At 45.2% G+C, this 144,179-nt stretch overlaps 4 protein-coding genes and 1 long non-coding RNA gene across 12 annotated transcripts in view; 2 read left to right on the top strand and 3 right to left on the bottom strand.

Moving 5' to 3' along the window:
* The window catches only part of smpd1 (sphingomyelin phosphodiesterase 1), a 15,256-nt gene extending 12,032 nt beyond the window's left edge, over positions 1 to 3,224 (top strand). The window contains exons 8-9 of the mRNA XM_029770402.1: positions 2,192 to 2,337; positions 2,764 to 3,224. Coding sequence (XP_029626262.1) covers positions 2,192 to 2,337; positions 2,764 to 3,212 — 595 coding nt within the window. The 3' untranslated portion in view covers positions 3,213 to 3,224. The remainder of the gene's footprint in view (positions 1 to 2,191; positions 2,338 to 2,763) is intronic.
* Positions 3,225 to 10,048: 6,824 nt separating this feature from the next.
* tpte (transmembrane phosphatase with tensin homology) lies at positions 10,049 to 48,519 on the bottom strand. 5 transcript variants are annotated; one of them, XR_003880426.1, is made up of 20 exons: positions 48,222 to 48,518; positions 46,227 to 46,329; positions 44,244 to 44,324; positions 43,368 to 43,415; positions 42,656 to 42,817; positions 40,532 to 40,651; positions 37,982 to 38,081; positions 37,538 to 37,601; positions 37,010 to 37,074; positions 24,249 to 24,309; positions 23,798 to 23,879; positions 21,278 to 21,366; positions 18,139 to 18,200; positions 17,934 to 18,014; positions 16,772 to 16,877; positions 14,097 to 14,194; positions 13,893 to 13,988; positions 13,522 to 13,592; positions 10,205 to 11,471; positions 10,049 to 10,136 (listed from the first exon to the last, which is right to left on the bottom strand). XR_003880426.1 is itself a non-coding variant. In XM_029770400.1 (19 exons), exons 2-19 carry the CDS (start codon positions 46,274 to 46,276, stop codon positions 11,369 to 11,371), a joined length of 1,539 nt encoding a protein of 512 aa, XP_029626260.1. In that variant the 5' UTR covers positions 46,277 to 46,321; positions 48,221 to 48,519; the 3' UTR covers positions 10,050 to 11,368. The 5 variants fall into 5 exon arrangements, 3 of the variants coding, with proteins under 3 accessions (XP_029626260.1, XP_029626261.1, XP_029626259.1); XR_003880427.1 differs by having other exon boundaries at positions 10,266 to 11,471; XM_029770400.1 differs by having other exon boundaries at positions 10,050 to 11,471; positions 46,227 to 46,321; positions 48,221 to 48,519.
* Positions 12,031 to 13,486, top strand: LOC115204680 (uncharacterized). 4 transcript variants are annotated; one of them, XR_003880430.1, is made up of 4 exons: positions 12,031 to 12,063; positions 12,559 to 12,672; positions 12,931 to 13,425; positions 13,458 to 13,486. It is a non-coding gene; the product is annotated as an uncharacterized LOC115204680 (long non-coding RNA). The 4 variants fall into 4 exon arrangements; XR_003880428.1 differs by lacking the exon at positions 12,031 to 12,063 and adding an exon at positions 12,365 to 12,382 and having other exon boundaries at positions 12,424 to 12,672; XR_003880429.1 differs by lacking the exon at positions 12,031 to 12,063 and adding an exon at positions 12,424 to 12,511 and having other exon boundaries at positions 12,553 to 12,672.
* A 22,722-nt stretch (positions 48,520 to 71,241) lies between the features above and the next one.
* Positions 71,242 to 122,955, bottom strand: thsd1 (thrombospondin, type I, domain containing 1). The gene is made up of 11 exons (XM_029770398.1): positions 122,742 to 122,955; positions 96,923 to 97,055; positions 89,639 to 89,833; positions 88,927 to 89,192; positions 88,568 to 88,779; positions 80,989 to 81,099; positions 80,309 to 80,634; positions 79,296 to 79,457; positions 78,507 to 78,930; positions 72,639 to 73,209; positions 71,242 to 72,254 (listed from the first exon to the last, which is right to left on the bottom strand). The coding sequence occupies exons 2-11, from the start codon at positions 96,981 to 96,983 to the stop codon at positions 71,475 to 71,477; spliced, it is 3,108 nt and encodes a 1,035-aa protein (XP_029626258.1). The 5' UTR covers positions 96,984 to 97,055; positions 122,742 to 122,955; the 3' UTR covers positions 71,242 to 71,474.
* Positions 122,956 to 136,881: 13,926 nt separating this feature from the next.
* vps36 (vacuolar protein sorting 36 homolog) overlaps positions 136,882 to 144,179 on the bottom strand; it is a gene marked incomplete in the record, with an annotated part of 30,860 nt that continues 23,562 nt past the window's right edge. The window contains 2 exon segments of the mRNA XM_029770397.1: positions 136,882 to 137,996; positions 139,949 to 140,025. Coding sequence (XP_029626257.1) covers positions 137,903 to 137,996; positions 139,949 to 140,025 — 171 coding nt within the window.

The raw sequence follows: 144,179 nt of genomic DNA, 5'->3' as shown, positions 1-144,179 counted from the left end.
GTTCCACAAATGTTTTTGTTCGATAAAGTCCATCCTTTATGTCCAAATACCTCCTTTTTGTTCGCGCCTTCAGTTCACAAATCCAAATTCACGACGCGCAGGTCAGACAAACTCAAAACATTCCATTACAGTTCATAGAAACATGTAAAACGATGTATAGAATCAATCTTTAGGATGTTTTTATCATAAATCCGCAATAAAGTTTCAACCGGAGAAATCCTTTGTCTTCAGAAATGCAATAGAACTGAGGTACCTCTCATGTGAGCACACATGCCTGAGCCTCATGCCCTGCTGGCAGTGTTCTGACTCCAGGAGATCTTATTCATCCCCACTTCACAGTAGAAGCCTCAAACAAGGTTCTAAAGACTGTTGACATCTAGTGGAAGCCTTAGGAAGTGCAACATGACCCCACAGACACTGTAGTTTGGATAGGGAATAACTTAAACTACAAACCACTTCCTGTTTGGATGTTTTCTCAGGTTTTTGCCTGCCATATGAGTTCTGTTAAACTCACAGACATCATTCAAACAGTTTTAGAAATGTCAGTGTTTTCTATCCAAATCTACTAATAATATGCATATCTTAGTTTCTGGGCGTGAGTAGCAGGCAGTTTACTCTGGGCACGTCAGTCATCCAAGCTACTCAATACTGCCACCATCCATAAGAAGTTAAATCATCACCTGTTTGGTGAAGTAGGCTGTGATTCGATGATAAATTAACAGGCACTGCCACGCAGGACAAGCTAGTTAACTACACATGGTTGATGATATTACTAGTTTAACTAGTGATTATGTTAAGATTGATTTTTTTTACTTTTTTTTTATTTATAAGGTAAGTTTAATGCTAGATAGCAACTTACCTTGGCTCCTTGCAGCACTCGCGTAACAGGTGGTCAGCCTGCCACGCAGTCTCCTCGTGGAGTGCAATGTAATCGGCGTCCAAAAATGCCGATTACCGATTGTTGTGAACTTGAAATCGGCCCTAATTAATCGGCCCTGCCGATCTCTACTAGGCTACAAATAACATTGGATTGCTTTCTTTACATTTTTTTAGCTGTGAGTTAGTTTCACATTAACCACTTTATTTGACACTGAATATGTATATTATATTCTTTGTTTAATTAATTAAACCCTGTATTTCCCCCTAGCAGGGATTTTGTTTTGCATGTTTAAGTGTTTCAAAAAAAAAGTATTACCTTTTTTGGACCCTCACCAGTCGGCGTCACTGTCTACGTGTGTTCATGTAACAGTCTATCCTTGGTAGCCACTGCATGCAGAGGCACCACCATGGGTGGGCCTGGGAGGGCATAGCCCCACCTACTGGGGAGCCAATCAGAATTAGTTTTTTTCCCCCCACAAAAGGGCTTTATGAAAACTGAAATACTCCTCAGTTTCATCAGCTGTCCAGGTGGCTGGTCTCAGACCATCCTGCAGGTAAAGAAGCTGGATGTGGAGGTCCTGGGCTGATGTAGTTGTGAGGCCGGTTGGATGTACTGCTAAATTCTCTAAAATGACTTGAGGTGGCTTATGGTAGAGAAATTCTGGCAACAGCTCTGTTGGACATTCCTGTAGTCAGCATGCCAATTGCAATACTTGAGACATCTGTGGCGTTGTGTTGTGACAAAACTGCACATTTTAGAGTGGTCTTTTACATGTTGTGTTTTTTATATTTTTGTTCAGTGTGTATATAACCCCAAGCTGGAACAATCTACTGTTGTGTCGAGAGATGTGTGTGTGTGTATGTATGTATGTGTGTGTGTGTGTGTGTATATATATATATACCAATCTGTCAGTTAATTTCTTTTATACAGTCATGTGGACTCCAGACTACATTCAGTTCTCTCACTGGTTCTCACACTTCTCCTCAGGGACCTTTTCCATTTTTTCCATGTATTCCAGAGCTAACACCTGATTTCGACTAACCAGCTAGCCCTTGACTAGATTAACCCGGTGAACTAGTTCAGGGCATCAACAAAATAGTGAAGTCTTTTCCTGAAGGGGGGGGGAGAGGTTTATGAACTAGTTCTTTCTGACTGTAGTTCAGGATTGATCAGATTGGTTCTGCTGTGGGTGGTTTTAATGTGTTTCTGTCTGTGTCCAGGTATGAGGGTACAGTCACGGGTCAGTTCTTTGGTTCAGGATCAGATTGGTTCTGCTGTGGGTGGTTTTAATGTGTTTCTGTCTGTGTCCAGGTATGAGGGTACAGTCACGGGTCAGTTCTTTGGCCACACACACATGGATGAGTTCCAGATGTTTTATGACGAGGCGACGATGACTAGGGCTGTGGGCGTGGCCTTCATCGCTCCCTCCATCACCACCTATATCAACCTCAACCCAGGTACACACACACACATACACACCTCAACCCAACCCAGGTACACACACACACACACACACACACATATATATATATATATATATATATATATATATACACACACACACACACACACACACACACACACACACACACACACACACACACCTCAACCCAACCCAGGTACACACACACACACACACACACACCCCAACCCAACCCAGGTACACACACACACACACACACACACACACCTCAACCCAACCCAGGTACATACATACATACATACATACACACACATACACTTCACCCCTGCCCCACACTTGAATTTGTTGCCTCCCAATCAGAATGGATGGTCTCTTCTACTCTGTCAGAGGATCTGAAACTGGTGTATAGTCATGTACTAGAGACATAACAAATCATAGTTTCTCTAAATGTTGTTTCCAGGTTACCGGGTCTACCTGGTCGACGGTAACTACAAGGGCAGTTCTCGGTTTGTTCTGGACCACGAGACGTATATCTTAAACCTTACAGAGGCTAACCGACAGCCTGAAGGAGGGGTCTCCTCCCTGCTCCCCAGCCCATCACAACACCCCATCTTCCACCCTGACCCAAACCCCAAATGGACCCTCCTCTACCGCGCTTCTGAAGCCTACGGCGTCTCCTCCCTGTTCCCGTCGGACTGGGACGGGCTGATCAGGACCTTCGTCCAGGACGACCGGGTGTTTCAGCGGTTCTGGTACCTCAGTCATAAAGGTCACGTGTCAGAGCCCTGTATAGATGCCTGTAAGACAACAGTCATCTGTTTCCTACGTTCAGGCAGATATGATGAGCTGGAGAAGTGTGACCAGTTGGAGTTCGGGGGAGATACAGCTGTTAGGAAGACACTGTGTTGAACTGGGATAGGGTGGGGGGCTCTGGGGTGGGGGGGCTCTGTGGGGGAGGGTGGGGGGCTCTGGGGTGGGGGGGCGGGTGTTAACTTAGTTTGAATGTCGGCCATGTTGTCAACTATTCAAGACATTGTGTTGAACTGGGATAGGGGAGGGGTGTTAGGGCAGGGGCGTTTGGTTAACTTAGTTTGAATGTCGGCCATGTTGTCGTCAACTATTCAAGACATTGAATGTGATTCTGGCTCTAAGTGAAACGCCATGGAACACTGATTGACGGCCTGGTTCTTTTGGTTCTGGGCCTCAACCTTTTCTGTCCAATCAGTATCTGCGTTGTCAGAGTACATTTACTGCTAGTGAATGTCAAAAAAAATAATGTAGATGTTTCAAGTTTGTTTTTACAAAGACAGAACATTGTGTCATGTTGAGTCTCTTCATTGAGGAGTTGAGTCCTGAAGTGTTCATACTAAAAAGTCTCCCAAAGGGTTGCATTGATAGTGTTACTGCATTCATTTAGCCTAATAGATTATCACGTCCGGGGGCGTGACTGGCTGAGTCCGGGGGGCGTGACTGGCTGAGTCCGGGGGGCGTGACTGGCTGAGTCCGGGGGGCGTGACTGGCTGAGTCCGGGGGGGCGTGACTGGCTGAGTCCGGGGGGGCGTGACGGGCTGAGTCCGGGGGGGCGTGACGGGCTGAGTCCGGGGGGGCGTGACGGGCTGAGTCCGGGGGGGCGTGACGGGCTGAGTCCGGGGGGGCGTGACGGGCTGAGTCCGGGGGGGCGTGACGGGCTGAGTCCGGGGGGGCGTGACGGGCTGAGTCCGGGGGGGCGTGACGGGCGTGACGGGCTGAGTCCGGGGGGGCGTGAGACAGCTGGGTGGAGAGCAGCGGCTGATGTTTGAAATCAAGTCAGTATTTGTGTAAAGTTTTCCTCAGAATAAGATTGACTTCAGTTGTTGCCTGTCACATCCACATAAACCTAGTTGCTTAGCTAGTGACAACCAGTTTACATTGATAAATTGATTACTTAGATTGAGGTCTGGATTCAATCCATTGTTGGCTATGCACCATTTTTAAAGGTAATTTTCTGATTGAGCTGAGAAATGCAGCGTTTTTTAATGGTCAATGCGAAGATGGGAACATTGCCGTTTTTTAAGAAAAGTGCATAACTAACAGTGAGCAGAATCCTGGGTCTTAATTTTCTGGGTTTGTGAAAGCTGTTTTAAGAACCTTTAACGCACCTTGGTGTCCTTTTGTATTGAACCATTTCAGCTCTGTATTTGTCTTCAGTGAGTTGTTTGCACATGTGATATTAATAACTAGTGATTTTTCTTCAGTCTACACCAATACCTTCCACTTTCATTCAGCACTTTAATTTCTGGTGTGGATGGTCCTGTCTGTAACATGTCTGTAATTATTAAAAAGATGAACATTTTGTGAATAAAGATGCATTTTGAGATTTACTTAATTTGTTGCTCTTATCTTTCTGACCCAGTGAGTGGAGGGCTCTCAACCGATGTGAATCAAGGTGCATTTTAAAAAAAAATATATAAAATGTATAATTGAAAAGGCACAAAGCTAGTTCACCATTTGTTTTATTGATACAAATATTATGGTTGACGTTTCAGCTTTAAAATCAGAACTTGTGAGTGAAATAGTGGCCAGTTCGTGTGCCTAAAGGTCGGGACCGGAGAGAAACCGCTGTCCTGTGGAGTTCAAAGGTTACATGACCTACAGCAACGTAATGTTTCAGACTACCAGAAAAGAGCAAGTTGCAAAGAAAACGGAGAGGGAAAAAAAAAATGTATGTCACTACTGTAAGTCGCTCTGGATAAGAGCGTCTGCTAAAATGACAAAATGAAAACAGGAGCTGCTTCCACTATTCCAGCACCATTTCAACTTCTAATTATCTACACTTAGTCTAATAAACTGACAACAAAAACAATTCAGTCCAATCAACATAAGCTAAATATGGTATTGAATTGTGTAAAAAAATAAATAAAAAAAAGTTGGCTCACTCTTCTTGTAGAGAAAAGCCAATGCCATGTTGACAAGTCAGTCATACAGTTCAAGCTTTTTTATTTGTTGTCCTAGGCTACCTGGCTAAAATGCTCGCTCGCTCGCCCAACTTTAATGGGCAACAATGCGCCAGGCCAGCTAGTTAACCTTCTACATATTGAACTTCCATTCTCTTAGGCCAGAGGCACAACAATGTATGAATTAATGATTGGATCAGAATCGCCTTCATAATCAAAGTAAAACCACAAATCTCCATCCATGGCTAATTTAGCAAAGGGATGATTTTTTTTTTTTTAGCTAGCTAGCCACCAGAGGACAACGCAACAATTCAAGTTTTTTTTTTTTTGGTCAATGACATTTGGCTTCTGATGTGATTGGTCTGAAGTCAAATCCAAACTGGCTTCCTTTTTTTGTGTGTGTGAGCGCCAGGACCATCCACAGCTGAACTGTTTTTATTTTAACAAGCGAGGCATTTATCCGGTGAGATGGCGACTATTCAGCCTCTTGTGAATTGAAGGATTATTAATGAACACAGATGGAAAAATACAAAAAAAGGCTATTGGACACCATGAAAACACACCACTGTGAAAGATGGAGAACTTTCCAGACCATGAATAAGGGGGTCCTTGTGGTATAGCTGTCCCTGTTCATTCCTGATCTAATAGAGTTCACCAAATCTACAAAGTTTTGAAAAATATTATTTCAAGTCTTGGTGCTATTGCAAGAAACTACATGAGAATCTTTCAGTTAATATCAATTATAATTTTTTTAACACAGGAGTTTGAAATTGGCATTCTTTGCTCTGAACAAGGGCATTTCCAGGCATAGAGCTCCCCCAAACAAATATTCTCTTATTTTGATTGTTCCGACTTTAAAGAATCTCAGCTAATTTCCTGCTATTCTACACATTTTGCGGAAAGAAAATTTGTTTTTTTAAAAGCTAATTTCCTGTAATTCTAAACATTTCTTTCAATGCTTATGACGTGTTCAGGGCCTGTGCTGTGGATAAAAAGCAGTGCGTAATGACGATAAAAGGTACTTTAGATAAAGTGTTTCAATGCGTTTCCATCGCATTTTCAAATTTACCGATACTTTTGACACTACTGTTGCGTTAAATAGCATTATTTTTTATTTTTTTTCGACGTAATCTTAAAAGGTTGGATGTAAACCTGGTTGGTGCCATCAGTAAAACACAGGTAGGAGTGTAAAGTCCCCGCAGCCGAATCTTTTTCTCATGGTATCGCTTGTACAGCTGAATATAAACGTTCAACAGGTTTTCCCCCAAGGTGAAGCAGAGGTGAAGCCATGACAAGGCCAAGCAGAGGCCCTCCCAGAACACTGGCCCACCTAATCAGGATGGTTTCAAATATATTTAGAAAATAAATTAATTTGATTTGTTGTTGGTATTGTCTCCTGACTAATCAGAAATGTAGAAAATTGCAGCAGGAGGTTCCGGGATCTAATTGGTTATATAACAATTCTGTCATGAATGACTAGGCTGGTCATGGCTCACAACACCATTATCCCAGAAAACCTGGACCCACTCCAATTTGCATACCGCCCCCCAACAGATGATGCAATCTCTATTGCACTCCACATTGCCCTTTCCCACCTGGACAAAAGGAACACCTATCAGAGAATTATATTCATTGACTACAGCTCAGCGTTCAACACCATTGTGCCCTCAAAGCTCATCACTAAGCTAAGGAACCTGGGACTAAACACCTCCCTCTGCAACTGGATCCTGGACTTCCTGACGGGCCGCCCTCAGGTGGTAAGGATAGGTGACAACACATTCGCCACGCTGATCCTCAACACGGGGGACCCTCAAATCAAGTTTATTTGTCACGTGCGCAGAATACAACAGGTGTAGTAGACATTACAGTGAAATGCTTACTTAGGCTCTAACCAATAGTGCAAAAAAGGTATTAAGTGAACAATAGGTAGGTTAAGAAATATAACAGTAAAAAGACAGGCTATATACAGTAGCGAGGCGATATACAGTAGAGAGGATATATACAGACACCGGTTAGTCAGGCTGATTGAGGTAGTATGTACATGAATGTATAGTTATATGCATAGTCACTTTAAGATAAACAGAGAGTAGCAGCAGCATAAAAGAGGGGTTGGTGGGGGCACACTACGCAAATAGTCTGGGCAGCCATTTGATTACCTGTTCAGGAGTCTTATGGCTAGGGGGTAAAAACTTGAAGCCTTTTTGTCCTAGACTTGGCACTCCGGTACTGCTTGCCATGCGGTAGTAGAGAGAACAGTCTATGACTAAGGTGGCTGGAGTCTTTGACAAATTTTCAGGGCCTTCCTCTGACACCGCCTGATATAGAGGTCCTGGATGGCAGGCAGCTTTGCCCCAGTGATGCACTGGGCCGTACGCACTACCCTCTGTAGTGCCTTGTGGTCAGAGGCAGAGCAGTTGCCATACCAGGCAGTGATGCAACCGGTCAGGATGCTCTCGATGTTGCAGATGTAGAAACTTATGAGGATCTGAGGACCCATGCCAAATCTTTTCAGTCTCCTGAGGGGGAATAGGTTTTGTCGTGCCCTCTTCACGACTGTCTTGGTGTGTTTGGACCATGTTAGTTTGTTGGTGATGTGGACCCCAAAGAACTTGAAGCTCTCAACCTGCTCCACTGCAGCCCCGTCGATGAGAATGGGGGCGTGTTCAGTCCTCCTTTTCCTGTAGTCCACAATCATCTCCTTTGTCTTGATCACGTTGAGAGAGAGGTTGTTGTCCTGGCACCACACGGCCAGGTCTCTGACCTCCTCCCTATAGGCTGTCTCATCGTTGTCGGCCTACCACCGTTGTGTCATCAGCAAATGTAATGGTGATGTTGTTGTTTAAGTGTTCCCTTTATTCTTTTGAGCAGTATCTATCTATCTATCTAATATATATATATATATATCTCTATATATACTGCTCAAAAAAATAAAGGGAACACTTAAACAACACATCCTAGAACTGAATGAAAGAAATAATCTCATTAAATACTTTTTTCTTTACATAGTTGAATGTGCCGACAACAAAATCACACAAAAATAATCAATGGAAATCCAATTTATCAACCCATGGAGGTCTGGATTTGGAGTCACACTCAAAATTAAAGTGGCAAACCACACTACAGGCTGATCCAACTTTGATGTAATGTCCTTAAAACAAGTCAAAATGAGGCTCAGTAGTGTGTGTGGCCTCCACGTGCCTGTATGACCTCCCTACAACGCCTGGGCATGCTCCTGATGAGGTGGCGGATGGTCTTCTGAGGGATCTCCTCCCAGACCTGGACTAAAGCATCCGCCAACTCCTGGACAGTCTATGGTGCAACGTGGCGTTGGTGGATGGAGCGAGACATGATGTCCCAGATGTGCTCAATTGGATTCAGGTCTGGGGAACGGCGGGCCAGTCCATAGCATCAATGCCTTCCTCTTGCAGGAACTGCTGACACACTCCAGCCACATGAGGTCTAGCATTGTCTTGCATTAGGAGGAACCCAGGGCCAACCGCACCAGCATATGGTCTCACAAGGGGTCTGAGGATCTCATCTCGGTACCCAATGGCAGTCAGGCTACCTCTGGCGAGCACATGGAGGGCTGTGCGGCCCCCCAAAGAAATGCCACCCCACACCATGACTGACCCACCCCAAACCGGTCATGCTGGAGGATGTTGCAGGCAGCAGAACATTCTCCACGGCATCTCCAGACTCTGTCACGTCTGTCACGTGCTCAGTGTGAACCTGCTTTCATCTGTGAAGAGCACAGGGCGCCAGTGGCAAATTTGCCAAACTTGGTGTTCTCTGGCAAATGCCAAACGTCCTGCACGGTGTTGGGCTGTAAGCACAACCCCCACCTGTTGACGTCGGGCCCTCATACCACCCTCATGGAGTCTGTTTCTGACCGTTTGAGCAGACACATGCACATTTGTGGCCTGCTGGAGGTCATTTTGCAGGGCTCTGGCTGTGCTTCTCCTGCTCCTCCTTGCACAAAGGCGGAGGTAGCGGTCCTGCTGCTGGGTTGTTGCCCTCCTACGGCCTCCTCCACGTCTCCTGATGTACTGGCCTGTCTCCTGGTAGCGCCTCCATGCTCTGGACACTACGCTGACAGACCCTCCTACGGCCTCCTGATGTACTGGCCTGTCTCCTGGTAGCGCCTCCATGCTCTGGACACAGGAATCACGTCAGTGCTATTCATGGCTTTTCTATCTGTAACGTTCGGCAACGTTTGTAACCCTGGCTAAACCCGGTGTGCGACGTCATCATTCGTCGCCCTTGGTCACGAGACACACTACTTCCTTCCTGTCTGATAAGTTGTCATGGGAACGCATTTACAAAACAGAACCCTTCAAACCGAAGAATCTTGAGTTTTGGAAAGTTGTGATATTTAGGTATATTTCTAGTTGTAAAGTCATTATTGATCATCAAGTCTTTTATATTACATAAGACAACATGTACAATTCATTTCCATGCCTGTTGAGACTGGACATTAAACAGTAAACTTTAAATAAGATACAACAACAAAAAGTCTAATCATCCGATGTATGGTTTTGGTTAAATGGGTTTCCACTGTCATTTACACTCATACAAGACTAGATTGCATTAAAAATTAGGCCTAGATTCAATCCGGACCCGTGGAAGATCGTGGTTATAGCGAGATTGACATTTCCCATTGAGCCGACATATGCTGCGCTTACCGTTAATGTGGTCTCTGTGAACGCGGAAACATTGCCTTTTAAAACGTGCGTAGCCTTAAATCCTTTGTCATCTACAGTATGTACCAGTATAATTTGAGTAAAATATGAAGAATAAAAAAACCAACATGACAAATGGAAATATGTTTTGTTTATTTTAAATTGGAAAACACCGTGATATTTTAGTGAACTAGAAACCCAGTCTGCCTCACCTACCATACCTGTTGTTCTCTATTCTCTATCTAGAGGGCTCTACTACAATGCAGGATTAACAAGTTAGCCACTATACCTGTTGTTCTCTATCTAGAGGGCTCTACTACAATGCAGGATCAACAAGTTAGCCACTATACCTGTTGTTCTCTATCTAGAGGGCTCTACTACAATGCAGGATCAACAAGTTAGCCACTATACCTGTTGTTCTCTATCTAGAGGACTCTACTACAATGCAGGATCAACAAGTTAGCCAGCTAACTGATAAACAACAAGAAATATCTATTGACTTTCTGATTCATTAAGAAAGAAACTCAGAAATGTGTTTTTTTTTGTTGTTGAGTCAATGCCTATGTCAACTTTATCCTTATAAAAAAGAAAATACAAAGTTATTTCAAAAATATATAACTTTAGTTTGCTAATTTATAGATCTTGCTCTGTAGTATACCCCTTTGGATTGACAGGAGAATATTAGCATATAATATTCAAAGTTACATTTATACACCTGGTTTCAGATTACCCAAGTCCTGGACAACAAAAAAAGCACTTTCAATTTAAATAGATTAAGCCTAGTCCTGGACTAAACAGGTATGTCCTTGAAACTGGCCCATACATCTTCCAAGGTCTCCACAACAATCCTCTTTAAGGTTTTAGTATTGAACATCCCTCACATCCAAATGATCCCTTTTTTATTAACATAAATGTATAAAATATAAAAGAAAATCCATAGATTAGACCACAGAGGACTAATGATAAACTAACAAAGGTCTAATGTCTCAGTGCAAACAGACAGACACCAGAGACTCTGTCCCAATAATAATCGCCTTTCTCCTAAAAAGGGACACACACACCTTCGCTGCTTCCCCACGTTGGATTGGTGGAGTTTCTACCATATTTCTTATACCAGTTATTTTTCTTATCAAATGATAAGGAAGGAAGCGAACGAGTGCACACTCTAGGAGAGAGGATAGATGATTGGGACATAGTCAGTCATTTCTGGTAGTGGAGTGTCTTTGGCTAGTTCAGGAGGTGCAGACCCCTTTGGTCTGACAGGACTATCAGGGGTCAGAGAAGGCATGAATCTCAAAATGCTACCCTATTTTCTATACAGTACTTTAGTTTTATACAGGCCCCATGGGGGCTCTGGTCTGACAGTGCACTATATAGAGTGCTATTTGGTACACATAGGTTTGTTATCAGAGGTAAGGGCTCAGAGTTGGACAGGGGTTAAAAAGGTCAGAGGTCATGGTTCAGAGAAAGACAGGGTGACTCCAAAGTCCTCCTTGTAGAGATCCCAGGTCTTGGTTTTGTGGGGGTTGTCCAATTCTTCTCTAGACAGGACCAGTCTAGGAGGGAGAATACAGGAGAGAGAGAATAAAAACGGGGAGAATAAAAACGGGGAGAATACAACGTAAACCACAGGGTTTTAAAAAGACTGAAGGTCGTTGGCGTATTGGGGCTCATTCCCACAGATGGAGCAGACAGCCATACCTGTTCTCTATAGAGGAGGAGGTGTTGAACCATACCTGTTCTCTATAGAGGAGGAGGTGTTGAACCATACCTGTTCTCTATAGAGGAGGAGGTGTTGAACCATACCTGTTCTCTATAGAGGAGGAGGTGTTGAACCATACCTGTTCTCTATAGAGGAGGAGGTGTTGAACCATACCTGTTCTCTATAGAGGAGGAGGTGTTGAACCATACCTGTTCTCTATAGAGGAGGAGGAGGTGAACCATACCTGTTCTCTATAGAGGAGGAGGTGTTGAACCATACCTGTTCTCTATAGAGGAGGAGGTGTTGAACCATACCTGTTCTCTATAGAGGAGGAGGTGTTGAACCATACCTGTTCTCTATAGAGGAGGAGGAGTTGAACCATACCTGTTGTTCTCTATAGAGGAGGAGGAGGTGAACCATACCTGTTGTTCTCTATAGAGGAGGAGGTGTTGAACCATACCTGTTGTTCTCTATAGAGGAGGAGGTGTTGAACCATACCTGTTGTTCTCTATAGAGGAGGAGGTGTTGAACCATACCTGTTGTTCTCTATAGAGGAGGAGGTGTTGAACCATACCTGTTGTTCTCTATAGAGGAGGAGGTGTTGAACCATACCTGTTGTTCTCTATAGAGGAGGAGGAGGTGTTGAACCATACCTGTTGTTCTCTATAGAGGAGGAGGAGGTGTTGAACCATACCTGTTGTTCTCTATAGAGGAGGAGGAGGTGGTGTTGAACCATACCTGTTGTTCTCTATAGAGGAGGAGGAGGTGGTGTTGAACCATACCTGTTGTTCTCTATAGAGGAGGAGGAGGAGGTGTTGAACCATACCTGTTGTTCTCTATAGAGGAGGAGGAGGTGTTGAACCATACCTGTTGTTCTCTATAGAGGAGGAGGAGGTGTTGAACCATACCTGTTGTTCTCTATAGAGGAGGAGGAGGAGGAGGTGTTGAACCATACCTGTTGTTCTCTATAGAGGAGGAGGTGTTGAACCATACCTGTTGTTCTCTATAGAGGAGGAGGTGTTGAACCATACCTGTTGTTCTCTATAGAGGAGGAGGTGGTGTTTAACCATACCTGTTGTTCTCTATAGAGGAGGAGGTGTTGAACCATACCTGTTGTTCTCTATAGAGGAGGAGGTGTTTAACCATACCTGTTGTTCTCTATAGAGGAGGAGGAGGAGGTGTTGAACCATACCTGTTGTTCTCTATAGAGGAGGAGGAGGAGGTGTTGAACCATACCTGTTGTTCTCTATAGAGGAGGAGGAGGAGGTGTTGAACCATACCTGTTGTTCTCTATAGAGGAGGAGGAGGAGGAGGAGGTGAACCATACCTGTTGTTCTCTATAGAGGAGGAGGTGTTGAACCATACCTGTTGTTCTCTATAGAGGAGGAGGAGGTGTTGAACCATACCTGTTGTTCTCTATAGAGGAGGAGGAGGTGTTGAACCATACCTGTTGTTCTCTATAGAGGAGGAGGTGTTGAACCATACCTGTTGTTCTCTATAGAGGAGGAGGAGGTGTTGAACCATACCTGTTGTTCTCTATAGAGGAGGAGGAGGAGGAGGTGTTGAACCATACCTGTTGTTCTCTATAGAGGAGGAGGAGGAGGAGGTGTTGAACCATACCTGTTGTTCTCTATAGAGGAGGAGGAGGAGGTGTTGAACCATACCTGTTGTTCTCTATAGAGGAGGAGGAGGTGTTGAACCATACCTGTTGTTCTCTATAGAGGAGGAGGTGTTGAACCATACCTGTTGTTCTCTATAGAGGAGGAGGAGGTGATGAACCATACCTGTTGTTCTCTATAGAGGAGGAGGTGTTGAACCATACCTGTTGTTCTCTATAGAGGAGGAGGAGGAGGTGTTGAACCATACCTGTTGTTCTCTATAGAGGAGGAGGTGTTGAACCATACCTGTTGTTCTCGATAAATGAGGTGTTGAACCAGAAATAGAAAGGGCAGTCTTCATATCCTTTAGGGAGACCCTGGAGAGGAAGATAAAGGAAGCATTATTAGAAGACAATATACTGAAGATATAGCCCCTTGGTGTGTACTTTGAGAGAGTGAATTGTATCTGTGTTACATTTGAAATATGTTCCTTAACACCAGCTTCGAATGGCTTTTAAAACGTTCTCCTTAATAGTAGCTTCCATTAGTTGTGTTACGTTTAAAGTCTCCCCCCCCAAATACAAGCTCCAGTTAGTTGTGTTACGTCTAAAGTATTCCCCTGAATACAGGTACTCTTGTGTCACGTCTAAATTCTTCCCCCATCCACAGGTACTCACAGCAGAGGACTCAAACATGACCTTAACGTCACCGTTGACAACAGGCCCCTCCTGCAGGCTGATCACCACCGCGTTGTTACCAGCATCAGGAAACACCTGGGACAGGTAAATACATCATTTAATACACGAAGAAACACCTGGGACAGATCAATACATCAACCATTCAACCAATCAATCCAACCAATCAGTGTGTTTGCGCCTCACCGTGCAGTTCTCTTGTTTGGCACAGACACACAGGAAAACCAGCTTCTTCTTTACAATGATCTTCACCTTCAAGTCACTGCCGTTCCCTTTACCCACACCTAGAACACAGAGGGGGGGAAACAGGATTCTCATTCAACAATCTGACATTCTAATACGGTTAGCAGCTTGTCTTGTGTTGCAGCAGGGGTGAAAAATAGCACAAGTCCTGCCACCAAACATTATTACAGTGGCCTTTTGAAAGTCAGTGAAATTATAAACTATTTGGAAAATGGCATAAAAACAACATGGCTGTCAACGGCAGCCTAAAGTGTGGTCTCATCACCTGCTGTTTGCATTTCAATAAGTTGTTTATCAATATATATTTTACCCATTGACCAATGGTCCCATGTGACTCAGTTGGTAGAGCATGGCCCTTGTAACACCCGGGTTGTGGGTTCGATTCCCATGGGGGACCAGTATGAAAATGTAAGTGTCTCTGGTCTGCTAAATGACTCACTACTGTAAGTGACTCTGGATCAGAGAGTCTGCTAAATGACTCACTACTGTAAGTGACTCTGGATCAGAGAGTCTGCTAAATGACTCACTACTGTAAGTGTCTCTGGATCAGAGAGTCTGCTAAATGACTCACTACTGTAAGTGTCTCTGGATCAGAGAGTCTGCTAAATGACTCACTACTGTAAGTGTCTCTGGATCAGAGAGTCTGCTAAATGACTCACTACTGTAAGTGTCTCTGGATCAGAGAGTCTGCTAAATGACTCACTACTGTAAGTGTCTCTGGATCAGAGAGTCTGCTAAATGACTCACTACTGTAAGAGTAAATGACACAAATGTAAATGCAATATGTTTCATTCTTTGTGAGACATTGGGAAAACCTCCCTGGTCTTTGTGGTTGAATCACTGTTTGAAATTCACTGCTCGACTGAGGGACCTTACAGATAATCGTCTGTGTGTGTGGAACAGAAATGAGGTAATCATTCACAAATCATGTTAAACAGTCCATGTGACGACTTATGTGACTTGTTAAGAACATTTTTTTTCACGTTCTTATTTAGGCTCGCAATAACAAAATGGGGTGAATACTTTATTGACTCAAGACATTTCAGCTTTTCATTTTGTAAAAAATAACAACAATGACATTATGGGGGATTGATTCTAGGTCATTGACACAAAATTCTCAATTTAATCAATTTTACACTCAAGCTGTAACCCCACAAAATGTAGGAAAAGTCAAAAAGGGTGTGAATACTTTTTGAAGGCACTGTTACAACGTCAAATAACGAAACGGAATTGTAAATATGGCTTAGATATGGCTGATAACAAAAAAATATATCAATGTTGTTGGGATAAAAACATTATGTAGCTAGCTAGCTAATAACTTGTGCCACTAGCTACTGGTTGCTAACGGTGCCATGTTGTCAAGACGAGAGAATGACGTCACAGCCCCAAAACATACTGTAGATCGAATACATTTCAAGAGCAGTTAGATTCTCACTTTTCTGTTCCTTCTTCAACAAAAAGGAAGTATTAGCCGTTAGCATTCCCGTTAGCATCCCCCCAAATGTAAATAGCTTTCCTTCATTTTTTGTATGTAAAAGATAGCAGAGAAAAGATGAGGTTTAATTCAAAAATCAACAACCATCTTTCTCAAATATTCCAATGGAAGTATTTTTAAATATTTTCTCTGTGATTCTAGTGTCACTGTAGATAATCTGCCACCGTTACTTCAAAAAAAGTCCCTATGGGACATGCAAAATATTATTCTCTTCCTTTAAAAATGTATACTAGCAAGTGGATCGCAGCGTCACCTGCTGACCATTTAGGGAATTGCGTTCACAGCTGGTGTGAGTATTGACGGAGAAATGACGTGGAGGGACAAAATGTATGTTAATATGCATTGCCCAATCAAAACTCTTTTCAGAGGACAACAATGGGCTAAATTGTGTTTTATCCTCAATAATGGTTTAATGTGGAGTGTGTAATGTCTTTGGGTGGAGACGTTTTTAATCAAATAATCCAAACCTGCTATGGAGTGGATGTTATTACAGTGGACAGATATTCAATCAAACCTGCTATGGAGTGCATGTTATTATAGTGGACAGATATTCAATCAAACCTGCTATGGAGTGGATGTTATTACAGTGGACAGATATTCAATCAAACCTGCTATGGAGTGCATGATATTACAGTGGACAGATATTCAATCAAACCTGCTATGGAGTGCATGATATTACAGTGGACAGATATTCAATCAAACCTGCTATGGAGTGCATGTTATTATAGTGGACAGATATTCAATCAAACCTGCTATGGAGTGGATGTTATTATAGTGGACAGATATTCAATCAAACCTGCTATGGAGTGGATGTTATTATAGTGGACAGATATTCAATCAAACCTGCTATGGAGTGGATGTTATTATAGTGGACAGATATTCAATCAAACCTGCTATGGAGTGCATGTTATTATAGTGGACAGATATTCAATCAAACCTGCTATGGAGTGCATGTTATTATAGTGGACAGATATTCAATCAAACCTGCTATGGAGTGCATGTTATTATAGTGGACAGATATTCAATCAAACCTGCTATGGAGTGGATGTTATTATAGTGGACAGATATTCAATCAAACCTGCTATGGAGTGGATGTTATTAGTGGACAGATATTCAATCAAACCTGCTATGGAGTGGATGCGGATGCTCTTGATCTTCAGGCTCTGTTCTGGAGGAAGTTGTCGGCTGAACTTAGTCTTCATCACCTCATAGTAACCCACATACCTGCTCTGTAACACACACACACACACACACACACACCCCCCATCGTCTTCATCACCTCATAGTAACCCATCTATCTACATGCTCTGTAACACACACCCCATCGTCTTCATCACCTCATAGTAACCCATCTACATGCCCTGTAACACACACACGGGGCTAGCCCGAGGCCACCGCTCTTCGGGCCGGGCTAGCCCGAGGCCACCGCTCTTCGGGCCGGGCTAGCCCGAGGCCACCGCTCTTCGGGCCGGGCTAGCCCGAGGCCACCGCTCTTCGGGCCGGGCTAGCCCGAGGCCACCGCTCTTCGGGCCGGGCTAGCCCGAGGCCACCGCTCTTCGGGCCGGGCTAGCCCGAGGCCACCGCTCTTCGGGCCGGGCTAGCCCGAGTCCACCGCTCTTCGGGCCGGGCTAGCCCGAGTCCACCGCTCTTCGGGCCGGGCTAGCCCGAGTCCACCGCTCTTCGGGCCGGGCTAGCCCGAGGCCACCGCTCTTCGGGCCGGGCTAGCCCGAGGCCACCGCTCTTCGGGCCGGGCTAGCCCGAGGCCACCGCTCTTCTGGCCGGGCTAGCCCGAGGCCACCGCTCTTCTGGCCGGGCTAGCCCGAGGCCACCGCTCTTCTGGCCGGGCTAGCCCGAGGCCACCGCTCTTCTGGCCGGGCTAGCCCGAGGCCACCGCTCTTCTGGCCGGGCTAGCCCGAGGCCACCGCTCTTCTGGCCGGGCTAGCCAGTAACATGCCAAAGTAGCCCGGCGCCAAGAAAACTGTAATTTCAAACATTGCATGGCACAGTTTTTGGACCCAAATGTGAGTAACACTACGCACCACCTTTATGTCTCTACGGCTGTTTTACACAGGCAGCACAATTCTGATCTTGTTTTCACTCATTTGTCTATTTTTTCCCCCCTCTAACAAAGATCAGAATTGGGCTGCCTGTGTAAACGCAGTACCAAATGTACCAGAGACTAAGCGTGAGTTAAGTCATATCGGTGTACCTGAGACTAAGCGTGAGTTAAGTCATATCGGTCGGTGTACCAGAGACTAAGCGTGAGTTAAGTCATATCGGTGTACCTGAGACGGGGTCTCCACTCCCTGGAACTTGGAGCTGCGGCTCTTGTCCGTTCTCCTCTCCCCGAAGTAGTCCAAGCTGTCCTGTACGTCATTATAGAAAACATGTTATTCCCTCGAGCTCTGAGAGTGGTGTTTTTTTGTGTGTTAAACTGTTTAAGTACTGTGTCATGCTAAAATACCTGAACAATTTCAGGTATTGCCCTACCTGAGCGCTCTCAAACTGGTCACTGTCAATGAGCCAGGTACACACCAGAGTCCCTGTACGGCCTGTAGGCACACACACACACACACACACACACACACACACACACACACACACACACCACTGTTAAAAAGAGGCTATTTTTGGACTTATTGAAATGTAAAAACATTGATTCTTGAAGAATATTACTTATAAATGCCTCATGAGCTTAACTGTCGTACCTCATCAGAACCCAAAATATAAGCTTGTTTCACTCCAATGTTGGTAAACAAACGTAAACAATAGGGCTGACCCCAATTAGTGGACTGGTCAAATTTTTTTGACTGTTGGTCGACCAAGATTTTTTGAAGTCGTACATGGACACCTGCTAAGCGTTAATATTGAGTTGGTCCCCCCCCTTTCCTGCTATAACAGCCTCCATTCTTCTGGGAAGGCTTTCCACTAGATGTTGGAACATTGCTGCTATAACAGCCTCCTCTCTTCTGGGAAGGCTTTCCACTAGATGTTGGAACATTGCTGCTATAACAGCCTCCTCTCTTCTGGGAAGGCTTTCCACTAGATGTTGGAACATTGCTGCTATAACAGCCTCCACTCTTCTGGGAAGGCTTTCCACTAGATGTTGGAACATTGCTGAGGGGACTTGCTTCCATTCAGCCACAAGAGCATTAGTGAGGTTGGGCACTGATGTTGGGTGATTAGGCCTGGCTCGCAGTCGGCGTTCCAATTCATCCCAAAGGTATTCGATGGTGTTGAGGTCAGGGCTCTGTGGGCCAGTCAAGTTGTTCCACACTAATCTCAACAAAACATTTCTGTGTGGACCTCTCTTTGTGCACGGGGGCATTGTCATGCTGAAACAGGAAAGGACCTTCCTCCAAACTGTTGCCACAAAGTTGGAAGCACAGAATCGTCTAGAATGTCATTGTATGCTGTAGCGTTAAGATTTCCCTTCACTGGAACTAAGGGGCCTGAACCATGGAAAACAGCCCCAGACCATTATTCCTCCTCCACCAAACTTTACAGTTGGCACTATGCATTGGGGCAGGTAGAGTTCTCCTGGTTATCCACCAAACCCAGATTCGTCTGTTGGACTGCCAGATGGTGAAGCGTGATTCATCACTCCAGAGAACGTGGTTCCACTGCTCCAGAGTCCAATGGTGGCGAGCATTTCACCAATCCAGCCAACGCTTGGCATTGCGCACGGTGATCTTAGGCTTGTGTGCGGCTGCTCTGCCATGGAAACCCATTTCATGAACCTTCCGAATGAACGGTTATTGTGCCGACGTTGATTCCAGAGGCAGTTTGGAACGCGGTAGTGAGAGTTTCAACCGAGGACAGACGGTTTTAACACGATACACACTTCACCTGTCCCGTTCTGTGAGGTTGTGTGGCCTACCACTTTGCGGCTGAGACGTTTTTTTGTCCTAGATGTTTCCACTTCACAATAACAGTGTTTACAAGTTGACAAGGTCTGCCCTGCTAGAGCTGTCATTTGACGTACTGACTTGTTGGAAAGGTGGTATCCTATGACGGTGCCACGTTGAAAGTCACTGAGCTCTTCAGTAAAGCCATTCTACTGCCAATGTTTGTCTATGGAGATTGCATGGCTGTGTGCTCGATTTTATACACCTGTCAGCAACGGGTGGCTGAATACACTAATTTGAAGGTTTGTCCACATACTATGTATAGATATACACTATCACTAGTAGTACATTTACGGTTCATTTCTAATCTACAAATGTCTGTCAGGGTCATTTCTGTTAATTAATCAATATTATTATTCCAGTCTTTTACCCTTCTCATTGTCGGAGTGGACACATTATTTCCAGAGTGCACAACCCATTCTACACTTGTAAGAAACAAGTTATGGTTTATTTCATTCCATGTCCGAGTTTCTCGTCAATTTAGTCATTGTCTTTTGCTTGGAGCGCTCCAGTCAACGTTGGGTATGGACACCTGATTACGCATAGAAGTAGGACTAGGCTACCTGGCCTGCGCATAAATGTAGGCCTATAAAATGTGTCCATTTGGAGATATCTGATAGTTTTTCTGATTGGCCTAACGCACCACCACTTGTGGAGCTTCTCAAAGTAAATGTGTTCTTCACCTCCAAACAGCAAGCAAACTAAGTCTGTTTTTATATCTGTTGAGAATGACAACAGTTCCTCAATGTATTTGTAAAATCTTTCCAGCTCTCTCCCTTTTCCAATAACCACTCAGCGTGAAAGGGAACAATGTCATGCTACACCCTGCTATCGCCACAGCTACATCCTAGCATCACAGCTACACCCTGCTATCGCCACAGCTACACCCTGCTATCGCCACAGCTCCATCCTAGCATCACAGCTACACCCTGCTATCGCCACAGCTCCATCCTAGCATCACAGCTACACCCTGCTATCGCCACAGCTACACCCTGCTATCGCCACAGCTCCACCCTGCTATCGCCACAGCTCCACCCTGCTATCGCCACAGCTCCATCCTAGCATCACAGCTACACCCTGCTATCGCCACAGCTACACCCTGCTATCGCCACAGCTACACCCTGCTATCGCCACAGCTACACCCTGCTATCGCCACAGCTCCATCCTAGCATCACAGCTACACCCTGCTATCGCCACAGCTACACCCTGCTATCGCCACAGCTACATCCTAGCATCACAGCTACACCCTGCTATCGCCACAGCTACACCCTGCTATCGCCACAGCTACACCCTGCTATCGCCACAGCTACACCCTGCTATCGCCACAGCTACACCCTGCTATCGCCACAGCTACACCCTGCTATCGCCACAGCTACACCCTGCTATCGCCACAGCTACATACTGTTATCATGTTATTACCACAGCTACACACTGTTATCATGTTATTACCACAGCTACATACTGTTATCATGTTATTACCACAGCTACACCCTGTTATCATGTTATTACCACAGCTACACACTGTTATCATGTTATCATCACAGCTACACACTGTTATCATGTTATTACCACAGCTACACACTGTTATCATGTTATCATCACAGCTACATTGTTTGTAAAAACATCTAGGCCAACCCAGTCTGTTTTTCTCCATAGTTGCTAAACATTATTACAGCTGGCTGCTACTACAGTATATTACCAGTAGATGGCGTAGTAGTTACCTTTTCCTCCTTTACAGTGTATGGCAATGATGTTGTTGGGGTCAGCTGCCATCCACTCTCTCACACCGGCAGTGAACTTCAGCATGTCCCTGAGACACACACACACACACACACACACACACACACACACACACACACACACACACACACACACACACACACACACACACACACACGTCAAACTATTTGATAGAAAAGGAAAGTAGAATAACCCCGACAGTCCTCCCTCCCGGCTGAAGGAAGGTCCTCCCTCCCTCCCGGCTGAAGGAAGGTCCTCCCTCCCTCCCGGCTGAAGGAAAGTCCTCCCTCCCTCCCTCCCGGCTGAAGGAAAGTCCTCCCTCCCTCCCTCCCTCCCGGCTGAAGGAAAGTCCTCCCTCCCTCCCTCCCTCCCGGCTGAAGGAAAGTCCTCCTCCCTCCCTCCCTCCCGGCTGAAGGAAAGTCCCCTCCCTCCCTCCCTCCCGGCTGAAGGAAGGTCCTCCCTCCCTCCCTCCCGGCTGAAGGAAGGTCCTCCCCCCCTCCCTCCCTCCCGGCTGAAGGAAGGTCCTCCCTCCCTCCCTCCCCCCCGGCCGAAGGAAGGTCCTCCCTCCCTCCCTCCCTCCCGGCTGAAGGAAGGTCCTCCCTCCCTCCCTCCCTCCCGGCTGAAGGAAGGTCCTCCCTCCCTCCCTCCCTCCCGGCTGAAGGAAGGTCCTCCCTCCCTCCCTCCCTCCCGGCTGAAGGAAGGTCCTCCTCCCTCCCTCCCGGCTGAAGGAAGGTCCTCCCTCCCTCCTCCCGGCTGAAGGAAGGTCCTCCCTCCCTCCCTCCCGGCTGAAGGAAGGTCCTCCCTCCCTCCCTCCCGGCTGAAGGAAGGTCCTCCCTCCCTCCCTCCCGGCTGAAGGAAGGTCCTCCCTCCCTCCCTCCCGGCTGAAGGAAGGTCCTCCCTCCCTCCCTCCCGGCTGAAGGAAGGTCCTCCCTCCCTCCCTCCCGGCTGAAGGAAGGTCCTCCCTCCCTCCCTCCCGGCTGAAGGAAGGTCCTCCCTCCCTCCCTCCCGGCTGAAGGAAGGTCCTCCCTCCCTCCCTCCCGGCTGAAGGAAGGCCTCCCTCCCTCCCTCCCGGCTGAAGGAAGGTCCTCCCTCCCTCCTCCCGGCTGAAGGAAGGTCCTCCCTCCCTCCCGGCTGAAGGAAGGTCCTCCCTCCCTCCCTCCCGGCTGAAGGAAGGTCCTCCCTCCCTCCCTCCCGGCTGAAGGAAGGTCCTCCCTCCCTCCCTCCCGGCTGAAGGAAGGTCCTCCCTCCCTCCCTCCCGCTGAAGGAAGGTCCTCCCTCCCTCCCTCCCGGCTGAAGGAAGGTCCTCCCTCCCTCCCTCCCGGCTGAAGGAAGGTCCTCCCTCCCTCCCTCCCGGCTGAAGGAAGGTCCTCCCTCCCTCCCTCCCGGCTGAAGGAAGGTCCTCCCTCCCTCCCTCCCGGCTGAAGGAAGGTCCTCCCTCCCTCCCTCCCGGCTGAAGGAAGGTCCTCCCTCCCTCCCTCCCGGCTGAAGGAAGGTCCTCCCTCCCTCCCTCCCGGCTGAAGGAAGGTCCTCCCTCCCTCCCGGCTGAAGGAAGGTCCTCCCTCCCTCCCTCCCTCCCTCCTGGCTGAAGGAAGGTCCTCCCTCCCTCCCGGCTGAAGGAAGGTCCTCCTCATTGAAAACCCTCCCTCCTAAAAGACTAGGAGTAGTGAGAGAGCCTAACTTCCTGGTCAGTAGCTTCAGGCCCACATCCCTAAACTCAACAAAAAAAGAAGAAGAAATTATGAAGCCAAGATCAGTGATATAAAGAATGATGGGGAACAAAAATGACCTTAAATGAAATTATGGGCAGAAAGAAAAATTAAACTTCATATTTTATTCAAATCCGATGGCTTATTCATCAAAACTATTTGATGTTGCCAATTATTTTAAATGATTACTTCATTGGCAAAGTGGGCGAACTTAGGGAGGAAATGCCAACAACGAACAGAGAGACATCGTATTCATGCATAAAAAAAAACAACTAATAATTAAAGAAAAGCATTGAAAGTTTGAATTTTGTAAAGTTAGTGTGGGAGAGGTGGAACATTTTGTGGTAATGAATAATGTGACTGTTGAGAAAACTAAAGTACTTGGTGATGCCTTGGATTGTAAACTTTCATGTTAAAAACTTATTAATGGTTGTAAAGACGGGGAGATGTCTGTCTGTTTCCTCCGACATCCAAACAAATAATATACAACCAAAAGGGGTTTGACAGTTTTTCAAGCAGATAGGAAGCGGCTCTCTCTGGCAAGAACAAGGGTGGTGGTCTCTGCTTTATGACTAGCACACGGTGCGACGGGGGGAAACATACAGGAACTTGCAAGCTTCTGCTCCGCCGACCGAGGAATACTTCGTCATCAAAACGTCACCCTTTTCTTTTACCTTCCGAGAGAGTTCCCGGCCGACACAAATGTCACGACTACCACAGCCCGGTAGGGTGTACTCCACACACACACACACACACACACACACACACACACACACACACACACACAGTACTCACTCTAGAGAAGGCACGTTGTGGTCGTCGATAAACACCCTCTCTACTCTGTAGTGGAAGAACTTGGGGTCGTAACCTTTCTCACCTAAAGAACAAACAGCAATAACATGTCAGAAATGGTTTCCCAACCCTCTCCTCACACGGACTACATACTCTGTAGTAGACTGGGAGTAGTGTGTACTTACGGTCGTACACTCTGTAGTAGACCGGGAGTAGTGTGTACTTACTGCAGAGGTTGTATACTCTGTAGTAGTGTGTACTTACTGCAGGGGTTGTATACTCTGTAGTAGTGTGTACTTACTGCAGGGGTTGTATACTCTGTAGTAGTGTGTACTTACGGTCGTACACTCTGTAGTAGACCGGGAGTAGTGTGTACTTACTGCAGGGGTTGTATACTCTGTAGTAGTGTGTACTTACTGCAGGGGTTGTATACTCTGTAGTAGTGTGTACTCACTGCAGAGGTTGTATACTCTGTAGTGGTCTTCATGTTTGGTATCGAGGAACCTCACCACCTCCTGAGAAGAGCAGAGAAAAGAGATATTATATAAATTAGATTATTCTCTAAACAACTAACTGTTATCTGACCTTTTATCCTCCCCGGCCAGCTTTAGGAGTCATGGTGTGTGTGTGTGTGTGTGTGTGTGTGTGTAGGAACCTCGCCACGTCCTGAGAGGAGCAGGGAGAGAGGCGATATTACTGACCTTTAGGAGTCAATTTCCTTATTGACAATATCAGAACCGCCACTATAGTGTGTTACCCTGATGGGGTTTCTGTAGTGTGTGTGTGTTACCCTGATGGGGGTTCTATAGTGTGTGTGTGTTACCCTGATGGGGGTTCTATAGTGTGTGTGTGTGTTACCCTGATGGGGGTTCTATAGTGTGTGTGTGTTACCCTGATGGGGGTTCTATAGTGTGTGTGTTACCCTGATGGGGGTTTCTATAGTGTGTGTGTGTGTTACCCCTGATGGGGGTTCTATAGTGTGTGTGTGTGTTACCCTGATGGGGGTTCTATAGTGTGTGTGTTACCCTGATGGGGGTTCTATAGTTGTGTGTGTGTGTTACCCTGATGGGGGTTCTATAGTGTGTGTGTGTGTGTGTTACCCTGATGGGGGTTCTATAGTGTGTGTGTGTGTGTTACCCTGATGGGGGTTCTATAGTGTGTGTGTGTGTGTGTGTTACCCTGATGGGGGTTCTATAGTGTGTGTGTGTGTGTGTTACCCTGATGGGGGTTCTATAGTGTGTGTGTGTGTGTGTGTTTCCCTGATGGGGGTTCTATAGTGTGTGTGTGTTACCCTGATGGGGTTCTATAGTGTGTGTGTGTTACCCTGATGGGGGTTCTATAGTGTGTGTGTGTGTGTGTTACCCTGATGGGGGGTTCTATAGTGTGTGTGTGTGTTACCCTGATGGGGGTTCTATAGTGTGTGTGTGTGTGTTACCCTGATGGGGGTTCTATAGTGTGTGTGTGTGTGTTACCCTGATGGGGGTTCTATAGTGTGTGTGTGTGTGTTACCCTGATGGGGGTTCTATAGTGTGTGTGTGTGTGTTACCCTGATGGGGGTTCTATAGTGTGTGTGTGTGTGTTACCCTGATGGGGGTTCTATAGTGTGTGTGTGTGTGTTACCCTGATGGGGGTTCTATAGTGTGTGTGTGTGTGTTACCCTGATGGGGGTTCTATAGTGTGTGTGTGTGTGTTACCCTGATGGGGGTTCTATAGTGTGTGTGTGTGTGTGTTACCCTGATGGGGGGTTCTATAGTGTGTGTGTGTGTGTGTTACCCTGATGGGGGTTCTATAGTGTGTGTGTGTGTGTTACCCTGATGGGGGTTCTATAGTGTGTGTGTGTGTGTTACCCTGATGGGGGTTCTATAGTGTGTGTGTGTGTGTTACCCTGATGGGGGTTCTATAGTGTGTGTGTGTGTGTTACCCTGATGGGGGTTCTATAGTGTGGTGTGTGTGTTACCCTGATGGGGGTTCTATAGTGTGTGTGTGTGTGTTACCCTGATGGGGGTTCTATAGTGTGTGTGTGTGTGTTACCCTGATGGGGGTTCTATAGTGTGTGTGTGTGTGTTACCCTGATGGGGGGTCTATAGTGTGTGTGTGTGTGTTACCCTGATGGGGGTTCTATAGTTGTGTGTGTGTGTTACCCTGATGGGGGGTCTATAGTGTGTGTGTGTGTGTTACCCTGATGGGGGTTCTATAGTGTGTGTGTGTGTGTTACCCTGATGGGGGTTCTATAGTGTGTGTGTGTTACCCTGATGGGGGTTCTATAGTGTGTGTGTGTGTGTTACCCTGATGGGGGGTTCTATAGTGTGTGTGTGTTACCCTGATGGGGGGTTCTATAGTGTGTGTGTGTTACCCTGATGGGGGGTTCTATAGTGTGTGTGTGTTACCCTGATGGGTGTTAGTTGTGTGTGTACCCTGATGGGGGGGTTCTATAGTGTGTGTGTGTTACCCTGATGGGGGTTCTATAGTGTGTGTGTGTTACCCTGATGGGGGGTTTCTATAGTGTGTGTGTGTTACCCTGATGGGGGTTCTATAGTGTGTGTGTGTTACCCTGATGGGGGGTTCTATAGTGTGTGTGTGTTACCCTGATGGGGGGTTCTATAGTGTGTGTGTGTTACCCTGATGGGGGGTTCTATAGTGTGTGTGTTACCCTGATGGGGTTTATAGTGTGTGTGTGTTACCCTGATGGGGGGTCTTCATAGTGTGTGTGTGTACCCTGATGGGGGGTTCTAGTGTGTGTGTTAACCCTGTGGGGGGTCTATAGTGTGTGTGTGTTACCCTGATGGGGGGTTCTATAGTGTGTGTGTTACCCTGGGGGGGTCTATAGGGGGGTTCTATAGTGTGTGTGTGTTACCTGATGGGGGGTTCTATAGTGTGTGTGTTACCCTGATGGGGGGTTCTATAGTGTGTGTGTTACCCTGATGGGGGGTTCTATAGTGTGTGTGTGTGTGACCCTGATGGGGGGTTCTATAGTGTGTGTGTGTTACCCTGATGGGGGGGTTCTATAGTGTGTGTGTGTTACCCTGATGGGGGGGTTCTAGTGTGTGTGTGTTACCCTGATGGGGGTTCTATAGTGTGTGTGTTACCCTGATGGGGGGTTCTATAGTGGTGTGTTACCTGATGGGGGTTCTATAGTGTGTGTGTGTGTTACCCCGATGGGGGGTTCTATAGTGTGTGTGTGTGTTACCCCGATGGGGGGTTCTATAGTGTGTGTGTGTGTTACCCGATGGGGGGTTCTATAGTGTGTGTGTGTGTTACCCCGATGGGGGGTTCTATAGTGTGTGTGTGTGTTACCCTGATGGGGGGTTCTATAGTGTGTGTGTGTTACCCTGATGGGGGGTTCTATAGTGTGTGTGCGTTACCCTGATGGGGGGTTCTATAGTGTGTGTGTGTTACCCTGATGGGGGGTTCTATAGTGTGTGTGTTACCCTGATGGGGGGTTCTATAGTGTGTGTGTGTGTGTTACCCTGATGGGGGTTCTATAGTTTGTGTGTGTGTTACCCTGATGGGGGTTCTATAGTGTGTGTGTTACCCTGATGGGGGTTCTATAGTGTGTGTGTTACCCTGATGGGGGTTCTATAGTGTGTGTGTGTTACCCTGATGGGGGGGTTCTATAGTGTGTGTGCGTTACCCTGATGGGGGGTTCTATAGTGTGTGTGTGTTACCCTGATGGGGGGTTCTATAGTGGTGTGTGTGGTGGGTTACCCTGATGGGGGGTTCTATAGTGTGGGGTGGTGTGTTACCCCGATGGGGGGTTCTATAGTTGTGTGGTGTTACCCTGATGGGGGTTCTATAGTGTGTGTGTTACCTGATGGGGGTTCTATAGGTGGTGTGTGTGTGTTACCCTGATGGGGGGTTTAGAGTGTGTGGTGGTTACCCTGATGGGGGTTCTAGTGTGTGTGTGTGTGTACCCTGATGGGGGGGTTTCTATAGGTGGTGTGTGTGTGTTACCTGATGGGGTCTATAGTGTGTGTGTGTTACCCTGATGGGGGTTCTATAGTGTGTGTGTGTGTGTTACCCTGATGGGGGGGTGTGTATGTGTGTGTGTTACCCTGATGGGGGTTCTATAGTGTGTGTGTGTTACCCTGATGGGGGGTTCTATAGTGTGTGTGTGTGTTACCCTGATGGGGGTTCTATAGTGTGTGTGTGTGTTACCCTGATGGGGGGTTCTATAGTGTGTGTGTGTGTTACCCCGATGGGGGTTCTATAGTGTGTGTGTGTGTTACCCTGATGGGGGTTCTAAAGTGTGTGTGTGTTACCCTGATGGGGTTTCTATAGTGTGTGTGTGTTACCCTGATGGGGGTTTCTATAGTGTGTGTGTGTTACCCTGATGGGGTTTCTGTAGAGGGCTTACCCTGATGGGGGTTCTGTAGAGGGCTTACCCTGATGGGGGTTCTATAGTGTGTGTGTGTTACCCTGATGGGGTTTCTGTAGAGGGCTTACCCTGATGGGGGGTTCTGTAGTGGTGTGTGTGTTACCCTGATGGGGTTTCTGTAGAGGGCTTACCCTGATGGGGGTTTCTGTAAGAGGGCTTACCCTGATGGTGTTTCTGTAGAGGGCTTACCAGGCGTATTGTAGAGGGTACCCTGATGGGGTTTCTGTAGAGGGCTTACCCTGATGGGGTTTTTGAAGGGGCTTCCCTGATGGGGGTTCTGTAGGTGTGTGTCGTTACCTGATGGGGGTTCTATAGTGTGTGTGTGTGTGTTACCCTGATGGGGGGTTCTATAGTGTGTGTGTGTGTGTTACCCTGATGGGGGTTCTATAGTGTGTGTGTGTGTTACCCTGATGGGGTTTCTGTAGTGGGTGTGGGTGTGTTTACCCTGATGGGGTTTCTGTAGTGGGCTTACACTGATGGGGTTCTGTAGAGGGCTTACCCTGATGGGGGTTTCTGTAGTGTGTGTGGGTGTGTACCCTGATGGGGGTTCTATAGTGTGTGTGTGTGTGGTTACCCTGATTGGGGGTTCATAGTGTGTGTGTGTGTGTTACCCTGATGGGGGTTCTATAGTGGTGTGTGTGTGTGTTTACCCTGATGGGGGTTCTATATAGTGTGTGTGTGTGTGTTACCCTGATGGGGTTCTATAGTGTGTGTGTGTGTTACCCTGATGGGGGTTCTATAGTGTGTGTGTGTGTTACCCTGATGGGGGGTTCTATAGTGTGTGTGTGTTACCCTGATGGGGGTTCTATAGTGTGTGTGTGTGTGTTACCCTGATGGGGGTTCTATAGTGTTGTGTGTGTGTTACCCTGATGGGGGTTCTATAGTGTGTGTGTGTGTGTTACCCTGATGGGGGTTCTATAGTGTGTGTGTGTGTGTTACCCTGATGGGGGTTCTATAGTGTGTGTGTGTGTTACCCTGATGGGGGGTTCTATAGTGTGTGTGTGTTACCCTGATGGGGGTTTCTGTAGAGGGCTTACCCTGATGGGGGTTCTGTAGTGTGTGTGTGTTACCCTGATGGGGGTTCTATAGTGTGTGTGTGTTACCCTGATGGGGGTTCTATAGTGTGTGTGTGTTACCCTGATGGGGGTTTCTATAGTGTGTGTGTGTGTGTGTTACCCTGATGGGGGTTTCTGTAGAGGGCTTACCCTGATGGGGTTTCTGTAGAGGGGCTTACCCTGATGGGGTTTCTGTAGAGGGCTTACCCTGATGGGGTTTCTGTAGAGGGCTTACCCTGATGGGGTTTCTGTAGAGGGCTTACCCTGATGGGGTTTCTGTAGAGGGCTTACCCTGATGGGGTTTCTGTAGAGGGCTTACCCTGATGGGGTTTCTGTAGTGTGTGTGTGTTACCCTGATGGGGGTTCTATAGTGTGTGTGTGTGTGTTACCCTGATGGGGGTTCTATAGTGTGTGTGTGTGTGTTACCCTGATGGGGGTTCTATAGTGTGTGTGTGTGTGTTACCCTGATGGGGTTTCTGTAGAGGGCTTACCCTGATGGGGTTTCTGTAGAGGGCTTACCCTGATGGGGTTTCTGTAGTGTGTGTGTGTTACCCTGATGGGGGTTTCTATAGTGTGTGTGTGTGTGTTACCCTGATGGGGGTTCTATAGTGTGTGTGTGTGTGTGTTACCCTGATGGGGGTTCTATAGTGTGTGTGTGTGTGTTACCCTGATGGGGGTTCTATAGTGTGTGTGTGTGTGTTACCCTGATGGGGGTTCTATAGTGTGTGTGTGTGTGTTACCCTGATGGGGGTTCTATAGTGTGTGTGTGTGTTACCCTGATGGGGGTTCTATAGTGTGTGTGTGTGTTACCCTGATGGGGGTTCTATAGTGTGTGTGTGTGTTACCCTGATGGGGGTTCTATAGTGTGTGTGTGTGTGTTACCCTGATGGGGGTTCTATAGTGTGTGTGTGTTACCCTGATGGGGGTTCTATAGTGTGTGTGTGTGTGTTACCCTGATGGGGGGTTCTATAGTGTGTGTGTGTGTTACCCTGATGGGGGGTTCTATAGTGTGTGTGTGTTACCCTGATGGGGGTTCTATAGTGTGTGTGTGTTACCCTGATGGGGGTTCTATAGTGTGTGTGTGTTACCCTGATGGGGGTTCTATAGTGTGGTGGTTACCCTGATGGGGGTTCTATAGTGTGTGTGTGTTACCCTGATGGGGGGTTCTATAGGTGTGTGTGTTACCCTGATGGGGGTTCTGTAGTGTGTGTGTGTTACCCTGATGGGGGTTCTGTAGTGTGTGTGTGTTACCCTGATGGGGGTTCTGTAGTGTGTGTGTGTGTTACCCTGATGGGGTTTCTGTAGAGGGCTTACCCTTATGGGGGTTCTATAGTGTGTGTGTGTTACCCTGATGGGGGTTCTGTAGAGGGCTTACCCTGATGGGGTTTCTGTAGAGGGCTTACCCTGATGGGGTTTCTGTAGAGGGCTTACCCTGATGGGGTTTCTGTAGAGGGCTTACCCTGATGGGGGTTCTGTAGTGTGTGTGTGTGTTACCCTGATGGGGTTTCTGTAGAGGGCTTACCCTGATGGGGTTTCTGTAGAGGGCTTACCCTGATGGGGTTTCTGTAGAGGGCTTACCCTGATGGGGTTTCTGTAGTGTGTGTGTGTTACCCTGATGGGGGTTCTATAGTGTGTGTGTGTTACCCCTGATGGGGTTTCTGTAGAGGGCTTACCCTGATGGGGTTTCTATAGTGAGTGTGTGTGTGTTACCCTGATGGGGTTTCTGTAGAGGGCTTACCCTGATGGGGTTTCTGTAGTGTGTGTGTGTTACCCTGATGGGGGTTCTATAGTGTGTGTGTGTTACCCTGATGGGGGTTCTGTAGAGGGCTTACCCTGATGGGGTTTCTATAGTGTGTGTGTGTTACCCTGATGGGGTTTCTGTAGAGGGCTTACCCTGATGGGGTTTCTGTAGAGGGCTTACCCTGATGGGGTTTCTGTAGAGGGCTTACCCTGATGGGGTTTCTGTAGAGGGCTTACCCTGATGGGGTTTCTGTAGAGGGCTTACCCTGATGGGGTTTCTGTAGAGGGCTTACCCTGATGGGGTTTCTGTAGAGGGCTTACCCTGATGGGGTTTCTGTAGAGGGCTTACCCTGATGGGGTTTCTGTAGTGTGTGTGTGTTACCCTGATGGGGGTTCTATAGTGTGTGTGTGTGTGTTACCCTGATGGGGGTTCTATAGTGTGTGTGTGTGTGTTACCCTGATGGGGTTTCTGTAGAGGGCTTACCCTGATGGGGTTTCTGTAGAGGGCTTACCCTGATGGGGTTTCTGTAGTGTGTGTGTGTTACCCTGATGGGGGTTCTATAGTGTGTGTGTGTGTGTTACCCTGATGGGGGTTCTATAGTGTGTGTGTGTGTGTTACCCTGATGGGGGTTCTATAGTGTGTGTGTGTGTGTTACCCTGATGGGGGTTCTATAGTGTGTGTGTGTGTGTTACCCTGATGGGGGTTCTATAGTGTGTGTGTGTTACCCTGATGGGGGTTCTATAGTGTGTGTGTGTTACCCTGATGGGGGTTCTATAGTGTGTGTGTGTTACCCTGATGGGGGTTCTATAGTGTGTGTGTGTGTGTGTTACCCTGATGGGGGTTCTATAGTGTGTGTGTTACCCTGATGGGGGTTCTATAGTGTGTGTGTGTGTTACCCTGATGGGGGTTCTATAGTGTGTGTGTGTTACCCTGATGGGGGTTCTATAGTGTGTGTGTGTTACCCTGATGGGGTTTCTGTAGAGGGCTTACCCTGATGGGGGTTCTATAGTGTGTGTGTGTTACCCTGATGGGGGTTCTATAGTGTGTGTGTTACCCTGATGGGGGTTCTGTAGTGTGTGTGTGTTACCCTGATGGGGGTTCTGTAGTGTGTGTGTGTTACCCTGATGGGGGTTCTGTAGTGTGTGTGTGTGTTACCCTGATGGGGTTTCTGTAGAGGGCTTACCCTGATGGGGGTTCTATAGTGTGTGTGTGTTACCCTGATGGGGGTTCTGTAGAGGGCTTACCCTGATGGGGTTTCTGTAGAGGGCTTACCCTGATGGGGTTTCTGTAGAGGGCTTACCCTGATGGGGTTTCTGTATAGGGCTTACCCTGATGGGGGTTCTGTAGTGTGTGTGTGTGTGTTACCCTGATGGGGTTTCTGTAGAGGGCTTACCCTGATGGGGTTTCTGTAGAGGGCTTACCCTGATGGGGTTTCTGTAGTGTGTGTGTGTTACCCTGATGGGGGTTCTATAGTGTGTGTGTGTGTGTTACCCTGATGGGGGTTCTATAGTGTGTGTGTGTTACCCTGATGGGGTTTCTGTAGAGGGCTTACCCTGATGGGGTTTCTGTAGTGTGTGTGTGTTACCCTGATGGGGGTTCTATAGTGTGTGTGTGTTACCCTGATGGGGGTTCTGTAGAGGGCTTACCCTGATGGGGTTTCTATAGTGTGTGTGTGTTACCCTGATGGGGTTTCTGTAGAGGGCTTACCCTGATGGGGTTTCTGTAGAGGGCTTACCCTGATGGGGTTTCTGTAGAGGGCTTACCCTGATGGGGTTTCTGTAGAGGGCTTACCCTGATGGGGTTTCTGTAGAGGGCTTACCCTGATGGGGGTTCTGTAGAGGGCTTACCCTGATGGGGTTTCTGTAGAGGGCTTACCCTGATGGGGTTTCTGTAGTGTGTGTGTGTTACCCTGATGGGGGTTCTATAGTGTGTGTGTGTGTGTTACCCTGATGGGGGTTCTATAGTGTGTGTGTGTGTGTGTTACCCTGATGGGGGTTCTATAGTGTGTGTGTGTGTGTTACCCTGATGGGGTTTCTGTAGAGGGCTTACCCTGATGGGGTTTCTGTAGAGGGCTTACCCTGATGGGGTTTCTGTAGTGTGTGTGTGTTACCCTGATGGGGGTTCTATAGTGTGTGTGTGTTACCCTGATGGGGGTTCTATAGTGTGTGTGTGTGTTACCCTGATGGGGGTTCTATAGTGTGTGTGTGTGTGTTACCCTGATGGGGGTTCTATAGTGTGTGTGTGTGTTACCCTGATGGGGGTTCTATAGTGTGTGTGTGTGTTACCCTGATGGGGGGTTCTATAGTGTGTGTGTGTGTTACCCTGATGGGGGTTCTATAGTGTGTGTGTGTGTTACCCTGATGGGGGTTCTATAGTGTGTGTGTGTTACCCTGATGGGGGTTCTATAGTGTGTGTGTGTTACCCTGATGGGGGTTCTATAGTGTGTGTGTGTTACCCTGATGGGGGTTCTATAGGGTGTGTGTGTGTTACCCTGATGGGGGTTCTATAGTGTGTGTGGTGTGTTACCCTGATGGGGGTTCTATAGTGTGTGTGTGTTACCCTGATGGGGGTTCTATAGTGTGTGTGTGTTACCCTGATGGGGGTTCTATAGTGTGTGTGTGTTACCCTGATGGGGTTTCTGTAGAGGGCTTACCCTGATGGGGGTTCTATAGTGTGTGTGTGTTACCCTGATGGGGGTTCTATAGTGTGTGTGTGTTACCCTGATGGGGGTTCTGTAGTGTGTGTGTGTTACCCTGATGGGGGTTCTGTAGTGTGTGTGTGTTACCCTGATGGGGGTTCTGTAGTGTGTGTGTGTTACCCTGATGGGGGTTCTGTAGTGTGTGTGTGTGTGTTACCCTGATGGGGTTTCTGTAGAGGGCTTACCCTGATGGGGGTTCTATAGTGTGTGTGTGTTACCCTGATGGGGGTTCTGTAGAGGGCTTACCCTGATGGGGTTTCTGTAGAGGGCTTACCCTGATGGGGTTTCTGTAGAGGGCTTACCCTGATGGGGTTTCTGTAGAGGGCTTACCCTGATGGGGGTTCTGTAGTGTGTGTGTGTTACCCTGATGGGGGTTCTATAGTGTGTGTGTGTGTGTGTTACCCTGATGGGGGTTCTATAGTGTGTGTGTGTTACCCTGATGGGGTTTCTGTAGAGGGCTTACCCTGATGGGGGTTCTATAGTGTGTGTGTGTTACCCTGATGGGGTTTCTATAGTGAGTGTGTGTTACCCTGATGGGGTTTCTGTAGAGGGCTTACCCTGATGGGGTTTCTGTAGTGTGTGTGTGTTACCCTGATGGGGGTTCTATAGTGTGTGTGTGTTACCCTGATGGGGGTTCTGTAGTGTGTGTGTGTTACCCTGATGGGGGTTCTGTAGTGTGTGTGTGTTACCCTGATGGGGGTTCTGTAGTGTGTGTGTGTTACCCTGATGGGGGTTCTGTAGTGTGTGTGTGTTACCCTGATGGGGGTTCTGTAGTGTGTGTGTGTGTTACCGTGATGGGGTTTCTGTAGAGGGCTTACCCTGATGGGGGTTCTATAGTGTGTGTGTGTTACCCTGATGGGGGTTCTGTAGAGGGCTTACCCTGATGGGGTTTCTGTAGAGGGCTTACCCTGATGGGGTTTCTGTAGAGGGCTTACCCTGATGGGGTTTCTGTAGAGGGCTTACCCTGATGGGGGTTCTGTAGTGTGTGTGTGTGTTACCCTGATGGGGTTTCTGTATAGGGCTTACCCTGATGGGGTTTCTGTAGAGGGCTTACCCTGATGGGGTTTCTGTAGAGGGCTTACCCTGATGGGGTTTCTGTAGTGTGTGTGTGTTACCCTGATGGGGGTTCTATAGTGTGTGTGTGTGTGTTACCCTGATGGGGGTTCTATAGTGTGTGTGTGTTACCCTGATGGGGTTTCTGTAGAGGGCTTACCCTGATGGGGGTTCTATAGTGTGTGTGTGTTACCCTGATGGGGTTTCTATAGTGAGTGTGTGTTACCCTGATGGGGTTTCTGTAGAGGGCTTACCCTGATGGGGTTTCTGTAGTGTGTGTGTGTTACCCTGATGGGGGTTCTATAGTGTGTGTGTGTTACCCTGATGGGGGTTCTGTAGAGGGCTTACCCTGATGGGGGTTCTATAGTGTGTGTGTGTGTGTTACCCTGATGGGGTTTCTGTAGAGGGCTTACCCTGATGGGGTTTCTGTAGAGGGCTTACCCTGATGGGGGTTCTATAGTGTGTGTGTGTTACCCTGATGGGGGTTCTGTAGTGTGTGTGTGTTACCCTGATGGGGTTTCTGTAGAGGGCTTACCCTGATGGGGTTTCTGTAGAGGGCTTACCCTGATGGGGGTTCTATAGTGTGTGTGTGTTACCCTGATGGGGTTTCTGTAGAGGGCTTACCCTGATGGGGTTTCTATAGTGTGTGTGTGTTACCCTGATGGGGTTTCTGTAGAGGGCTTACCCTGATGGGGTTTCTGTAGAGGGCTTACCCTGATGGGGGTTCTATAGTGTGTGTGTGTTACCCTGATGGGGGTTCTGTAGTGTGTGTGTGTTACCCTGATGGGGTTTCTGTAGAGGGCTTACCCTGATGGGGTTTCTGTAGAGGGCTTACCCTGATGGGGGTTCTATAGTGTGTGTGTGTGTTACCCTGATGGGGGTTCTGTAGTGTGTGTGTGTTACCCTGATGGGGTTTCTGTAGAGGGCTTACCCTGATGGGGTTTCTGTAGAGGGCTTACCCTGATGGGGGTTCTATAGTGTGTGTGTGTTACCCTGATGGGGGTTCTATAGTGTGTGTGTGTTACCCTGATGGGGGTTCTGTAGTGTGTGTGTGTTACCCTGATGGGGGTTCTATAGAGGGCTTACCCTGATGGGGGTTCTGTAGAGGGCTTACCCTGATGGGGTTTCTGTAGAGGGCTTACCCTGATGGGGTTTCTGTAGAGGGCTTACCCTGATGGGGGTTCTATAGTGTGTGTGTGTTACCCTGATGGGGGTTCTATAGTGTGTGTGTGTTACCCTGATGGGGTTTCTGTAGAGGGCTTACCCTGATGGGGTTTCTGTAGAGGGCTTACCCTGATGGGGTTTCTGTAGAGGGCTTACCCTGATGGGGTTTCTGTAGAGGGCTTACCCTGATGGGGTTTCTATAGTGTGTGTGTGTTACCCTGATGGGGTTTCTGTAGAGGGCTTACCCTGATGGGGTTTCTGTAGAGGGCTTACCCTGATGGGGGTTCTATAGTGTGTGTGTGTTACCCTGATGGGGGTTCTGTAGTGTGTGTGTGTTACCCTGATGGGGTTTCTGTAGAGGGCTTACCCTGATGGGGTTTCTGTAGAGGGCTTACCCTGATGGGGGTTCTATAGTGTGTGTGTGTTACCCTGATGGGGTTTCTGTAGAGGGCTTACCCTGATGGGGTTTCTGTAGAGGGCTTACCCTGATGGGGGTTCTATAGTGTGTGTGTGTTACCCTGATGGGGGTTCTATAGTGTGTGTGTGTTACCCTGATGGGGGTTCTGTAGAGGGCTTACCCTGATGGGGTTTCTGTAGAGGGCTTACCCTGATGGGGTTTCTGTAGAGGGCTTACCCTGATGGGGGTTCTATAGTGTGTGTGTGTTACCCTGATGGGGGTTCTATAGTGTGTGTGTGTTACCCTGATGGGGGTTCTATAGTGTGTGTGTGTGTTACCCTGATGGGGTTTCTGTAGAGGGCTTACCCTGATGGGGTTTCTGTAGAGGGCTTACCCTGATGGGGTTTCTGTAGAGGGCTTACCCTGATGGGGTTTCTGTAGAGGGCTTACCCTGATGGGGTTTCTATAGAGGGCTTACCCTGATGGGGTTTCTGTAGAGGGCTTACCCTGATGGGGTTTCTGTAGAGGGCTTACCCTGATGGGGTTTCTGTAGAGGGCTTACCCTGATGGGGTTTTCTGTAGTGTGTGTGTGTTACCCTGATGGGGTTTCTGTAGTGTGTGTGTGTTACCCTGATGGGGGTTCTATAGTGTGTGTGTGTTACCCTGATGGGGTTTCTGTAGTGTGTGTGTGTGTGTTACCCTGATGGGGGTTCTATAGTGTGTGTGTGTTACCCTGATGGGGTTTCTGTAGAGGGCTTGTTTCCCAGAGGAGGGGAACGACATGGCAATGACACGATCTGGAGAGAGGAGAGAAGAAGAGGAGAGAAGAAGAGGAGAGAAGAAGAGGAGAGAAGAAGAGGAGAGAAGAAGAGGAGAGAAGAAGAGGAGAGAAGAAGAGGAGAGGGATGAGAGGAGAGGGATGAGAGGAGGAGCTGGTAAGTGCCACTCATATGCAGTATACTATAAACAATAATGATATGTTCCTAGCATTAGTCTTTCATTTAAAACAGCTCATCTGTGACAGAGAGAGAGAGAGACAGAGAGAGAGAGAGACAGAGAGAGAGAGAGAGGAGAGAGAGAGAGAGACAGAGAGAGAGACAGAGAGAGAGACAGAGAGAGAGACAGAGAGAGACAGAGAGAGACAGAGAGAGACAGAGAGAGACAGAGAGAGACAGAGAGAGACAGAGAGAGACAGAGAGAGACAGAGAGAGACAGAGAGACAGAGAGAGACAGAGAGATATATATATATATATATATAACCTGTGACGTAGGTGAGATCCAGGTCAAAGCCGTCTTTCTGGTAGCGCCGCTTGTTCTCAGACACCTGATTGGAGACAGGTCAGAGGGTAGAGGTTATATGAGGATCATGGACACTTTGGGTATTTCTCATAATGCATACTACCGTGCTCCGAGCACGGGAGGGTCGGAGCACGAGTCCATGATGCAGTACTCTGTTTGTACACATCCTTTCTCTGATCAGTACTCCGTTTGTATATATTTTTAAGCATTGACGCAAGCTTCAACGTAAAGGGGATTGAAAACCCCAGGGATGAAAGTGAAATGAGTGACCAGACCACTCTCAGGTATAGCCTATAGCCGTTTTGCCGTTGAGCAAGGCACTTAAACCCCCCCCCCCCCCCCCCAAAAAAAACTGTTTTTATAAAATGACCTCAAAACATTGCGTTGCCGTGGAGATGAACTCACCATCCTCCTGGTGACCTTCTCCAGTTCTTTCTTCTGAGAGGCTAATCTGAAGACCCTGACCAGGATTATAATCCTCAGAAAACGCAGGAACGTCACCACCCTGAAAAGAGTAAGAGGGCAATATACAGTATATCTATATATATACACACACACACACACACACACACACACACACACACACACACACACACACACACACACACACACACACACACACACAGTACCAGTCAAAAGTTTAGACACACCTACACATTCAAGGGTTTTTCTTTATTATTTTCTACATTGCAGAATAATAGTGAAGACATCAAAACTATGAAATAACACATATGGAATCATGTAGAAACCAAAAAAAAAGGGTTAAACAAATCAAAATATATTTTAGATTCTTCAAAATAGCAACCCTTTGCCTTAATGACAGCTTTGCGCACTCTTTGCATTCTCTCAACCAGCGTCACCTGGAATGCTTTTCCAACAATCTTGAAGGAGTTCCCACATACGCTGAGCACTTGTTGGCTGCTTTTCTTTTCACTCTGCGGTCCAACTCATCCCAAATCATCTCAATTAGGTTGAGGTTGGGTGATTGTGGAGGACACGTCATCTGATACAGCACTCCATCACTCTCCTTCTTGGTCAAATAGCCCTTACACTGCCTGGAGGTGTTGGGACATTGTCCTGTTGAAAAACAAATGATAGTCCCACTAAGCGCAAACCAAATGGGATGGCGTATCGCTGCAGAATGCTGTGGTAGCCATGCTGGTTAAGTGTTCCTTGAATTCTAAATAAATCACTGACAGTGTCACCAGCAAAGCACCACCACACCTCCTCCTCCATGCTTCACGGTGAGAATCACACATGCAGAGATCATCCATTCACCTACTCTGTGTCTCACAAAGACATGGCGGTTATAACAAAAAATCTCAAATTTGGACTCATCAGAAAGGACAGATTTCCACCGGTCTAATGTCCATTGCTCGTGTTTCTTGGCCCAAGCAAGTCTCTTCTTCTTATTGGTGTCCTTTAGTAGTGGTTTCTTTGCAGCAATTCAACCATGACGGCCTGATTCACGCAGTCTCCTCTGAACAGTTGATGTTGAGATGTGTCTGTTACTTGAACTCTGTGAAGCATTTATTTGGACTACAATTTCTGAGGCTGGTAACTCTAATGAACGTATCCTCTGCAGCAGAGGTAACTCTGGGTCTTCCTTTCCTGTGGCGGTCCTCATGAGAGCCAGTTTCATCATAGCGCTTGATGGTTTTTGAGACTGCACTTGAAGAAACTTTCAAAGTTCTTGAAATGTTCCATATTGACTGACCTTCATGTCTTAAAGTAATGATGGACTGTCGTTTCTCTTTGCTTATTTGAGCTGTTCTTGCCATAATATGGACTTGGTATTTTACCAAATAGGGCTGTCTTCGGTATACCACAACTGATTGTCACAAACACATTAAGAAGGAAAGAAATTCCACAAATTAACTTTTAACAAGGCACACCTGTTAATTGAAATGCATTCCAGGTGACTACCTCATGAAATTGGTTGAGAGAATGCCAAGAGTGAGCAAAGCTGTTATCAAGGCATAGAGTGGCTACTTGGAAGAATCTCAAATATAAAATATATTTTGATTTGTTTAACACTTTGTTTGGTTACTACATGATTCCATATGTGTTATTTCATAGTTTTGATGTCCTCATTATTATTCTACAATGTAGAAAATAGTAAAAATAAAGAAAAACCCTTGAATGATTAGGTGTGTCCAAACCTTTTACTGGTACTGTATATAAACAATCATGGAAGAGGAAACAGGATGGTGGGACGGGACTGAAGAGGGTGAAGGGGGTCATGGGTCAAGCAGAGATACAGTCCGGTGTGTGAACCTGGGCATGAGGCCGGGCCCCCCGTACGCACCTGGGCATGAGGATGGCCCCCCCGTACGCACCTGGGCATGAGGATGGCCCCCCCGTACGCACCTGGGCATGAGGCTGGCCCCCCCGTACGCACCTGGGCATGAGGATGGCCCCCCCGTACGCACCTGGGCATGAGGCTGGCCCCCCCGTACGCACCTGGGCATGAGGATGGCCCCCCCGTACGCACCTGGGCATGAGGCTGGCCCCCCCGTACGCACCTGGGCATGAGGATGGCCCCCCCGTACGCACCTGGGCATGAGGCCCGCCCCCCGTACGCACCTGGGCATGAGGCCCGCCCCCCGTACGCACCTGGGCATGAGGCCCGCCCCCCGTACGCACCTGGGCATGAGGCCGGCCCCCCGTACGTACCTGGGTATGAGTCTGGCCCCCCCGTACGCACCTGGGCATGAGGCTGGCCCCCCCGTACGCACCTGGGCATGAGCCTGGCCCCCCCGTACATACCTGGGTATGAGCCTGGCCCCCCCGTACATACCTGGGTATGAGGCTGGCCCCCCCGTACGCACCTGGGCATGAGGCTGGCCCCCCCGTACGCACCTGGGCATGAGGCTGGCCCCCCCGTACGCACCTGGGCATGAGCCTGGCCCCCCCGTACATACCTGGGTATGAGGCTGGCCCCCCCGTACATACCTGGGTATGAGGCTGACCCCCGTCAGGTCAGAGAAGGTGTAGATCATAGTGACAACCAGGGTGATGACAACGATACAGGCATCTATGATATTCAGTCTGGAACTGAAGTACACCTTGAACCTGAAACACACAGGACAGTCAGACACACACACACACACAGAGAGTCAGTCACACACACAGTCAGTCAATGAAAATTAATATTGTGTCATTCTCAAAACTTTTGGCCACGAATGTACACAGCTGATTCAAAGAGTTTAACTTAGTTCTATGATGATTCATCAGTGTGTTCCAAGAAGGCCTACTGCCCAGCAAAGGGCAAACCACTTCCTGGAACCATTTCCTGCACATTACTTCCTGTTTAAAACAGCTCATCATAGACAGCAGAGGTTCACAGCTCTCCCTCACTCAGGGGGTCTCCATCCTGCGCTCTCTCTGTCCTAGTCTCACTTTCACTTCATGTACAGTCGTGGACAAAAGTTTTGAGAATGACAAATATAAATTTTGACAAAGGCCTGCTGCCTCAGTTTGTATGATGGCAATTTGCATATACTCCAGAATGTTATGAAGAGTGATCAGATGAATTGCAAAGTCCCTCCCTCTTTGCCATGCAAATGCACTGAATCCCCCAAAAAACATTTCCACTGCATTTCAGCCCTGCCACAAAAGGACCAGTTGACATCATGTCAGTGATTCTCTCGTTAACACAGGTGTGAGTGTTGACGAGGACAAGGCTGGAGATCACTCTGTCATGCTGATTGAGTTCGAATAACAAACTGGAAGCTTCAAAAGGAGGGTGGTGCTTGGAATTATTGTTTTTCATCTGTCAAACATGGTTACCTGCAAGGAAACACGTGCTGTCATCATTGCTTTGCACAAAAAGGGCTTCACAGGCAAGGATATTGCTGCCAGTATGATTGCACCTAAATCAACCATTTATCGGATCATCAAGAACTTCAAGGAGAGCAGTTCAATTGTTGTGAAGAAGGCTTCAAGGCGCCCAAGAAAGTCCAGCAAGCACCAGGACTGTCTCCTAAAGTTGATTCAGCTGCGGGATCGGGGCACCACCAGTACAGAGCTTGCTCAGGAATGGCAGCAGGCAGGTGTGAGTGCATCTGCACGCACAGTGAGGCAAAGACTTTTGGAGGATGGCCTGGTGTCAAGAAGGGCAGCAAAGAAGCCACTTCTCTCCAGGAAAAACATCAGGGACAGACTGATATTCTGCAAACGGTACAGGGATTGGACTGCTGAGGACTGGGGTAAAGTAATTTTCTCTGATGAATCCCCTTTCCGATTGTTTGGGGCATCTGGAAAAAAGCTTGTCCGGAGAAGACAAGGTGAGCGCTACCATCAGTCCTGTGTCATGCCAACAGTAAAGCATCCTGAGACCATTCATGTGTGGGGTTGCTTCTCAGCCAAGGGAGTGGGCTCACTCACAATTTTGCCTAAGAACACAGCCATGAATAAAGAATGGTACCAACACATCCTCCGAGAGCAACTTCTCCCAACCATCCAGGAACAGTTTGGTGAAGAACAATGCCTTTTCCAGCATGATGGAGCACCTTGCCATAAGGCAAAAGAGATAACTAAGTGGCTCGGGGAACAAAACATCGATATTTTGGGTCCATGGACAGGAAACTCCCCAGACCTTAATCCCATTGAGAACTTGTGGTCAATCCTCAAGAGGCAAGTGGACAAACAAAAACCCACAAATTCTGACAAACTCCAAGCATTGATTATGCAAGAATGGGCTGCCATCAGTCAGAATGTGGCCCAGAAGTTAATTGACAGCATGCCAGGGCGGATTGCAGACGTATTGAAAAAGAATGGTTAACACTGTAAATATTGACTCTTTGCATCAACTTCATGTAATTGTCAATAAAAGCCTTTGACACTTATGAAATGCTTGTAATTATACTTCAGTATTCCATAGTAACATCTGACAAAAATATCTAAAGACACCAAAGCAGCAAACTTTGTGGAAATTAATATTTGTGTCATTCTCAAAACTTTTGGCCACGACTGTACTCTGAGAACACACACACACACACACACACACACACACACACACACACACACACACACACACACACACACACACACACACACACACACACACACGCTTACCCCTCTACATAGACCCGTAGCAGTACGTCGGTGAGGAAGAACAGAGAGATGATGAGAGAGATCGTCTCCAGAGCGTCCCCCACATCTCTGCTCCGCGTCATCAGAGACAGGTCCACTATCACCAACACTATATCCACTATGATCAGCACCACACCAAACATACTGCAATACGGACACAGAGAGACACAGAGATCAGCACCACACCACACATACTGCAATACAGAGATCAGCACCACACCACACATACTGCAATACAGAGATCAGCACCACACCACACATACTGGAATACGGACACAGAGAGACACAGAGATCAGCACCACACCAAACATACTGCAATACGGACACAGAGAGACACAGAGATCAGCACCACACCAAACATACTGCAATACAGACACAGAGATCAGCACCACACATACTGGAATACAGACACAGAGACCAGCACCACACCAAACATACTGGAATAGAGAGACCAGCACCACACCAAACATACTGGAATACAGAGAGACACAGATCATCACCACACCAAACATACTGCAATACGGACACAGAGATCAGCACCACACCACACATACTGGAATACAGACACAGAGATCAGCACCACACATACTGGAATAGAGAGACCAGCACCACACCACACATACTGGAATACAGAGACACAGAGAGAGAATCATCATCCCCATCATCATCATCATCCCCAAGTAACGGGACTTACCGGAATCCGAAGGACATGACAAAAGGAGTAATCGTCATCCGAATATATCTGTAGAACGAGGAAGAAAAACGAATTATGACAATTCTAATCAGAAACACCATTTCTATAGATCTGGAGGTATGTGTGACGTTGCAATTGGAGCCACGGTACTTACTGGTGGGTCATTCCAGCCAAGCCATGACACACACACCATCTCACATTGTTCTGAAATTATTTCTGTAGTTAGAAACACATAAGATAAGCATTCCTGCAAAAAAATAATTTTGTTGAAATTGATTTGAATTTCTCAGAGAACTGATTGCACCCAAATTGGCCATTTTAATTCATATAATCTTTAATAAACAACATCCAATTTGGACCATAATTCTTCCTAACAATGAGTAAGACCGTGTGGCTTAGTTGGTAGAGCATGGTGTTTGCAACGCCAGGGTTGTGGGTTCGATTCCCACAGGGGACCAGTACGGGGAAGAAAAAAAAATGTATGAAATGTATGTATTCACTACTGTAAGTTGCTCTGGATAAGAGCGTCTGCTAAATGACTAAAATGTCAAAAAAATGTACATGTAAGACATGAGGAAGCCAATAAAATGCTAAAAAGCCATTATAATCCAAATTAGATGTTAGGTTCTATATTTATTGAAGATTATATACATTTTTTAAAAAAGGGCTAATTTGGGTTCAACTAATTAGTTTTATTTCTCAGAGATCAAATTATATTTCAACAAAATAATGTTTCTGGAATTGTAATTGTGTCAGTTTCTAACTACAGAAACTATTTCCTCTTTGTTCTGCTGTTTGAGGTGGAATGAGTCTGGTACATCAGGTTCACAGTGTGTGTGTGTGTGTGTGTGTGTGTGTGTGTGTGTGTGTACTTACTGATACATGGTATCAGGTTCTGCACTCTCATCCTTCCCATCGTCTATCTCCACCTTAGCCTCCTCCAGCTTCTCTACACTACTGAGAAAGAGGAGGGAGGGGAGAGAGAGGAGAGACAGAGGGGGTGGGAGTGAGAGGAGGGAGGGAGAGGAGAGAGAGAAGAGAGAGGAGAGAGGGGGGGTGGGAGTGAGAGGAGGGAGAGAAGAGGGAGGGAGAGAGAGGAGAGACAGAGGGGGTGGGAGTGAGAGGAGGGAGGGAGGGAGAGGAGAGAGAGAAGAGAGAGGAGAGAGGGGGGGTGGGAGTGAGAGGAGGGAGAGAAGAGGGAGGGGGTGGGAGTGAGAGGAGGGAGAGACAGCGGAGGGAGTCAGTGAGTGAGTCAGTGAGTGAGTGAAGAGAGGAGACAGAAAAGATGGGGAAAGAGATCAACATCAATTAAAGCTACATTTCCATGTACAGTATGTTTAGACACTTAACATGATACTGTACTATTGGAGCTGGGAACACAAGCATTTAGTTAGGTATTACTGTACTGTTGGAGCTACAAACACAAGCATTTAGTTAGATACTACTGTTGGAGCTAGGAACACAAGCATTTAGTTAGATATTACTGTTGGAGCTGGGAACACAAGCATTTAGTTAGATATTACTGTTGGAGCTAGGAACACAAGCATTTAGTTAGATATTACTGCACTGTTGGAGCTGGGAACACAAGTATTTAGTTAGATATTACTGCACTGTTGGAGCTGGGAACACAAGCATTTAGTTAGATATTACTGTTGGAGCTAGAAACACAAGCATTTAGTTAGATATTACTGCACTGTTGGAGCTAGAAACACAAGCATTTAGTTAGATATTACTGCACTGTTGGAGCCAGAAACACAAGCATTTAGTTAGATATTACTGCACTGTTGGAACTAGAAACACAAGCATTTAGTTAGATATTACTGCACTGTTGGAGCCAGAAACACAAGCATTTAGTTAGATATTACTGTTGGAGCTAGGAACACAAGCATTTAGTTAGATATTACTGCACTGATGGAGCTAGAAACACAAGCATTTAGTTAGATACTACTGTACTGTTGGAGCTACAAACACAAGCATTTAGTTAGATACTACTGTTGGAGCTGGGAACACAAGCATTTAGTTAGATATTACTGTTGGAGCTAGAAACACAAGTATTTCACAACACCCGCAATAACATCTGCTAAATATGTGTACGTGAGCAATAAAATGTGATATTATTTGAAGTAGAAGTTATGTAGTAACTAATCTTGTCCTCTTTGTTGAACCTCTGTCTACATGCGGTAGGAGACGAGCTTAAGGACAAATGGCCGATGACCAGTTATATCAAACCAGGGAAAAGCTGCTGACATCAGCAGAGTGACTTACAACACTACAGCCACACCTCTACAGTAGTCTGAACTGACCATCCCTAGAGGTTGTCCCAAATGGCTCCCTATTCCCTATATATAGTGCACTACTTTAGACCAGAGCCCTATGGCACCCTATTCCCTATATAGTGCACTACTATAGACCAGAGTCCTATGGAACCCTATTCCCTATATAGTGCACTACTATAGACCAGAGTCCTATGGAACCCTATTCCCTATATAGTGCACTACTTTAGACCAGAGCCCTATTGAATCCTATTCCCTATATAGTGCACTACTTTAGACCAGAGCCCTATGGCACCCTATTCCCTATATAGTGCACTACTTTAGACCAGAGCCCTATGGCACCCTATTCCCTATATAGTGCACTACATTAGACCAGAGCCCATAGTAACATTTGGGACACAGTCCTTCACTGCTCAGCATGTTATTGAAAAAGAATGTCTCGTAACAGTAGCTACTTCTGCAGATTACTCATTAAACGACAGTAAAGGTTGACAGTCAGTGTGTGTGTGATTGTGTGTGTGATTGTGTGTGTGTGTGTGTGTGTGTGTACGTGTGTGTGTGTGTGTGTGTGTGTGTGTTAACTTGCCCATTAACGTCTTTGGAATCCGTCCCTGGATTGAAATGAACAGATGACATGATGGTTCTACAGATGCTGGCCTCTTATTTTGCTTTTTTCCTCTTTCCTGTTCCTGTTAGAGAGAAAATATATCAACACAGGAAGGGGCGGACTGGGACCAGAATTCGGGCCTAGGCATTTCTAACACACCGGCCCACTTTTTTCCTCAAGGCCCCCCACACTGGCCCACTTTTTTCTTGAAGCCTCCATTATTACCAAATTAATTATCATTTGTAGCAAAAAAAAACAAAAAAAAACCACTAGTTAGACAGGCCCACTGGGCTAAAAATGGACCAGCCCATCAGTCATTTGCCCAAAATGTCAGAAGACCAGATCACCCCTGAAAACACAAGAGATTTGAGTTTTCCCCAGATGGCTTTGATGACATGTTTCTGTCAAACACTACTCTGAGTACCAAATGGCATCCCATTCTCTACATAGGACACTACTTTCGAAAAGTGTCCATAGAGCTCTGGTCAAACGTATTGCACTATGTAGGGAATATTGTGCCATTTGGCCCATACAAATAAATGGACAGTGTGTCTGCTGGTTACAATGTTTTTGACAAGGAATAAGACTAGCCAAGAGCCAATAAGACTAGCCAATTGCAATAAGACTAGCCAAGAGCAATAAGACTAGCCAAGAGCCAATAAGACTAGCCAAGAGCCAATAAGACTAGCCAAGAGCCAATAAGACTAGCCAAGAGCAATAAGACTAGCCAAGAGCCAATAAGACTAGCCAAGAGCCAATAAGACTAGCCAAGAGCCAATAAGACTAGCCAAGAGCCAATAAGACTAGCCAAGAGCAAATAAGACTAGCCAAGAGCAAATAAGACTAGCCAAGAGCAAATAAGACTAGCCAAGAGCAATAAGACTAGCCAAGAGCCAATAAGACTAGCCAAGAGCCAATAAGACTAGCCAAGAGCCAATTAGACTAGCCAAGAGCCAATTAGACTAGCCCTTCTTTCCCGGTGTAACATAGGTTTAACATGCGTTTCCTGAAACACCAGGTAAGTGAGCTGTCGCTAAGTGCGCCGTATACATGTGTCGATACTGATTGGATCGAAAAAGGGCAGGGCTGCTCTCAGGTCAGCTTTCTCCATTCAACTCTTACTTTAACATTACAATTATTCCACAATACTGACGACGGATCAACTTCTTGACAGATATTACCACCTATGGATGCAAATATTGATATACGGCTTAATGCTTACCCTATAATAATAATAATAATAATGTACTAAATCAAGTCACATCATTGCGCACATGTTGACTGTGTGGTCTATAATTAACAATATTACGCAATTGAATTAACATGAAATTGATTTCAATATTATTGAATGACATAGTTTAGGCTATTTATCTTGTAACGCAGTCCTCTCGGTTTTCATTTGAAGCATCTTTTAAAAAAATTTATCGTTCGCTTGTTTGTAACAATTGTAAAGACATGGTAACTATTTGTAGTCAACTTCACAACTAAGTTATCAGAGGTCACAGAAAGAGAAACATTGATTCTCTGTTTATCCCAGATCTTCGGTGTATAATTTGACGCGGTATAAGGGGGGAAACCGTATCTAACGACGTGTGGTCTGAATCAGTCCGTGAAATAACGAGCGTCCTCAAAAACCAACTTTAGTAAAAAAGACGGTTTTAGGGAAACGGCTCGGGAGATTGAAACGACGCTATTAATGAACATGAGAAACTATGTTCATTAATATAACCTTCGTAATAAGTCTATCCACTGTCGGTGACACACGCACACGGTCAAGCAGACAGCACCGCACAAAACAAACAGGATCTCTGCACAACTTTCATATGTCGCCCGACCGAAACAAACAAACAAACAAACATGCCAAAAACAAAAGTCTACACTTCAGCTTATTGAGTTGTTGCTGTATTTTTTTTGTTTGTTGGGAAGAATGGATTAAAAATTAACCACAAATGTTGTGGCTACAATGATACAAACCTTACGACTCTCTTTTAGCAGCATAGAAAAGTGCTGTGGTGCAACTCTCTCTCTCCTTCCCTTAGTTTTCCGTTCCTTTAATTTTCTTTATCCAAACGAATCACTTTATCGCGATCTCTTAGTGAACCGGGTCGTCTGCATCGGTATGTGTGATAGTCAATTCCGATTAGGAAGTATACGACCCTGGTCTTGTGACTGTTCAAGAAGACGGTTCCTAGTGAGTCTTGTGACGGTTCAAAGGTTCACGGAGGTGTTTTTTTCCTTCCATCCTCCTATTCTTCCTCCACTCTGCAAACGTAGCGGTTTTCAACTTCCTGAACAGGCAGATCGCTCAACGGTGACTTCGAAATTGGACGTCTAACCATATTCTGAGGACGTCGAGAAATGCCTTTGAAAACCAGACCATTAGGGCAACAATCGGCGTTATTATCGTCAAGAAAGTTTGCGTTTTTGCAATGGGGATTGGTGGATGGGTGTAATCCTATTACTCTGGATCAGAAGGTCACGTGGCGGTTCTAGACCATTTCAACTGGGGGGGCAAGCTGGGGCCAGTTGTACTGTTAGAGGGGCCAGTTGTACTGTTAGAGGGGGCCAGTTGTACTGTTAGAGGGGGCCAGTTGTACTGTTAGACGTTATTGTTGTCATATCGTTTTCTTCACTGCATTAGCAGGCAACAGACCATGTTCATAATCATCATCGTTGCCACTGTCTAATAACAGATGTAAAAAAAAAGAACCATAGCAAAAATTTGTTTTGTAAAAATGATTTCATACTCCACATTTAGGGGGGCCACAAGGGGGTCCAAAATTTTTGTCACAGGGGCACTGCCCCTCCTCCCAGAACCTCCCCTGAGAAGGTCACGTGTTCAATCCCAGTGCTGGACACACATTTTGTATGTTTTAACCCAATCCCAAACCTTAAACCATTCGGACTGAATGCCTAAACGTAATGTTTTACAGTTTTTGCCGATTGTTTACACACTGAAAGTGAATGCTTAGACAAAAGCATCAAAACCTTAACTTTTGTAACCATGCCATTAAACAAAGGCACCAAAAGTAACAAACACATTTTCTGCTTTGCACTTTGTTTGCAATTCTGCAACACACTTACAAAACACTACACACTGTTTCTTACACACTTTGTTCAAGAAATGAAATCTCTTGCAGTCATTGGGAAAACAATTCTATTCAAAATGCAAAACATACCTGAAATTGGCAACACCAACCTACACACACACATGAAAACACTTCTACAGTAATTGGACACCAGGCTCCCTGTGGTTCAGTTGGTAGAGCATGGTGTTTGCAACGCCAGGGTTGTGGGTTCGATTCCCATGGGAGCTCAGTACGAAAAAAAAAAATGAAATGAATTGAAATGTATGAATTCACTACTGTAAGTTGCTCTGGATAAGAGCATCTGCTAAATGACTAAAATGTAAAAATGTAGTCTGAGCCTCAGCACTACAAATAGACCTCAGGTAAGCTCACCTCTTTGGTGAGAACTTTGCAAACATGGAGGAAGAGAGGACAACAACAACAAAGGAGGGGACCAGGCAATAGACGGAGACATATTTCCGACGACATTAGGGCCACTTTGGTGGACCGTGTCATAAATCATGGCCTGACGATGAGAGAGGCTGGGCAGAGAGTCCAGCCCAACCTGAGTCGCTACGCGGTAGCATCCACAAAACGGACATTTTAGACTGGAGAACAGTTATGTCTTCACCTTTCTACACTAGACTGTTCCTATGTAATTGTTGCACATCGTTCTGCATCACAGTATTACGTCTACGCTCCTCAGTGAACCAAAATAAATAGGTATAGTGTTGTGAAGTACATGTGCTACAGTTGTGATGTTCCTGTGTACAGTACGACAGTACAGTATGTACAAAAATAACCTAACCAATGACATCATATTCTTACATTTTCTCCAGAACTTCCAGACGACCTCCCGAGGGTGGAAGACGACATCTGTTTCACCCATGAACAGGAACTGGCCCGTTGTCAATCTAGTGTCGGTAAACAACACCACGATCCGCCTACATCAACATACGAGAGCCAATCATCTCAGACCACACAACGTTCCATAATAATCAACCCGTTGTCAGTGTGTCGACACTCTGCCGCCATCTTGACTTACGACGAAGCAGCTGTGCAGGCTTCCATTTGAGAGGAACAGCGTTGGAGTCAAAGACCTTCGCTATGACCCTCGTGCAAGTGTCAATGTATTATACTGTATTACAGTAATGGCAGTAGATGGTGTCCTATTGGCACTGCATCGATACATTCAGACAAAGCAGTATGTGACCTAGGTAGGTGCCCCTATTCTGGGGGGAGGGGGGTGGTGTCTGTGGGGGCACCTGCCTTGCCAGTGTAACCGATGTGAAATGGCTAGCTAGTTAGCGGTGGTGCGCGCTAATAGCATTTCAATCAGTGACGTCACTCGCTCTGAGACCTGAAGTAGTTGTTCCCCTTTGCTCTGCAAAGGGCCGCAGCTTTTGTGGCGCGATGGGTAACGATGCTTCGTGGGGTGTCAGTTGTTGATGTGTGCAGAGGGTCCCTGGTTCAAGCCCAGGTTGGGGCGAAGAGAGGGACGGAAGCTATACTGTTACATTTGTAGCTTGTAGTTTTGACTGAATGGGTCTGACCCAACCCACCCCCGATCCCCATCCTTGTGTGAAAATGTAGACATTGTAGTCCTGTGTTTTGAGTTACACCATATTCATGGTACAGTGTTTGCATTTTCTGTTAGAGTCCTGGACGTTGACGCAGCTGCACAGCCTCATCGATGAAGCTGGATTCAATCTAAAAACAGGCGTCGGGCAGAAATGTTACAGGACAAAGAGCTGTTGTGAATGTCCCTGGGCAGCGCCGCGGGGGGGAAATATCACCTTGTGTACCGCCATTAGTCTGCAAGGAGTTCTCCATCACCACGCCACCTCAGGTCCCTACAATACTGCTCACATAATCATATATCTGGATGCACTACATAATGCAGCTGTACAGGACGGACCAGAGAAGCCCAGGTTTGTTGTCATCTGGGATAATGTTAGTTTCCACCGGGCTGCTCTGGTCAGGGACTGGTTCACCAACCACAATAACTTCACAGTTGTATACTTGCCCCTTTACTCCCCATTTCTCAATCCGATTGGGGAATTATTTTCAGTTTGCCGTTGGAAAGTGTATGACCGCCAATCCCATGCCTGCCTGCCTCTTCTGCAAGCGATGGAAGAGGCACGCGGAGACATTGAGGTGGGGTCAGTCCAGGGTTGGATACGGCATGCAAGGCGACATTTTCCCCGTTGCCGATCCAGGGATGACATGGCTTGTGATGTGGTCAGACCCTAACAGAAAGGCAGGATCCATCCACCCCCTCCTTTACAATATTTTAGTTTTGTTTACCATTGCACTGTAATTACTTTTGTTTCTGTGAGTTTACAGTAACATATTGTATTGATTACTGTACTGTAATGACACTTAGTTTTTTTCTTGTAAAAACCTGCAACGGCAAAAACGTAATGTTTAATTTGACCTTATTTTAACTAGGCAAGTCAGTTAAGAACAAATTCTTCTTTTCAATGACGGCCTACTGGGGAACAGTGGGTTAAACTGCCTTGTTCAGGGGCAGAACGACAGATTTTTACCTTGTCAGCTCGACGATACGATCTTGCATCCTTCCGGTTACTGGACCTCCACTCTAACCACTAGGCTACCTGCCGCCCCTCCACTCTAACCACTAGACTACCTGCTGCCCCCCACTCTAACCACTAGGCTACCTGCCCCCCCCTCCACTCTAACCACTAGGCTACCTGCCGCCCCCCCACTCTAACCACTAGGCTACCTGCCTCCCCTCCACTCTAACCACTAGGCTACCTGCCGCCCCTCCACTCTAACCACTAGGCTACCTGCCGCCCCTCCACTCTAACCACTAGGCTACCTGCCACCTCTACACTCTAACCACTAGGCTACCTGCCGCCCCTCCGCTCTAACCACTAGGCTACCTGCCACCTCTACACTCTAACCACTAGGCTACCTGCCGCCCCTCCGCTCTAACCACTAGGCTACCTGCCGCCCCTCCGCTCTAACCACTAGGCTACCTGCCTCCCCTCCACTCTAACCACTAGGCTACCTGCCGGCCCTCCACTCTAACCACTAGGCTACCTGCCGCCCCTCCACTCTAACCACTAGGCTACCTGCCTCCCCTCCACTCTAACCACTAGGCTACCTGCCACCTCTACACTCTAACCACTAGGCTACCTGCCACCTCTACACTCTAACCACTAGGCTACCTGCCGCCCCTCCGCTCTAACCACTAGGCTACCTGCCGCCCCTCCGCTCTAACCACTAGGCTACCTGCCGCCCCTCCGCTCTAACCACTAGGCTACCTGCCGCCCCTCCGCTCTAACCACTAGGCTACCTGCCTCCCCTCCACTCTAACCACTAGGCTACCTGCCGGCCCTCCACTCTAACCACTAGGCTACCTGCCGCCCCTCCACTCTAACCACTAGGCTACCTGCCTCCCCTCCACTCTAACCACTAGGCTACCTGCCACCTCTACACTCTAACCACTAGGCTACCTGCCACCTCTACACTCTAACCACTAGGCTACCTGCCGCCCCTCCGCTCTAACCACTAGGCTACCTGCCGCCCCTCCGCTCTAACCACTAGGCTACCTGCCTCCCTTCCACTCTAACCACTAGGCTACCTGCCGGCCCTCCACTCTAACCACTAGGCTACCTGCCGCCCCTCCACTCTAACCACTAGGCTACCTGCCTCCCCTCCACTCTAACCACTAGGCTACCTGCCACCTCTACACTCTAACCACTAGGCTACCTGCCTCCCCTCCACTCTAACCACTAGGCTACCTGCCGCCCCTCCACTCTAACCACTAGGCTACCTGCCGCCCCTCCACTCTAACCACTAGGCTACCTGCCGCCCCTCCACTCTAACCACTAGGCTACCTGCCACCTCTACACTCTAACCACTAGGCTACCTGCCACCTCTACACTCTAACCACTAGGCTACCTGCCGCCCCTCCACTCTAACCACTAGGCTACCTGCCTCCCCACCACTCTAACCACTAGTCTACCTGCCTCCCCTCCACTCTAACCACTAGGCTACCTGCTGCCCCTCCACTCTAACCACTAGGCTACCTGCCACCTCTACACTCTAGCCACTAGGCTACCTGCCACCTCTACACTCTAACCACTAGGCTACCTGCCTCCCCTCCACTCTAACCACTAGGCTACCTGCCTCCCCACCACTCTAACCACTAGGCTACCTGCCGCCCCTCCACTCTAACCACTAGGCTACCTGCCGCCCCTCCACTCTAACCACTAGGCTACCTGCCGCCCCTCCACTCTAACCACTAGGCTACCTGCCTCCCCACCACTCTAACCACTAGTCTACCTGCCTCCCCTCCACTCTAACCACTAGGCTACCTGCCGCCTCTCCACTCTAACCACTAGGCTACCTGCCTCCCCACCACTCTAACCACTAGTCTACCTGCCGCCCCTCCACTCTAACCACTAGACTACCTGCCGCCCCTACACTCTAACCACTAGGCTACCTGCCTCCCCTCCACTCTAACCACTAGGCTACCTGCCGCCCCTCCACTCTAACCACTAGGCTACCTGCCTCCCCACCACTCTAACCACTAGGCTACCTGCCTCCCCACCACTCTAACCACTAGTCTACCTGCCTCCCCTCCACTCTAACCACTAGGCTACCTGCCGCCTCTCCACTCTAACCACTAGGCTACCTGCCTCCCCACCACTCTAACCACTAGTCTACCTGCCGCCCCTCCACTCTAACCACTAGACTACCTGCCGCCCCTACACTCTAACCACTAGGCTACCTGCCTCCCCTCCACTCTAACCACTAGGCTACCTGCCGCCCCTCCACTCTAACCACTAGGCTACCTGCCTCCCCTCCACTCTAACCACTAGGCTACCTGCCGCCCCTCCACTCTAACCACTAGTCTACCTGCCTCCCCTCCACTCTAACCAATAGGCTACCTGCCGCCTCTCCACTCTAACCACTAGGCTACCTGCCTCCCCACCACTCTAACCACTAGGCTACCTGCCTCCCCTCCACTCTAACCACTAGTCTACCTGCCGCCCCACCACTCTAACCACTAGGCTACCTGCCGCCCCACCACTCTAACCACTAGTCTACCTGCCGCCCCACCACTCTAACCACTAGGCTACCTGCCTCCCCTCCACTCTAACCACTAGGCTACCTGCCGCCCCTCCACTCTAACCACTAGTCTACCTGCCGCCCCTCCACTCTAACCACTAGGCTACCTGCCGCCCCACCACTCTAACCACTAGGCTACCTGCCTCCTCTCCACTCTAACCACTAGGCTACCTGCCGCCCCTCCACTCTAACCACTAGTCTACCTGCCGCCCCTCCACTCTAACCACTAGGCTACCTGCCGCCCCTCCACTCTAACCACTAGTCTACCTGCCTCCCCTCCACTCTAACCACTAGGCTACCTGCCGCCTCTCCACTCCAACCACTAGGCTACCTGCCGCCTCTCCACTCCAACCACTAGGCTACCTGCCTCCCCTCCACTCTAACCACTAGGCTACCTGCCGCCTCTCCACTCCAACCACTAGGCTACCTGCCTCCCCTCCACTCCAACCACTAGGCTACCTGCCGCCTCTCCACTCCAACCACTAGGCTACCTGCCTCCCCTCCACTCTAACCACTAGGCTACCTGCCTCCCCTCCACTCTAACCACTAGGCTACCTGCCTCCCCTCCACTCCAACCACTAGGCTACCTGCCGCCTCTCCACTCCAACCACTAGGCTACCTGCCTCCCCTCCACTCTAACCACTAGGCTACCTGCCTCCCCTCCACTCCAACCACTAGGCTACCTGCCGCCTCTCCACTCCAACCACTAGGCTACCTGCCTCCCCTCCACTCCAACCACTAGGCTACCTGCCGCCCCTCCACTCTAACCACTAGGCTACCTGCCTCCCCTCCACTCTAACCACTAGACTACCTGCCTCCCCTCCACTCTAACCACTAGTCTACCTGCCTCCCCTCCACTCCAACCACTAGGCTACCTGCCTCCCCTCCACTCTAACCACTAGGCTACCTGCCGCCCCTCCACTCTAACCACTAGGCTACCTGCCGCCCCTCCACTCTAACCACTAGGCTACCTGCCGCCCCTCCACTCTAACCACTAGGCTACCTACCGCCCCTCCACTCTAACCACTAGGCTACCTGCCTCCCCTCCACTCCAACCACTAGGCTACCTGCCTCCCCTCCACTCCAACCACTAGTCTACCTGCCTCCCCTCCACTCCAACCACTAGGCTACCTGCCGCCCCTCCACTCTAACCACTAGGCTACCTGCCGCCCCTCCACTCTAACCACTAGTCTACCTGCCGCCCCTCCACTCTAACCACTAGGCTACCTGCCGCCCCTCCACTCTAACCACTAGGCTACCTGCCGCCCCTCCACTCTAACCACTAGGCTAGCTGCCTCCCCTCCACTCTAACCACTAGGCTACCTGCCACCTCTACACTCTAACCACTAGGCTACCTGCCGCCCCTCCACTCTAACCACTAGGCTACCTGCCGCCCCTCCACTCTAACCACTAGGCTACCTGCCGCCCCTCCACTCTAACCACTAGGCTACCTGCCGCCCCTCCACTCTAACCACTAGGCTACCTGCCGCCCCTCCACTCTAACCACTAGGCTAGCTGCCTCCCCTCCACTCTAACCACTAGGCTAGCTGCCTCCCCTCCACTCTAACCACTAGGCTACCTGCCGCCCCTCCACTCTAACCACTAGGCTACCTGCCGCCCCTCCACTCTAACCACTAGTCTACCTGCCTCCCCTCCACTCTAACCACTAGGCTACCTGCCGCCCCTCCACTCTAACCACTAGGCTACCTGCCTCCCCTCCACTCTAACCACTAGTCTACCTGCCGCCCCTCCACTCTAACCACTAGTCTACCTGCCTCCCCTCCACTCTAACCACTAGGCTACCTGCCACCCCTCCACTCTAACCACTAGGCTACCTGCCGCCCCTCCACTCTAACCACTAGGCTACCTGCCGCCCCTCCACTCTAACCACTAGGCTACCTGCCGCCCCTCCACTCTAACCACTAGTCTACCTGCCTCCCCTCCACTCTAACCACTAGGCTACCTGCCGCCCCTCCTCTCTAACCACTAGGCTACCTGCCTCCCCTCCACTCCAACCACTAGGCTACCTGCCGCCCCTCCACTCCAACCACTAGGCTACCTGCCGCCCCTCCACTCCAACCACTAGGCTACCTGCCTCCCCTCCACTCTAACCACTAGGCTACCTGCCGCCTCTCCACTCTAACCACTAGGCTACCTGCCGCCCCTCCACTCTAACCACTAGGCTACCTGCCGCCCCTCCGCTCTAACCACTAGTCTACCTGCCTCCCCTCCACTCTAACCACTAGGCTACCTGCCGCCTCTCCACTCTAACCACTAGGCTACCTGCCGCCCCTCCACTCCAACCACTAGGCTAGCTGCCGCCCCTCCACTCTAACCACTAGGCTACCTGCCGCCCCTCCACTCTAACCACTAGGCTACCTGCCGCCCCTCCACTCTAACCACTAGGCTACCTGCCGCCCCTCCACTCTAACCACTAGTCTACCTGCCTCCCCCCCACTCTAACCACTAGGCTACCTGCCCCCCCTCCACTCTAACCACTAGGCTACCTGCCGCCCCTCCACTCTAACCACTAGGCTACCTGCCTCCCCTCCACTCTAACCACTAGGCTACCTGCCGCCCCTCCACTCTAACCACTAGGCTACCTGCCGCCCCTCCACTCTAACCACTAGGCTACCTGCCTCCCCTCCACTCTAACCACTAGGCTACCTGCCTCCACTCCACTCTAACCACTAGGCTACTCTGCCACCCCTCCACTCTAACCACTAGGCTACCTGCCGCCCCTCCACTCTAACCACTAGGCTACCTGCCGTCCCTCCACTCTAACCACTAGGCTACCTGCCTCCCCTCCACTCTAACCACTAGGCTACCTGCCTCCCCTCCACTCTAACCACTAGGCTACCTGCCGTCCCTCCACTCTAACCACTAGGCTACCTGCCTCCCCTCCACTCTAACCACTAGGCTACCTGCCGCCCCTCCACTCTAACCACTAGTCTACCTGCCGCCCCTCCACTCTAACCACTAGTCTACCTGCCGCCCCTCCACTCTAACCACTAGGCTACCTGCCGCCCCACCACTCTAACCACTAGGCTACCTGCCTCCTCTCCACTCTAACCACTAGGCTACCTGCCGCCCCTCCACTCTAACCACTAGTCTACCTGCCGCCCCTCCACTCTAACCACTAGGCTACCTGCCGCCCCTCCACTCTAACCACTAGTCTACCTGCCTCCCCTCCACTCTAACCACTAGTCTACCTGCCGCCCCTCCACTCTAACCACTAGGCTACCTGCCGCCCCTCCACTCTAACCACTAGGCTACCTGCCGCCCTTCCACTCTAACCACTAGGCTACCTGCCGCCCTTCCACTCTAACCACTAGACTACCTGCCTCCCCTCCACTCTAACCACTAGGCTACCTGCCGCCCCTCCACTCTAACCACTAGGCTACCTGCCTCCCCTCCACTCTAACCACTAGGCTACCTGCCGCCCCTCCACTCTAACCACTAGTCTACCTGCCGCCCCTCCACTCTAACCACTAGTCTACCTGCCTCCCCTCCACTCTAACCACTAGGCTACCTGCCTCCCCTCCACTCTAACCACTAGGCTACCTGCCTCCCCTCCACTCTAACCACTAGGCTACCTGCCTCCCCTCCACTCTAACCACTAGGCTACCTGCCTCCCCTCCACTCTAACCACTAGGCTACCTGCCTCCCCTCCACTCTAACCACTAGGCTACCTGCCTCCCCTCCACTCTAACCACTAGGCTACCTGCCGCCCCTCCACTCTAACCACTAGGCTACCTGCCACCACTCCACTCTAACCACTAGGCTACCTGCCTCCCCTCCACTCTAACCACTAGGCTACCTGCCTCCCCTCCACTCTAACCACTAGGCTACCTGCCTCCCCTCCACTCTAACCACTAGGCTACCTGCCTCCCCTCCACTCTAACCACTAGGCTACCTGCCTCCCCTCCACTCTAACCACTAGGCTACCTGCCTCCCCTCCACTCTAACCACTAGGCTACCTGCCGCCCCTCCACTCTAACCACTAGGCTACCTGCCTCCCCTCCACTCCAACCACTAGGCTACCTGCCGCCCCTCCACTCTAACCACTAGGCTACCTGCCGTCCCTCCACTCTAACCACTAGGCTACCTGCCGCCCCTCCACTCTAACCACTAGGCTACCTGCCGCCCCTCCACTCTAACCACTAGGCTACCTGCCGCTCCTCCACTCTAACCACTAGGCTACCTGCCGCTCCTCCACTCTAACCACTAGGCTACCTGCCCCCCCTCCACTCTAACCACTAGGTTACCTGCCCCCCCTCCACTCTAACCACTAGGCTACCTGCCTCCCCTCCACTCTAACCACTAGGCTACCTGCCGCTCCTCCACTCTAACCACTAGGCTACCTGCCTCCCCTCCACTCTAACCACTAGGCTACCTGCCTCCCCTCCACTCTAACCACTAGGCTACCTGCCGCCCCTCCACTCTAACCACTAGGCTACCTGCCGCCCCTCCACTCTAACCACTAGTCTACCTGCCGCCCCTCCACTCTAACCACTAGGCTACCTGCCTCCCCTCCAATCTAACCACTAGGCTACCTGCCGCCCCTCCACTCTAACCACTAGTCTACCTGCCGCCCCTCCACTCTAACCACTAGGCTACCTGCCTCCCCTCCAATCTAACCACTAGTCTACCTGCCGCCCCTCCACTCTAACCACTAGGCTACCTGCCGCCCCTCCACTCTAACCACTAGGCTACCTGCCGCCCCTCCACTCTAACCACTAGGCTACCTGCCTCCCCTCCACTCTAACCACTAGGCTACCTGCCGCCCCTCCACTCTAACCACTAGGCTACCTGCCGCCCCCTCCACTCTAACCACTAGGCTACCTGCCTCCCCGGTCTGAGTAGATGTACAGGAACAATCTTTCACAGAAGCTTGTCTGACATAATTAAAAAGGTATACAATGTACTAAAGCGGTCAGTATTTTGTATATAGCAGCCTACCTTAATTTATAAAGACAGATATAGCAGCCTACCTTAATTTATAAAGACAGATATAGCAGCCTACCTTAATTTATAAAGACAGATATAGCAGCCTACCTTAATTTATAAAGACAGATATAGCAGCCTACCTTAATAGATATAGCAGCCTACCTTAATTTATAAAGACTGATAAAGCAGCCTACCTTAATTTATAAAGACTGATAAAGCAGCCTACCTTAATTTATAAAGACAGATATAGCAGCCTACCTTCATTTCACCAGTGTTTCATCCGTTGCGAGTCAAGGAAGGTCTGTGGTCAGTGTATTTCCGATATCATGCCTTGTTTTATCAGTGTGAAGCTGCTTTGAAAGAGTAATTCAAATGCTGCGTGTGTCATTTTTGTGCCAAGAAATTACATTTTGAAAAAGGATTGTGAAGTTTTGATTGCAGAGTTTCATTTTGACAGATTGAGATGTTTATCCCCGAGTGTTGTCTTATTTAGCTTGTGTGTTACATTGACACAACGAGCCAAATTCCCGCAACAGGAGTGTAAGCGATCGCAAAAAAAACTGTAACCCTAACTATTAACTTCAAAATTTGACGTTTGGAGAAACGTGTATTAAAAATCGAATTCTGCAGTGCTTTTGAGTGAACAGTGTTCAGTCTGCAATGCTCCTCTCTCCTGCTGTAGTCCCCCCTTTCCATAACAGGTTGGTGTGCTGAGCGTGCTGCAGCACACCCTGAAAAGTAGTGCATTGGGCCTTTTTAATAGGCCAGTATTAGCAGAGATGTATTCCAGTGGCTATGCCTCTCACTGCACTGTCTGCTGCTCAGTCCAAATAAATAGCCTTGTTTAATTCTACTTCATGTACAAAACTTATATTCACTTTAATACAATGAATATGCCAATAACTTTGCGCGCCAATCTTTCACAAAAAAATGTCCCGTTGCAAATGGTAAGGCTTCTGAGAAACATCTGGAATTAATTGCACTGCACCAACTCTTCATGGGGAACAAATTACAACTTTTTAAGTTAACTCATCAGGTACGTTTTGTGATTATCTAAAAACAACACATGCCATTTCAGACGTAGGAATCCGATGATGTACAATGTTGCAGATACATGTTTTTTTTCTTCTTCCCAGGACCAGCAAGAAGAGAGGCAAAGAATGGTGCATCAAACACCGACGAGTTCCAAATAGCACTCTGTTCCCTGTATAGTGCACTATGGGCCCTTGGTCAAATGTAGTGCACTGCATGGGCAATAGGCTGCCATTTGGGACAACGGCCACGCATCCATCCACTGAGGATGGATCATAGACACACAGGTGGTAGGCAGAGGCACAGATCCAGGATCAGCTCATCCGTACCACAACTCCCTACCTTGACCACCAGGGGGGGGGGGAAACAAGACAAAACAAGACAAACTGATCTTAAATTTGGGATTTCAGGGGACCGACCACGTGGAGCCGGGTTGACTGGATCACACTGATAAAACAAGGCATGATATTGGAAATACACTGACCACAGACCTTCCTTGACTCGCAACGGATGAAAAACTGGTGAAATTAAGGTAGGCTGCTATATCTGTCTTTATAAATTAAGGTAAGCTGATATGTCTTTTTGATGTTTTAAAAAGCTTCACGTTATACAAATATTTGATTATTTTGGTTTTCCGTTCAATGTAATGCAGCCTAATATTGAGAGGGGCTCCACTCTTTCTGTGGCTATTGTCAACTGTTACAAAATGAGTCAACTGTCAGTCTGAGTGTCAACTTTTCAGGCCATTGTGGCTTTTGACACAAATCAGCTTGGTCCACTTTCCCAACAGGTTAGACGTGTTAGAGGGTATGAAATCCTCCTCTCCTTCTCTGCTACTAAAATCTCAAAATCAGAACAAAGAATAACTTTTACCGATCAAGAATGACGTTTTGAGGAACCGAACCAACTGCTTTTCTTCCAGACTTTTTGAAAACTGCCATTTTGACCACTTTCCCCAACAGGTTAGACAAACACTTAAGAGTATGAAAAATCTTCCACAACTTTTTATTTATTTCTACCATTCAAATCTAAAATCAGAACATTTCTTCCACGACCACAAAAACATTTAAGAACTACAGCAAGCCCCTCAACTTGACTTTACTATGTAAAGTTACAATCTAGTGGTTGTTTTCCCCCCATCTTTTTCCCAGTTCCTTTGTAAATATATTGAAAGTTAAAAACACTTTAATTTCTTTAAAGTTTCACGGTATAGTTGACACATTAAGCTCACAGCAGGGGAATGGTAGTTCAGACGTTTATCATAGGAACTAAAATGTTATTTATACAATAATAAACCAGCATTCTAAACTAAACACGGCTCCCTGATGTTTATAGTTGATCATCCTGAATTGTAATAAATCACAAAAACACTAATACGGTAGTAGAAACAGTATTCTACATAGTAGTACAGGTCTGTGTTGTATACAAAAGCAAATTAAGCAGTACGTAGAAAATACACTTATAAAATATGAAAACGCAAGCCTCCAGCTTGTAAAAAGGTGTGAAGTGAAAGTTCTTTGGGTAAAAGCTTAGAATACACATCAATCTCTCATAACACTAATGAGCAACACAAACACATCAATCTCTCATAACACTAATGAGCAACACAAACACATCAATCTCTCATAACACTAATGAGCAACACAAACACATCAATCTCTCATAACACTAATGAGCAACACAAACACATCAATCTCTCATAACACTAATGAGCAACACAAACACATCAATCTCTCATAACACTAATGAGCAACAAACACATCAATCTCTCATAACACTAATGAGCAACAAACACATCAATCTCTCATAACACTAATGAGCAACACATTCACATCAATCTCTCATAACACTAATGAGCAACAAACACATCAATCTCTCATAACACTAATGAGCAACAAACACATCAATCTCTCATAACACTAATGAGCAACACATTCACATCAATCTCTCATAACACTAATGAGCAACACATTCACATCAATCTCTCAACACTAATGAGCAACAAACACATCAATCTCTCATAACACTAATGAGCAACAAACACATCAATCTCTCATAACACTAATGAGCAACACAAACACATCAATCTCTCATAACACTAATGAGCAACAAACACATCAATCTCTCATAACACTAATGAGCAACACATTCACATCAATCTCTCAACACTAATGAGCAACAAACACATCAATCTCTCATAACACTAATGAGCAACACAAACACATCAATCTCTCATAACACTAATGAGCAACAAACACATCAATCTCTCATAACACTAATGAGCAACAAACACATCAATCTCTCGTAACACTAATGAGCAACATTCACATCAATCTCTCATAACACTAATGAGCAACACAAACACATCAATCTCTCATAACACTAATGAGCAACAAACACATCAATCTCTCATAACACTAATGAGCAACAAACACATCAATCTCTCATAACACTAATGAGCAACACATTCACATCAATCTCTCAACACTAATGAGCAACAAACACATCAATCTCTCATAACACTAATGAGCAACACAAACACATCAATCTCTCATAACACTAATGAGCAACACAAACACATCAATCTCTCATAACACTAATGAGCAACACAAACACATCAATCTCTCATAACACTAATGAGCAACACAAACACATCAATCTCTCATAACACTAATGAGCAACACAAACACATCAATCTCTCATAACACTAATGAGCAACACATTCACATCAATCTCTCAACACTAATGAGCAACAAACACATCAATCTCTCATAACACTAATGAGCAACACATTCACATCAATCTCTCATAACACTAATGAGCAACACATTCACATCAATCTCTCAACACTAATGAGCAACACATTCACATCAATCTCTCAACACTAATGAGCAACACATTCACATCAATCTCTCATAACACTAATGAGCAACAAACACATCAATCTCTCATAACACTAATGAGCAACACATTCACATCAATCTCTCATAACACTAATGAGCAACACAAACACATCAATCAAATGTAATACATCTAATAGAAGACAGGACACACTCCACAGTGTAGGACAGTAGTGATATGTTGGCATCCCATGAAACAGACAGGATGAAACAGACAGACAGGATGAAACAGACAGACAGGATGAAACAGACAGACGGGATGAAACAGACAGACAGGATGAAACAGACAGACAGGATGAAACAGAAAGACAGGATGAAACAGAAAGACAGGATGAAACAGAAACAGACAGGATGGAACAGACAGGATGAAACAGAAACAGACAGGATGGAACAGAAACAGACAGGATGAAACAGACAGGATGAAACAGAAAGACAGGATGAAACAGAAACAGACAGGATGGAACAGACAGGATGAAACAGAAACAGACAGGATGGAACAGACAGGATGAAACAGAAACAGACAGGATGAAACAGAAACAGACAGGATGAAACAGACAGGATGAAACAGAAACAGACAGGATGAAACTGACAGGATGAAACAGAAACAGACAGTAGGGGCTGAAAAAGAGAACAGCTTTGATTGACCTTTGGCAGAACATGTAACAGTATTTGGTAACATTCTAACATGTGTCCATCATGTCATGTGGTAACAGTTCTTGTCATTTAAAACCCCAAAAAATTGCATCTATCTGAGAAGCTCACAGTGTCACAGAAGGAGGACGGTAACATTATTTGTACAAAATTGTAGCAGTCCTGTAGGAATGAATGCCTTTGAGAAGCTCAGTGTTACAGACAGACAGAGACAATCTGGTGTGACTGACATCATCGCTCTGATATCCAAATGGTGGTGACATTTTACTCCCAGCATCATAATACGTATGTCATAAAAGATTACATTTTTATTTTTTATTTATTTAACCAGGCAAGTCAGTTAAGAACAAATTACAATGACGGCCTAGGAACAGTGGGTTAACTGCCTTGTTCTCAGGGGCAGAACGACAGATTTTTACCTTGTCAGCTCGGGGGATTCCATCTAGCAACCTTTCGGTTACTGGCCCAACCTGGCGCTCCTAACTTGCCATGACACACATTTAGACCTGTTGTGACACACATTGCATTATTTCATGGCTGGTTATGACACCTACATAAGTGTCAAAACCCCACAACCAAAGTTGTTTTATGGCTGGTTATGACACCTACATAAGTGTCAAAGCCCACAAAACCTACCACACGAGGCAAAACATTCCATTACACCATGGCCTACATGTCAACAGTATGTTTATGTTATATAACATGTTCTGAAATGAACCATATTAAATTATCATTGTATATTTGCTCACACATTGATGTCAGACATGCACCTACCCCAGTGCTCTGTTGCTGATGACTGTAGGAACAGGACAAGACTCCCTCTATGTGACTGATGACTGTAGGAACAGGACAAGACTCCCTCTATGTGACTGATGAATGTAGGAACAGGACAAGACTCCCTCTATGTGACTGATGACTATAGCAGCAGGACAAGACTCCCTCTATGTGACTGATGACTGTAGGAGCAGGACAAGACTCCCTCTATGTGACTGATGACTGTAGGAGCAGGACAAGACTCCCTCTATGTGACTGATGACTGTAGGAACAGGACAAGACTCCCTCTATGTGACTGATGACTGTAGGAGCAGGACAAGACTCCCTCTATGTGACTGATGACTGTAGGAACAGGACAAGACTCCCTCTATGTGACTGATGACTGTAGGAACAGGACAAGACTCCCTCTATGTGACTGATGACTGTAGGAACAGGACAAGACTCCCTCTATGTGACTGATGACTGTAGGAGCAGGACAAGACTCCCTCTATGTGACTGATGACTGTAGGAACAGGACAAGACTCCCTCTATGTGACTGATGACTGTAGGAACAGGACAAGACTCCCTCTATGTGACTGATGACTGTAGGAGCAGGACAAGACTCCCTCTATGTGACTGATGACTGTAGGAGCAGGACAAGACTCCCTCTATGTGACTGATGACTGTAGGAGCAGGACAAGACTCCCTCTATGTGACTGATGACTGTAGGAGCAGGACAAGACTCCCTCTATGTGACTGATGACTGTAGGAGCAGGACAAGACTCCCTCTATGTGACTGATGACTGTAGGAACAGGACAAGACTCCCTCTATGTGACTGATGACTGTAGGAGCAGGACAAGACTCCCTCTATGTGACTGATGAATGTAGGAGCAGGACAAGACTCCCTCTATGTGACTGAAGAATGTAGGAACAGATTTCAGCAGCAGGACTTAGTCTTTGTTCTGTATCTATGGACGCGACCCAGTCGTTAGTCTTTGTTCTGTATCTATGGACGCGACCCAGTCGTTAGTCTTTGTTCTGTATCTATGGACGCGACCCAGTCGTTAGTCTTTGTTCTGTATCTATGGACGCGACCCAGTCGTTAGTCTTTGTTCTGTATCTATGGACTCGACCCAGTCGTTAGTCTTTGTTCTGTATCTATGGACGCGACCCAGTCGTTAGTCTTTGTTCTGTATCTATGGACGCGACCCAGTCGTTAGTCTTTGTTCTGTATCTATGGACGCGACCCAGTCGTTAGTCTTTGTTCTGTATCTATGGACGCGACCCAGTCGTTCATTCTAAATGTTCCGTTGCCAGCTCTTATCCCTTGCTTGCTAGCCAACTTCACAGCTAACACAAATCGCTTCAAACTGAAGCTGGTAAGACAGCAAACTAGCTGCATTTCATGTCGTTTGTATAGAGTATATCCATAAAAATTATGCTGATTCATGATTTTTTTACTGTCTGAGAATTATTATTTTTTAGTCTTGTCCAGACACGTTAATTCTCAATAGGACAGTGGAGATCGAATTTCAATATAGATATTTTTTATTTTTTTATTGTCTAGAGACAGACAGCAACGTTTTTACAAACCCCCGTTGTTGCAAACCAAATGTAGGCTAGAAGCAAGGGGAGATAATGAATTTAATGAATTGGCTGATGGGACAGTGGATGCACAGGGATTTGTCAGATGGAACAGAAAACAAGATGCCCATTTCTGCGTCATATGCTTACCTGTGCTAAACAGGTATGGCTTAGAACGCGTCTCAACCAATAAAAATGCTTGTTTTGACCAACCCGTTGTAGAAAGTGTATTTTCTTAGTCCAAGCAAAGTGACAAAGGATGGTCGTAATGGTTCATCACAATGTCATAAATTGTATTTTCTGCAAGTTATTTAAAATATGACAAAAAAATTATTCATTGCAACAAAGGATTTTAAGAAACAAACTTTCAAACAAAACTCATTTGAATAAATGTGGGTTTTGACACTTATGTAGGTGTCATAACCAGCCATAAAATAACAGGTGTGACGCAAAGGATTTACTGCCGATACAGGACCAGGCCCAAATCCCCGTCGTTCGCCGATACAGGGGACGCAGATCCGGGAGCCTTGTGAGAATTTGTTGGCGAGTGGGTAACCAACCAACGTGGAATCATTGAAGAATAAACTGGATGAGCTCCGTTCGAGACTATCCTACCAACCGGACATTAAAAACTGTAACATCTTATGTTTCACTGAGTCGTGGCTGAACGACGATATGGGGATAACAAACAGCAGCCTCTGGTAAGACAAAGGGTGGTGGTCTGTGTCTATTTGTCAATAAGAGCTGGTGCACAAAATCAAATATTAAGGAAGTCTTGAGATTTTGCTCGCCTGAGGTAGAGTACCTCATGATAAGCTGTAGACCATATTATTTACCAAGAGAGTTTTCATCTAGATTTTTCGTAGCTGTCTATTTACCACCACAAATCGATGCTGGCACTAAGACCACACTCAACGAGCTGTAAAAGGCCATAAGCAAACAAGAAAATGCTCATCCAGAAGCGGCGCTCCTAGTGACTGGTGATTTTAATGCAGGGAAACTTAAAACCGCTTCACCTCATTTCTACCAACATGTTACATGTGCAACCAGAGGATAAAAAAAGAAGAAAACTCTAGACCACCTTTACTCTACACACAGAGATGCGTACAAAGCTCTCCCTCGCCCTCCATTTGGCAAATCTGACCATAATTCTATCCACCTGATTTCTGTTAATAAGCAAAAACTCAAACAGGAAGCACCAGTGACTCGCTCAATACAGAAGTGATCAGATGATGCAGATGCTAAGCTACAGGACTGTTTTGCTATCACAGATTGGAATATGTTCCGGGATTCATCCAATGGCATCGAGGAGTAAACCACATCAGTCACCGGCTTCATCAATAAGTGCATTGATGACATCGTCCCCACAGTGACCGTACGTACATACCCCAACCAGATGCCACAGGCAACATCCACACTAAGATAAAGGGTAGAGCTGCTGCTTTCAAGGAGCGGGACTCTAACCCAGGCGCTTATAAGAAATCCTGCTTTGCCCACCGACGAACCATCAAACAGGAAAAAAATCAATACAGGACTAAGATTGAATCCTACTACACCGGTTCCGACACTTGTTGGATGTGGCAGGGCTTGCAAACTATTACGGACTACAAATGGAAGCCCAGTCGCGAGCTGCCCAGTGACACGAGCCTACCAAATGAGCTAAATTACTTCTATGCGCGCTTCAAGGCAAGCAACACTGAAGCATGCATGAGAGCACCAGCTATTCCGAATGAGTGTGTGATCACGCTCTCCATAGCCGATGTGATTAAGACCTTTAAACAGGTCAACATTCACAAGGTAACCTGCCTAAATGTTTACCAACCCGTAGCACTCAGTCCTGAAGCCATGAAGTGCTTTGAAAGGCTGGTCATGGCTCACATCAACACCATTATCCCAGAAACCCTAGACCCACTCCAATTTGCATACCGCCCAAACAGATCCACAGATGAAGCAATCTCAATCGCACTCCACACTGCCCTTTCCCACCTGGACAAAAGGAACACCTACGTGAGAAAGCTATTCATTGACTACAGCTCAGCGTTCAACACCTTAGTGCCCTCAAAGCTCATCACTAAACTAAGGACCCTGGGACTCAACACCTCCCTCTGCAACTGGATCCTGGACTTCCTGACGGGCCGCCCCCAGGTGGTAAAGGGAGGTAACAACACACCGGCCAGGCTGATCCTCAACACAGGGGCCCCTCAGTGGTGCGTGCTCAGTCCCCTCCTGTACTCCCTGTTCACTCATGACTGCACGGCCAGGCACGACTACAACATCATCATTCAATTTGCCGATGACACAACAGTGGTAGGCCTGATCACCGACAACGATGAGACAGCCTATAGGGAGGAGGTCAGAGACCTGGCCAATGTGGTACCAGGACAAAAATCTCTCCCTCAACATGATCAAGACAAAGGAGCTGATCGTGGACTACAGGAAAAGGAGGTCTGAGAACGCCCCCATTCTCATCGACAGGGCTGTAGTGGAAGCAGGTTAAGAGCTTTAAGTTCCTTGGTGTCCACATCACCAACAAACTAACATGGTCTACACCAAGACAGTCATGAAGAGGGCACGACAAAACCTATTCCCCCTCAGGAGACTGAAAAGATTTGTCATGGGTCCTCAGATTCTCAAAAGGGTCCACAGCTGCACCATCGAGAGCATCCTGACTGGTGCATCACCGTGTGCGCCATCACACGCATGTTGATTTTGTCCATCAGCACCAGACGCCATCAGGACACTCAAGTTGAAATATCAAAACAAACTCTGAACCAACTATATTAATTTGGGGACAGGTAGAAACACATGAAACATTCATGGCAACTGCTCAACCTCCGATCGCAAGGCACTACAGAGGGTAGTGCGTACGGCCCAGTACATCACTGGGGCCAAGCTTCCTGACATCCAGGACCTCTATACCAGGCGGTGTCAGAGGAAGGCCCTAAAAATTGCCAAAGACTCCAGCCACCTTAGTCATAGATTGTTCTCTCTGCTACCGCATGGCAAGCGGTACCGGAGCACCAAGTCTAGGTCCAAAAGGCTTCTTAACAGCTTCTTCCCCCAAGCCATAAGACTGCTGAACAGCTAATCAAAATGGCCACCCAGACTATTTGCATTAACCCCCCCCTTTTTTTACACTGCTGCTACTCGCTGTTTATTATCTATGCATAGTCACTTTACCTACATGTACACATTGGTGGAAAACGTAACCAATTGTCATACATACCTTAATAGAAAGTTACTCAAGTAAAATTGAAAGTCACCCAGTAAAATACTACTTGAGTAAAAGTCCAAAAGTATTTGGTTGTAAATATACTTGAGTATCAAAAGTAAATATAATTGCTCAAATTTACTTAAGTATGCAAAAGTAAAAATCTTTTCAAATTCCTTATATTAAGGAAAGTAGATGGCACCATTTTCTTGTCTTTTTTTAAATTCACAGATAGCCAGGGGCTCCAACACTCAGACATAATTTACGAAAGATACATTTGTGTTTAGTGAGTCCGCCAAATCAGAGGCAGTAGGGATGACCACGTGTTTGATATGTGCGTGAATTGGACCAATTTCCTGTCCTGCTAGGCATTCAAAATATAACGAGTACTTTTTGGGTATAAAAAGTACTTTTTGTACTTTTTGGGTATAAAAAGTACTTTTAAATTTTTTTTTAGGAATGTAGTGAAGTCAAAGTAAAAGTTGTCAAAAATATAAAAAGTAAAGTACAGATACCCCAAAAAACTACTTAAGTAGTACTTTAAAGTACCTCGACTAACCTGTACTCCCGCACATTGACTCTGTACCGGTACCCCCTGTATATAGCCTCCACATTGACTCTGTACCGGTACCCCCTGTATATAGCCTCCACATTGACTCTGTACCGGTACCCCCTGTATATAGCCTCCACATTGACTCGATACCGGTACCCCCTGTATATAGCCTCCACATTGACTCGATACCGGTACCCCCTGTATATAGCCTCCACATTGACTCGATACCGGTACCCCCTGTATATAGCCTCCACATTGACTCGATACCGGTACCCCCTGTATATAGTCTCCACATTGACTCGATACCGGTACCCCCTGTATATAGCCTCCACATTGACTCGATACCGGTACCCCCTGTATATAGCCTCCACATTGACTCGATACCGGTACCCCCTGTATATAGCCTCCACATTGACTCGATACCGGTACCCCCTGTATATAGCCTCCACATTGACTCGATACCGGTACCCCCTGTATATAGCCTCCACATTGACTCGATACCGGTACCCCTGTATATAGCCTCCACATTGACTCGATACCGGTACCCCCTGTATATAGCCTCCACATTGACTCGATACCGGTACCCCCTGTATATAGCCTCCACATTGACTCGATACCGGTACCCCCTGTATATAGTCTCCACATTGACTCGATACCGGTACCCCCTGTATATAGCCTCCACATTGACTCGATACCGGTACCCCCTGTATATAGCCTCCACATTGACTCGATACCGGTACCCCCTGTATATAGCCTCCACATTGACTCGATACCGGTACCCCCTGTATATAGACTCGTTATTGTTATTTTATTGTTACTTTTTAGAAAAGTATTATTATTTTATTTTTTACTTTCGTTTATTTAGTAAATATTTTCTTCACTCTTATTTTTCTTATATCTGCATTGTTGGCTAAGGGCTTGTAAGTAAGCATTTCACGGTAAGGTATATGTGACAAATACAGTTTGATTTGATGACACTGTTATGACCATATTATGATCAGTTATAAGTTATGTCAGCTGTTATGACATATTGTGACATGGTTATAACTGTGTCATAACGTGTTATGATGCTGGTGTCAAGCGTTACCCAAAGGGTTTTCAGTAAAAGAGTAACAAAAAAACAAGGCTCAGTCATGTCTTTACAACTTTCTCCTCTCCTCTCCTCTCCTCTCCTCTCCTCTCCTCTTCTTCTGGGCACCTTCTAGGCAACAAGACAGGTCCTCCTCTCCTCTCTTCCTCCCCTGGGCACCTTCTAGACAACAAGACAGGTCCTCCTCTCCTCTCTTCCTCCCCTGGGCACCTTCTAGACAACAAGACAGGTCCTCCTCTCCTCTCTTCCTCCTCTCCTCCTCTCCACCCCTGCTTTTCTTTCCTGTCTTCATTGTCCGTTAACCCTCTCCTCCCCTCTTGGTGTGTACAGGTCAAAACTCATCCTCTCCCAGGTATAGCGAGGTCATATCTAGATCCAGCATGCATTGCTCTGCCTCAGTCAGTCCATAGGGGGAGTCTCCAGACAAAGGAAGAGACCTGCACCTCCCCTTCCTTTGTTCACTGGCAGACACGCTAAATGTGGAGCTGCGCTGCCTCTGCTGCTGTTGGTTATGGTGCCCCTGCTGGTCGGAGGCGGTGTTGCAGGACTGAGCCTCTCTCAGCTTCCTGGCCAGGATATTTCTCTGAATCGGGGAAGGGCCTCGACGGTTCCAGTTATGTTCTGCCCGCTCCGCCCGGTCCGGGGTGAGGTAAGCAGGGCAGCCACGAGACCCCACCCCTGGTCCTAATCCTGGTCCACCTATACCTGAAGTCCCACCTCTCTCTCCTCTCTCTTCACCTCCTTCTCTTCTATCACCAGTCCTCCGCCTCTCCCTCTCCAGGGTGAGTTCAGGGTTGCTAAGCAGCTCAGATCCTAACATGGCCGCCGTTGTAGTGTTGGTCTCTGTGTGTTTAGGATCAGAGATCAAGTAAGTGTTGTTGTTTTCAGCGTGTTTGGGTTTGTTACTGAAACATGGAGGACATCCAGTCTCCACCCAGGGTCTTCTCCTGTCGTCCCCAGGCCAAGGGGGTCGCGGTTTGGGCCTGGCCCAGTCAGGGGTGCTCTGCTCTGGGATGGGATAGGGGGGGTAGGCCGGGTTCTGGGTCTGGTTCCCCAAGGTTCCTCGGGTCCTACAGCTGCCCTCGGGGAGGGTCCTGGTGCGGGGACCCACCTGAATGAATGAATAGATGAATGGCTGAATTAATCATTCATTGTGCATATGTACACTGTCATTTGAGTACAACAATATATACATTAAATATTATCAAGGAATAAAAACAAAGCCTACTGACTTATTTCCATTGTGGTCCAGGTTATTATTGGTTATTACCTTCCTGGTTGTTATTGGTTATTACCTTCCTGGTTGTTATTGGTTATTACCTTCCTGGTTGTTATTGGTTATTACCTTCCTGGTTGTTATTGGTTATTACCTTCCTGGTTGTTATTGGTTATTACCTTCCTGGTTGTTATTGGTTATTACCTTCCAGGTTGTTATTGGTTATTACCTTCCTGGTTATTATTGGTTATTACCTTCCTGGTTGTTATTGGTTATTACCTGGGTCTGACTCCTCTCCCTGTGGGGGCGACATGGGGCTGCTGGGGGAGGTGGGGGCTTGGTGTCGTGAAAGCTGGATGTCCGTCTGCAGTTTGGGTTTTTCTGGTACGAGTTGGAGGGAACGCCTCCTCCTCCCATCCCTCCTAACCCAGTCCTCTCCACCATCTCCACCCAGTCTGCCGTGCGGTCTCGTCGTTTGGAGCTCCCGCCACCTCCTCCACCACCTTCTCTCATGTATCCGGCCACGGGAGGCCCCAGGACAAGCTCCACCCTGGGGCTCAGTCTGTCTGGCAGAGTAACCGAGCTGCGCTGTGGGACCCTGGGCTCGGGGAAGGGGGCGGTGATACGAAACCGGCTCAGATTAGAATCGTCTTCCTGGAGGTTCATGGGGCTGGGGTTGGGACTGAGCCCAGGGAGGGTAAACCCTGGCTGGGTAGGGGTGGCTGTGGCGGTGTGGGATTCCTCCAGCAGAGTGTCGTGGACAGGGCTCTGTGAGACATGATAGAGCTGGGTGGCTTCCCTTAAACCTCTTTTCTTCATCTCTTTTAACTGCTGCTGGGCCAGACGATACCTGGAGAATACAGTCATATAGTTAACCCTTCACCTGCTGCTGAACCAGACGATACCTGGATAATACAGTCATATAGTTAATCCTTCAGCTGCTGCTGAACCAGACGATACCTGGAGAATACAGTCATATAGTTAACCCTTCACCTGCTGCTGGGCCAGACGATACCTGGATAATACAGTCATATAGTTAACCCTTCAGCTGCTGCTGAACCAGACGGTACCTGGAGAATACAGTCATATAGTTAACCCTTCACCTGCTGCTGAACCAGACGATACCTGGATAATACAGTCATATAGTTAACCCTTCAGCTGCTGCTGAACCAGACGATACCTGGAGAATACAGTCATATAGTTAACCCTTCACCTGCTGCTGAACCAGACGATACCTGGAGAATACAGTCATATAGTTAACCCTTCAGCTGCTGCTGAACCAGACGGTACCTGGACAGAATACAGTCATATAGTTAACCCTTCAACTGCTGCTGAACCAGACGGTACCTGGACAGAATACAGTCATATAGTTAACCCTTCAGCTGCTGCTGAACCAGACGGTACCTGGACAGAATACAGTCATATAGTTAACCCTTCAACTGCTGCTGAACCAGACGATACCGCAGTCATACAGTCAGAAGGTGTTAAATTCAATTGATCAGCCGTTTTAAAATGTGTTGATGAATCCAAGCGAGAGAATGAAGAGGTTCATTAGTGTGCTTGTTTCAGCAAACATGCTGACTAGACCGTGCGCCTGTGTGCGCCAAGGACGTCAAGTGTAAAAAAAAAAAAAGAACTAAGTTCTATTTTGGCGCCTGGCTTCGCAGATGCTTGTTGACGAGTGCCCAGTTTGGATGAAATGTTTTGAAAAACATGTATGTGTACATTTATTTTGCAACATTCGCACATTTAACGCAAGTGGTGTGGTCAGCATCTAATACTACGGTTATTCCCCGTACTTCAGCTGGAACACTACAGTTATTCCCCGTACTTCAGCATCTAACCCTAGAGTTATTCCCCGTACTTCAGCTAGAACACTACAGTTATTCCCCGTACTTCAGCATCTAACCCTAGAGTTATTCTCCGTACTTCAGCTGGAACACTACAGTTATTCCTCATACTTCAGCAACTAATACTACAGTTATTCCCCGTACTTCAGCATCTAACCCTACAGTTATTCCCCATACTTCAGCATCTAACCCTACAGTTATTCCCCGTACTTCAGCTAGAACACTACAGTTATTCCCCGTACTTCAGCTGGAACACTACAGTTATTCCTCGTACTTCAGCATCTAACCCTACAGTTACTCCCCGTACTTCAGCTAGAATACTACAGTTATTCCCCGTACTTCAGCTAGAACACTACAGTTATTCCCCGTACTTCAGCATCTAACCCTACAGTTATTCCCCGTACTTCAGCTAGAACACTACAGTTATTCCCCGTACTTCAGCTAGAACACTACAGTTATTCCCCGTACTTCAGCTAGAACACTACAGTTATTCCCCGTACTTCAGCTAGAACACTACAGTTATTCCCCGTACTTCAGCTAGAACACTACAGTTATTCCCCGTACTTCAACTAGAACACTACAGTTATTCCCCGTACTTCAACTAGAACACTACAGTTATTCCCCGTACTTCAACTAGAACACTACAGTTATTCCCCGTACTTCAGCATCTAACCCAACAGTTATTCCCCGTACTTCAGCTAAAACACTACAGTTATTCCCCGTACTTCAGCATCTAACCCTACAGTTATTCCCCGTACTTCAGCTGGAACACTACAGTTATTCCCCGTACTTCAGCTAGAACACTACAGTTATTCCCCATACTTCAGCATCTAACCCTACAGTTATTCCCCGTACTTCAGCTGGAACACTACAGTTATTCCCCGTACTTCAGCTAGAACACTACAGTTATTCCCCGTACTTCAGCTGGAACACTACAGTTATTCCCCATACTTCAGCTGGAACACTACAGTTATTCCCCGTACTTCAGCTGGAACACTACAGTTATTCCCCGTACTTCAGCTGGAACACTACAGTTATTCCCCGTACTTCAGCTGGAACACTACAGTTATTCCCCGTCCTTCAGCATCTAACCCTACAGTTATTCCCCGTACTTCAGCTGGAACACTACAGTTATTCCCCGTACTTCAGCTAGAACACTACAGTTATTCCCCGTACTTCAGCATGTAACCCTACAGTTACTCCCCGTACTTCAGCTAGAATACTACAGTTATTCCCCGTACTTCAGCTAGAACACTACAGTTATTCCCCGTACTTCAGCATCTAACCCTACAGTTATTCCCCGTACTTCAGCTAGAACACTACAGTTATTCCTCGTACTTCAGCTAGAACACTACAGTTATTCCCCGTACTTCAACTAGAACACTACAGTTATTCCCCGTACTTCAGCTAGAACACTACAGTTATTCCCCGTACTTCAGCATCTAACCCAACAGTTATTCCCCGTACTTCAGCATCTAACCCTACAGTTATTCCCCGTACTTCAGCTAGAACACTACAGTTATTCCTCGTACTTCAGCTAGAACACTACAGTTATTCCCCGTACTTCAACTAGAACACTACAGTTATTCCCCGTACTTCAGCTAGAACACTACAGTTATTCCCCGTACTTCAACTAGAACACTACAGTTATTCCCCGTACTTCAGCTAGAACACTACAGTTATTCCCCGTACTTCAGCATCTAACCCAACAGTTATTCCCCGTACTTCAGCTAAAACACTACAGTTATTCCCCGTACTTCAGCATCTAACCCTACAGTTATTCCCCGTACTTCAGCTGGAACACTACAGTTATTCCCCGTACTTAAGCTAGAACACTACAGTTATTCCCCATACTTCAGCATCTAATACTACAGTTATTCCCCGTACTTCAGCTAGAACACTACAGTTATTCCCCATACTTCAGCTAGAACACTACAGTTATTCCCCGTACTTCAGCATCTAACCCTACAGTTACTCCCCGTACTTCAGCATCTAACGCTACAGTTATTCCCCGTACTTCAGCTGGAACACTACAGTTATTCCCCGTACTTCAGCTGGAACACTACAGTTATTCCCCGTACTTCAGCTAGAACACTACAGTTATTCCCCGTACTTCAGCTGGAACACTACAGTTATTCCCCGTACTTCAGCTAGAACACTACAGTTATTCCCCGTACTTCAGCTGGAACGCTACAGTTATTCCCCGTACTTCAGCTGGAACACTACAGTTATTCCCCGTACTTCAGCATCTAACCCTACAGTTATTCCCCGTACTTCAGCTAGAACACTACAGTTATTCCCCGTACTTCAGCTAGAACACTACAGTTATTCCCCGTACTTCAGCATCTAATACTACAGTTATTCCCCGTACTTCAGCTAGAACACTACAGTTATTCCCCGTACTTCAGCTAGAACACTACAGTTATTCCCCGTACTTCAGCATCTAATACTACAGTTATTCCCCGTACTTCAGCATCTAACCCTACAGTTATTCCCCGTACTTCAGCATTTAACCCAACAGTTATTCCCCGTACTTCAGCATCTAACCCAACAGTTATTCCCCGTACTTCAGCTAGAACACTACAGTTATTCCCCATACTTTAGCATCTAACCCTACAGTTATTCCCCGTACTTCAGCTGGAATACTACAGTTATTCCCCATACTTCAGCATCTAACCCTACAGTTATTCCCCGTACTTCAGCTAGAACACTACAGTTATTCCCCGTACTTCAGCTAGAACACTACAGTTATTCCCCGTACTTCAGCATCTAACCCTACAGTTATTCCCCGTACTTCAGCTGGAACACTACAGTTATTCCCCGTACTTCAGCTGGAACACTACAGTTATTCCCCGTACTTCAGCTAGAACACTACAGTTATTCCCCGTACTTCAGCTAGAACACTACAGTTATTCCCCATACTTCAGCATCTAACCCTACAGTTATTCCCCGTACTTCAGCATCTAACCCTACAGTTATTCCCCGTACTTCAGCTAGAACACTACAGTTATTCCCCGTACTTCAGCATCTAACCCTACAGTTATTCCCCGTACTTCAGCTGGAACACTACAGTTATTCCCCGTACTTCAGCATCTAACCCTACAGTTATTCCCCGTACTTCAGCTGGAACGCTACAGTTATTCCCCGTACTTCAGCATCTAATACTACAGTTATTCCCCGTACTTCAGCTAGAACACTACAGTTATTCCCCGTACTTCAGCTAGAACACTACAGTTATTCCCCGTACTTCAGCATCTAATACTACAGTTATTCCCCGTACTTCAGCATCTAACCCTACAGTTATTCCCCGTACTTCAGCATTTAACCCAACAGTTATTCCCCGTACTTCAGCATCTAACCCAACAGTTATTCCCCGTACTTCAGCTAGAACACTACAGTTATTCCCCGTACTTCAGCTAGAACACTACAGTTATTCCCCATACTTTAGCATCTAACCCTACAGTTATTCCCCGTACTTCAGCATCTAACCCTACAGTTATTCCCCGTACTTCAGCATCTAACGCTACAGTTATTCCCCGTACTTCAGCATCTAATACTACAGTTATTCCTCGTACTTCAGCTGGAACACTACAGTTATTTCCCGTACTTCAGCTAGAACACTACAGTTATTCCCCGTACTTCAGCTAGAACACTACAGTTATTCCCCGTACTTCAGCTAGAACACTACAGTTATTCCCCATACTTCAGCATCTAACCCTACAGTTATTCCCCGTACTTCAGCTGGAACACTACAGTTATTCCCCATACTTCAGCATCTAACCCTACAGTTATTCCCCGTACTTCAGCTGGAACGCTACAGTTATTCCCCGTACTTCAGCATCTAACCCTACAGTTATTCCCCGTACTTCAGCTGGAACGCTACAGTTATTCCCCGTACTTCTGACTCAGAACAGTCCTAAAGCCTTTTAAAAAATATTAATATATATAAATACACGTTTTTATATTAATATATTAATATTAATTGATGTGTGTATGTACATATATATATATATATATATATGTATATATATATATATATATATATATATATATATATATATATATATATATATATATATGTATATATATATATATACGTTTTTCGTTAACTGTTTCGCAGACGATACATCAATTATCAGTTATGAGATGGTTAGTTCCAGCCAAGCAATCTGATTGGTCCAAATAGTGATTTGACTGTCAAAGTGTAGTTGTGGAGCACATTGTATTTTGTGAACATATATTAAAATTAAAAACATAGATGTGAAATTAAATAAAACAAAAAAAAAACTCTACCTACCCAAAGATTGGCGGTAGCACCTTCTGTCCCGATGGAGACAGTCTATCTGGGTCCTGAACCAGGGGTATAACTAGAGGAGGAGGCTGAGGTAGAGGTTTACACCCCAGGTTAGGCCTTTCGTTCTGGGCTAACCCTGGCCCTGTGCCCCCGTGGTTCCCCTGGCTGTCGGAGAGGCTGGGTCTCTGGAGGCTGTTCCCACAGATGGAGGCCTCGTCAGAGAGTTTACGTCCCCCAGGTGAGTGCATAGATCCGCGGCGGACAGAGCTACACTGGGGCGTCCGGCAGAGTTTACGCCACAGGGTGACCAGGATGGTAGCTAGGATGACAGCCAGACACAGGGATATACCGGCCACGACTACCAGGTTACCACCGAGAAAGGAGAAGGCTGGAGGAGGGGGGACGGACGGAGAGGGAGCGGGGAGGACTGGGAGACAGAGAGAGATGGAAAGAGGAAGCGAGACGGCGATTAGGGAAAGTAGAAAGAAAGAGAAATAGACGAGGGGGTGGGGACAAGAGAAACAAGGTTAAGTTAGATGATTGAGGAAATCAATATGACATCATTGAGGATAAGCCTATGAGCACAAGACAATAAAAATATGTGTGTTTTAGTTAAAAAGACGTATTTTCACGTCTTGCGCTGATAGAGGAAGTGACATTACTGGGGATAAAAGAGAAAAGAGAGTCGGAGGGAGATACTACATGACTGAAGATATGAGGAAATGCTAGAAACAGAGTGGAAAGGAGAGAGAGAGAGTTGACATAAGATTATGTTAAGAAAGGATAACGTACCTGTACAGTCTTCCAGTGAGCAGAGAGACTGTTCCTTGACCATGCCGGTGCACTGCATACTCCCACCACCGGAGGGCAGCAGACACTCTCGCACTCGCTCCCTCACGCCCTCTCCACAGCTCACACTGCACACACTCCACGCCTGCCACACACCCCATGACTCTACGAAGAGAGGAGATAGGGGTGAGAGAGCGAGGGAGGGAGGGGGGGCGAAAGAGAGAGGAGGGAGAAGAGAGCAAGAGATTTTGGGGGATTGAGCTAGAGAGAGATGTCACATACAGTAGCTCTCTAGCTGCTGAAAAATGCTAGTCAAGCTGGTCAAGCTGGTCTGATGCTGGTCTGATGCTGGTCAAGCTGGTCTGATGCTGGTCAGTGCTGGTCTGATGCTGGTCAAGCTGGTCTGATGCTGGTCAAGCTGGTCTGATGCTGGTCTGATGCTGGTCAAGCTGGTCTGATGCTGGTCAGTGCTGGTCTGATGCTGGTCAGTGCTGGTCTGATGCTGGTCAGTGCTGGTCTGATGCTGGTCAGTGCTGGTCTGATGCTGGCCAAGTTGGTTTGATGCTGGTCTGATGCTGGTCAGTGCTGGTCTGATGCTGGTCAAGCTAGACTGATGCTGGTCTGATGCTGGTGATGCTGGTCTGATGCTGGTCTGATGCTGGTCTGATGCTGGTCATTGCTGGTCAAGCTTTTTCTGATGCTGCCCAAGCTAGCGTTCAGTTAGGATCAAGGTTAGGGCTAGAATATAGCAGTTCGGGTTTGCGGTCAGTGTTAGGGGTGTTGGGTCATGGTTGGGTCAGGGTTAGGGGTGTAGGGTCATGGTTGGGCCAGGGTTAGGGTTAGGGGTGTAGGATCATGGTTGGGTCAGGGTTAGGGGTGTAGGGTCATGCTTGGGTCAGGGGTCATGCTTGGGTCAGGGTTAGGGGTGTAGGGTCATGGTTGGGTCAGGGTTACGGGTGTAGGGTCATGCTTGGGTCAGGGGTCATGCTTGGGTCAGGGTAAAGTTGCGTTCCTACCTGCGTTCCTGTTCACCACCAGGCAGGTCTGTGCTGGACTCTGGGAGCGACTGAAGTTGAGCACAAATCTAAAGCAGTATTTATTCCTTCCTGGGTCAAACACCGAACAGTTGAATTCTGTCTCGTTCTCCCCCTGTGTCAGCCAATTAAACGCCAGTGGAACGGAGGGGGGCAGGCCTTCCGCCCCCATCACCCCTCCACCCGCCCCTGTGCCCCCCTTTCCCTCTGACCCCACATCTCCGTCCCGGAATAAGAGGACCTTGCCGTTGGTCAGAGCACAGGGAGGGGTCACCAGACGTACAGATACCGCTCCCTCACAGCCTGACCTGGAGGAGGAAGAGGAGGAGGAGGAGGAGAATCCTTTACAAAAACTACATCTACAATTTTAAACTGGCTGCAGAAGTTGTGCCAGGATGTAAATCACTGCCACCCGGTGAGGTTAGCATAGGGCTAACATGCGCCATGTTATCTTATGGGACCAGCTACAATTTCGCTTTCTGTCACATGCAAGTAAATCGACAATTTTAATTAGCTGATACGCATTATGTACGTAAGAACTTGTTTAACTTTAAATGCTTGCTTATGTTCGCAAGTATGGCCCCACTGTATTTTGGTTTAATACAATACTTTGCAAAAGTGTGTGTGTGTGTGTGTGTGTGTGTGTGTGTGTCTGTGTGTACCTGTAGGAGTTGATGTTGTCCACCAGTAGCTTATAGGAGAAGATCCTAGAGAGGTAGAGAGGGCCAGATGACTTGACATCCTGGTTTGTGTGAGGGGAGCGCAGCGCCACCCTGTGGTCAAATAAAATAAAAACTTTATTTATAACCACACATTTACAACAATAAATTGCAGTGCTTCACACTCACATAAGACAGATAAAAATATAATACATTTTTTTTAGACTAGAAGTAAATAGATGACACAGGTAAAATGTGACGCAGCATGACAAAGTTGCTTTGGATAAAAGCATCAGCTAACTGGCATGCTGTATATAATACACACTCAGTAGAAAGTTTATTAGGTACACCACCCTATACAGGAAAATGGATCGCTCTTACAGACAGTGAGTCATGTGGTCATGGCTTGCTATATAAAGCAGCCAGACAGGCATCAAGACATTCAGTTACTGTTCAGTTTAACGTTAGAATGGGCAAAATGAGAGACTAAGAGACTTTGAAGTGGTATGATCGTCGGTGCCAGGCTCGCCAGATCCAGTATCTCAGAAACGGTCGCCCTACTGGGATTTTCAAGCACGACAGTGTCTAGGTTTTTACTGAGAATGGTGCAACAAACAAAAAAACATCCAGTCAGCGGCAGTCCTGTGGGTGAAAACAGCTCGTTGATGAGAGATCGAAGGAGAATGGCAAGAATCTTGCAAGCTAACAGTTGGTCCACAAACGGGCAAATAACAGCGTGGTACAACAGTGGTGTGCAGAACGGCATCTTGGTCGATCGTTGTAACGGATGGGGTGTTACAGCAGATGACCTCACCGGGTTCCCCTCCTATCAGCTACAAGCAAGAAGAAGCAGCTCCAGCGGGCAAAGTGACAGGAAGTAGTTTGGGGTTGCTGCGATTTATTTTATTTTTTTGTAGACGGGGGGGCAAATTATTTCTATGTGAAAACCCAAATAGTCTATTTCCTTATTAAAAAGTGAATACAGACTTGTGTGAGGATAATGTGTATAACAGTATAATACCCAGCCCTATATAGTATAATAGTATAATTCCCAGCCCTATATAGTATAATAGTATAATTCCCAGCCCTATATAGTATAATAGTATAATTCCCAGCCCTATATAGTATAGTAGTAGTATAAATCCCAGCCCTATATAGTATAGTAGTATAATTCCCAGCCCTATATAGTATAATAGTAGTATAATTCCCAGCCCTATATAGTATAGTAGTATAATTCCCAGCCCTATATAGTATAATAGTATAATTCCCAGCCCTATATAGTATAACAGTATAATTCCCAGCCCTATATAGTATAATAGTATAATTCCCAGCCCTATATAGTATAACAGTATAGTATAGTAGTATAGTTCCCAGCCCTATATAGTATAGTAGTAGTATAATTCCCAGCCCTATATAGTATAGTAGTATAATTCCCAGCCCTATATAGTATAGTAGTGTAATTCCCAGCCCTATATAGTATAGTAGTAGTATAATTCCCAGCCCTATATAGTATAGTAGTATAATTCCCAGCCCTATATAGTATAATAGTATAATTCCCAGCCCTATATAGTATAACAGTGTAATTCCCAGCCCTATATAGTATAGTAGTAGTATAATTCCCAGCCCTATATAGTATAGTAGTATAATTCCCAGCCCTATATAGTATAGTAGTATAATTCCAAGCCCTATATAGTATAATAGTATAATTCCCAGCCCTATATAGTATAATAGTAGTATAATTCCCAGCCCTATATAGTATAGTAGTAGTATAATTCCCAGCCCTATATAGTATGGTAGTAGTATAATTCCCAGCCCTATTTAGTATAACAGTATAATTCCCATCCCTATATAGTATAGTAATAGTATAATACCCAGCCCTATATAGTATAGTAATAGTATAATACCCAGCCCTATATAGTATAATAGTATAATTCCCAGCCCTATATAGTATAACAGTATAATTCCCAGCCCTATATAGTATAATAGTAGTATAATTCCCAGCCCTATATAGTATAATAGTAGTATAATTCCCAGCCCTATATAGTATAGTAGTAGTATAATTCCCAGCCCTATATAGTATAATAGTAGTATAATTCCCAGCCCTATATAGTATAATAGTAGTATAATTCCCAGCCCTATATAGTATAACAGTAATATAATTCCCAGCCCTATATAGTATAATTCCCAGCCCTATATAGTATAATAGTAGTATAATTCCCAGCCCTATATAGTATAATAGTAGTATAATTCCCAGCCCTATATAGTATAATAGTAGTATAATTCCCAGCCCTATATAGTATAATAGTAGTATAATTCCCAGCCCTATATAGTATAGTAGTAGTATAATTCCCAGCCCTATACAGTATAATAGTATAATTCCCAGCCCTATACAGTATAATAGTATAATTCCCAGCCCTATATAGTATAGTAGTATAATTCCCAGCCCTATATAGTATAGTAGTAGTATAATTCCCAGCCCTATATAGTATAGTAGTAGTATAATTCCCAGCCCTATATAGTATAGTAGTATAATTCCCAGCCCTATATAGTATAATAGTATAATACCCAGCCCAATATAGTATAATAGTAGTATAATTCCCAGCCCTATATAGTATAGTAGTATAATTCCCAGCCCTATATAGTATAATAGTATAATTCCCAGCCCTATATAGTATAGTAGTATAATTCCCAGCCCTATATAGTATAGTAGTATAATTCCCAGCCCTATATAGTATAATAGTAGTATAATTCCCAGCCCTATATAGTATAATAGTAGTATAATTCCCAGCCCTATATAGTATAGTAGTAGTATAATTCCCAGCCCTATATAGTATATTAGTAGTATAATTCCCAGCCCTATATAGTATAGTAGTAGTATAATTCCCAGCCCTATATAGTATAATAGTATAATTTCCAGCCCTATATAGTATAGTAATAGTATAATTCCCAGCCCTATATAGTATAATAGTATAATTCCCAGCCCTATATAGTATAGTAGTAGTATAATTCCCAGCCCTATATAGTATAATAGTATAATTCCCAGCCCTATATAGTATAGTAGTATAATTCCCAGCCCTATATAGTATAGTAGTAGTATAATTCCCAGCCCTATATAGTATAATATTATAATTCCCAGCCCTATATAGTATAATAGTATAATTCCCAGCACTATATAGTATAGTAGTAGTATAATTCCCAGCCCTATACAGTATAATAGTATAATTCCCAGCCCTATATAGTATAGTAGTATAATTCTCAGCCCTATATAGTATAATAGTATAATTCCCAGCCCTATATAGTATAATAGTAGTATAATTCCCAGCCCTATATAGTACAATAGTATAATTCCCAGCCCTATATAGTATAATAGTAGTATAATTCCCAGCCCTATATAGTATAGTAGTAGTATAATTCCCAGCCCTATATAGTATAGCAGTATAATTCCCAGCCCTATATAGTATAATAGTATAATTCCCAGCCCTATATAGTATAGTAGTAGTATAATTCCCAGCCCTATATAGTATAGTAGTATAATTCCCAGCCCTATATAGTATAGTAGTAGTATAATTCCCAGCCCTATACAGTATAATAGTATAATTCCCAGCCCTATATAGTATAGTAGTATAATTCCCAGCCCTATATAGTATAATAGTATAATTCCCAGCCCTATATAGTATAATAGTAGTATAATTCCCAGCCCTATATAGTATAATTCCCAGCCCTATATAGTATAATAGTATAATTCCCAGCCCTATATAGTATAATAGTATAATTCCCAGCCCTATATAGTATAGTAGTATAATTCTCAGCCCTATATAGTATAGTAGTAGTATAATTCCCAGCCCTATATAGTATAGTAGTAGTATAATTCCCAGCCCTATATAGTATAGTAGTAGTATAATTCCCAGCCCTATATAGTATAGTAGTAGTATAATTCCCAGCCCTATATAGTATAGTAGTATAATTCCCAGCCCTATATAGTATAGTAGTATAATTCCCAGCCCTATATAGTATAGTAGTAGTATAATTCCCAGCCCTATATAGTATAGTAGTATTATAATTCCCAGCCCTATATAGTATAATAGTATAATTCCCAGCCCTATATAGTATAATAGTATAATTCCCAGCCCTATATAGTATAGTAGTAGTATAATTCCCAGCCCTATATAGTATAATAGTATAATTCCCAGCCCTATATAGTATAATAGTATAATTCCAAGCCCTATATAGTATAATAGTATAATTCCCAGCCCTATATAGTATAATAGTAGTATAATTCCCAGCCCTATATAGTATAGTAGTAGTATAATTCCCAGCCCTATATAGTATAGTAGTAGTATAATTCCCAGCCCTATATAGTATAACAGTATAATTCCCATCCCTATATAGTATAGTAATAGTATAATACCCAGCCCTATATAGTATAGTAATAGTATAATACCCAGCCCTATATAGTATAATAGTATAATTCCCAGCCCTATATAGTATAACAGTATAATTCCCAGCCCTATATAGTATAATAGTAGTATAATTCCCAGCCCTATATAGTATAATAGTAGTATAATTCCCAGCCCTATATAGTATAGTAATAGTATAATTCCCAGCCCTATATAGTATAATAGTAGTATAATTCCCAGCCCTATAGTATAATAGTAGTATAATTCCCAGCCCTATATAGTATAACAGTAGTATAATTCCCAGCCCTATATAGTATAATAGTAGTATAATTCCCAGCCCTATATAGTATAATAGTAGTATAATTCCCAGCCCTATATAGTATAATAGTAGTATAATTCCCAGCCCTATATAGTATAATAGTAGTATAATTCCCAGCCCTATATAGTATAATAGTATAATTCCCAGCCCTATATAGTATAGTAGTAGTATAATTCCCAGCCCTATATAGTATAGTAGTATATTTCCCAGCCCTATATAGTATAGTAGTATAATTCCCAGCCCTATATAGTATAATAGTATAATTCCCAGCCCTATATAGTATAGTAGTAGTATAATTCCCAGCCCTATACAGTATAATAGTATAATTCCCAGCCCTATATAGTATAATAGTATAATTCCCAGCCCTATATAGTATAATAGTATAATTCCCAGCCCTATATAGTATAGTAGTATAATTCCCAGCCCTATATAGTATAATAGTAGTATAATTCCCAGCCCTATATAGTATAGTAGTATAATTCCCAGCCCTATATAGTATAATAGTATAATTCCCAGCCCTATATAGTATAGTAGTATAATTCCCAGCCCTATATAGTATAGTAGTATAATTCCCAGCCCTATATAGTATAATAGTATAATTCCCAGCCCTATATAGTATAGTAATAGTATAATTCCCAGCCCTATATAGTATAATAGTATAATTCCCAGCCCTATATAGTATAGTAGTAGTATAATTCCCAGCCCTATATAGTATAATATTATAATTCCCAGCCCTATATAGTATAATAGTATAATTCCCAGCACTATATAGTATAGTAGTAGTATAATTCACAGCCCTATACAGTATAATAGTATAATTCCCAGCCCTATATAGTATAGTAGTATAATTCCCAGCCCTATATAGTATAATAGTATAATTCCCAGCCCTATATAGTATAATAGTATAATTCCCAGCCCTATATAGTATAATAGTATAATACCCAGCCCTATATAGTATAATAGTATAATACCCAGCCCTATATAGTATAATAGTATAATTCCCAGCCCTATATAGTATAATAGTAGTATAATTCCCAGCCCTATATAGTATAATAGTATAATTCCCAGCCCTATATAGTATAATAGTATAATTCCCAGCCCTATATAGTATAATAGTATAATTCCCAGCCCTATATAGTATAGTAGTATAATTCCCAGCCCTATATAGTATAGTAGTATAATACCCAGCCCTATATAGTATAATAGTATAATTCCCAGCCCTATATAGTATAGTAGTAGTATAATTCCCAGCCCTATATAGTATAGTAGTAGTATAATTCCCAGCCCTATATAGTATAGTAGTATAATTCCCAGCCCTATATAGTATAATAGTAGTATAATTCCCAGCCCTATATAGTATAGTAGTAGTATAATTCCCAGCCCTATATAGTATAGTAGTATAATTCCCAGCCCTATATAGTATAGTAGTAGTATAATACCCAGCCCTATATAGTATAATAGTAGTATAATTCCCAGCCCTATATAGTATAATAGTATAATTCCCAGCCCTATATAGTATAGTAGTAGTATAATACCCAGCCCTATATAGTATAATAGTATAATTCCCAGCCCTATATAGTATAATAGTATAATTCCCAGCCCTATATAGTATAGTAGTATAATTCCCAGCCCTATATAGTATAGTAGTAGTATAATTCCCAGCCCTATATAGTATAGTAGTATAATTCCCAGCCCTATATAGTATAGTAGTAGTATAATTCCCAGCCCTATATAGTATAGTAGTATAATTCCCAGCCCTATATAGTATAGTAGTAGTATAATTCCCAGCCCTATATAGTATAATAGTATAATTCCCAGCCCTATATAGTATAGTAGTATAATTCCCAGCCCTATATAGTATAATAGTATAATTCCCAGCCCTATATAGTATAGTAGTAGTATAATTCCCAGCCCTATATAGTATAATAGTATAATTCCCAGCCCTATATAGTATAATAGTATAATTCCCAGCCCTATATAGTATAATAGTATAATTCCCAGCCCTATATAGTATAATAGTAGTATAATTCCCAGCCCTATATAGTATAGTAGTAGTATAATACCCAGCCCTATATAGTATAGTAGTATAATTCCCAGCCCTATATAGTATAGTAGTAGTATAATACCCAGCCCTATATAGTATAATAGTATATTTCCCAGCCCTATATAGTATAGTAGTATAATACCCAGCCCTATATAGTATAGTAGTAGTATAATTCCCAGCCCTAGAGACTAATCCAAGGGAGAGACTAATCAAAAAAGGAGACTAATCCAAGGGAGAGACTAATCCAAAAGTAGAGACTAATCAAACTAAACTAGGTTTCTCCTTTTATCTTTGGGTAGAAAACACATGATTTTGTACGACTCAAAATGGGTAAGAATACTACAAAGATCCAGCATACAAAAAAGACCAAACTCATTTCAGGTCAAATAATTTACCAGGACAAATTAGCTAGCAACAGAATGCTAGCTACATCTCCATGAATGTTTCATGTGTCTGTCGACCTGTCTCCTAATTAATACAGTTGGTTCACAGTGGGTTTTGGTATTTTAATCTGCGTGTGGTGAACGTGCGCATCTTGTGGGGGACAGACAAAAATCAACATGCGCACGATGGCGCACTCGGATGCAGGCGCGCAGGCCGGTTTGATCAAGGTGTAAAGCTGCGTTTACACAGGCAGCACAATTCAGATATTTAATTCACTAACTGATCACATCTGATCTGATTGGTCAAAAGACCAATTAGTGGGGGGGGGGGAGAAAAAAAAAGATCAGAATTGGGCTGCCTGTGTAAACGCAGCCTAAAACACTCTATCCAGTCCTTCATTGAATTCATGTTAAAAAGATGGTCAAACAACCAGTGTACCTGATGAAGTCTCGCTCTGTGAAATGGAACGCACACAACAGATCCACCGTTTGAGAATGCAGCTCTTTGATTGGGTGCCGTGTCCGGGCGCGGACCTTGTCGATGCTATTTCGACCAATCTGGTTGAACTCCAGGTAGCTGACCTCCAGGAAGAGGGCGGAACCAAGGCCAGAGGAGCAGGACTGGAACAGCTCATTGGTCGAGATACCCACCTGGGAGAGACAAAGGGGACGAGGGTTAGACAGCAGTGGCTCACTTGAACGATACCTAAAGGTGATAAATTGCTGCTATTATGTTCCGGCTATCATTAAGTTTATAACAACCAACCATCCATCCACACATACAGACCCTCTCCTCACCTGGAAGGATCCTGACTGGTTGCTGGCTCGGTCCACGGCAATGTGAAAGGTCGGCCACTCCACCTGAAGCTCAGAGCTCCACCACCAGGTGGCAGTAGTAGTCGTAGTAGTGGTCGTCGTAGTAACAACCCCATTCCCATCTCTATCCGTTAGGCTAGCATTAGCATTAGCATTTGCATTAGCATTAGAATTGGCGGTTGCGTAGTCAATCTGCTCCAGGCGGAAGTGGAACGTTCCAGCATACAGGAAGCAGGAGCAGTTGAACTCTAAAATCAAGTCAGATCAAAGTGTATTTGTAATATTGGATACAGCGTAGTGTTTACATAGTTCAATGAAATGTTTGGGCCAGCTTTTAGAATGAAATGAAATGCTTCCTACAACAGAGTACATATACAGTATTTAGAGAGTTTGTCCAGCTTTTAGAATGAATGAAATGTTAGCGCTTTACAGCGTTCTATTTCTCCATTCATGACGAGAATTTGGAATCTTGTACAAATTCAGAAAATTCTGTGAACTGCTATTGGTCAATATTGCCCATCGGGAGCCAACATGGCCGCCATGAAATGTAGTTTCACGTAAATGCATCAATAATGCAGGAAACCTCAAATGTCCTCGCTAAATACACGGCTCTGACGTTCAGTAAAAAAAAGAAGTAAAAGGCTGGTTGTCTACAGACGATGTCGTTAAACCAAGTGGAAACCAGAGCACTAACCTAATCTCCCCTCTGATTGGTTGGCTGGCAGGGTCCTGGTGAGCAGGGTGGCATTCGTTTCCGTGTCAACCAGAGTTAGGGTCATGTTCCGGATGTCGGAGGAAGCATTGCGCTCTGCGGTGTCGTAGTTGAGGAACACACTGCTGTTGCTAAGGGCAACATGGACGGAGGGCCACAGGTGGAGGCCAGCCATAGCTGTACAGTCAGAGAAGGGAGCAGATAGACAGTAAGAAAAATCATGTAGATTTTAGTCCATTTCATCAATTATGGTATCTCTGTGTTTGTTTGTCTGTCTGTCTGCCTCTCTATGTCTCGGTCTGCCTCTCTATGTCTCTGTCTGCCTCTCTATGTCTCTGTCTGCCTCTCTATGTCTCTGTCTGCCTCTCTATGTCTCTGTCTGCCTCTCTATGTCTCTGTCTGCCTCTCTATGTCTCTGTCTGCCTCTCTATGTCTCTGCATCTCTTTCTGTCTGAGTTTGTCTCGGTCTGTCTCCGCATCTCTTTATCTGTCTGTCTCTCTCTCTCTCTCTCTCTGCCTGTCTGTGTATCTGTGTCTCTGCCTGTCTCTGTGTATCCGTCTGTCTCTCTCTCTGCCTGTATCTGTCTCTCTCTCTGCCTGTCTCTGTGTCTCTCTCTGCCTGTCTCTGTGTCTCTCTCTACCTGTCTCTGTGTCTCTCTCTACCTGCCTCTCTGTCTCTCTCTACCTGCCTCTCTGTCTCTCTCTATTTCTGTCCGTCTCTCTCTGTATCTTTGTAGTACAGGGCTGCAGTGGCATTGTGATGTGTGAATGCCGCTGTGTATAGGTCACATCCTGTCACACCCTACAAAGGGAAGAGGGTGGAGGAACAGACTGCCCCTCCCTTCAACCATCTCCCCCATCTCTTCAACACTCTCTCTCTCTCCCTTCCCCTCTCTCTCTCTCCCTTCCCCTCTCTCTCTCTCTCTCCCTTCCCCTCTCTCCCTCTCTCCCTTCCCCTCTCTCTCTCTCTCCCTTCCCCTCTCTCTCTCTCTCTCCCTTCCCCTCTCTCCCTCTCTCCCTTCCCCTCTCTCTCTCCCTTCCCCTCTCTCTCTCTCTCTCCCTTCCCCTCTCTCCCTCTCTCCCTTCCCCTCTCTCTCTCTCTCCCTTCCCCTCTCTCTCTCTCTCTCCCTTCCCCTCTCTCCCCCTCTCCCTTCCCCTCTCTCCCCCTCTCCCTTCCTCTCTTTCCCTCCCTCCCTTTATTTCCTGTCCCAGTGGTCTTTCCTCTCTCAGCAGGTTTGAATGGGTTTGGTTGACCTTCATACTAAAAAGGTATGTCCCTATTGGCACCCTATTCCCTATTTAGTGCACTACTTTTGACCAGGACCCACAGGGAATAGGGTGCCATTTGGGACAACCGTCAATAGCAAAAGGTAGAGTAGAACAAAGAGAAGTGAGATTTTTTAAAAAGTCAAAGTATTTATAGAAATCAACTTTGTTGTGTGTTTATGTGCCTTCAGAAAGTCACACCCCTTGACTTTTTCCAGATGTTGTTGTGTTACAAATTGGGATTAAAATGGATTTAATTGTACTTTATTTATTTTCAACGATCTACACAAAATACTGTAATGTCAAAGTAGAAGAAAAATTCTAAAATGAAAAGTATATATATATATATATCTATATATATATATATATATATATGTGTATGTGTGTGTGTGTGTGTGTGTGTGTGTGTGTGTGTGTGTGTGTGTGTGTGTGTGTGTGTGTGTGTGTGTGTGTGTGTGTGTGTAATATATGTATGTACATATGTGGCAGGTAGCCTAGTGGTTAGAGCGTTGGACTAGTAAAAGGTTGCAAGATCGAATCCCCGAGCTGACAAGGTAAAAATCTGTCGTTCTGCCCCTGAACAAGGCAGTTAACCCACTGTTCCCTGGTAGGCTGTCATTGAAAATAAGAATTTGTTCTTAACTGACTTGCCTAGTTAAATAAGGTTAAAACAACATTTAATGTATATATTTACAGTTGAAGTCAGAAGTTTACATACACCTGAGCCAAATACATTGAAACTCAGTTTTCCACAATTCCTGACATTTAATCCTAGTAAAAATTCCCTGTCTTAGGTCAGTTAGGATCACCACTTTATTTTAAGAATGTGAAATGTCAGAATAATAGTAGAGAGAATGATTTAATTCAGCTTTTATTTCTTTCATCACATTCCCAGTGGGTCAGAAGTTTACATACACTCAGTTAGTATTTGGTAGCATTGCCTTTAAATTGTTTAACTTGGGTCAAACGTTTCGGGTAGCCTTCCACAAGCTTCCCACAATAAGTTGGGTGAATTCTGGCCCATTCCTCCTGACAGAGCTGGTGTAACTGAGTCAGGTTTGTAGGCCACCTTGCTCGCACACACTTTTTCAGTTCTGCCCACAAATTGTCTATAGGATTGATGTCAGGGCTTTGTGATGGCCACTCCAATCAATACCTTGACTTTGTTGTCCTTAAGCCATTTTGCCACAACTTGGGGTCATTGTCCATTTGGAAGACCCATTTGCGACCAAGCTTTTAACTTCCTGACAGATGTTTTGAGATGTTGCTTCAATTTATCCACATAATTTTCACTTCCTCATGATGCCATCTATTTTGTGAAGTGCACCAGTCCCTCCTGCAGCAAAGCACCCCCACAACATGATGCTGCCACCCCCGTGCTTCACGGTTGGGATGGTGTTCTTTGGCTTGCAAGCCTCCCCCTTTTTCCTCCAAACATAACGATGGTCATTATGGCCAAACAGTTCTATTTTTTTTTCATCAGACCAGAGGACATTTCTCCAAAAAGTACGATCTTTGTCCCCATGTCCAGTTGCAAACCGTAGTCTGGCTTTTTTATGGCGGTTTTTGGAGCAGTGGCTTCTTCCTTGCTGAGCGGCCTTTCAGGTTGTCGATATAGGACTCGTTTTACTGTGGATATAGATACTTTTCTACCTGTTTCCTCCAGCATCTTCACAAGGTCCTTTGCTGTTGTTCTGGGATTGATTTGCACTTTTTCGCACCAAAGTACGTTCGTCTCTAGGACACAGAACGCGTCTCCTTCCTGAGCGGTATGACGGCTGCGTGGTCCCATGGTGTTTATACTTGCGTACTATTGTTTGTACAGATGAACGTGGTGCCTTCAGGCATTTGGAAATTGCTCCCAAGGATGAACCAGACTTGTGGAGGTCTGCAATTTTTTGTCTGAGGTCTTGGCTATTTTCTTTAGATTTTCCCATGATGTCAAGCAAAGAGGCACTGAGTTTGAAGGTAGGCCTTGAATTACATCCACAGGTACACCTCCAATTGACTCAAATTATGTCAATTAGCCTATCAGAAGCTTCTAAAGCCATGACATAATTTTCTGGAATTTTCCAAGCTGTTTAAAGGCACAGTCAACTTAGTGTATGTAAACTTCTGACCCACTGGAATTGTGATACAGTGAAATAATCTGTCTGTAAACAATTGTTGGAAAAATGACTTGTCACGCACAAAGTAGATGTCCTAACCGACTTGCCAAAACTATAGTTTTAACAAGAAATTTGTGGAGTGGTTGAAAAATGAGTTTTAAATCACACCAACCTAAGTGTGTGCATGCATGCGTGCGTGCGTGCGTGCGTGTGTGTGTGTATGCATACATATCTTAACTTTAAGTATTCAACCCTCTGAGTCAATACATGTTAGAATCACCTTTGGCAGCCATTACAGCTGTGAGTCTTTCTGGGTCAGTCTCTAAGAGCTGTGAGTCTTTCTGGGTCAGTCTCTAAGAGCTGTGAGTCTTTCTGGGTCAGTCTCTAAGAGCTGGGAGTCTTTCTGGGTCAGTCTCTAAGAGCTGGGAGTCTTTCTGGGTCAGTCTCTAAGAGCTGGGAGTCTTTCTGGGTCAGTCTCTAAGAGCTGGGAGTCTTTCTGGGTAATTCTCTAAGAGCTGGGAGTCTCTCTGGGTAATTCTCTAAGAGCTGGGAGTCTCTCTGGGTAATTCTCTAAGAGCTGGGAGTCTCTCTGGGTAGTTCTCTAAGAGCTGGGAGTCTCTCTGGGTAATTCTCTAAGAGCTGGGAGTCTCTCTGGGTAAGTCTCTAAGAGCTGGGAGTCTTTCTGGGTCAGTCTCTAAGAGCTGGGAGTCTTTCTGGCTGTGAGTCTCTAAGAGCTGGGAGTCTTTCTGGGTCAGTCTCTAAGAGCTGGGAGTCTTTCTGGGTCTCTAAGAGCTGGGAGTCTTTCTGGGTCTCTAAGAGCTGGGAGTCTTTCTGGGTCTCTAAGAGCTGGGAGTCTTTCTGGGTCAGTCTCTAAGAGCTGGGAGTCTTTCTGGGTCAGTCTCTAAGAGCTGTGAGTCTTTCTGGGTAATTCTCTAAGAGCTGGGAGTCGTTATGGGTCAGTCTCTAAGAGCTGGGAGTCTTTCTGGGTCAGTCTCTAAGAGCTGGGAGTCTTTCTGGGTCAGTCTCTAAGAGCTGGGAGTCTTTCTGGCTGTGAGTCTCTAAGAGCTGGGAGTCTTTCTGGGTCAGTCTCTAAGAGCTGGGAGTCTTTCTGGGTCAGTCTCTAAGAGCTGGGAGTCTTTCTGGGTCTCTAAGAGCTGGGAGTCTTTCTGGGTCTCTAAGAGCTTTACACACCTGGATTGTGCAACATTTACCCATTATTATTTTTTTAATTCTTCAAGCTCTGTCTAATTGGTTGTTGATCATTGCTAGACAGCCATTATCAAGTCTTGTCATAGATTTTCAAGCTGATTTAAGTCAAAACTGTAACTAGGCCACTCAGGAACATTCAATGTTGTCTTGGTAAGTAACTCCAGTGTAGATTTGGCCAGGAAAACCTGGTTCAGTCTGCTTTCCACCAGACACTGGGAGATGAATTCACCTTTCAGCAGGACAATAACCTAAAACACAAGGCCAAATTACACTGGAGTTACTTACCAAGATGACATTGAATGTTCCTGAGTGACCTAGTTACAGTTTTGACTTAAATCGGCATGAAAATCTATGACAAGACCTGAAAATGGCTGTCTAGCAATAATCAACAACCAATTAGACAGAGCTTGAAGAATTATATAATGGTGTACAATCCAGGTGTGTAAATCTCTTAGAGACTGACCCAGAAAGACTCACAGCTCTTAGAGACTGACCCAGAAAGACTCACAGCTCTTAGAGACTGACCCAGAAAGACTTACAGCTGTAATCGCTGCCAAAGGTGATTGTAACATGTATTGACTCTGGGTGTGAATACTTATGTAAATGAGATATTTCTGTATTTCATTTTCACAATATTTGCAAAAAGTTCTAAAACCCTTTTCACTTTGTCATTATGGGGTATTGTGATGTCATTATGGGGTATTGTGATGTCATTATGGGGTATTGTGACGTCATTATGGGGTATTGTGACGTCATTATGGGGTATTGTGATGTCATTATGGGGTATTGTGATGTCATTATGGGGTATTGTGATGTCATTATGGGGTATTGTGATGTCATTATGGGGTATTGTGTGTAGATGAGTGAGAAGAAACATCAATTTAAACCATTATGAATTCAGGCTGTAACAACATGTGGACTAATACTTTCTGAATGCAGTGTGTGTGTGTGTGTGTGTGTGTGTGCACAGTGCATGTGTCAAAAGGTAAATATGCGAAACAAAGAAAGTACATATCTACTTACAAGTCACGGACATTAAAAAGACAACATTGATAACGATCACATTTGGGAAAGAGGAAACAGTACCCGGCATAATTTATTTTCATTGTTTTGCATCCTGCTACCGAGCATCATAGCCTGCTACCGAGCATCATATCCTGCTACCGAGCATCACATCCTGCTACCGAGCATCATATCCTGATAACGAGCATCATAGCCTGATACCGAGCATCATAGCCTGCTACCGAGCATCATAGTCTGATACCGAGCATCATATCCTGCTACCGAGCATCATATCCTGCTACCGAGCATCATAGCCTGATACCGAGCATCACATCCTGATACCGAGCATCACACCCTGCTACCGAGCATCATATCCTGCTACTGAGCATCACATCCTGATACCGAGCATCATATCCTGCTACCGAGCATCATATCCTGCTACCGAGCATCATATCCTGCTATAATCTCCACCCAGCACAGCCAGTAGAGGACTGGTCACCCCTCAGAGCCTGGTTTCTCTGGTCTACCCAGTACAGCCAGTAGAGGACTGGTCACCCCTCAGAGCCTGGTTCCTCTCTACCCAGTACAGCCAGTAGAGGACTGGTCCACCCCTCAGAGCCTGGTTCCTCTGGTCTACCCAGTACAGCCAGTAGAGGACTGGTCACCCCTCAGAGCCTGGTTCCTCTCTACCCAGTACAGCCAGTAGAGGACTGGTCCACCCCTCAGAGCCTGGTTCCTCTGGTCTACCCAGTACAGCCAGTAGAGGACTGGTCACCCCTCAGAGCCTGGTTCCTCTGGTCTACCCAGTACAGCCAGTAGAGGACTGGTCACCCCTCAGAGCCTGGTTCCTCTGGTCTACCCAGTACAGCCAGAAGAGGACTGGTCACCCCTCAGAGCCTGGTTCCTCTGGTCTACCCAGTACAGCCAGTAGAGGACTGGTCACCCCTCAGAGCCTGGTTCCTCTGGTCTACCCAGTACAGCCAGTAGAGGACTGGTCACCCCTCAGAGCCTGGTTCCTCTCTACCCAGTACAGCCAGGAGAGGACTGGTCACCCCTCAGAGCCTGGTTTCTCTGGTCTACCCAATACAGCCAGTAGAGGACTGGCCACCCCTCAGAGCCTGGTTCCTCTCTACCCAGTACAGCCAGTAGAGGACTGGCCACCCCTCAGAGCCTGGCTCCTCTGGTCTACCCAGTACAGCCAGTAGAGGACTGGTCCACTCCTCAGAGCCTGGTTCCTCTGGTCTACCCAGTACAGCCAGTAGAGGACTGGTCACCCCTCAGAGCCTGGTTCCTCTGGTCTACCCAGTACAGCCAGTAGAGGACTGGTCACCCCTCAGAGCCTGGTTCCTCTCCACCTGACACAGCCAGTAGAGGACTGGTCACCCCTCATAGCCTGGTTCCTCTCTAGGTTTCTTCCTAGGTTTTGGCCTTTCTAGGGAGTTTTTCCTAGCCACCGTGCTTCTACACCTGCATTGCTTGTTGTTTGGGGTTTTAGGCTGGGTTTCTGTACAGCACTTTGAGATATCAGCTGATGTAAGAAGGGCTTTATAAATACATTTGATTTGATTGATATGACGCTCCATTCCAGCGTGGCCAATAGGAAGAGGAGCACCGGTGTGGAACCCTGTGACAAAGTTTTGTTCCAGGCCAGCACTAAAACCCTCAAGCCCCTCCCACTCACCGTATCCCAGCGTGGCCAATAGGAAGACGAGCAGCGGAGTCGGCGTGGAATCCTGTGGCATTCCGATGCGTGAGCCCCGGAACCCCCACACTGTCACACCACATGACACTCCTCCTCCAACATCCTAAATGCTCTGAGGAAACACACACAGACCAATCAGGATGCACCAATACAAACAAATATGGTGCTGCTGGTGATAGACAACATACTCAGAATGTTACCTGGTGATATGGTGCTGCTGGACAACATACTCAGAATGTTACCTGGTGATATGGTGCTGCTAGACAACATACTCAGAATGTTACCTGGTGATATGGTGCTGCTAGACAACATCCTCAGAATGTTACCTGGTGATATGGTGCTGCTAGACAACATACTCAGAATGTTACCTGGTGATATGGTGCTGCTAGACAACACACCCAGAATGTTACCTGGTGATATGGTGCTGCTAGACAACATACTCAGAATGTTACCTGGTGATATGGTGCTGCTAGACAACATACTCAAAATGTTACCTGGTGATATGGTGCTGCTAGACAACACACTCAAAATGTTACCTGGTGATATGGTGCTGCTAGACAACATACTCAAAATGTTACCTGGTGATATGGTGCTGCTAGACAACACACTCAGAATGTTACCTGGTGATATGGTGCTGCTAGACAACACACTCAGAATGTTACCTGGTGATACGGTGCTGCTAGACAACACACTCAGAATGTTACCTGGTGATATGGTGCTGCTAGACAACACACTCAGAATGTTACCTGGTGATATGGTGCTGCTAGACAACACACTCAGAATGTTACCTGGTGATATGGTGCTGCTAGACAACACACTCAGAATGTTACCTGGTGATATGGTGCTGCTAGACAACACACTCAGAATGTTACCTGGTGATATGGTGCTGCTAGACAACATACTCAGAATGTTACCTGGTGATACGGTGCTGCTAGACAACACACTCAGAATGTTACCTGGTGATATGGTGCTGCTAGACAACACACCCAGAATGTTACCTGGTGATATGGTGCTGCTAGACAACACACTCAGAATGTTACCTGGTGATATGGTGCTGCTAGACAACACACTCAGAATGTTACCTGGTGATATGGTGCTGCTAGACAACACACTCAGAATGTTACCTGGTGATATGGTGCTGCTAGACAACACACTCAGAATGTTACCTGGTGATACGGTGCTGCTAGTGATTGACAACATGTAGAGACAGAATACAGACAGAGGAATTTGCTTTGGGTTAATTTCAGTGTCTAGGTCTGAAAAATGAAACCTCATGTTAGCTGTTAGCTCCTAGTGCTAACGCCTCATCTTTATCTCAGTGGGCTCAGTGCATAAAGTCAGTAATGGACATAGGTTATTATGTTGTTACCGTGTAAAGTGTTAAGTGTACAACATTACCGTGTAATGTAGTGTACAGCATTACCGTGTAAAGTGTCAAGGGTACAGCATTACCGTGTAGTGTAAAGTGTTCAGCATTACTGTGTAAAGTGTCACAGCGTGACCCTCAGCTCAGTCACACTCTCTCCTAACTGAAATAAACGTAACATAACTGCCTGTAAGCACAATGGAGCTGCTCCCTTTCCTCATCTCCCCTACCTCCCTCCTCTCCCCCCCCCCCCCTCTCCCCTCCCTCCCTCCTCTCTCCCCTCCCTCCCTCCTCTCTCCCCTCCCGCCCTCCTTTTCCTCTCTCCCCTCCCTAATATAGTTTTCCATACAGTGTGGAACAACAGTGAAGTTAAAATAACTCTCTGTCTGGTGATAGAGGGAATACACTGTCTGTCTTCGTGTTTGCTTCCATTAAAGAACACCCTCTGTGTTCTGTTAGACAGGTAACTCTTTATCCACAATGTAGCAGGGGGTGTAAAGCCATTATAGCAGGGGGTGTAAAGCCATTATAGCAGGGGGTGTAAAGCCATTATAGCAGGGGGTGTAAAGCCATTGTAGCAGGGGATGTAAACCCATAACACACATTTTTCCAGCAGCAGAATATGATTGATAATGTCAAAAGCTGCACTGAAGTCTAACAAAAACAGCCCCCAGAATCATTTTATCATCAATTTCTCTCAACCAATCATTATGTCATATGTTTAAGTGCTGTGCTTGTTGAATGTCCTTCCCTATAAGTGTGCTGAAAGTCTGTTGTCAATTTGTTTACTGTAAAATAGCATTGTATTTGGTCAAACACCATTCTTTCCAGAAGTGAACTAAGGGTTGGTAACAGGCTGATTGGTGGGCTATTTGAGCCAGTAAAGGGGGCTTTACTATTCTTGGGTAGCAGAATGACTTTAGCTTCCCTCCAAGTCTGAGGGCACACGCTCTCTCTAGTAGGCTTAAATTGAAGATGTGGCAAATAGGAGTGGCAATATCGTCTGCTATTATCCTAAAACAAATTCCATCCAGATTGTCAGACTCTGGTGGCTTGTCATTGTTCATAAGGAATTCAAAATTACAATGCTTGACTTTCATAATTTGGTCAGTTATACTTGGATGTGTAGTGTCAGCGTTTTTTGCTGGCATGTCATGCCTAAGTTTGCTAGTCTTACCAATTAAAAAATAATTAAAAGTAGTTGGTAATATCAGTGAATTTTGTGATGAATGAGCCATCTCAGTGAATGATGGAGCAGAGTTTGCCTTTTTGCCCAAAATGTCATTTAAGGGGCTCCAAAGCCTTTTTACTATCATTCTTTATATCATTTATCTTTGTTTCATAGTGTAGTTTCTTCTTCTTTTTATTCAGTTTAGTCACATGATTTCTCAATTTGCAGGAAATTTGCCAATCCGCTAGCAAACAATTACCGCATTGGAACTCTGGATTGTCAATATTGTCTCGTAATAAAACACAGCTTCTACAGCACTGGAAACGTTCATTAGTTATTCCAGGCCAAGCGGGCTCCATTGCAACCTAGCTAGCTGGTAGTAGGTGTTGACACAGGTATCCCAGTTCTTGAGTTCTGAAATTTCTCAGGGTTGAATTGGTGTCGCCCTCGCGTCTGCTTCATCAAACCACTTCCGTATTGGGCACATCACTGGTACTTCCTGTTTGAGCTTTTGTTTGTAAACAGGAGAATGGAGTCATGGTCAGATGTGCCGAAGGGAGGGCCTTGTACGCGTTTCTGTGGGTAGAATAAAAGTGGTCTAGAATTGTATCACACCTAGTGGAGCAGGAGACATGTTGGTAGAAGTGAGGTAGTTACGGTTTTAAGACTCCGCCCAGCAGAAACGGAGTCTCTGGGTGAGCGGTTTCCTGTTTGTTTCATGGCCCCATACAGTTGATTTGAGTGCCAGAGTGGTGTTGGCTTCTGGTGGAATGTAGACAGCCGTGATAATTACGAACTCTTGGTAGATAAAAGGATCTGTAATTTACCACACTCCCTCTCCTTTCGACTTCCCCGAAGCTGCTGTACAATCCTGCCTCTGCATGGAGAATCCACCGAGTACTACGTGCATAGCGTCATCATCCAGCCACGTTTCAGGAAGACGTAATATGGCAGTATTATCAAGTCACTCTGATAGGAGACTCTCGAAACAAAAAAAACTCATCCATCTTATTCTCCAGTGACTGGGCATTTTGGCCAATAGAACGGAGGGGAGCGCCGTTCGGTTTTCTCTTCACCTCAATTTCACCAGGACTCCACCTCGTCTCACACGTCTACGCATGCTGTGTTTTGGTAGAACAAAGGAATAGGGTCCGGTATGAACAGTGGAACAATTGGAGTTGAATGTCGTATTCAAAGTCGAAAAAGGAGGTTCAGTAACTGTCGGTCTGATGTCCAGAAGTGCTTGGCGTTTTAAATAGTTATTCCAACCCTGTCCGGCGGCCATCTTGTCAATGTCAAGGCTTTGTGATACTAGTATGAACTTTGATAAAACACGATAAAAAGTCAATAGCAGGTTGAAACTCTTAAGATGTCGGCCTTCTCCGTCAGGTAATAATTATTACTCCGACAGTGCAGTAATAATACCGAGCAATACGCACCACAGTGGGTTGGTGGTACCTTAACTGGGGAGGACGGGCTCGTGGTAAGGAATGGAGCGGATCAGTGGAATGGAATCAAATAGATCAAACACGTTTCCAGGTGTTTGATGCCATTCCGTTTGTTCCGTTCCGGCCATTATTAGGAGCCTCCACTGATACGCACATGATCCAAAAAGTAAAATGGAAGGAACTCTGAAATATTAGAATGAGCAATTATATAAATCCGGATTTTATATATATATATATATGAATAGAAAAGATGTGGACAGTAGTAGTTATATAGAATGAACCATGACTAGAATACAGTATATACATATGAAGTGGACAGCAGTAGTTATATAGAATACAGTATATACATATGAAGTAGACAGCAGTAGTTATATAGAATACAGTATATACATATGAAGTGGACAGCAGTAGTTATATAGGATGAACCATGACTAGAATACAGTATATACATATGAAGTGGACAGCAGTAGTTATATAGAATACAGTATATACATATGAAGTAGACAGCAGTAGTTATATAGAATACAGTATATACATATGAAGTGGACAGCAGCAGTTATATAGAATACAGTATATACAAATGAAGTAGACAGCAGTAGTTATATAGAATACAGTATATACATATGAAGTGGACAGCAGCAGTTATATAGAATACAGTATATACAAATGAAGTGGACAGCAGTAGTTATATAGGATGAACCAGGACTAGAATAGGGTATATACATATGAAGTGGACAGCAGTAGTTATATAGGATGAACCAGGACTAGAATACAGTATATACATATGAAGTGGACAGCAGTAGTTATATAGAATACAGTATATACATATGAATTGGACAGCAGTAGTTATATAGGATGAACCAGGACTAGAATAGGGTATATACATATGAAGTGGACAGCAGTAGTTATATAGGATGAGCCAGGACTAGAATACAGTATATACATATGAAGTGGACAGCAGTAGTTATATAGAATACAGTATATACATATGAAGTAGACAGCAGTAGTTATATAGGATGAACCAGGACTAGAATACAGTATATACATATGAAGTGGACAGCAGCAGTTATATAGAATACAGTATATACATATGAAGTGGACAGCAGTAGTTATATAGGATGAACCAGGACTAGAATACAGTATATACATATGAAGTGGACAGCAGTAGTTATATAGGATGAGCCAGGACTAGAATACAGTATATACAGTTGAAGTTGGAAGTTTACATACACATTTAAACTCAGTTTTTCACAATTCCTGAAATTTAATCCTAGTAAAAATTCCCTGTTTAAGGTCAGTTAGCCTCACCACTCTATTTTAAGAATGTGAAATGTCTGAAAATAGTAGAGAGAATGATGTATTTCAGCTTTAATTTCGTTCATCACATTCCCAGTGGGTCAGAAGTTTACATACACTCAACATGTCCCATGTGGCTCAGTTGGTAGAGCATGGTGTTTGCAATGCCAGGGTCGTGGGTTCGATTCCCACGGGGGACCCAGTACGGGGGGGAAATTTTTTATGAAATGTATGCATTCACTACTGTAAGTCGCTCTGGATAAGAGCGTCTGCTAAATGACTAAAATGTATTTGGTAGCATTGCCTTGGGTCAAACGTTTTGGGTAGCCTTCCACAATAAGTTGGGTGAATTTTGGCCCATTCCTCATGACAGAGCTGGTGTAACTGAGTCAGGTTTGTAGGCCTCCTTGCTCGCACACGCTTTATCAGTTCTGCCCACAAATGTTCTATGGGATTGAGGTCAGGGCTTTGTGATGGTCACTCCAATACCTTGACTTTGTTGTCCTTAAGCCATTTTGCCACAACTTTGGAAGTATGCTTGGGGTCATTGTCCATTTGGAAGACCCATTTGAGACCAACTTCCTGACTTATGTCTTGAGAAGTTGCTTCAATTTATCCACATAATTTCCGCTTCCTCATGATGCCATCTATTTTGTGAAGTGCACCAGTCCCTCCTGCAGCAAAGCACCCCCACAACATGATGCTGCCACCCCCGTGCTTCATGGTTGGGATGGTGTTCTTCAGCTTGCAAGCCTCCCCCTTTTTCCTCCAAACATAACGATGGTCATTATGGCCAAACAGTTCAATTTTTGTTTCATCAGACCAGAGGACATTTCTCCAAAAAGTACGATCTTTATCCCCATGTGCAGATGCAGACTGTAGTCTGGCTTTTTTATGGCGGTTTTGGAGCAGTGGCTTCTTCCTTGCTGAGCAGCCTTTCAGGTTATGTCGATATAGGACTCGTTTTACTGTGGATATAGATACTTTTGTACCTGTTTCCTCCAGCATCTTCACAAGGTCCTTTGTTGTTGTTCTGGGATTGATTTGCACTTTTCGCACCAAAGTACGTTCATCTCTAAGAGACAGAACGCGTCTCCTTCCTGAGCGGTATTACATTTACATTTACGTCATTTAGCAGACGCTCTTATCCAGAGCGACTTACAAATTGGTGCATTCACCTTATGATATCCAGTGGAACAACCACTTTACAATAGTGCATCTAAATCTTTTAAGGGGGGGGGGGGTTAGAAGGATTACTTTATCCTATCCCAGGTATTCCTTAAAGAGGTGGGGTTTCAGGTGTCTCCGGAAGGTGGTGATTGACTCCGCTGTCCTGGCGTCGTGAGGGAGCATGTTCCACCATTGGGGTGCCAGAGCAGCGAACAGTTTGGACTGGGCTGAGCGGGAACCGTGCTTCCTCAGAGGTAGGGGGGCCAGCAGGCCAGAGGTGGATGAACGCAGTGCCCTTGTTTGGGTGTAGGGCCTGATCAGAGCCTGAAGGTACGGAGGTGCCGTTCCCCTCACAGCTCCGTAGGCAAGCACCATGGTCTTGTAGCGGATGCGAGCTTCAACTGGAAGCCAGTGGAGAGAGCGGAGGAGCGGGGTGACGTGAGAGAACTTGGGAAGGTTGAACACCAGACGGGCTACATGGTCCCATGGTGTTTATACTTGCGTACTATTGTTTGTACAGATGAACGTGGTACCTTTAGGCTTTTGTAAATTGCTCCCAAGGATGAACCAGACTTGTGGAGGTCTACAATTTTTTGTCTGAGGTCTTGGCTGATTTCTTTTGATTTTCCCATGATGTCAAGCAAAGAGGCACTGAGTTTGAAGGTAGGCCTTGAATTACATCCACAGGTACACCTCCAATTTACTCAAATGATGTCAATTAGTCTATCAGAAGCTTCTAAAGCCATGACATAATTTTCTGGAATTTTCCAAGCTGTTTAAAGGCCCAGTCAACTTAGTGTATCTAAACTTCTGACCCACTGGAATTGTGATACAGTGAATTATAGGTGAAATAATCTGTCTGTAAACAATTGCTGGAAAAATTACTTGTGTCACGCACAAAGTAGATGTCCTAACCAACTTGCCAAATCTATAGTTAATTAACAAGAAATTAGTGGAGTGGTTTAAAACGAGTTTTAATGACTCCAACCTAAGTGTATGTAAACTTCCAACTTCAACTGTACATATGAAGTCGGTAAAACAGTATGTAAACATTAGTAAAAAAGTGGCCAGTGTTCCATATCTATGTACATAGGGCAGCAGTCTCTAAGGTTCAGGGCAGGGTACTGGGTGGTAGCCGGCTAGTAACAGTAACTAAAGTTCAGGGCAGGGTACTGGGTGGTAGCCGGCTAGTAACAGTAACTAAGATTCAGGGCAGGGTACTGGGTGGAGGCAGGCTAGTAACAGTAACTAAGGTTCAGGGCAGGGTACTGGGTGGTAGCCGGCTAGTAACAGTAACTAAGGTTCAGGGCAGGGTACTGGGTGGAGGCTGGCTAGTAATAGTGACTAAGGTTCAGGGCAGGGTACTGGGTGGAGGCTGGCTAGTAACAGTCACTAAGGTTCAGGGCAGGGTACTGGGTGGAGGCTGGCTAGTAACAGTCACTAAGGTTCAGGGCAGGGTACTGGGTGGAGGCTAGTAACAGTCACTAAGGTTCAGGGCAGGGTACTGGGTGGAGGCTAGCTAGTAACAGTAACTAAGGTTCAGGGCAGGGTACTGGGTGGAGGCTGGCTAGTAACAGTAACTAAGGTTCAGGGCAGGGTACTGGGTGGAGGCCGGCTAGTAACAGTAACTAAGGTTCAGGGCAGGGTACTGGGTGGTAGCCGGCTAGTAACAGTAACTAAGGTTCAGGGCAGGGTACTGGGTGGTAGCAGGCTAGTAACAGTAACTAAGGTTCAGGGCAGGGTACTGGGTGGAGGCCGGCTAGTAACAGTAACTAAGGTTCAGGGCAGGGTACTGGGTGGAGGCCGGCTAGTAACAGTAACTAAGGTTCAGGGCAGGGTACTGGGTGGTAGCCGGCTAGTAACAGTAACTAAGGTTCAGGGCAGGGTACTGGGTGGAGGCCGGCTAGTAACAGTAACTAAGGTTCAGGGCAGGGTACTGGGTGGAGGCCGGCTAGTAACAGTAACTAAGGTTCAGGGCAGGGTACTGGGTGGAGGCCGGCTAGTAACAGTAACTAAGGTTCAGGGCAGGGTATTGGGTGGAGGCTGGCTAGTAACAGTAACTAAGGTTCAGGGCAGGGTACTGGGTGGAGGCTGGCTAGTAACAGTAACTAAGGTTCAGGGCAGGGTACTGGGTGGTAGCTGGCTAGTAACAGCAACTAACGTTCAGGGCAGGGTACTGGTCGGAGGCTGGCTAGTAACAGTAACTAAGGTTCAGGGGAGGGTACTGGGTGGTAGCAGGCTAGTAACAGTGACTAAGGTTCAGGGCAGGGTACTGGGTGGAGGCTGGCTAGTACCAGTAACTAAGGTTCAGGGCAGGGTACTGGTCGGAGGCTGGCTAGTAACAGTAACTAAGGTTCAGGGCAGGGTACTGGGTGGAGGCTAGTAACAGTGACTAAGGTTCAGGGCAGGGTACTGGGTGGAGGCTGGCTAGTAACAGTAACTAAGGTTCAGGGCAGGGTACTGGGTGGTAGCTGGCTAGTAACAGTCACTAAGGTTCAGGGCAGGGTACTGGGTGGAGGCTGGCTAGTAACAGTAACTAAGGTTCAGGGCAGGGTACTGGGTGGAGGCTGGCTGGTAACAGTAACTAAGGTTCAGGGCAGGGTACTGGGTGGAGGCTAGTGACAGTAACTAAGGTTCAGGGCAGGGTACTGGGTGGAGGCTAGTAACAGTAACTAAGGTTCAGGGCAGGGTACTGGGTGGAGGCTAGTAACAGTAACTAAGGTTCAGGGCAGGGTACTGGGTGGAGGCTAGTAACAGTTACTAAGGTTCAGGGCAGGGTACTGGGTGGAGGCTAGTAACAGTAACTAAGGTTCAGGGCAGGGTACTGGGTGGAGGCTAGTAACAGTAACTAAGGTTCAGGGCAGGGTACTGGTCGGAGGCAAGCTAGTAACAGTCACTAAGGTTCAGTGCAGGGTACTGGGTGGAGGCTAGTAACAGTAACTAAGGTTCAGGGCAGGGTACTGGGTGGAGGCTGGCTAGTAACAGTAACTAAGGTTCAGGGCAGGGTACTGGGTGGAGGCTGGCTAGTAACAGTAACTAAGATTCAGGGCAGGGTACTGGGTGGAGGCTGGCTAGTAACAGTAACTAAGGTTCAGGGCAGGGTACTGGGTGGAGGCTGGTAACAGTAACTAAGGTTCAGGGCAGGGTACTGGGTGGAGGCTAGTGACAGTAACTAAGGTTCAGGGCAGGGTACTGGGTGGAGGCTAGTAACAGTAACTAAGGTTCAGGGCAGGGTACTGGGTGGAGGCTAGTAACAGTAACTAAGGTTCAGGGCAGGGTACTGGTGGAGGCTGGCTAGTAACAGTAACTAAGGTTCAGGGCAGGGTACTGGGTGGTAGCTGGCTAGTAACAGTAACTAAGGTTCAGGGCAGGGTACTGGGTGGAGGCTAGTAACAGTAACTAAGGTTCAGGGCAGGGTACTGGGTGGAGGCTGGCTAGTAACAGTAACTAAGGTTCAGGGCAGGGTACTGGGTGGCGGCTGGCTAGTAACAGTGACTAAGGTTCAGGGCAGGGTACTGGGTGGAGGCTGGCTAGTAACAGTGAGTAAGGTTCAGGGCAGGGTACTGGGTGGTAGCCGGCTAGTAACAGTAACTAAGGTTCAGGGCAGGGTACTGGGTGGAGGCAGGCTAGTAACAGTAACTAAGGTTCAGGGCAGGGTACTGGGTGGAGGCTGGCTAGTAACAGTAACTAAGGTTCAGGGCAGGGTACTGGGTGGAGGCTAGTAACAGTTACTAAGGTTCAGGGCAGGGTACTGGGTGGAGGCTGGCTAGTAACAGTAACTAAGGTTCAGGGCAGGGTACTGGGTGGAGGCTGGCTAGTAACAGTCACTAAGGTTCAGGGCAGGGTACTGGTCGGAGGCTGGCTAGTAACAGTGACTAAGGTTCAGGGCAGGGTACTGGGTGGAGGCTGGCTAGTAACAGTAACTAAGGTTCAGGGCAGGGTACTGGGTGGAGGCTAGTAACAGTGACTAAGGTTCAGGGCAGGGTACTGGGTGGAGGCTGGCTAGTAACAGTAACTATAGTTCAGGGCAGGGTACTGGGTGGAGGCTGGCTAGTAACAGTAACTAAGGTTCAGGGCAGGGTACTGGGTGGAGGCTGGCTAGTAACAGTAACTAAGGTTCAGGGCAGGGTACTGGTCGGAGGCTGGCTAGTGATGACTGTTTAACAGTCTGATGGCCTGGAGATAGAAGCTGTTTTTCAGTCTCTCTGTCCCAGCTTTGATGCACCTGTACCGTGTCCGTCTTCTGGATGATAGCGGTGTGAACAGGCGGTGGCTATAGTCTCCTGTTGTCCACAATCAGCTAATTCCTTTTGTTGACATTGAGGGAGGTTCATTTCCTGGCACCACTCCGCCAAGGGGTCTCGTCGCTAATCAGGCCTACCACTGTTGTGTCGTCAGCAAACTTGATGATTGAGTTGGGAGGCGTGCGTGGCCAGGGAACAGGGAGTACAGGAGGGTGTCTGTCTGACCGTCTGTATCTCAGTCTCACAGTAACCCAAAACGGAATTGATTAAAGACATTCCCTGGAACCTTGGCGACTACATGAGTATTTTTTTTTTTAAACGTCCCACTTTGGGCTGAATGTGTCAATGTGTAGTTCATACATAAATAACTTATGAGCAGAATTACTGTTTTACCTCAATTAACCACAAACTCCCTGGTTTAAAAGTGACTGTTTTCTGTGGTGTCATTTTGAGTACGGCAAGCTGGGGTCCCGTGGGCCGGCCCCCTAGCAACAGGAGTTCCAGTCCCTCGCCATTTGAGTGACAGCTAGCAAGATGCACATTGACCAGTTAGACAGTGACAGAAGAAGACCCTGTGTTTTAGTACACATATCGGCACAGTGACGTGGATCTTTAAGTAATGGTTCTGCTGGTTGTACTCACCAGTACTACTGCTGGTTGTATGTACCAGTACTGCTGCTGGTTGTATGTACCAGTACTACTGCTGGTTGTACTCACCAGTACTACTGCTGGTTGTATGTACCAGTACTGCTGCTGGTTGTATGTACCAGTACTGCTGCTGGTTGTATGTACCAGTACTACTGCTGGTTGTATGTACCAGTACTACTGCTGGTTGTATGTACCAGTACTGCTGCTGGTTGTACTCACCAGTACTACTGCTGGTTGTATGTACCAGTACTGCTGCTGGTTGTACTCACCAGTACTACTGCTGGTTGTATGTACCAGTACTACTGCTGGTTGTACTCACCAGTACTGCTGCTGGTTGTACTCACCAGTACTACTGCTGGTTGTATGTACCAGTACAACTGCTGGTTGTATGTACCAGTACTACTGCTGGTTGTATGTACCAGTACTACTGCTGGTTGTACTCACCAGTACTACTGCTGGTTGTATGTACCCGTACTGCTGCTGGTTGTATGTACCAGTACTACTACTGGTTGTATGTACCAGTACTGCTGCTGGTTGTATGTGCCAGTACTGCTGCTGGTTGTATGTACCAGTACTACCACTGGTTGTACGTACCAGTACTGCTGCTGGTTGTACTCACCAGTACTGCTGCTGGTTGTATGTACCAGTACTACTGCTGGTTGTATGTACCAGTACTACTGCTGGTTGTATGTACCAGTACTACTGCTGGTTGTACTCACCAGTACTACTGCTGGTTGTACTCACCAGTACTGCTGCTGGTTGTATGTATCAGTACTACTGCTGGTTGTACTGCTGCTGGTTGTACTACTGCTGGTTGTACTGCTGCTGGTTCTACTGCTGCTGGTTGTACTGCTGCTGGTTGTATGTACCAGTACTACTACTGGTTGTATGTACCAGTACTGCTGCTGGTTGTACGTACCAGTACTGCTGCTGGTTGTACTCACCAGTACTACTGCTGGTTGTATGTACCAGTACTACTGCTGGTTGTATGTACCAGTACTACTGCTGGTTGTATGTACCAGTACTACTGCTGGTTGTATGTACCAGTACTGCTGCTGGTTGTATGTACCAGTACTGCTGCTGGTTGTATGTACCAGTACTACTGCTGGTTGTATGTACCAGTACTGCTGCTGGTTGTACGTACCAGTACTGCTGCTGGTTGTATGTACCAGTACTACTGCTGGTTGTATGTACCAGTACTACTGCTGGTTGTATGTACCAGTACTGCTGCTGGTTGTACTCACCAGTACTACTGCTGGTTGTATGTACCAGTACTGCTGCTGGTTGTACTCACCAGCACTACTGCTGGTTGTATGTACCAGTACTACTGCTGGTTGTATGTACCAGTACTACTGCTGGTTGTATGTACCAGTACTACTGCTGGTTGTATGTACCAGTACTACTGCTGGTTGTACTCACCAGTACTGATGCTGGTTGTACTCACCAGTACTACTGCTGGTTGTATGTACCAGTACTACTGCTGGTTGTATGTACGAGTACTACTGCTGGTTGTACTCACCAGTACTACTGCTGGTTGTATGTACCCGTACTGCTGCTGGTTGTATGTACCAGTACTACTACTGGTTGTATGTACCAGTACTGCTGCTGGTTGTATGTGCCAGTACTGCTGCTGGTTGTATGTACCAGTACTACTACTGGTTGTATGTACCAGTACTACTGCTGGTTGTATGTACCAGTACTACTGCTGGTTGTACTCACCAGTACTACTGCTGGTTGTACTCACCAGTACTGCTGCTGGTTGTATGTATCAGTACTACTGCTGGTTGTACTGCTGCTGGTTGTACTACTGCTGGTTGTACTGCTGCTGGTTGTACTGCTGCTGGTTGTACTGCTGCTGGTTGTATGTACCAGTACTACTACTGGTTGTATGTACCAGTACTACTGCTGGTTGTATGTCCCAGTACTGCTGCTGGTTGTATGTACCAGTACTGCTGCTGGTTGTATGTACCAGTACTACTACTGGTTGTACGTACCAGTACTGCTGCTGGTTGTACGTACCAGTACTGCTGCTGGTTGTATGTACCAGTACTGCTGCTGGTTGTATGTACCAGTACTACTGCTGGTTGTATGTACCAGTACTACTGCTGGTTGTACTCACCAGTACTACTGCTGGTTGTACTCACCAGTACTACTGCTGGTTGTACTCATCAGTACTACTGCTGGTTGTACTCACCAGTACTACTGCTGGTTGTACTCACCAGTACTACTGCTGGTTGTACTCACCAGTACTACTGCTGGTTGTACTCACCAGTACTACTGCTGGTTGTACTCACCAGTACTACTGCTGGTTGTATGTACCAGTACTGCTGCTGGTTGTACTCACCAGTACTACTGCTGGTTGTACTCACCAGTACTACTGCTGGTTGTATGTACCAGTACTGCTGCTGGTTGTACTCACCAGTACTACTGCTGGTTGTATGTACCAGTACTGCTGCTGGTTGTATGTACCAGTACTACTGCTGGTTGTATGTACCAGTACTGCTGCTGGTTGTATGTACCAGTACTGCTGCTGGTTGTATGTACCAGTACTACTGCTGGTTGTATGTACCAGTACTACTGCTGGTTGTATGTACCAGTACTGCTGCTGGTTGTACTCACCAGTACTACTGCTGGTTGTATGTACCAGTACTGCTGCTGGTTGTACTCACCAGCACTACTGCTGGTTGTATGTACCAGTACTACTGCTGGTTGTATGTACCAGTACTACTGCTGGTTGTATGTACCAGTACTACTGCTGGTTGTACTCACCAGTACTGCTGCTGGTTGTACTCACCAGTACTACTGCTGGTTGTATGTACCAGTACAACTGCTGGTTGTATGTACCAGTACTACTGCTGGTTGTATGTACCAGTACTACTGCTGGTTGTACTCACCAGTACTACTGCTGGTTGTATGTACCCGTACTGCTGCTGGTTGTATGTACCAGTACTACTACTGGTTGTATGTACCAGTACTGCTGCTGGTTGTATGTGCCAGTACTGCTGCTGGTTGTATGTACCAGTACTACTACTGGTTGTATGTACCAGTACTACTGCTGGTTGTATGTACCAGTACTACTGCTGGTTGTACTCACCAGTACTACTGCTGGTTGTACTCACCAGTACTGCTGCTGGTTGTATGTATCAGTACTACTGCTGGTTGTACTGCTGCTGGTTGTACTACTGCTGGTTGTACTGCTGCTGGTTGTACTGCTGCTGGTTGTACTGCTGCTGGTTGTATGTACCAGTACTACTACTGGTTGTATGTACCAGTACTACTGCTGGTTGTATGTCCCAGTACTGCTGCTGGTTGTATGTACCAGTACTGCTGCTGGTTGTATGTACCAGTACTACTACTGGTTGTACGTACCAGTACTGCTGCTGGTTGTACGTACCAGTACTGCTGCTGGTTGTATGTACCAGTACTACTGCTGGTTGTATGTACCAGTACTACTGCTGGTTGTATGTACCAGTACTACTGCTGGTTGTACTCACCAGTACTACTGCTGGTTGTACTCACCAGTACTACTGCTGGTTGTACTCACCAGTACTACTGCTGGTTGTACTCATCAGTACTACTGCTGGTTGTACTCACCAGTACTACTGCTGGTTGTACTCATCAGTACTACTGCTGGTTGTACTCACCAGTACTACTGCTGGTTGTATGTACCAGTACAACTGCTGGTTGTATGTACCAGTACTACTGCTGGTTGTATGTACCAGTACTACTGCTGGTTGTACTCACCAGTACTACTGCTGGTTGTATGTACCCGTACTGCTGCTGGTTGTATGTACCAGTACTACTACTGGTTGTATGTACCAGTACTGCTGCTGGTTGTATGTGCCAGTACTGCTGCTGGTTGTATGTACCAGTACTACTACTGGTTGTACGTACCAGTACTGCTGCTGGTTGTACTCACCAGTACTGCTGCTGGTTGTATGTACCAGTACTACTGCTGGTTGTATGTACCAGTACTACTGCTGGTTGTATGTACCAGTACTACTGCTGGTTGTACTCACCAGTACTACTGCTGGTTGTACTCACCAGTACTGCTGCTGGTTGTATGTATCAGTACTACTGCTGGTTGTACTGCTGCTGGTTGTACTACTGCTGGTTGTACTGCTGCTGGTTCTACTGCTGCTGGTTGTACTGCTGCTGGTTGTATGTACCAGTACTACTACTGGTTGTATGTACCAGTACTGCTGCTTGTTGTACGTACCAGTACTGCTGCTGGTTGTACTCACCAGTACTACTGCTGGTTGTATGTACCAGTACTACTGCTGGTTGTATGTACCAGTACTACTGCTGGTTGTATGTACCAGTACTACTGCTGGTTGTATGTACCAGTACTGCTGCTGGTTGTATGTACCAGTACTGCTGCTGGTTGTATGTACCAGTACTACTGCTGGTTGTATGTACCAGTACTGCTGCTGGTTGTATGTACCAGTACTGCTGCTGGTTGTATGTACCAGTACTACTGCTGGTTGTATGTACCAGTACTACTGCTGGTTGTATGTACCAGTACTGCTGCTGGTTGTACTCACCAGTACTACTGCTGGTTGTATGTACCAGTACTGCTGCTGGTTGTACTCACCAGCACTACTGCTGGTTGTATGTACCAGTACTACTGCTGGTTGTATGTACCAGTACTACTGCTGGTTGTATGTACCAGTACTACTGCTGGTTGTACTCACCAGTACTGCTGCTGGTTGTACTCACCAGTACTACTGCTGGTTGTATGTACCAGTACAACTGCTGGTTGTATGTACCAGTACTACTGCTGGTTGTATGTACCAGTACTACTGCTGGTTGTACTCACCAGTACTACTGCTGGTTGTATGTACCCGTACTGCTGCTGGTTGTATGTACCAGTACTACTACTGGTTGTATGTACCAGTACTGCTGCTGGTTGTATGTGCCTGTACTGCTGCTGGTTGTATGTACCAGTACTACTACTGGTTGTATGTACCAGTACTACTGCTGGTTGTATGTACCAGTACTACTGCTGGTTGTACTCACCAGTACTACTGCTGGTTGTACTCACCAGTACTGCTGCTGGTTGTATGTATCAGTACTACTGCTGGTTGTACTGCTGCTGGTTGTACTACTGCTGGTTGTACTGCTGCTGGTTGTACTGCTGCTGGTTGTATGTACCAGTACTACTACTGGTTGTATGTACCAGTACTACTGCTGGTTGTATGTCCCAGTACTGCTGCTGGTTGTATGTACCAGTACTGCTGCTGGTTGTATGTACCAGTACTACTACTGGTTGTACGTACCAGTACTGCTGCTGGTTGTACGTACCAGTACTGCTGCTGGTTGTATGTACCAGTACTACTGCTGGTTGTATGTACCAGTACTACTGCTGGTTGTATGTACCAGTACTACTGCTGGTTGTACTCACCAGTACTACTGCTGGTTGTACTCACCAGTACTACTGCTGGTTGTACTCACCAGTACTACTGCTGGTTGTACTCATCAGTACTACTGCTGGTTGTACTCACCAGTACTACTGCTGGTTGTACTCATCAGTACTACTGCTGGTTGTACTCACCAGTACTACTGCTGGTTGTACTCACCAGTACTACTGCTGGTTGTACTCACCAGTACTACTGCTGGTTGTACTCACCAGTACTACTGCTGGTTGTACTCACCAGTACTACTGCTGGTTGTATGTACCAGTACTACTGCTGGTTGTATGTACCAGTACTACTGCTGGTTGTATGTACCAGTACTACTGCTGGTTGTATGTACCAGTACTACTGCTGGTTGTATGTACCAGTACTGCTGCTGGTTGTATGTACCAGTACTGCTGCTGGTTGTATGTACCAGTACTGCTGCTGGTTGTATGTACCAGTACTACTACTGGTTGTATGTACCAGTACTACTGCTGGTTGTATGTACCAGTACTACTGCTGGTTGTACTCACCAGTACTACTGCTGGTTGTACTCACCAGTACTGCTGCTGGTTGTATGTATCAGTACTACTGCTGGTTGTACTGCTGCTGGTTGTACTACTGCTGGTTGTACTGCTGCTGGTTGTACTGCTGCTGGTTGTACTGCTGCTGGTTGTATGTACCAGTACTACTACTGGTTGTATGTACCAGTACTACTGCTGGTTGTATGTCCCAGTACTGCTGCTGGTTGTATGTACCAGTACTGCTGCTGGTTGTATGTACCAGTACTACTACTGGTTGTACGTACCAGTACTGCTGCTGGTTGTACGTACCAGTACTGCTGCTGGTTGTATGTACCAGTACTACTGCTGGTTGTATGTACCAGTACTACTGCTGGTTGTATGTACCAGTACTACTGCTGGTTGTACTCACCAGTACTACTGCTGGTTGTACTCACCAGTACTACTGCTGGTTGTACTCACCAGTACTACTGCTGGTTGTACTCATCAGTACTACTGCTGGTTGTACTCACCAGTACTACTGCTGGTTGTACTCATCAGTACTACTGCTGGTTGTACTCACCAGTACTACTGCTGGTTGTATGTACCAGTACAACTGCTGGTTGTATGTACCAGTACTACTGCTGGTTGTATGTACCAGTACTACTGCTGGTTGTACTCACCAGTACTACTGCTGGTTGTATGTACCCGTACTGCTGCTGGTTGTATGTACCAGTACTACTACTGGTTGTATGTACCAGTACTGCTGCTGGTTGTATGTGCCAGTACTGCTGCTGGTTGTATGTACCAGTACTACTACTGGTTGTACGTACCAGTACTGCTGCTGGTTGTACTCACCAGTACTGCTGCTGGTTGTATGTACCAGTACTACTGCTGGTTGTATGTACCAGTACTACTGCTGGTTGTATGTACCAGTACTACTGCTGGTTGTACTCACCAGTACTACTGCTGGTTGTACTCACCAGTACTGCTGCTGGTTGTATGTATCAGTACTACTGCTGGTTGTACTGCTGCTGGTTGTACTACTGCTGGTTGTACTGCTGCTGGTTCTACTGCTGCTGGTTGTACTGCTGCTGGTTGTATGTACCAGTACTACTACTGGTTGTATGTACCAGTACTGCTGCTTGTTGTACGTACCAGTACTGCTGCTGGTTGTACTCACCAGTACTACTGCTGGTGTATGTACCAGTACTACTGCTGGTTGTATGTACCAGTACTACTGCTGGTTGTATGTACCAGTACTACTGCTGGTTGTATGTACCAGTACTACTGCTGGTTGTATGTACCAGTACTGCTGCTGGTTGTATGTACCAGTACTGCTGCTGGTTGTATGTACCAGTACTACTGCTGGTTGTATGTACCAGTACTGCTGCTGGTTGTATGTACCAGTACTGCTGCTGGTTGTATGTACCAGTACTACTGCTGGTTGTATGTACCAGTACTACTGCTGGTTGTATGTACCAGTACTGCTGCTGGTTGTACTCACCAGTACTACTGCTGGTTGTATGTACCAGTACTGCTGCTGGTTGTACTCACCAGCACTACTGCTGGTTGTATGTACCAGTACTACTGCTGGTTGTATGTACCAGTACTACTGCTGGTTGTATGTACCAGTACTACTGCTGGTTGTACTCACCAGTACTGCTGCTGGTTGTACTCACCAGTACTACTGCTGGTTGTATGTACCAGTACAACTGCTGGTTGTATGTACCAGTACTACTGCTGGTTGTATGTACCAGTACTACTGCTGGTTGTACTCACCAGTACTACTGCTGGTTGTATGTACCCGTACTGCTGCTGGTTGTATGTACCAGTACTACTACTGGTTGTATGTACCAGTACTGCTGCTGGTTGTATGTGCCTGTACTGCTGCTGGTTGTATGTACCAGTACTACTACTGGTTGTATGTACCAGTACTACTGCTGGTCGTATGTACCAGTACTACTGCTGGTTGTACTCACCAGTACTACTGCTGGTTGTACTCACCAGTACTGCTGCTGGTTGTATGTATCAGTACTACTGCTGGTTGTACTGCTGCTGGTTGTACTACTGCTGGTTGTACTGCTGCTGGTTGTACTGCTGCTGGTTGTACTGCTGCTGGTTGTATGTACCAGTACTACTACTGGTTGTATGTACCAGTACTACTGCTGGTTGTATGTCCCAGTACTGCTGCTGGTTGTATGTACCAGTACTGCTGCTGGTTGTATGTACCAGTACTACTACTGGTTGTACGTACCAGTACTGCTGCTGGTTGTACGTACCAGTACTGCTGCTGGTTGTATGTACCAGTACTACTGCTGGTTGTATGTACCAGTACTACTGCTGGTTGTATGTACCAGTACTACTGCTGGTTGTACTCACCAGTACTACTGCTGGTTGTACTCACCAGTACTACTGCTGGTTGTACTCACCAGTACTACTGCTGGTTGTACTCATCAGTACTACTGCTGGTTGTACTCACCAGTACTACTGCTGGTTGTACTCATCAGTACTACTGCTGGTTGTACTCACCAGTACTACTGCTGGTTGTACTCACCAGTACTACTGCTGGTTGTACTCACCAGTACTACTGCTGGTTGTACTCACCAGTACTACTGCTGGTTGTACTCACCAGTACTACTGCTGGTTGTATGTACCAGTACTACTGCTGGTTGTATGTACCAGTACTACTGCTGGTTGTATGTACCAGTACTACTGCTGGTTGTATGTACCAGTACTACTGCTGGTTGTATGTACCAGTACTGCTGCTGGTTGTATGTACCAGTACTGCTGCTGGTTGTATGTACCAGTACTGCTGCTGGTTGTATGTACCAGTACTGCTGCTGGTTGTATGTACCAGTACTACTACTGGTTGTATGTACCAGTACTACTGCTGGTTGTATGTACCAGTACTGCTGCTGGTTGTATGTACCAGTACTACTACTGGTTGTATGTACCAGTACTACTGCTGGTTGTACTCACCAGTACTGCTGCTGGTTGTACTCACCAGTACTACTGCTGGTTGTATGTACCAGTACTACTGCTGGTTGTATGTACCAGTACTACTGCTGGTTGTATGTACCAGTACTGCTGCTGGTTGTAATCACCAGTACTACTGCTGGTTGTATGTACCAGTACTACTGTTGGTTGTACTCACCAGTACTACTGCTGGTTGTACTCACCAGTACTACTGCTGGTTGTACTCACCAGTACTACTACTGGTTGTACTCACCAGTACTACTGCTGGTTGTATGTACCAGTACTACTGCTGGTTGTATGTACCAGTACTACTGCTGGTTGTATGTACCAGTACTACTGCTGGTTGTATGTACCAGTACTGCTGCTGGTTGTACGTACCAGTACTGCTGCTGGTTGTACTCACCAGTACTACTACTGGTTGTATGTACCAGTACTACTGCTGGTTGTATGTACCAGTACTACTGCTGGTTGTATGTACCAGTACTACTGCTGGTTGTACTCACCAGTACTGCTGCTGGTTGTACGTACCAGTACTGCTGCTGGTTGTATGTACCAGTACTACTGCTGGTTGTACTGCTGCTAGGTTGTACTACTGCTGGTTGTACTGCTGCTGGTTGTACTGCTGCTGGTTGTACTGCTGCTGGTTGTACGCACCAGTATTGGTTGGAAAGTGGAAAGTCACGATCCTGTTCAGGCTGAATGTACAAACAGTAGGCCAAATCAAATTCAGCAGTTATAAAACCTGTCCAACAGGTGTTGAAGCCTGGGGACCTATAGCAACCCCCCGCAATCTCTATCTCTTATCTCCTGCTCAAATACTTTTCTACAAGTCTATGAGGTGAATCAGAGATCAGAGTTGACAGGTTAATTATTCTCAGGTTGCCTAAGTTATTACTAGTAACAGATATCACATGATATTCATTCCAATAACGACAGCAGCAGAACACACGTTTGTGTTTACTTTGCTATTATATTACATAGAATATTCACCTACAAGAGCCTGGGATTGTTACTGAGGAACACTCACATTGTCTTGGCCTTATTGTCTTGTAGATGAGGAGAAAAGGCTGTAGTCTGGTATGAAACAGAGAGAGCTCAGCCAATGTTATACAACACAGGAGGCTGGTGGAGGGAAGCTACAGGAGGACGGGGTTCATTGTAATGGCTGGAATGGAATAAACGTAACAGAGTCGACCATGTGGCTTCCATGTGTTTGATACCGTTCTGTTTATTACAACGAACCCGTCCTCTTAAACCTCCTCCCACCAGCCTCCTCTGCTACACACACACACACACACACACACACACACACACACACACACACACACACACACACGCACACACACACACACACACTCACAGGCCAACTCTGCTCACAGGCCAACTCTGCTCACAGGCCAACTCTGCTGCTGTGTCCGTCCAACAAAACCCACTGACTCCAAGTTTCTCCCTGCCACACACACATATCACTGTCCATGTCAACTACAAGACACTAGACAGGCCAAACCCACAGCCAGCTCATCTCACTGTTCATATCAATTATAAACAGACACATTACGATATATATATATATATTAAAATAAATACGATTCAAATTAGGCTATATATTAAAAAAAATGTTTTAAAAAGTATTTCTTTTAATTGTATTTATTTAATCAGGGGTGTAGAGCAGCCGGTGCACAGCGGAGCGACTCTGCTCCACCTCTCAGAATTGTTCTGGCTCACAAGATCCTGTAATGACGAGTATTCTACATAACAAACTGAATATAAACAGCACGGTCAAATCTACGTTTATTTATCAGGTTACTGTTAGACCCCAAAAAACACCATGACATTTCTTAGAACAATTTAGGATGATTGTGTTGAACTGTTGAATTTGGTTTCTCATGCGGTGACCGTGTTTAACGCCATCCGCTCTATAATGTGGTTAGTTCGGCCCGGTTAGCCACCGTTATCGTTCAACAAGATCAACATGTATATTCCCATGAAACTGATGGTGGGGGGATCATTTACATTTTACATTTACGTAATTTAGCAAACGCTCTTATCCAGAGCGGATCAAACGGTTGGCATGCAGCATGGACGTTTCACCTGTAAAACGTGAAGAATTATATCATTCACGATTTGACAGTGACGACGGCCTAATTTATAATAAGGTAGATCTAACTTGGTGTTTTAGGATTTAAAACAATATTAAATGTTCCTTTAGCCACTGCCATCGGAATACAGTATGTGTTACCATAGTAATATAATACAGTATGTGTTCCCATAGTAATAGAATACAGTATGTGTTACCATAGTAATAGAATACAGTATGTGTTACCATAGTAATAGAATACAGTATGTGTTACCATAGTCATGGAATACACTATGTGTTACCATATGTAACAGTGTAGGTTCCGTCCCTCTCTTCGCCCCAACCAGGGCTCGAACCAGGGACCCTTGCACACATCAACAACTGACACCCACCGAAGCATCGTTACCCATCGCGCCACAAAAGCCGCGGCCCTTGCAACGCAAGGGGAAACCCTACTTCAAGTCTCAGAGCGAGTGACGTCACTGATTGAAATGCTATTAGCGCGCACCACCGCTAACTAACTAGCCATTTCACATCGGTTACACATAGTAATATAATACAGTATGTGTTACCATAGTAATACAATACAGTATGTGTTACCATAGTAATAGAATACAGTATGTGTTACCATAGTAATATAATACAGTATGTGTTACCATAGTAATAGAATACAGTATGTGTTACCATAGTAATAGAATACAGTATGTGTTACCATAGTAATAGAATGCAGTATGTGTTACCATAGATAGTCATGGAATACAGTATGTGTTACCATAGTAATATAATACAGTATGTGTTACCATAGTAATAGAATACAGTATGTGTTACCATAGTAATAGAATACAGTATGTGTTACCATAGTAATAGAATACAGTATGTGTTACCATAGTAATATAATACAGTATGTGTTACCATAGTAATAGAATACAGTATGTGTTACCATAGTAATATAATACAGTATGTGTTACCATAGTAATAGAATACAGTATGTGTTACCATAGTAATATAATACAGTATGTGTTACCATAGTAATAGAATACAGTATGTGTTACCATAGTAATAGAATACAGTATGTGTTACCATAGTAATATAATACAGTATGTGTTACCATAGTAATAGAATGCAGTATGTGTTACCATAGATAGTCATGGAATACAGTATGTGTTACCATAGTAATATAATACAGTATGTGTTACCATAGTAATAGAATACAGTATGTGTTACCATAGTAATAGAATACAGTATGTGTTACCATAGTAATGGAATACAGTATGTGTTACCATAGTAATAGAATACAGTATGTGTTACCATAGTAATAGAATACAGTATGTGTTACCATAGTAATAGAATACAGTATGTGTTACCATAGATAGTCTTAAAATATTATTGTAACAGTAATCTCATATCGGGTTACTGACCACCATCCATTGAATTCAGAATAATAAGTGGTGATTATCTGGCCTTGGGGAGAGAGAGCACAGCTCTACAGGAAGAACACACAGCTCTACAGGAAGAATACACAGCTCTACAGGAAGAACACACAGCTCTACAGGAAGAACACACAGCTCTACAGGAAGAACACACAGCTCTACAGGAAGAACACACAGCTCTACAGGAAGAACACACAGCGCTACAGGAAGAACACACAGCGCTACAGGAAGAACACACAGCTCTACAGGAAGAATACACAGCCCTACAGGAAGAACACACAGCCCTACAGGAAGAACACACAGCTCTACAGGAAGAACACACAGCTCTACAGGAAGAACACACAGCTCTACAGGAAGAACACACAGCCCTACAGGAAGAATACACAGCCCTACAGGAAGAACACACAGCTCTACAGGAAGAACACACAGCTCTACAGGAAGAACACACAGCTCTACAGGAAGAACACACAGCTCTACAGGAAGAACACACAGCTCTACAGGAAGAACACACAGCCCTACAGGAAGAACACACAGCTCTACAGGAAGGGCTACAGGAAGAACACACAGCCCTACAGGAAGAACACACAGCTCTACAGGAAGAACACACAGCTCTACAGGAAGAACACACAGCCCTACAGGAAGAACACACAGCCCTACAGGAAGAACACACAGCCCTACAGGAAGAACACACAGCTCTACAGGAAGAACACACAGCTCTACAGGAAGAACACACAGCCCTACAGGAAGAACACACAGCCCTACAGGAAGAACACACAGCCCTACAGGAAGAACACACAGCTCTACAGGAAGAACACACAGCCCTACAGGAAGAACACACAGCTCTACAGGAAGAACACACAGCGCTACAGGAAGGGCTACAGGAAGAACACACAGCTCTACAGGAAGGGCTGATATTTCAGTTGTCGCAGTCAGTGAACAGCAGGTAGAAGGTATTTCGCAATATTTTAAAAATACAATTGCGGTTAGAATCTGTTTGAATAGATGAGTGCCACTGGAAAGTTGGACTATAATCTCCTCCTCATATAGTAGGCCTGAGATCTGGGTCCACTCTTTTCATTGGCCTATGATCAGTGGTGGTTCTAGACCATTTCAACTGCTGGGGGGGGGCCAAGCTGGGGCCAGTTGTACTGTTAGAGGGGCCAGTTGTACTGTTAGAGGGGCCAGTTACATTAGACGTTATTGTTGTCATATCGTTTTCTTCACTGCATTAGCAGGCAAAAGACCATGTTCATAATCATCATCGTTGCCACTGTCTAATAACAGATGTAAAAAAAAAATAACGATAGCAAAAATTTGTTATGTAAAAATGATTTCATACTCCACATTTAGGGGGGGCCACAAGGGGGTCCAAAATTGTTGTCACAGGGGCATTGCCCCCCCCCCCCCCCCCCCCCCCCCAACCGCTAGTGCCTATGATATTGCCTTTAAGACATTGGTCGTTGGTTTTATTGATCTCAGTATTTAAAATGTCAGAGTAGCTTGTCATTTTGATCATTTGTGTGGTATAAAAAATGTATATATATTGTAACGTCTCCAATAACTGGTGACAGCCCACAGCCCTGGCTTGCATGCTAGTAGTTCCTATAAACTTCCAGTCATTGTGCTAACACTAGTTAGCATCGGCTCGCAAAACTGTCTTCTTCTCTTCATACTGGAAGCAGACAGCCTAAATATAACAAATGGTATGCAGGAGTTCATCTGGCTCTGGGGGAAGTAGATTAAAGGGCCTCTCCACTGCTCATTTCAACTTCTGTTGAATGTCTTTTGAATTGACGTGGAAACAACGTTTGACTCAACCAGCGTTGTGCCCAGTGGGTCATTGCCAAAATCCTGAACTATCCTTTTAAGCTCATAAGGACATTAGCCTATATAACATATAGCCTAATGTTTTCTCAATGTTTGCTTAAATGAATAGGACATTTTAGAGATGTTAGTCTTTCTGTCCCTCAGGATATAATGACCAGTCAGACGTATTCCAAAACGGGGGTCGGCGTACACGTTTTAGACTACCTGTCATTCTCGATTGACTATGACCACATTTCGCGTACTTACATTCCCTGTAGAGTCAGAAAAGGCATTGATTATTCCCAACGAAACCTCCATCAAACGTCTCGACTCATCCGTGGAAACGTCATTCCGTCCGTTTCTGATCGTCAACCTCCACAGATGATAAATTACCGTCACCCGCCGAACAGCAGCTCGATTACAGATCAACTTCAGAGAGAGAGAAGCAGAGCAGAGACCGGGGAGCCACGGAAATCCCTTTGCGCGCGTCCGTGCGGTGAGCGGACAGAGCGGAGCCAGGGTGACCGCGCATTCCCGTGCCGCTCGTCCTCTGTTACGGCCCGTTATCCGCGGCTCACTGCGGCGATAACAACCGATAAGGTTGTACGTGGCCCTCCGTGCTGTCAATCAGTTGTGTTTCAATTAATGTATTGATCTCAAACACATCTCAAAGTTTGCGCCAAGAACAGAAGTAAAAGGTTTAAAAGATTAATAAAAAGACAGACTACATGACTTAAATGACAAAGGATTTTTTTTCTTTCATATTTAACGAGGGTAATAAAAGCAGGAAATATAAGGTAGGCTGTAGCTTATTGGGTTCCAAGGAAAATACTCAGCACACAGAATAATATTTTTTTCCCCCCTTTAGGACGTGTTGAACACAGCAGAGTAATGCAGAAGCCTGGGCCTACCTGAACCTACCTGAACCTACCTGAACCTACCTGAACCTACCTGAGCCTACCTGAACCTACCTGAACCTACCTGAACCTACCTGAACCTACCTGAGCCTACCTGAACCTACCTGAGCCTACCTGAATCTACCTGAACCTACCTGAACACTGCAGAGAAACGTTTAGGTGGTTGAATCACTGACGAGCATCAGGCTACAACCTGTACCAGCGATATCAACAGGGTGATACAACACTGACTAACAGAGATGTATAGCCCTGTACATTAACGATAAGTCCCAGTGTCATCTAAGAACCTATGAGACAGTCAGAGAGTTCAAAACCACAGACAGGCACCAGTAGAAGTAGACAGGAGAGGTGTAGGGCGATGGGTTGGGCATTGCCTGAGTCATGTTTAACTGTTCAATTGCAGTAAGCAAGCTTTGAAACAGCTAAATATATCATTCTGGAACCTGCCGTTGCTGTATAGGCCTAAATGTGACGATTGATGGGGGGGGGGACAGCTGAAATGGGTCTTGAACCATCGAGTGATGGGGGGGAACAGCTGAAATGGGTCTTGAACCATCGAGTGATGGGGGGGGAACAGCTGAAATGGGTCTTGAACCATCGAGTGATGGGGGGGACAGCTGAAATGGGTCTTGAACCATCGAGTGATGGGGGGAACAGCTGAAATGGGTCTTGAACCATCGAGTGATGGGGGGGAACAGCTGAAATGGGTCTTGAACCATCGAGTGATGGGGGGGAACAGCTGAAATGGGTCTTGAACCATCGAGTGATGGGGGGAACAGCTGAAATGGGTCTTGAACCATCGAGTGATGGGGGGAACAGCTGAAATGGGTCTTGAACCATCGAGTGATGGGGGAACAGCTGAAATGGGTCTTGAACCATCGAGTGATGGGGGAACAGCTGAAATGGGTCTTGAACCATCGAGTGATGGGGGGAACAGCTGAAATGGGTCTTGAACCATCGAGTGATGGGGGGAACAGCTGAAATGGGTCTTGAACCATCGAGTGATGGGGGGGGGGGAAAGCTGAAATGGGTCTTGAACCATCGAGTGATGGGGGGGAACAGCTGAAATGGGTCTTGAACCATCGAGTGATGGGGGGGAACAGCTGAAATGGGTCTTGAACCATCGAGTGATGGGGGGAACAGCTGAAATGGGTCTTGAACCATCGAGTGAGGTTACAGGGCAACTACACTTCTGTACCTTAATGACATTATTATTGAATAATGGTCCTTACACTCTGTTATGATATGATTATATGACAGGCTGTCACAACAAGGTCACAGAGGACTGGACGAGGAGGATCACAGCTTTGTGTGTGTGTGTGATGTATTTTACCAAGTACATTGACTGAGAACACATTCTCTACATCAATGACCTGGGGAATAGTTACAAATATAATAACATTTTATTAATCACACGCAGCAAATACAACTGGTGTAGACTTTACAGTGACATGCTGGCTTTCGAACCTTTCCCAACGATACAGAGTAACAAAATAAACACGAGGCAAAAGAAATTGAGCTATATACAGGGAGTACCAGATCAATGTGGAGCTATATACAGGAAGTACCAGATCAATGAGGAGCTATATACAGGAAGTACCAGATCATTGTGGAGCTATATACAGGAAGTACCAGATCAATGTGGAGCTATATACAGGAAGTACCAGATCAATGTGGAGCTATATACAGGAAGTACCAGATCAATGTGGAGCTATATACAGGGAGTACCAGATCAATGTGGAGCTATATACAGGAAGTACCAGATCAATGTGGAGCTATATACAGGAAGTACCAGTACCAGATCAATGTGGAGCTATATACAGGAAGTACCAGATCAATGTGGAGCTATATACAGGAAGTACCAGATCATTGTGGAGCTATATACAGGAAGTACCAGATCAATGTGGAGCTATATACAGGAAGTACCAGATCAATGTGGAGTTATATACAGGGAGAACCAGTACCAGATCAATGTGGAGCTATATACAGGGAGAACCAGATCAATGTGGAGCTATATACAGGAAGTACCAGATCAATGTGGAGCTATATACAGGAAGTACCAGATCAATGTGGAGCTATATACAGGGAGTACCAGATCAATGTGGAGCTATATACAGGAAGTACCAGATCAATGTGGAGCTATATACAGGGAGAACCAGTACCAGATCAATGTGGAGCTATATACAGGGAGAACCAGTACCAGATCAATGTGGAGCTATATACAGGGAGAACCAGTACCAGATCAATGTGGAGCTATATACAGGGAGAACCAGTACCAGATCAATGTGGAGCTATATACAGGGAGAACCAGTACCAGATCAATGTGGAGCTATATACAGGGAGAACCAGTACCAGATCAATGTGGAGCTATATACAGGGAGTAGCAGATCAATGTGGAGCTATATACAGGGAGTAGCAGATCAATGTGGAGCTATATACAGGGAGTACCAGATCAATGTGGATCTATATACAGGAAGTACCAGATCAATGTGGAGCTATATACAGGAAGTACCAGATCAATGTGGAGCTATATACAGGAAGTACCAGATCAATGTGGAGCTATATACAGGAAGTACCAGATCAATGTGGAGCTATATACAGGGAGTACCAGATCAATGTGGAGCTATATACAGGGAGTACCAGATCAATGTGGAGCTATATACAGGAAGTACCAGATCAATGTGGAGCTATATACAGGAAGTACCAGATCAATGTGGAGCTATATACAGGAAGTACCAGATCAATGTGGAGCTACAGTTGAAGCCGGAAGTTTACATACACTTAGGTTGGAGTCATTAAAACTCGTTTTTCCAATCACTCCACAAATTTCTTGTTAACAAACTATAGTTTTGGCAAGTTGGTTAGAGGTCTACAATTATTTTCTGAGGTCTTGGCTGATTTCTTTTGATTTTCCCATGATGTCAAGTAAAGAGGCACTGAGGTTGAAGCTAGGCCTTGAAATACATCCACAGGTACACCTCCAATTGACTCAAATGATGTCAATTAGCCTATCAGAAGCTTCTAAAGCCATGACATCATTTTCGGGAATTTTCCAAGCTGTTTAAAGGCACAGTCAACTTAGTGTATGTAAACTTCTGACCCACTGGAATTGTGATACAGTGAATTATAAGTGAAATAATCTGTCTGTAAACAATTGTTGGAAAAATTACTTGTGTCATGCACAAAGTAGAGGTTTCGGGTAGCTTTCCACAAGCATCCCACAATAAATTGGGTGAATTTTGGCCCATTCCTCATGACAGAGCTGGTGTAACTGAGTCAGGTTTGTAAAAAAAAAAAACAAGCTCGCACATGCTTTTTCTGTTCTGCCCACACATTTTCTATGGGATTGAGGTCAGGTCTTCGTGATGGCCACTCCAACACCTTGACTTTGTTGTCCTTAAGCCATTTTGCCACAACTTTGGAAGTATGCTTGGGGTCATTGTCCATTTGGAAGACCCATTTGTGATCAAGCTTAAACTTCCTGACTGATGTCTTGAGATGTTGCTTCAATATATCCACAAAATCTTCCTTTCTCATGATGCCATCTATTTTGTGAAGTGCACCAGTCCCTCCTGCAGCAAAGCACCCCCACAACATGATGTTGCCACCCCCATGCTTCATGGTTGGGATGGTGTTCTTTGGCTTGCAAGCCTCCCCCTTTTTCCTTCAAACATAACGATGGTCATTATGGCCAAACAGTTCAATTTTTTTTTCATCAGACCAGAGGACATTTCTCCAAAAAGTACGATCTTTATCCCCATGGCAGTTGCAAACCGTTGTCTGGCTTTTTTATGGCGGTTTTGGTGTGGTGGCTTCTTCCTTGCTGAGCAGCCTTTCAGGTTATGTCAATATAGGACTCGTTTTACTGTGGATATAGAGACTTTTGTACCTGTTTCCTCCAGCATCTTCACAAGGCCCTTTGCTGTTGTTCTGGGATTGATTTGCACTTTTCGCACCAAAGTACGTTCATCTCTAGGAGACAGAACTCGTCTTCTTCCTGAGCGGTATGACGGCTGCGTGGTCCCATGGTGTTTATACTTGCGTACTTTTGTTTGTACAGATGAACGTGGTACCTTCAAGTGTTTGGAAATTGCTCCCAAGGAGGAACCTGACAATTTTTTTTCTGAGGTCTTGGCTGATTTCTTTGGATTTTCCCATGATGTCAAGCAAAGAGGTACTGAGTTTGAAGGTAGGCCTTGAAATACATCCACAGGTACACCTCCAATTGACTCAAATTATGTCAATTAGCCTATCAGAAGCTTCTAAAGCCATGACATCATTTTCTGGAATTTTCCAAGCTGTTTAAAGGCACAGTCAACTTAGTGTATGTAAACTTCTGACCCACTGGAATTGTTATACAATTAATTATAGGTGAAATAATCTGTCTGTAAAGAATTGTTGGAAAAATTACTTGTCACGCACAAAGTAGATGTCCTAACCGACTTACCAAAACTATAGTTTGTTAACAAGACCTTTGTGAAGTTATTGAAAAACGAGTTTTAATGACTCCAACCTAAGTGTATGTAAACTTCCGACTTCAACTGTATGTAACTCTCTGGGTCCTTTAAAGTCAACTGCTCAACCATGAGTGTTATTATAAGTTAATACATGTTTAGTAAGCAGTTTACACGTTTAGTAAGCAGTTTATACATGTTTAATAAGCCGTTTATACATGTTTAGTAAGCAGTTTATACATGGTTAATAAGCAGTTTATACATGGTTAATGAGCAGTTTATACATGGTTAATAAGCAGTTTATACATGGTTAATGAGCAGTTTATACATGGTTAATAAGCAGTTTATACATGGTTAATAAGCAGTTTATACATGGTTAATAAGCAGTTTATACATGGTTAATAAGCAGTTTATACATGGTTAATAAGCAGTTTATACATGGTTAATAAGCAGTTTATACATGGTTAATAAGCAGTCAATTTTAATGACTCCAATCTTCGGACTCAACTCTATATACAGGGAGTACCAGATCAATGAGTTCTCCCTGTACACACACACTACCGGTCAAAAGTTTGGACACACCTACTCATTACAGGGTTTTTCTTTTCTTTTTACAATTTTCACATTGTAGAATAATAGTGAAGACATCAAAACTATGAAATAACACATATGGAATCATGTAGTAACCAAAAAAACGAACAAATCAAAATATATTTACATCTGAGATTCTTCAAATAGCCACCCTTTGCCTTGATGACAGCTTTGCATTCTCTCAACCAGCTTTGAGGTAGTCACCTGGAATGCTTTTGACCGGTACTGTTGTGAGGCTGGTTGGATGTACTGACAAAAACTCTAAAACAACGTTGGAGGGGGTTTATGGTAGAGAAATGACCATTCAATTATTTGGCAATAGCTCTGGTGGGCATTCCTGCGGTCAGTGTGCAAATTGCACGCTCCCTCAACTTGATACATCTGTGGAATTGTGTTATGACAACACTGCACATTTAAGAGTGGCTTTTATTTCCCCCAGCCCAAGGTTCAATTGTGTAATGATCATGCTGTTTAATCATCTTATTGATATGCCACACCTGTCAGGTAGATGGATTATCTTGGCAAAGGAGAAATGCTCACTAACAGGAATGATAACAGTAAACACATTTGTGGAAGACATTTTTTGTGCTTATGTAAAATTTTTGGGATCTTTTATTTCAGCTCATGAAACATGGGACCAACACTTTACATGTTGTGTTTATGTTTTTGTTCAGTGCATACAGTATGACATAACTGATTACATATATTATATATTACATATAATCAGTTACTCTCCAACCCTGACTGTGAGTCATAGCTTCCTTCCACTGCATTGTACTGTTGGTGACCTAGCTTCCTTCCACTGCATTGTGTGTGTGTGTGTGTATAGTGTGTGTGTGTGTGTATGCATGTCTGCCTTTGTGTGTGTCATACAGTAGCTCCCTTCTCTACAGGGGTCTACTCACTTTACCCCTACCTACATTATATTACCTCAACTACCTGGTACCCCTACCTACATTATACTACCTACAACTACCTGGTACCCCTACCTACATTATATTACCTCTAATACCTGGTACCCCTACCTACAACTACCTGGTACCCCTACCTACATTATATTACCGCAACTATCTGGTACCCCTACCTACATTATATTACCTCAACTACCTGGTACCCCTACCTACATTATATTACCTCAACTACCTGGTACCCCTACCTACATTATATTACCTCAACTACCTGGTACCCCTACCTACATTATATTACCTACAACTACCTGGTACCCCTACCTACATTATATTCCCTACAACTACCTGGTACCCCTACCTACATTATATTCCCTACAACTACCTGGTACCCCTACCTACATTATATTACCTACAACTACCTGGTACCCCTACCTACATTATATTACCTACAACTACCTGGTACCCCTACCTACATTATATTACCTCTACTACCTGGTACCCCTACCTACATTATATTACCTCTACTACCTGGTACCCCTACCTACATTATATTACCTCAACTACCTGGTACCCCTACCTACATTATATTACCTACAACTACCTTGTACCCCTACCTACATTATATTACCTCTACTACCTGGTACCCCTACCTACATTATATTACCTCAGCTACCTGGTACCCCTACCTACATTATATTACCTACAACTACCTGGTACCCCTACCTACATTATATTACCTCAACTACCTGGTACCCCTACCTACATTATATTACCTACAACTACCTGGTACCCCTACCTACATTATATTACCTCAACTACCTGGTACCCCTACCTACATTATATTACCTCTACTACCTGGTACCCCTACCTACATTATATTACCTACAGCTACCTGGTACCCCTACCTACATTATATTACCTCTACTACCTGGTACCCCTACCTACATTATATTACCTACAACTACCTGGTACCCCTACCTACATTATATTACCTACAACTACCTGGTACCCCTACCTACATTATATTACCTCAACTACCTGGTACCCCTACCTACATTATATTACCTACAACTACCTGGTACCCCTACCTACATTATATTACCTCTACTACCTGGTACCCCTACCTACATTATATTACCTCAGCTACCTGGTACCCCTACCTACATTATATTACCTACAACTACCTGGTACCCCTACCTACATTATATTACCTCTACTACCTGGTACCCCTACCTACATTATATTACCTACAGCTACCTGGTACCCCTACCTACATTATATTACCTTTACTACCTGGTACCCCTACCTACATTATATTACCTACAACTACCTGGTACCCCTACCTACATTATATTACCTACAACTACCTGGTACCCCTACCTACATTATATTACCTACAACTACCTGGTACCCCTACCTACATTATATTACCTACAACTACCTGGTACCCCTACCTACATTATATTACCTCTACTACCTGGTACCCCTACCTACATTATATTACCTCAACTACCTGGTGCCCCTACCTACATTATATTACCTCAACTACCTGGTACCCCTACCTACATTATATTACCTACAACTACCTGGTACCCCTACCTACATTATATTACCTCAACTACCTGGTACCCCTACCTACATTATATTACCTCCACTACCTGGTACCCCTACCTTCATTATATCACCTACAACTACCTGGTACCCCTACCTACATTATATTACCTCAACTACCTGGTACCCCTACCTACATTATATTACCTCTACTACCTGGTACCCATACCTACATTATATTACCTACAACTACCTGGTACCCCTACCTACATTATATTACCTCTACTACCTGGTACCCCTACCTACATTATATTACCTCAGCTACCTGGTACCCCTACCTACATTATATTACCTACAACTACCTGGTACCCCTACCTACATTATATTACCTCTACTACCTGGTACCCCTACCTACATTATATTACCTACAGCTACCTGGTACCCCTACCTACATTATATTACCTTTACTACCTGGTACCCCTACCTACATTATATTACCTACAACTACCTGGTACCCCTACCTACATTATATTACCTACAACTACCTGGTACCCCTACCTACATTATATTACCTACAACTACCTGGTACCCCTACCTACATTATATTACCTACAACTACCTGGTACCCCTACCTACATTATATTACCTCTACTACCTGGTACCCCTACCTACATTATATTACCTCAACTACCTGGTACCCCTACCTACATTATATTACCTCAACTACCTGGTACCCCTACCTACATTATATTACCTACAACTACCTGGTACCCCTACCTACATTATATTACCTCAACTACCTGGTACCCCTACCTACATTATATTACCTCCACTACCTGGTACCCCTACCTTCATTATATCACCTACAACTACCTGGTACCCCTACCTACATTATATTACCTCAACTACCTGGTACCCCTACCTACATTATATTACCTCTACTACCTGGTACCCATACCTACATTATATTACCTCGACTACCTGGTACCCCTACCTACATTATATTACCTCAACTACCTGGTACCTCTACCTACATTATATTACCTACAACTACCTGGTACCCCTACCTACATTATATTATCTACAACTACCTGGTACCCCTACCTTCATTATATCACCTACAACTACCTGGTACCCCTACCTACATTATATTACCTCAACTACCTGGTACCCCTACCTACATTATATTACTTACAACTACCTGGTACCCCTACCTACATTATATTACCTCTACTACCTGGTACCCCTACCTACATTATATTACCTCAACTACCTGGTACCCCTACCAACATTATATTACCTCAACTACCTGGTACCCCTACCTACATTACATTACCTCTACTACCTGGTACCCCTACCTACATTATATTACCTACAGCTACCTGGTACCCCTACCTACATTATATTACCTTTACTACCTGGTACCCCTACCTACATTATATTACCTCTACTACCTAGTACCCCTACCTACATTATATTACCTCAACTACCTGGTACCCCTACCTACATTATATTACTTACAACTACCTGGTACCCCTACCTACATTATATTACCTCTACTACCTGGTACCCCTACCTACATTATATTACCTACAACTACCTGGTACCCCTACCTACATTATATTACCTACAACTACCTGGTACCCCTACCTACATTATATTACCTACAACTACCTGGTACCCCTACCTACATTATATTACCTACAACTACCTGGTACCCCTACCTACATTATATTACCTCAACTACCTGGTACCCCTACCTACATTATATTACCTACAACTACCTGGTACCCCTACCTACATTATATTACCTACAACTACCTGGTACCCCTACCTACATTATATTACCTCTACTACCTGGTACCCCTACCTACATTATATTACCTACAACTACCTGGTACCCCTACCTACATTATATTACCTACAACTACCTGGTACCCCTACCTACATTATATTACCTCTACTACCTGGTACCCCTACCTACATTATATTACCTACAACTACCTGGTACCCCTACCTACATTATATTACCTCAACTACCTGGTACCCCTACCTACATTATATTACCTACAACTACCTGGTACCCCTACCTACATTATATTACCTACAACTACCTGGTACCCCTACCTACATTATATTACCTACAACTACCTGGTACCCCTACCTACATTATATTACCTCTACTACCTGGTACCCCTACCTACATTATATTACCTACAACTACCTGGTACCCCTACCTACATTATATTACCTACAACTACCTGGTACCCCTACCTACATTATATTACCTCTACTACCTGGTACCCCTACCTACATTATATTACCTACAACTACCTGGTACCCCTACCTACATTATATTACCTCTACTACCTGGTATCCCTACCTACATTATATTACCTCTACTACCTGGTACCCCTACCTACATTATATTACCTCTACTACCTGGTACCCCTACCTACATTATATTACCTACAACTACCTGGTACCCCTACCTACATTATATTACCTACAACTACCTGGTACCCCTACCTACATTATATTACCTCTACTACCTGGTACCCCTACCTACATTATATTACCTCAACTACCTGGTACCCCTACCTACATTATATTACCTACAACTACCTGGTACCCCTACCTACATTATATTACCTCTACTACCTGGTACCCCTACCTACATTATATTACCTCAACTACCTGGTACCCCTACCTACATTATATTACCTCCACTACCTGTTACCCCTACCTACATTATATTACCTCTACTACCTGGTACCCCTACCTACATTATATTACCTACAACTACCTGGTACCCCTACCTACATTATATTACCTACAACTACCTGGTACCCCTACCTACATTATATTACCTACAACTACCTGGTATCCCTACCTACATTATATTACCTACAACTACCTGGTACCCCTACCTACATTATATTACCTCAACTACCTGGTACCCCTACCTACATTATATTACCTCTACTACCTGGTACCCCTACCTACATTATATTACCTACAACTACCTGGTACCCTTACCTACATTATATTACCTCTACTACCTGGTACCCCTACCTACATTATATTACCTACAACTACCTGGTACCCCTACCTACATTATATTACCTACAACTAACCAGTACCCCGTGTTGTATTCAGCATTTCACTGTGAGGTCTACCACACCTGTTGTATTCAGCATTTCACTGTAAGGTCTACTACACCTGTTGTATTCAGCATTTCACTGTAAGGTCTACTACACCTGTTGTATTCAGCATTTCACTGTGAGGTCTACTACACCTGTTGTATTCAGCATTTCACTGTGAGGTCTACTACACCTGTTGTATTCAGCATTTCACTGTAAGGTCTACTACACCTGTTGTATTCAGCATTTCACTGTAAGGTCTACTACACCTGTTGTGTTCAGCATTTCACTGTGAGGTCTACTACACCTGTTGTATTCAGCATTTCACTGTGAGGTCTACTACACCTGTTGTATTCAGCATTTCACTGTAAGGTCTACTACACCTGTTGTATTCAGCATTTCACTGTAAGGTCTACTACACCTGTTGTATTCAGCATTTCACTGTGAGGTCTACTACACCTGTTGTATTCAGCATTTCACTGTAAGGTCTACTACACCTGTTGTATTCGGCATTTCACTGTAAGGTCTACTACACCTGTTGTATTCGGCATTTCACTGTGAGGTCTACTACACCTGTTGTATTCGGCATTTCACTGTAAGGTCTACTACACCTGTTGTATTCAGCATTTCACTGTAAGGTCTACTACACCTGTTGTATTCGGCATTTCACTGTAAGGTCTACTACACCTGTTGTATTCGGCATTTCACTGTGAGGTCTACTACACCTGTTGTATTCGGCATTTCACTGTGAGGTCTACTACACCGGTTGTATTCGGCATTTCACTGTGAGGTCTACTACACCGGTTGTATTCGGCATTTCACAGTGAGGTCTACTACACCTGTTGTATTCAGCATTTCACTGTGAGGTCTACTACACCTGTTGTATTCAGCATTTCACTGTAAGGTCTACTACACCTGTTGTATTCAGCATTTCACTGTAAGGTCTACTACACCTGTTGTATTCAGCATTTCACTGTGAGGTCTACTACACCTGTTGTATTCAGCATTTCACTGTAAGGTCTACTACACCTGTTGTATTCAGCATTTCACTGTGAGGTCTACTACACCTGTTGTATTCAGCATTTCACTGTAAGGTCTACTACACCTGTTGTATTCAGCATTTCACTGTGAGGTCTACTACACCTGTTGTATTCAGCATTTCACCGTGAGGTCTACTACACCTGTTGTATTCAGCATTTCACCGTGAGGTCTACTACACCTGTTGTATTCAGCATTTCACCGTGAGGTCTACTACACCTGTTGTATTCAGCATTTCACCGTGAGGTCTACTACACCTGTTGTATTCAGCATTTCACTGTAAGGTCTACTACACCTGTTGTATTCAGCATTTCACTGTGAGGTCTACTACACCTGTTGTATTCAGCATTTCACTGTAAGGTCTACTACACCTGTTGTATTCAGCATTTCACTGTCAGGTCTACTACACCTGTTGTATTCAGCTGTGAGGTCTACCACACGTGACAAATTAAAATTGATTTGCTTCTACTCAAAGTCTTCAGTTCAGTTGAATCCGTTCGCTTAACTTGATGCCCCACATGGAGGACACAGCAGGCTAATCTGGGGTACACCACATGCTCCCACGCTTCCAGGCCACGCGTGTGTTCGTGTGTGTTTATATGCTGCTCTGCTCCCCAGCCTTCCCTCATGGTCAAAAGTAGCGCACTATATTGGGAATAGGATTCAGTTTGGGACACGGCCTAATAGTCTCTAGCTTGCTTATCACAGGAAGCTGGTCTACAGGGTAATGGGCCTGTATCTGACTGCTGATCTAGGATCAGGAAGCTGGTCTACAGGGTAATGGGCCTGCATCTGACTGCTGATCTAGGATCAGGAAGCTGGTCTACAGGGTAATGGGCCTGCATCTGACTGCTGATCTAGGATCAGGAAGCTGGTCTACAGGGTAATGGGCCTGTATCTGACTGCTGATCTAGGATCAGGAAGCTGGTCTACAGGGTAATGGGCCTGTATCTGACTGCTGATCTAGGATCAGGAAGCTGGTCTACAGGGTCATGGGCCTGTATCTGACTGCTGATATAGGATCAGGAAGCTGGTCTACAGGGTAATGGGCCTGTATCTGACTGCTGATCTAGGATCAGGAAGCTGGTCTACAGGGTCATGGGCCTGTATCTGACTGCTGATCTAGGATCAGGAAGCTGGTCTACAGGGTAATGGGCCTGTATCTGACTGCTGATCTAGGATCAGGAAGCTGGTCTACAGGGTAATGGGCCTGTATCTGACTGCTGATCTAGGATCAGGAAGCTGGTCTACAGGGTCATGGGCCTGTATCTGACTGCTGATCTAGGATCAGGAAGCTGGTCTACAGGGTAATGGGCCTGTATCTGACTGCTGATATAGGATCAGTTTTGAATTTTTACAGCATAATGAATAAGACCTGGTCCTATTAACACCGTAAAGTAGCCTGGTTCAACAGACACAAAGAATCAGAGATAGACAGCCTAGCTAGACAGATCGACAGACAGACAGACAGACAGACTGACTAGCTAGCTAGACAGATAGACAGACTAGCCAGACAGACTAGCCAGACTGACTAGCTAGACAGAAAGACAGGAAGGCTAGCTAGCCAGACAGACAGACAGGCTAGCTAGACAGACTAGACAGAGAGAGACAGACAGACAGACAGGCTAGCTAGACAGACAGCGACAGACAGACAGACAGGCTAGCCAGACAGGAAGGCTAGCTAGCTAGCCAGCCAGACAGAGACAGACAGACAGACAGGCTAGCCAGACAGGCAGACAGACAGACTAGCTGATATAAGTACAGTTACAGTTGAATAACTAATTCACTTTGAATTAAGGAACAAGTTAACCATTATGTGACATACAGTCTTTATAACGTAAAGGAACACATGGCATGAGGTGATGGGTACAACGTGAGAGTTATTTAACATTCTCTTCAAAAAGGGAGGTTTCAGACTTACTGAGACTTTCCACCTGTAAAAGGTTTCAACAGCCGCCCTGTAAAACACACTTTACATTAATTAAGAGGAAAAGTTTGGTATTTTACAACTTCGTTCCTTAGGTGTTGGATCTAGGTAACAATACAATACAGTACAATGTTGATGATGATGATACAGACATGATATCAAACTGAAAGCATTGAGACAGACAACGTTAACCTTATTATCCAATACAAAAAATATATATACTTTTACCCTTAACCATTCACATCTATACTAGATTATTATTGTCTGGGACTCAGAGACCAGATATATTCTGATATATTTGACTTGCCTCGAGCTCTCTAAAAAAAGGCCCAAACGTCTCTAGAGAGTCCAGGGAACAGTCAGATGGGGAAACACCCTTTGTGATAGCAAGGTGAGGTCTGGGTTACCCTTCTCTTTCCTACTGTATCAACACAACACAGGATGCCATGGATACAGAGGGCTCTACTACAATGGGAGGATCAACAAACTAACTTTGATAAACAAGAAATATCTATTGATTTTCTGATACCATTAAGAAAAGCTAAACTCAGAGATTATCTGAATCCTATTACTAGACCATGAACATTTTAAAATGTATCTTTCTAAAAAAAAAAAAAAAGCATGTAGAGAATATAATTTCAGAATATTTTGACAAGTTAGCTGGCTAACTCATTGATCCTGCTTTGTCGTATACCCAGTACAACTGAGAAGTTGGGTTTTGGTTTGCCAGTCGTTGATCGAACACATTTCAACCCACAACACTGAGCTGTCCTCAGATCAGACATGAGTGGAGAAGAGTTTTGGTAGAACAGATATAGTGCACTAAAAATCCTATGGACCCCGGGTCAAAAGCAGTGCACTATAATTGGGACTAGGGTGCTATTTGGGACACGTTTACATCAAGCCTGACTGTTGAAAAGGTTCGGGTAGAACCGTAGTCCTTCCACAGAGTCGTCTCTACACAGGTGACCCATCTTCTCTGCTAGTAACAACCTGAGAGACAGAGACAGAAACAGAGAGAGAGACAGAGAGACAGAGAGACAGACAGAGAGACAGAGAGACAGAGAGACAGAGAGACAGAGAGACAGAGAGAGAGAGAGAGACAGAGAGAGAGAGAGAGAGGGATAGATAGACAGAGAAAGGAGGGATAGACAGAGAGAGGAGTGATAGATAGAAAGATTGAGACAGAAAGATGTAACGTTATCTACAGAACAAACTACTGAATAATAAACTGTAATAATAATTTCTAATACACTATATTTACAAAAGTATGTGGACACCCCTTCAAATTAGTGGATTCGTCTTTCAGCCATACCCGTTGCTGACAGGTGTATAAAAATCGAGCACACCGCCATGCAATCTCCATAGACAAACATTGGCAGTAGAATGGGCCTTACTAAAGAGCTCAGTGACTTTCAACGTGGCCCTGTATAGGATGCCACCTTTCCAACAAGTCAGTTAGTCAAATTTCTGCTAGAGCTTCCCCGGTCCACTGTAAGTGCTGTTATTGTGAAGTGGAAATGTCTAGGAGAAAAAACCGCTCAGCCACAAAGTGGTAGGCCACACAAGCTCACAGAACGGGACCGCCGAGTGCTGAAGCACGTAAAAATCGTCGACCCTCGGTTGCAACACTCACTACTGAGTTCCAAACTGCCTCTGGAATCAACATCAGCACAATAACTGTTCGTCGGGAGCTTCATGAATTGGGTTTCCATGGCCGAGCAGCCGCATACAAGCCTAATATCACAATGAGCAATGCCAAGCGTCGGCTGGAGTGGTGTAAAGCTCAACAACATTGGACTCTGGAGCAGTGGAAACACGTTCTCTGGAGTGACGAATCACGCTTCACCATCTAGCAGTCCGACGGACAAATCTGGGTTTGGCGGATGCCAGGAGAACGCAACCTGCCCGAATGCATAGCGCCACTGTAAAGTTTGGTGGAGGAGGAATAATGGTCTGGGGTTGTTTTTCATGGTTCGGGCCCCTTAGTTCCAGTGAAGGGAAATCTTATTAACGCTACAGCATACAATGACATTCTAGACGATTCTGTGCTTCCAACTTTGGGGAATGCCCTTTCCTGTTTCAGCATGACAATGCCCCCATGCACAAAGAGAGGTCCACACAGAAATGGTTTGTTGAGATCGGTGTGGAAGAACTTGACTGGCCTGCACAGTGCCCTAACCTCAACCCCATCGAATACCTTTGGGATGAATTGGAACGCCAACTGCGAGCCAGGCCTCGTCACCCAACATCAGTGCCCGACCTCACTAATGCTCTTGTGGCTGAATGGAAGCAAGTCCCCTCAGCAATGTTCCAACATCTAGTGGAAAGCCTTCCCAGAAGAGTGGAGGCTGTTATAGCAGCAATGTTCCAACATCTAGTGGAAAGCCTTCCCAGAAGAGAGGAGGCTGTTATATCAGCAAAGGGGAAACCAACTCCATATATATATTTACATTTTTATTTTTTTTATTTAACTAGGCAAGTCAGTTAAGAACAAATTCTTATTTACAATGACGGCCTACCGGGGAACAGTGGGTTAACTGCCTTGTTCAGGGGCAGAACGACAGATTTTTACCTTGTCAGCACAGGAATTCGATCTAGCAACCTTTCGGTTACTAGTCCAACGCTCTAACCACTAGGCTACCTGCCGCCCCTCCACTCTAACCACTAGGCTACCTGCCGCCCCTCCAGTCTAACCACTAGGCTACCTGCCGCCCCTCCACTCTAACCACTAGGCTACCTGCCGCCCCTCCACTCTAACCACTAGGCTACCTGCCGCCTATGATTTTGGAATGAGATGTTTGACGAACAAGTGTCCACATACTTCTGGTCATGTAGTGTATTATCAACAACAATCAGACAGCTGTAGTTCAATCCAGTGGGTGACGATGGGAGTTGTAGTTCTATATCCTGTCAGGGACTAGAGAGTGAGTAGTGGTACCTACCTTTCTTTAGACAGAAGAACAGAGAGACCGAGCAGCTTGGCAAACTCCTCAGCTGTCAGAGAGCCTTTATCAGTTACCTACGGGAGGGAGGGAGAGATGAGTAGGGGGAGAGAGATGAGTAGGGGGAGAGAGTATACAAATTCACATTGTGTTTGGCTGGTTACAGTAAGTCAGTAGTTACTATAGAGACATGGTTACAGTAAGTCAGTAGTTACTATAGAGACATGGTTACAGTAAGTCAGTAGTTACTATAGAGACATGGTTACAGTAAGTCAGTAGTTACTATAGAGCCATGGTTACAGTAAGTCAGTAGTTACTATAGAGCCATGGTTACAGTAAGTCAGTAGTTACTATAGAGACATGGTTACAGTAAGTCAGCAGTTACTATAGAGACATGGTTACAGTAAGTCAGCAGTTACTATAGAGACATGGTTACAGTAAGTCAGGAGTTATGTTAATCTTGTGGAAATTCCTGTCTGTAATTCCTTCTGTACATTTTTCTTAGAGGTATTCATGGATCCACCCGAGTGGGTCCGGATGCAGAATGAAAACAAATGTCACGGGTCTGGGTCGTATCCCATATGATAGATATGATATATGATATGATATCTGATATGACTGATGTGATAGTCGAAGATGAACGCAGAATTCATAGATGAAGCCTTCCAAAAAAGTATTGTGATGAAATTAATTTATATTAATTAATGAAAATAAATTTAAAAAATGTATCAGCAAGTTAAAAGAGAACAAATCTCCAGGGAATGATGGCCTCATCAGTGAATTCTATAAATATTTTCAGGAGGATAATTGTTTAATTTATATTTAATGTTTTTAAGGAGGTAATTGATTTAGGGGGTCCTGCCTTGTTTCTGTAATCCCCAAACCAAAACAAAGATTCTATGATGTTAGAAAATTGGAGAACAAATCACATCAATGATGGGAAGCTACTTGTATCTTTATAGAAAGACTTAAAAAAAGGTCTTGACCAAATCATTGATGATACCCAGTCTGGTTTTATGAAGGGCAGACATACAGTAATATGTAATAATATTCGACTAGTATTGGACTTGATGGACTACAATGAGCACATTATGGAAGATGGCTTTATTTTATTTGTAGACTTTTACAAGGCTTTTGATACAGTTGAACATTATGTTATTTTTTTGATTTTTTTGGGGGGGGGGGTTTTGGTCCAATATTTTCAAAGTGTAATTAAGACACTTTACATTAATAGTAACATCTCTGTTAAATTATCCCATGGCACTTCAGAGTCTCGACATTAGACGTGGAATTAAACAAGGATGTCCAATTTCTCCTTTCTTATTGGTCACACAAGTTATGGCACTTCATACCAATAAGGATAGTTTTAGGGGTGTTATGACACTTGATACCAATAAGGATAGTTTTAGGGGTGTTATGACACTTCATACCAATAAGGATAGTTTTAGGGGTGTTATGGCACTTCATATCAATAAGGATAGTTTTAGGGGTGTTATGGCACTTCATATCAATAAGGATAGTTTTAGGGGTGTTATGACACTTCATATTAATAAGGATAGTTTTAGGGGTGTTATGGCACTTCATATCAATAAGGATAGTTTTAGGGGTGTTATGGCACTTGATACCAATAAGGATAGTTTTAGGGGTGTTATGACACTTGATACCAATAAGGATAGTTTTAGGGGTGTTATGACACTTCATACCAATAAGGATAGTTTTAGGGGTGTTATGGCACTTCATACCAATAAGGATAGTTTTAGGGGTGTTATGGCACTTCATACCAATAAGGATAGTTTTAGGGGTGTTATGGCACTTCATACCAATAAGGATAGTTTTAGGGGTGTTATGACACTTCATACCAATAAGGACAGTTTTAGGGGTGTTATGACACTTCATACCAATAAGGATAGTTTTAGGGGTGTTATGGCACTTCATATCAATAAGGATAGTTTTAGGGGTGTTATGGCACTTCATATCAATAAGGATAGTTTTAGGGGTATTCAGATACAAGATAAAATGTTCAATTGTCTGACGACACCACCATTTTTTGAAAGATCCTAATGAAGCCAGGAAGGCTTATGAGTGTATTAATGCCTTCTCACATGAATCAGGTTTATTAGGAAATTTGAATTATTTGCGTTGAAAATATACAACTTAAACTCAGTATGTAATATCCCTGTAAACGATGTGATCACATAAGATGTGTATTAAATATATCAAAGTTAGCAAAGATCAGAAAGGAAAAGGGCCAACTTAAATTTCTCTCCTATTGTAGAGAAAATTGGAAAGAGATCTTTCTTTATCTGGACGTGTACTTTTGTCAAAATCTGAAGGTCTGTCCAGATTAGTTTATTACCTCCCTTGTCTTGGATGTTCCTCTGTCAAGTAACTAAAATGGTTGATACTAAAATTATTTAACTTCATATGGAGGAATAAACCTCATTATTTAAGAAAAGCGGTAATACATATCACCCAAAGTGAAGGAGGGTTGAATGCTCTGGATTTTAAAACCTCTAATATAATCTTTAAGATTAAATGGATACAAAAACTATTTAAGAAATTAGGATTTGCATTTGGAATATAATCCCTAATTTAATATTCCAACAGATTGGTGGTCTAGAATTCTTACTAAAATGCAACTTTGATTTGGGTAAAATCCCTATTAAGCTTGCAAACTTTCATAAACAAGTACTTCTAATGTACAAAACACAATTTTCCCCCACATAGGTGTTATGTAATAACACCTATGTGTAATAACACCTCTGTAATAATAAAGACATAAAATACAAAAACAAGTCTTTGTTTTTCCAGAACTGGTTTGACCACAACATTATCCGGGTTAAACAATTATTGAATAATGAGGGACAACTATATGATTATCCAGAATTTATGAGAACACACAATGTTACATTCACTCCTGAGGAGTATTACATTGTTGTTAGAGCTATCCCTAAAGGTGCTATTCTTCTTTTAGGAGAATATAACAATACTCCAAGTGCGATTTTGTAGCCTCAATACAACTGGAAGGAATTGACATTTTTAAACTGTACATGTAACAAGAAAACTATTCCCTCTGCTAAAATGTACCGGAATACAGCCCTTAGGACAAGTGAACTGGAACAAAGTCTCGTTGTTGTCTGGCAAATGTTGTACATCTAATAAGGTGAAAGAAAGTATCATACAAACTCATTCATAGAATCTACATTGTAAAGACCTTTCATTATACACAGATTCTAAATAGCTATTGATAACAAATGTGTATTTTGTGGTTGTGACCCCAGAGACTCTTGACCATTTATTTTTGGGGACTGTTCTTATGTCAGAAGATTTTGGAGTTAGAAGATTTTATTTTAATAAGAAACGACTATTAATGTTAATCTGAGAGACTCTGATATTATGTTTTATTTTGGTCCAAATTATATGGAACCTGATTTTAACTTTCATTGTTCATTTGTTTATCTTTCATGGAAGATTCTTTATCCATGAAATGAAGTGGACGGAGAACAAACCCCTCTTCACATTATTTAAGATAATGTCTTAAATAATATTTAAATTCTATTAGTAAGTGTAAAAAAAATAAAAAATAAAAAGCAAAAACGCACCATAAAACTTTTTGACAAATTGAAAATGTATCTGGATATGTAATACCCCTTGTCTGTGAGGTTTATATACTTTAGTTTGTATATTTCTGTTTTTGTATTTGTTGTGTTCATAATAATAGAATAATTGTATTTTTTTATTTTTTATTATTGTCACAGGTGTAATTTTAGAATATATCGTATATCTCACTGGTCACCCCCAAAGCCAATTCCTCCTTTGGCCGCCTCTCCTTCCAGTTCTCTGCTGCCAATGACTGGAACGAACTACAAAAAAAATCACTGAAGCTGGAGACTCATATCTCCCTCACTAACTTTAAGCACCAGCTGTCAGAGCAGCTCACAGATCACTGCACCTGTACATAGCCCATCTATAATTTAGCCCAACCAACTACCTCTTCCCCATACTGTATTTATTTATTTATCTTGCTCCTTTGCATCCCAGTATCTCTACTTGCACATTCATCTTCTGCACATCTACCATTCCAGTGTTGAATTGCTATATTGCTATATTGTAATTACTTCACCACCATGGCCTATTTCTTGCCTTAACTTACCTCATTTGCACTCACTGTTTATAGACTTTTTGTTTTCTTTTGTTCTACTGTATTATTGACTGTATGTTTGTTTATTCC

Source organism: Salmo trutta, chromosome 12 (genome assembly GCF_901001165.1).
Source record: "Salmo trutta chromosome 12, fSalTru1.1, whole genome shotgun sequence".
Classification (NCBI taxonomy): domain Eukaryota; kingdom Metazoa; phylum Chordata; class Actinopteri; order Salmoniformes; family Salmonidae; genus Salmo; species Salmo trutta.
The sequence above is the reverse complement of the archived record's forward strand: the minus strand, read 5'-3'. Positions and strand labels throughout refer to the sequence as shown.

Bases quoted from the DNA above. Each gene is read 5' to 3' on its own strand.
- tpte (XM_029770400.1), bottom strand. From the start codon at position 46,276: ATGTCATCTGTTCATTTCAATCCAGGGACGGATTCCAAAGACGTTAAT. The intron at 37,602-37,981 runs GTGAGTTCATCT...GTCTCCAATCAG, and splicing joins AGAAGGTCACCAGGAGGATG to GTGTCTGAGAACAAGCGGCG. The intron at 23,880-24,248 runs GTGAGTACACAC...TTTGTTCTTTAG, and splicing joins CAGAGTATACAACCTCTGCA to GTGAGAAAGGTTACGACCCC.
- thsd1 (XM_029770398.1), bottom strand. From the start codon at position 96,983: ATGCCACAGGATTCCACGCCGACTCCGCTGCTCGTCTTCCTATTGGCC. The intron at 89,193-89,638 runs GTTAGTGCTCTG...ACTTGATTTTAG, and splicing joins CCAATCAGAGGGGAGATTAG to AGTTCAACTGCTCCTGCTTC. The intron at 78,931-79,295 runs GTACGTTATCCT...TCTGTCTCCCAG, and splicing joins CTCACTGGAAGACTGTACAG to TCCTCCCCGCTCCCTCTCCG.